The following is a 135,809-nucleotide window of genomic DNA, read 5'->3' as shown; positions in this document are numbered from 1 at the left end:
TAGGCATACAAGACTTTCATCACTAGTATAATCTAGTTGACCTAAGATATGCATCCTTAAAAATTTTACGTATTAAATATTCTTATTGTATTAATCATGATTAACAATCTCCTTTAAAATTTTCCATTCTAGATAGTGATCATTTGTTTCATTATTCTTTATCTGTGTTTTTTATCTATGTTTGGCCATCTACCATCAAATTTTGAAATCATTTCTACTTAACCTAGAAATTTTCCATTGTTTTCTGTAAATATTGTTCTGTTATTGCCACAAAAAAACATCATTCTCCTTGAGTAAATATTGGACACAATATTATTCTTTTAATAACATCACCCAACACCCAATGATCTATTTCAGTGATTAAATGCCAACAATTGTTTTCTGTTTATTCAGCCTTTTATTTTAGTTCTAATAATTTCTATTTACATTTTTTTCTTTTTGGTGCTTCATTTATGTTCTTTTTAATGAGAGCCTAAGAGTTTCCAGTCACACATATCTTCCTTGGCCAAAGCTGATCATGAAAATGGATTGTAATACATGCACCAGTAGTATCAAAATACTCTGTCTTTGAACTTAGTGTTTGAACTTAGAAACTACAAACCAATTAGATAGTTAGAAGGAAGAGGTTTTACTTATTTTGTTAAAATACCCAGAAACTTTCGTGCAAAGATGACTGTAAATGGAAATTTTAAAGGACATCTCTAATTGAGTGCATTAGGATCCAGTCCAATATTAATATGTGTAAATAAATATGTTTGGAAAACAAAAGCCATTTTGTCATACCACTCAAATTTATCAAGAAGGACTAAGGCAAAAGTTACAAGCTTTTTTAGTGGTAGTTCTGTTTATTTACAAAAACCAAATGTCCTCCTTTAAAATTATTTTGCCTGCAATGCTGGAATTTCAGCCTATTCTAAGGGTGTTAATGAAGCCACCTCCTCCTAGTTCAGCCCTTGTGCTAATAGCATGGCCATTCCTCCAGGCCCTTGGGGTAGACACTTAGTGCGGTCTTGGACTCATTCCTCTCCTTTACCTCATGATGTCCTGACAGTCTTACCTCAGCAATGTCTCTCCTCTCCGTCCTCCACTTTTTGGTCTCTCCTAACACTACCATAGCTTGGATCATCAATACTTCATGCCTAGAGTTTTCAATATGCTTCCAAATTGGGTGCACTTCTCCTAGGCTCAAGTCAACCACCCACTGCTACCACGTTCATTCTCCAAAATCTCAGCCTGATTTTCGTTTGTGGGTATCCTACTCATCCTTCAAAACCAAACTCAGTTGCTTCCTCTTCCATGAAACTTTAGCTGGTCCTCCCAATCAGAGGATACCTCCCTCTTTGAATTTCCTAGTCTCCTCTGGAAAGAACATTCTTCTTGCTTTGTGGTCAGCTGATTACTTCTCTTATTCCCCTTACTAAACTGTGAGCTTCTTGTGGTCAAAATCTTCTTCTATCTATTTTTTATCTCCCCTGTATCACTTACATGATACCATATACACAGACAGAATCACTAAAAATTTGCTGAGTTGAATTAAACAGAGACTTATGGAAGCCTTCCGTTTTAAATGACCCTATTTTAATATCTATTTAGAATGAATTTTTCATTAAAATTTTTTCTTTGTCTTGAATATCTAGAAGTTTATGGCTCTAATAGAAATTTCTCTAAGGAATTAAAGGCAATGTCTCTTCACAGCTCTACGTTGTATGAGTAGTGATTCAAATTCCAGATCTGTGGACAAACTCTACGTAGCCTAATGTATTAGGGTAGTTGGAAGGATTAGGAAGCATGAGACAGCAGAAATGACTGGAGTTGTCTTTCCTTTAGCATTACAAAAAGGGAAAATAAACTGAAATAAACTATTACCGAGTTATCCTAACAGCGTTCCTCAGTCCTCCTAATCTGAGGACACTGGCAAGATAACAGTAATACCTTATAATTCTACGTCATTTAACAGCTCTCGAAGTATTTCCACATATATATATGCAATGTTCAGGACATCTGTAAGTTAATCAAGTCAGATATTAGTAAGCTAATTTTCAGAGGGCAAAATAGATTAGTAAGTGGGAAAGTGAGAATTCTATCCATCCATCCATTGAACTAGCATTTTTTTATTATCCGCACTCATGTACCATTCCTTAAATTTAAGGAATACACTAAAAATTCCATAGAATGCACTAAAAATTTTCCAAAGATTTATTCTGTTCACAAAAAAATAGAATCCTGGGCTGGAAAGACCCTTAGATAATATCTAGCCTTGAAGTAATAAATGGGTTACATCTTAAGTCTACCAAGTCTACTTGGTAGACTTGGTAGCAGCTGTCTGTAGCATTTAATTGAGAAGGATTGTAATACAAAGTTAGGGCTAAGTGGGAAAGAGATCAGTGATGGATTAGCTGTATCTGCCAAGGATATGTGAGGAGGAGGGACAGCATGTATGCAGTATATTTGATGAGTCTAATCTAGTTCAACTCTCTTGTTTTATAGGTGGGGAAACTAGACCTCAGAAAGTTGGAATGACCATGTTTAAGACACATTGCTCACTGAGAACAGAAACTGGACTAGAATCCAGAATTTAGGATGTACAGAGAAATGCCATATCTACCTCAGTTCCATGTCTATATTCATATACACAGTTACACCTGATGCCACTGACAATTAGAATCTCCAGTTTAGGGAGACAATGACTCCTAAAGAACACATACAGGGTAACAGTGTAATTGCTGGTTCAGGAAAGATCTCTCAGTTTTCATGGGAGTGAAAAACACCTGTAGGGAAAGGACTGACTACTGCTTTTCAGAAATGGGAGACTGTGGAAAACATTTGTTTTCAAAACTTCTGTTTGAAAAATCTCAACCAGAACCACAACATCAAACAAGAGAAATTCTCTCTAAGCATATTTGTTCTTGTTTGTTTAAATGAGCATATTCTAAGAGATTTTGGCTACCTGGTCTGCTTGTTTCCATGCTGAGGGACATTCTGTCCTCTGGGGGGAGAAAGGAAAGAACAAATCTTGAGCCTGGGAAAAGTGGAAGTAATGTCTTTCCCTAAGGCTAATCTTGCAAGGCCATAAATATGACAGATTGTTAATGGAGGATAATTAATTCATTCCTCATAAATATCATTCTTATTTCACAATTGTGGGTATTTTCTCCAATGCTCTCATTTGCCCCAAATGTACAGACACCTCCTGATAAGACGTGGTTCACCTGATGCAACTAAGTGCCTGCCTCAAGAAAGCAAACATTTTGAGATTTACTAGGGCAATTCACGTTGAAGGCATATGATACATTTATTTCGACACTTTGCTCCTATCCCTCTGAAACACTAAGGCAAATATTTACCGAAGCCATCAGGAAATATGGCTGTGACCAACACAAAATTGATTTTTCACGTACATATCAGTCTCAGAAAGAGTACATTCACAGGTACATTGGGGACTTTGGAAAAAATTGAAAAGGAAAACTATTTTTTCTTACACGACATTCTTAGTTTGAGGGTAGGGGTCTTTCAAACAGCATGGTGTATAATTTTAAATATAAAGTGAAAAATCTTAAATGTCTATAGTCAATTATCATCTTGCTTGGTTTACACATGACTTCATCACACAAAGTTCTGACATAATACAAAATATTTGCAGAAACAATGGAATAACACACCTGTAAAGGGCAGTGGAGCAAAGCAAGGACATTACAACCTTGAACAGTTCTTTGATTCTTGACTACTTTGGAAACTACTGGTAATTCCCAGACGTCACTTTGAGAACCTGGGACCTAAACCACGCCATGCTTTGTACATTCATTTCTGGGATCCTTCTCTGAACTGGTCGTTGCAGTTGTGATAAAGAGGAGGGGACAGATGTGAGAAATATTTAGGAGGCAAAAAGGATTTGCTGGTAGACTGATTGGGAGAGAGCGTGGTGAAGAAGAGGAAGGAGTTGAAGACAAGGCCCAAGGTGGTGGGAGGGACTGAGGAAATAAATGATGGGGATATTTCCTGAGACAAGTAATGTAAGAGGAGGATCCCATTTGGTGTTTAAGATAAGGAAAGAATCACAGATGCCTGTACTCACTACCAAAAGCTTCCTGCATTGGATGTGATGGTGGAAGACAGTAGCATGGAATCTGGAAATAAGGAGAGATCTCAACTCTCCCAGTCAGAATGTGAAAGGCTCCCTACACCTCAAACTCCACGTGCACTACTTCTCGTGCCCTCAGCCTAGCCAGATGGGTATTCATAACACATTTAACGATTAAAGTTAAGCTGATTCAACTATACACCATAAGCAGAGGAATAAAGAGAGAGAAATAATTTAAACAGTTGAGAGGATTCTGCCTGCCACCCCACTCAATCAACATAGGCCCCCTAGTGAGTCTCAGATGGGCAGGACCACCCTTAGTCTGAGTAGGAGGACTCTTCTCCAACCTCACAGTAGAAGTATATGCTCCTGGCCCCTTCCTACACCACAAGGAGTCTCACACACAGGGATATGTACACCCGGGTTACCATACCTAAACTCTAACCACACACTCTGCAAACAACTACCCTTTGGTCACCCTTTGGGATTAGGTGTGTGCACACTAGTGGTACAGTCCCTTCCAGGGAAAAAGCCTACACAGGCCCAGGAAACCAGATTGAGATCTTTGGCAGGGAGTTCCAGGGTCCTGTGTTGCTGTAGCGAAGTCTAGATGGTATGGGTCATGGGTTCTGGATGGGCTTATCCCTTTGTCCCTATGAGGAGAGGTGTGGCTGGAGGGTGACCTCTGTCTGCACTGCCACATTCTGGCACAAAACTTCAAGGAGTCTGAAAAATTCCCAGTTTGAACCTTCCCTTCCAGGCCATTATGAAAGTCTACTGGTTAAGAAAGAAGGATGAAATACACTTTTTTGTGTGTGTGTGTGTGAGGAAGATTCACCCTGAGCTAACATCTGTTGCCAATCTTCTTCTTCTTTTGCTTGAGGAAGATTTGCCTGTAGCTAACATCTGTGCCAATCTTCCTCTATTTTGTATGTGGGTTGCCGCCTCAGCACGGCTGACGAGTGGTGTAGGTCTGAATCCAGGATCCAAACCTGTGAATCCAGGGCCCCGAAGCAAAGCGCACTGAAGTTAACCACTACGCCACAGGGCTGGCCCCTGAAATACATTTTATTTAACAGTTTGTTTGCTTGATTTATAACTTCAAAATATATAGACATATGCTCTTTGGGCCTCATTTATATTCTTGTCCTAGTTTCCACAAATATTAAGGATAGAGTCTGGAGAAGGAAGATTTGCATTGGTTGTTTCCTCTGGTACATTCATTCCCCATGTTCCTCTCACACTGAGTGTGACTCTTGCCACACTGAGTGTGTTTTTAGACATACATATTACTCATATAATATAGCCCCTAAATGTAAGTCAGTTACTTCATCTGATACCAACTAGGACACAGCCATCTTTTCTAACCCAGAGAAATCACTGGCCATGTCAGACTTACCGAGTGACAGTATGTCGAGTCTGTCTCCAGGCTGGCCTGTCAGTATGAGTATTTACATAGTTGTCTATGTCTTATACAGGGATTTTTCAAGGGTAATTTTGATTACATTTTATTTTCACTCTATTCACATGTCCATGCTGATCAAAATGACTATTAGGCATTCTGGTGAATTCCTTATGCTAGTCTTTGACATGTGAAGAGAAAAAAATGCAAGTGAGATTATTTGGGTATGATTTCAACTGGAAGAAAAATAAAAGATGTGGGATTATTTATTTATTTATTTATTTATTTATTTTTAATAATTATATATATTTATTTATTTTCCCCCAAAGCCCCACTAGATAGTTGTATGTCATAGCTGCACATCCTTCTAGTTGCTGTATGTGGGACATGGCCTCAGCATGGCCAGAGAAGCGGTGCGTCGGTGCGCGCCCGGGATCCGAACCCAGGGGCCGCCAGCAGCAGAGCGTGCGCACTTAACCGCTAAGCCACGGGGCCGGCCCGATGTGGGATAATTTAGGCATTTTATTCTTTTGCCAGCCCAAAGACAAAGGGAATGCTAACATACTCTTTTGAGGACGATGAAGACATCCCCTATAAACCCTCTCCCTTACCTACTTCAAAATCAATGAATTAGAGCAGCCAAACAAGTGTTTTGAGGATAGGATAAATAGTTCTATTTATAAAGAGGGAGAAGGAAATACAATAAAAGGTGAAGTTCTAAAATCCCATTATAAGGATTGGATCTCTGCTGTTTGATAAAAAGTCACAAAAGAACATTTGTACGCAGCCTTATGCCTAGTGATACGGCCCCTGTGCCTTGAATTCATCAATAGAAGGACGTGCCACTTTCTGATGAAACTGGTTCATTCTGCTGCTTCGAAGCAAGTCCCCTGGCAACAAGCTGTTGGTAAGATAGATAGTGTTACCGAATCTATAAGGGCTAATTTTCAAGGACTGGGATAAGCAAAATTGCTTTAAGAAGGATGACAGTGCCAATAATTGAGTTCTTCTGAAGGAGATTTGAAAAGATAGGGAGGTAAACACTCAAAGAGAACTAAGTCTTCATTTTAGGACTAGTTACACGTGGTAGAAAACATAAGGGCTGGTTTTTCTGTCTGAAGGATGGATTCAGATGCTTTTATTTCAGAAGAAATGTCAGCTGTTATTTGGGAGTTGTTGATTATCTGATTCAACAGACGTAGAGAATCCAAAGTTAGCAGGAACTGAGACCATGAAAAAATCATTTAAAAGGAGAGCAATGTGTATCATGATGGTGAGCAACATTCAGGGGTAGAATAAACTAGACTCATAATAGAGTGGGGGTGTGGGAAATATATGGACAAAGTATGGGGGAAAAGCTTGAAGATTTTCAAACTTGGGTTTGATAATTATTTATTAGGGCTACTAAATATATTTCTTTGAATATCAGGTTTCTCTCTCAAACTAAAATCTGAATATAATGTCAAGATAAAGTCAATTATTCAAGAACAAATATTGTCTACTGCACCTTCAGTTTTGGAAGAGATAAGAGACATAGAAAGCACAAGTCCGGACTTCAGAAAATTTTTCTACCCAGGAAGAATGCAAAACCAAGACTAAATTATCTAAATTGTCTAGACAGAAACAAAGATGGTTGCCTATCAGGTGAACCCACCTCTGTCATTTACTGCACATGTGACACTGGGCAAGTTTCTTGATCTCCCCATGGCTTAGTTTTCCCATGTATAAAATGGGGATCTGCATTGTACACTTCTCTTATGGAGTTGTTGTGAGGATTAAATGGGCTAATATTGCTAAAGTGCTTAGACCAGTTTCTAGCACACAGTAGGTACTCAATACTTTTGACTATTGTTATTATATTTATTATTTACTTTTTTAATAGACTTAGAGATGTAATACTTAGTTTTTGTCGAACATACTAACAGGTTTTCTGCAGTGTGAAAATATGCAGTTTTCTGCATATTTTTGGATATAAATTAAAGAACCATATTCCGTGTATTCTTTTAATATTAATTATTACAATTGTAATGATTATAATATATTGTGTACCAGGCACTTCACGTATACTATATTTTCCTATTTAATGCTCATAGCCACTTTTCAAGATGGACATGAATATGTACATTTTAATTGAGGCTTGGAGAAGTTAAACACTTGCTTAGTCAGTCGCAAAGTCAGTAAGTGATGGAGCCCGTGTTTGAATCCTGCTGTCATTCCTATGCAAATTGGGAACCACAAGGCTGTATCACTTTTTTATACAATGCAGTTGTATTCTGCACACAGCCCTCATGTACCCATCAGTTCTCATATCCTTTGAAATATAGTCAGAGAGAGAGCTGAGCATGAAAACAAGACGACGAGACACGGCGTTCTCTTGAGACTGAGTTCTTGGTTAAGGGACTCACGTGCTTTAGAAGAGAATGTATTTCTCCCTGGTTACTTCTGAGCTCTTTAAACTTGACCTGGGGTCCAAATGTGGTTCCAGCTGTCTCTTCCTGGATCTCAGGGTTGCGATTTCGAGGAAGAGTGCGGTCCACTGACGACATTTTTATTCTTTCCCATCAAGTGAGGAAGTATTTAATAAGTCACTCATCTGGAAAACTCAACTGAACGAGCTTATTTCCCCCATAATGCTAACAGTGCAAAAAAAAAGGTCTATCTATCCAAATGAAACAGTGTGATAAAATACATTTTCTCTTAGTAAGTTTTGCTGAAAACATTTCTTTTGTTGAAACTTGTGCTTCCCATATCTGTTAGTCTCAGGAATTGTTTACATTAAAAATTAGAGCTTTTGCTTGTGTTTATGTTATGATATTGTATTGTTAATCTTTATCAATATTAGCCATATTAGGAATTAAATCAGAAATTTTAAAAAATATATTTAGTAACTCATTTTAAATGTCAATAATAAACCCAATTACATGTTAATGAAAATAATATTTTTTGTGAAAAATAATCATGCTTTCCAAAATAAAAACAAGTAGAGTGACAAGAGTGGCATTGTTTTACATTTTTGCAAACCTCTTTAGCATCTTTAATGGAAGATAGCTGGATCCTCATGTTTGCTTCTGTATTTAATTTGTGCTGATATCACATGTCATGCAGCCTTTGGAAATCCTCATTTTACACATATGAGAAAACAAGAGTAAAAAAAGGCAAATTATATTTTAACATCATTTTGAAAATAGTTTTGACCTCGTGAACTTCTCAGGGACTCTAATCACTGGACCATGTTTTGAGAACCTCTAGCTTAAACTCTACCTGTCTTTATACATTTGTCTCCAGGGTCCTTCTCTGAACTGGTTCTAGTCTCCTGTGTAAGCTGAATTCTAAGACGGCCACCATGATCTCCACTTTCTGGTGTTAATCTTGTGATTAGATTATTTTGCATGGCCGGGAGCAGGGAGCGGGGTGCAGTGAGGGAGAGGGAGAGGGATATTGCAGATGTGATTGATGTCACTAACCAGTTGACCTTAAGATAGGAAGATTTCTAGTGCATCTAACCTAGTGACATGATTCCTTTAAAAGCAGCAAGTTTTCTTCCACTGGGAACAGAAAAGGAAGTCGGAGAGATTTGAAGTGTGAGATGTTGGGGAGGGCCTCGGGCAAGGAACTGAGACAGCCTCTGGTTGCTGAGAGCAGTCCACATTCAACAGCCAGCAAGAAAATAGGGACTTTTCCTTATAGGAGGACCCAAGTTCCAGATGAGAATGCACGCAGCCGACACCTTGATTTCAGCCTGAGCAGAGAACCCAGCCATGCCAAGCCAGACTTCTGACCCACAGAATGTAAGTTAATAAACAGGTATTGGTTTAAGCTGCTAAGTTTGTGGTAATGTATTATGCAACAATAGAACATTGATATATATCTCTAAAAACTTATTCTCCATGTATCCTGTATTAGAAAGAGGTAAGCTATGAACCAGTATACAAAGAGACAATATGTGCATGTTTCTTGTAACAAATATATTCCTCTAAAAAAATCCATATTTGGGGGCCTAAAATGAAACATATTTTTAAAGCATTATGAGATTATTTTAGCTTTGTTTAGAATGTTTACTGTTGTTTCTGTTTGCTTGTTTTTTTTTTGTTTGTTTGTTTTAGTGCAGGCCTCAAGTTTAAAGGGTAAAAAATTTGGTAGAGTGCCATATGATGAAAAATTATAGTTGCAGTTTTTGTGGAATCAGGAATCACAGCAATATAAAGTATCAATTTATCTCATTTAAAAAATAAAATGAGAAACATACTACTTTCCTTTAATAAATTCAAATTTATTCAAATTTAGTTTTCTTCACTATAGTAAAGGCAAGAATGAATCCTGAAAGCAGAAAGATAGAGAAGAGGACAAGTAAACTGAGAGACCTAAGAAGGAAGGAGAAGGTAGACCTAGATACGCACAGAGTGAAAATCATTTGGATATTGAGAGACAGGACAGGGAAGAGACTGAAAAAAAATCTTTAGTGGGTTTTGAAGTGTAAATGTAAGGAAAACTGCTTTGGTATGACCCTATTTGTTTCTTCAGACCATTAAGTCAACTTTGAAATGCTCATTAGCAGTTTAGCCACTGTTGACAGCTTTTCAGTTGTCCTTATCAGTCACTCTTTGGAGGGTCACCTCTCGATAGGAGCCAGGACCTGGTGCATAATTTGCAGAGCCCAGTGCAAAATGAAAGTGTAAGTGTGGGCTCCTTGTTCAAAGAATTTCAAGACAGTGAGAGCAGAGCATTAAACCAAGCATTAAGCAGTTCACACTCTGGTGAAGCTGGCCCTCACAGGAGAAATCAGACAGGAGAATTATTCCTGGGCTACATTGGCAGCGAACAGGGCTCTATTATTCTCGGGGATGAACCAGATTGCTGGAAAGCCACACTTCTTTTTCTCATCCCTTTCTAGGCTCACGGAGCACTTTTTCTCAAATACGGTAATTTCTGTCAATCCTTCCAAATTATCTAGAAAAGAATCTTTGGAAATCTCACAATATTTGAACACTATACTTTTGGAAGATGAATATTTCTTCCCTGATACTAGGCCTACAACTTGGGTAATAGCTTCCATCCATCCATCCATCCATCCATCCATCCATTTATTATTTGACATAACATTTATCAAGTACCCACTATGTGCAAGAGCCTTTCCTGGGAGCTGGAAGCTGGAAGCTTCCATTAAAAGTGTTAATACACTTTCATGGCAAAGTTTTAGAAGCATTTCCTTACTATTATTTTTCAAAAGAAAGCATAACATTGTTTCAAGTTGTGTGTAAGAACTATAAGATTTTTGAGGTCTTAGTAAGTACCCTTATACTAAGAAGCCTCTGAGTCTAGACTCTGCCATATGACATATGATTTGCTTGCTACCTATTTCTTCTGGATGCTCTGGAATGATCAGCTTTTCAACTTAGCCTTTTATAGGAGTTTCTGCTCTCTCAAATCCTTTGTGGAATGGGGCTCAATGTCAGCTAGCCTCTTAGAATGCCCGAGAGTCTCAATACCTCCTGCCTTGCAGGCCTCTAATCATCTTGGATGGTTTCACTGTTGTAATGGGATTTACCTCCTTAAACCTTTCCCTCAAATACTCACCTGTCCAAGCTCTCATTTTGTTCAGCCCAGATCATTCTCTCACTGACCTCCCAAAGAATCTTATGCGTCCCTGCCTCCATGCATTTACCTCTTCTCTTTGGCCCACCTGGAAGACTCTACCCTCCCTTTCCCGATCTCATGCTATACATCCAAATGCTTCACATTCTTCAAGCTTGATGTTCAGGCCTTTTAACCCATTAATCCTACTTTTATGAATCTAATGTAAGGAAATGATCAAAGATACATGAAGATGTGCATACTATACACTACTCTGTTATTTACATTACAAAAAGTTACAACAGTTTGCCTTATTTTCTTAATTCTAAGAGCTACCCTTTAACATATTTAACCTTTCTAATGCATATTACAAATGATGTAACTTTTCTTTATTTTACAAAATGCTATTTTAAACCCATATTTCATTTAAAAATCATTGATTACTTAGAATAAAGGAAAATATTATTGCTCCTGTGAAGTTAGGCTTTATGGTCCACAAAACCACCCTCACTTCTGATGCCGACTATGGAGTTTGGGAGCTCTCAAGGCCACCCTCAGGTTTGGTAATTCACTAGAAGGATTCACAGAACCCACTGAAAACTGTTATACTTATGGTTATGTTTTATTATAGTGAAAGAAGATAGGTTAAAATCAGCCAAGGGAAGATGTGCATAGGGCAGAGTCCCAGAAAATTCCAAATGTGGAGCTTCCATTTGTCCTCTCCCAGTAGAATCATGGACAGCATGAAGTCTCCTGGCAATAATATATGACAATATGCACAGAGTATTGTCAACCAGAGAAGGCCACCCGATTATTGGGTGTCCAGAGTTTTTACTGGGGCTCAATCACATAGACATGATTGACTGCCTGTGTGACAGTGTGGCATACTCTACCTAGGCCAAGAGAGAGGCCAAGAGAATACCTTCCAGTAGTCAAAGCCAAAGTCAAACTGCTTTTTAGGTAAGATTAATTCTTTACTACAGAGCCCCCCAAATGAGGGATTGGTTAAATTAAATATAGTTCAACAACATAACAGAAGAGCATGCAGCTCGTTAAAATTATGTTTTGAAACTTATGACATGCGGAAATTTGTAAAGCATAGTCTTGTGTACATCTTTTGAATTGTGTGTATACGTGATGCCTTTCAGCTAACCATTGATACATTCACATTCTTCTGGTTTAATAATTTTTTCAATTGTCCACATTTAGTTTCCATGAAATGTATTTTTTATTCCCCATTCAGGTTCTGCATTTTCTTACAGAATAACAGAGGCTTCTCCTTCCTTCCTATTACCTTTTTCTCCACATCAGGCCTTGTGGCAATGTTCAAAGTCGAAGAATGGAAATTCACTTTGGAAAGTCATTTGTAGACAGAAGAGAGTTTCTTGGTAAGACTTCTCTCTGTTTCTCTGCCTATTAAGTTTGTTCTTTCACTCCTTCATTCATTGAACAAAGCTTACAGAATTTTCGCTAGGACTGGGGCTGTAAAGATGAGTGAGCCACATGGTCTTACATTCAAAGGACTGAGAATCTGGTGACAGAAAGAAACATGTGGAAGATAAGCTACCATATACGACAAAGGTGTCCTCTCACCCCATGAAAACCCAAAGTGTTCCAGCCTACAAACTTAGAAAATCATTCAGAGCTTACTCTAGCTGGAGCCATAGAGATAGGGCGTTAATGTAGAACTCTCCTTCTGCCATAGGTCCTATACCTTCCGGGCCACACACAGACCCCAGGATGTGTTACTAGGATGACGACTAGGGCATATGCTACCTTAAGGACTCAGAATCCCAATTATCTTTCTTTTGTTCTATTTACTTTGCAATTTGGCCACTTGCTCCCCTTGCAACCGTCATACTCCAAAGGCACATTACATTGCTATTCAAGACACTGGAAGAGCAGGACAGACATCTAAGAGGTGCCTCAAGGAGTTCCAAGCTTTCCACACTTGATCTTTAGTGACTTCCCAGTCACTTACCTGGCACCATTTTTGGCTTTGCCATTTGTTGTAGAGCAAAACAAACAACATAAAATAACGACAAAAAAATATGTATATGTAAAACCTGAGTTTATTTTCCATCAAACTAAATGATTGATTACATGAAGGAATAAATTATAAATATTCTTTAATACATACTGGTATACAAACACAGTGAAAAATACTATAACATCAGAAAAAAGGCTGTACAAATACAGAAACGAAATCAGCATATCCTATTTAGGGGGATAAGATGTCACACCCCATCCCTGCACACACAGAATCTGCCTCAACCCCCAATATTACTTGGTCCTAGGACCGTAAAAATTGTCTTTAGCTCCCTGTGTAATGGCAATCACAGCTGCTGGGTATAACATCTAAGTCAGCTATTTCTGATGCAGCATCAGGCATTTTCTCAAGCACTCCATAAGTCATCATTGTGATTACCAAGTTCAAAACCCAACTCCACCTTTCTCTTCCATTCAAAGCACAGGGGCATGGGAGAAATCTCTCCACCTCCAAGCCAGGCAGTGTACACACAAGCACATGCACACACAGGTCCACAGACCAAGCAACCACGGAGAAGGAAATGCATTTCGTTTTGGCTTGTTCAGAAGGGCTTGGCAAACAATGGAGAGAACTGACATGGGAAAATACCAAAAAGCTACTTGAAGCACTCCTTTGTGTGTTTAAAAGAAAAGCAGGGAGATGTGAGGGGCTCTGGACCATGGTGTGTTGAGGTGGATACACAGAGTCATATTAAATGAATGGGCCTTACTTTCCTCATCTCCTCCGACCATATTTTCTCTACCATATCCAGAGCTACTTCTTTCTTACACCAGATTTACAAATGAATAAGTATTTTGACCAGCGTAATGCCCATTTTTCAAATTGTATGAAGAGGGAAAAGTCTGTGAACAACTGATTACTTAGTTCACTGATTAATTGGTTAGTGTTGAGAAAATACAAGTCAATCTTCCGGTGGTTTCTTCTCTACATTTTCAACATCTGGATGATCAATTGAATCTTTTTTAGCTTTTATCCAATCACCTAGCATTCCTGTAGACAATTCTACCATAATATGAAAGTTCTCTATAAGAGGGAAAAGCTGACCTTTCCTCTTATAAACCGAATGTAATACACACCACACACACTCATGAATGCACATGCACACACATACACACAAGCAATTTCTGGTAACTGAAACCAAGAATTAAAAGATGGAGTTGTTTTTAATTTCAAAATTATTAAATCGTTTCTTGGCTCATTTAGGAAAACGTGAACCCCTCAAGGGCATATATTGTGTTTTCAACTTCCTTTCTAGCCCCCACAGCACTACATCATTTTGGACATAATAGGACAACAGAGTATATTAAATGAATATATATATGAATGACTCAGAGCATAACTCAATTATTAAAAGCTTTTTAATTAGCAAATTAAAAGGTATATTTCAAATGTATACAGTTCATATTCAAGTCTAATACCAATAAGCTAGCTACCATCAAAGAATAAAGCACAGTCCTCATTGGCAAGGAGTGCATAATCTAGCAGGTGAAACAAGATTAATGGAGATGAAAAACAGCAAATGATAGAAAAACCATGCAATAAATACCCCCCTGTAACATCTTAGTGTCTCCTTGAGGACTACAAGATTCAGAGGAGAGGGGAGTTGATGGAGGCAGGAGCAGGCAGAAACGTCTTCAGGCAGGGTGTGGGATGCCACCTGAACCTTGAAGAGCAAGGGAGATTTGCAAACATGGAAGAGAGAGTGCGTGGGCTTTCTAGGTGAGTGAAACAACATAGTGAGTGATAAGTTTTTCTTTGGGAACTAGAGCATAAAAATAGATGAGTACCAAGTTATTTATTGACAGGGCCTAAGTACTCCAAATCAATAACAAAGAACACCTTGCAAGACAGCAGAGGTTAGGAGAAAACAAGAAGAGAGTGACCCGACAAACTGAAACGTTGTAGACTTGTGATAGGTGTGTTACCACGTGGAAACGCATGATGGCTGTGAGACACGTGGATTCCATACGGGCGGGAGCCTCATTTGCTTTGTTCATCTTGTTCACCATTGTATCCCCAACACCTAGAACAGAGCCTGGCCCATAGCAGGCGCCCAATAGATTTTTGCCGAGTAGATGAATGAACCTTGGAAAGGCTCAAAGTGACCCAGGCTCATACACTTCCAAGCAGAGCCATTTCAGAGACCTGCAGAGCTGGTGCTATGTTTGTTTTCCTGAATAGGTTGGTCTCCAGCGGTGTTTGCTAAAAATACAAGCCTATTTTCCCGTTAGTGTAAAGGTGAAAGAACTCAAGGAATGTTCTCTTCCTCTCAGAAGTGCATGAGGGTAAATGTCCTTCTCTAAGCCAATCTGCTCCCTTCCCAGGCCTAGAAGCATGAAGTTTAATGGCTCATTCCAAAGGCTGCAAGACTACCAATGTTAATAAAAGTCACAGAAGTGCTCAGCCCTGTACAAACAAGCCAGTCATTTATTCTGCCCTTCTCATTGGGGCACTCTGAGGACTGAGTACGTGTGGTAGAGCTTGTGCATAACACTTTAAATCCAGTCAAATCCCCTGATGTAATTTCAACTAAATACAAAGAAAGGATCTGTCCCAAGATTTATAGGATACATTCAGGAGGAGGAAATACTCCAGCTAAGAAAATATGGAGTGAGGTGAGATGTCATTTCATAAGATGAAAATAAAAACGAGACCATGTTTTATTCCTTATCCTAGGACTAAGGGTAAATGGGATATTCCAGTTTTTTCTGAAAATGGCACTTATCTCATGCTTTCCACCCGTTTCACCTTGACATTTTGCTTCTGACAAATAGAAGAAATTAAAGAGATTCTCCCCAGTATGCGTCTCTTTTCCCTGGTGTGGTCTCACAGCCCTTGAGGAAAAGAGGAAGATCAATGTCCTCCATACAGTAGTCCTCAGTGGCTGCCCTTGTTTCCCTTCTAGGAGTGTAAAACCTTTTGTCATTTCTCCACAACGTGCTCTCAGTAGCAATAGGAATAGAAATGATTTCTTTTCATCTCCTTTTTACTTTTTTTCTCTCTCTCATGCCCTCATGCTTTCCAACATCCATTGGAAATGTCCTAAGTCAAAGTTATAGTGATGTTTTTTTGATATACTTTTAAAGTCTATTTTATATTAACAAAGAAAAAATAATTAGAAATTTCTTTTGGTTTGTAACTCTTCAGTTGTTCCTTTTAAGAGCCTTCTTTTGCCTGGGCTATTTTTCTTTCTCCTTGTCAAGAGTCATTAAACTTTTCTATAGGCTAATGAACAAGAAAAAGAAATATACACAAGGAGGCCCCTCTCTCCTTCACAGCCCCTATAGTCTTTTCCCTCGCCTTTAGATGGGTATTTTCTAAGCCATCTGGCTGGAATGCCCCAATATGAATGTTTTGCTTGATTAAATCCCTGGCACACTGACCTTCATATTCTTAAAAATTTGGGTTTATTTTCCCACTGAAAAAGAGGAAGGGAGAGGAAACTCTATTGAACACCAATAGTATTCAAGTACTAAACAAGCTACTTTATTTACTTCTCCACTTAAGCCTCCCAATGACCTTGCAAGGTAATTGTCTTCTTTCCCATTTTACAAATAGAGATGACAGCCTGTCCAAGGGGGTCAGTAGCAGAACTAAGATTTGAACCCTTGTCTATGGTCCCTGGAAATTGTACCTGTCCTCTAAGTGCACTGCTTTGAAGCTGTAACGATGCTGTATAGAATTTATGCTTCATTATTAACATTAGCATTATTAATATTAATAACACCATTTTTTGGATGCTTACCAAATATCAGACTATATGCTAAGAATTTTCAGGCTTCTGTCATGTACTCCCAACAATAACTTCACAAAGAGTTATTACTCTTTGCTTACAGATGAAGTAACTGGGATTTGGTAATGTCACCAAGTTATTACAATTAATAAATGTTGGAGCCTGGCCTCAAACTCGTTTCTTTCTTAACAGTTCTATTACGTTGCCCAGAATACTGCCAATCCAGCATTAAACACTTCTCTGCTCACACCATTACCAAGACTTTCTTGATTCCTGAAGCTCATAGGGGTGTTAGCAATAGAAAATGAAACTTGAAAAGTCCTCACTCCCACCCTCCCCACTCCTGCATAAAGGGAGGCTTCGGAGCCCCCTGACCCTGACTTCCAGCCCTCAGTCTCAAACATTCCCTCTCTGAGGTCTCTACGTCGATGGTTCCCAAATTGGAGTGTGCCTCAGAGTCACCTGGAGGGCTTGCTAAAACACAGGTCCCTGGGCCCCACTCCAGAGTTTCTGATTTCAGAGGTCTGTGGTGGGGTCCAAGAATTGGCATTCCTGACAAGTTCCAGGTCACGCTGATGCTGCTGGTTAGGAAATACACTTTGAGAACCATTGCTCTAGTCTAAGAGAAAGCAGAGTATAAGCAATTCATATTATTGCAGATTTTAATATGTAAACAATTGTCAACATACGTTCTGGAGTGATTCCATTAATGTCACCTCTTATTTATTCCTTGTTAAGTTGATGGGGAGGGGGACTGTACACCATTTCCCGCAATCAGGAGAAAAGAGGACAGGCAGGGCTGGCTCTCCCACCCAGCCCACTTCACATTATCACCAAAGTTACGTTATCACCAGCGCCAGGCAAAGCTTCCACGCTGCAAAGAGTTGTCCTTGGCAGTGGCCGGCTGTGTGTTGTCATGGAATTCACAGCTGCCTTGCCTGTGCCCTGTTGGTGGACATGGCTGAGATCTAAGAACCAGGAAACCTTATCCACAAAAGCAATGTGTTCCTTGGCAGCACATCACACTGGGGTTCCTCTGCTCTGGTTTCAAGCATCAGGTCAGAATTCCAGAGGTGTTGCCTCCCGTCTGGTTGGCATTAATGTAGCTTTTGGCAATGCTTTATCTCTGTTTCCTACCCGGCAAGATAAGGTTGTGCCAAAGCCACTCGGACTGGTACTCTTTGGTGATAAATTTCTCTTCTTCCAGGGTGTTACCTAGGAAGAGACACAGAACCAGAGAAAGACAGAACTGGATGGGATCTCTGAGCTTATCTAATGAAGTCTGATCTGTGGTTTTACTGATGGGAAACTGAAACGCAGAGAAATGGCAGAGGCAAGCTGGAGGCCAGATCTCCCAAGGCCTTTGTCCTAGAGAGAACTCTCTACATTAGCCCCACAGGAGCCCATCAACTAGCATATTTGGTTAGGATCAAGCCAGGTGAAATGTAGACCAATTCTGGGAGAATCATGATAACTAGTGAACTATAGGATTCTTCCCCTATCACTTGTTTTAGTTCTTTTCTCAAGTTCCAGCCTTTCCCCTCACCTTGCCCAGGTTATCAGGAGAATCTGGAGTAAAGAAATCTGGAAAAATAACTCATAGAACACTGTTAGGAACGGTATCCTTTTAAAAGACAGCCTCGGGGGCCAATATTTATCCCAAAGGGATAAATCTCTCTTCATAAAATATCAGGATCTGTTGCTGCTGGTGTGGAGCGAGGCCAGGAGGCTTCTGGAACAGGGGAAGTGTGGTGGAGTGGAGCACGCTGGAGCAGATGCTCCTCCCTGTGCGTTCTCTTGCCCTAGGCAGGGTACCCAAACTCTATGAGCCCAGCTTCTGCATCTATAGAAGAGGGGAAATAACATACAAGGTACTGTGTTGTTCTGAGGATCAAAGGAGGTAATCTATGCCGAGTCTAGCACAGAAACTGAAATATGGAAGGGCTTAATAATCTCTGTTCTCTCTCCTACCCTTTTCCTCAAGCCACACCGTGTGCCAGGCAAGCATAATGGTAAGGCAAGGGCTGAGGGGTACACGGTGAGCAGCCCTGATCTTTCCTGATGAACCTTCGAGGGCCTCGTAAATCCTTGCTCCAAATGCTGTCACTGTTTATGCTTGTTTGTTTGTTTTGTCCTCTTCACCCCTAAGTCCTTGGATACAAAATGTAATCTGTGAAGAGTCTGGGTAATGCAGTCATAAAAGTGTGGCTCATGTCTGACAAAACTGTATAAAATTTGCCAAACTATTTCCCACCAAAGTAAAAGATGAATCCAAAAAGCCTAGAATATTCCCAGTCTATTTTGCACCACTTACTTGAATTAACTCGATTTGCCCAAGGTACTTAAGGTTTATCCCATTGATGCAGCCCAGATTTAACTAAAACACTGGTTTTCTAGCAGGAAAAATCCTGCGCCAATGTGGCTAATTCTGCTTTGCTTAGAAACAGCCTTCACTGTTCACTAGCACCCTTGGGCATAAACCCAAGGTATTGTCACCATCCAGAAACAGCTATTATGTTCTTAGCGCCCTAATCTCTTTTACTATACAAAACACAGCAAGAACACTGTAAATTGTTCCTAATTAGAGTAGTTGGATTAAAACGCCTTTTATATCCCCAGGTTCCAGAGTGGATCTCAGGTATATAAGCTTTGAGAAATTTGTCCAGGACTTATTTCTCGGTGAGAGTCTGCCCCCTGACGTTTGCCATAGGTAAGTACAACACAGTCCTGCTGCCTTCGTAACAAAAGGCAAACGGTCTTTCCATTTAAGAATCATTTGGAAGGAAAGAGATATGGGGCTTTTAATGAAATCTACATCAGGCTGAGAAAATTCTAGGTGCTACAGAATGACTATCCCTCAACCCCTTCATTTGTTGTACAAGCATCAGGAAAACCTTGGAGAGAATTAATCTTTCTAAAATAGCTAGTTACAGATGTGGAAGAGCTTATTCCACATAGGCCAGGCAGAGTCTAAGCGTGATTCCACTCTGTGCATCCAGTGTGAAACTCTCCAACAGTGAGGTTTCTTACTCTGAGTGCCTGTTATGTTCATATACCCCCAATCTTCATGTTTCCCACTGGAATGGGCAAGTTGGGGTCATTCTCTTCCTTGGCTCTCAGCAGTATTGAACCCAGTAGCTGTCCTTGAAATCCTTCTTGAAATGCTTTTCTTAGCTTCTGGGACAGCACATTCTCATGGTTTCCCTCCCACTTCACAGGCTGCTCCTTCTCGTTCCCTTTACTGGGTCCTCCTCCTCTCCGTACCTCTAGAAGATGGGGTGCCCAGGCTCAATGCTTGGACCTCCTCACTTTTCTCCCTGTACTAATTGGATCCGGTCCCATGGCTTTAAGCACCATCTCTAGGCTGATCACCCTGAGAGTGTATCTCTAGCCCATATCTACCCTTGAACAATAGATTAGCACACCCAGTGGCCTACTTGACATCTCAGAGTGGAGGTCTCATAGGCGTCTCAAAGGCCTGAAGCAGCTGACCAAATCCACATAAGCTTGGGGAGCACTGTGGCCTCTGAGTTCAAGCAAATGAATCAAGGGGATTTCCAACTTGAGAATATCCCATGCTTTTGCCAATTTACATACACGCACACATTTTATTTATTTATTTATTATTATTATTATCATTTTGGTGAAGAAGATTAGCCCTGAGCTAACATCTGTTGCCAATCCTCCTCTTTTTGCCGAGGAAGATTGGCCCTGGGCTAACATCCATGCCCATCTTCCTCTACTTTGTATGTGGGATGCCGCCACAGCATGGCTTGATAAGTGGTGTGTAGGTCTTCGCCAGGAATCCAAACCTGCAAACCCTGGGCTGCCGAAGTGGAATGTGCGAACTTAACCACTATGCCACCAGGCCGGCCCCCATATTTATTTATATTTAACCACAGTTATATCAATATGCTTTCAAGAGTCAAATAATTATAATTCCCTGCTTCTCAGAGACAATCTCTTTTAACTAATTTAGTTTATTCTTTTGACATTTATTTTCATATTTCTAAATAACATGATTATAATGCTACTTCTTGGTTTCTTAGTTTTATTGATTTCCAAAAACAAAGAATGAAGGTTAAGTTCTCTTTGCCATCCCCCCAAATATACCTCCTATTCTCCACCTTCCCAATATATTTATATTGTTATTATTTGGGATATGTTAAAACCATTTTTCATTATTGGCACTCTGTATACTCTGCTCATAGCTGAGCTGGGTAGTATGTTTCATTGCTTTTCCTGTTCTGCACACCATTTTGTTTCCGTTAGATGTAACACTTTTTTTATTTGCTTGGATTTCTGTGTTCTTATCAAAAATCCATCCTCGGGCCGGACCCGTGGCTTAGCGGTTAAGTGCGCGCGCTCCACTGCTGGCGGCCCGGGTTCGGATCCCGGGTGCGCACCGACGCACCGCTTCTCCGGCCATGCTGAGGCCGCGTCCCACGTACAGCAACTAGAAGGATGTGCAGCTATGACATACAACTATCTACTGAGGCTTTGGGGGGAAAATAAATAAATAAAATCTTTAAAAAAAAAAAAATCCATCCTCAACCCACTCCCAGGTATGTAAATCTCCTCTAAATCACACTCGAATACTTTAGGTATCCTATCATTTTCACCTTCTTGAGCAGTCTACCCTGCAGGGCTGGTCTGGACCTGCCCCACAGCTCTTGCCTGGGTAGCAGTCTTTACTCCCACTCCCAAGTTTCCCTCTGCTCTCTCTTCTATCGTATCAAAAGTTTGGGGGACCCAAGTCTTCCTCTTTCTGGGTTTATTGCCACATTTAGTGCAGTCTATTCCCCAAAAGCTGTTGAGAAAGGAAGCATTGCAGGAAAATTTATCAAGAATTTCTGTGTCTGAAAATATCTTCATTCTTCCCACACGTTAATTGCTTCTCGGTTGCAATCATTTCTTAACATTTTGAAGGCATTCTCCATTGTTATCTAGCTTACAATGTTGCTGTGAAGAGTTCTGATAATCTGATTTTGCCTTTTTATGTAAAACCAATTTTTTCTCTCTGAAAATTTTTGGATCTTTTTTCTTCTGTGACCTAAAATTTCACAATGGTCTTAGTTCATTCTGGCGGCTATAACAAAATACCATAGACTGGGTGACTTATAAACAACAAACATTGATTTCTCACAGTTCTGGAGGCTGGAAGTCCAAGATCAGGGTGCCAGCACCGTTGGGTTCTGGTGAAGGCCCTCTTCTGGTGTGCAGACCCCTGACTTCTCACTGTGTCCACACATGGTGAACGAGGCTAGGAAACTCTGGAGTCTTTTTTATAAGAGCACTAAACTCATTCATGAGGGCTCCACCCTCATGACCTAAGCACTTCCCAAAGGCCCCACCTCCAAATACCATCAGTGGTTAGGTATTAACATATGAATTTGGATGGGGGGGACACAAACATTCAGATCATAGCATGTCTAACTGTGGGTCTATTTCCATCTGTCACACTGGGCGTTTGGTGGAACATTTCACTAGAGAAACTCATGTGCCTTAATGGCCAAAAATTGTTCTCTATTTCTTTAATGATGTCCTTCCTTCTACTCCTCTAGCCTTTCTTTCTGTAAATCCTGTTATTCAAATGGTGAAACTCTTGGCCTCATCCTCTAATTTTTTTCCCTTTGATTTTACACCTTTTTCTTCTACAGTCAGCCCTCCACGTCCACGGGTTCCACATTCACAGATCAACCAAGCTTGAATTAAAGGACTACAATGGTTGCATCTGTACTGAACGTGTACAGATTTTTTTTCTTGTCATTATTCCCTAAACAATACAGTATAACAACTATTTGCATAGCAGTTACATAAGTAATCTAGAGATGATTTAAAGTATATGAGAGGATGTGCGTAGGTTATATGCAAATACTACACCATTTTATATAAGAGACTGAGCATCCTTAGATTTTGGTATCCATGGGGTTCCTGCAACCAATCCCCCGTGGCTACCAAGGGATGACTATATTTCTATTTTCTAGGTCATTTCCTCAACTTTATCTTCCAACCTCTCTATTGAAGTATTTTATTTATACTATCCTACTTTTAGTTTCAAAGATACTTTTTCTTGCCCAAGTATTCCTTTTTCACAGCATCCTGTTCCTAAAGGCAACATCCTGTTTGATGATAATATTGATCCCCGCCCCTCTCCCACCTCCTAGTCTTGTTTTTTCCCTGAAGTTGCCTTTCTCTGTTTCTTCTTTGCCCTCTAGTCAACCTATAGGACAGGATTCTAGATAACACCACACTGGCTCTTTCTGTCTCTTTTTTGGTTTGTTCTGGCTTCTGCATTTAATACTGGATGCTTTCCTAGAGTGCCTAGTGATCCGTGACTGTTTGGTTATTTTTAAGTGTGAGACATTACATAGTTGATTGGAAGGTCTGTGTACACGGTGGGTATGTTGACTCTCGGCTTCACTATAGGGTGATCTGGGTGAACATTTCATTAGCAAATATCCAAAGTCAGTATCTTTCAGTGTTTTCTCCTGGTATGATCAGATTCTGCAGAGACGACTGTCCCAGTCTCTTGCCTGGAGGAGGTAAGTCTTTCTGCTCGCCTTATATGTCAACTTTCACTGATCTCCTTGTTTTCAGGCTACTAAACTCTCCCTCAACTGCTTCTGGAGTCCCCCAATCCCAAAATCCCATTTTTCCCCACATCTTCATATAATCTATTGCTAGGATGTAGGAAGGGACAGTTACTTGGCAGTGTGAGATTAGTGAGGGATCTAAGACTCTGTTTCCTAAATTGACTTTGAACCAACTATATTGTTTAGTTCTACATTGACTACATTTCTCAAGGAACGTGGTGCTGCCAAGTCTAGAGTGTCTTGAGGGATTCTGCAGTGTAAAGCAGGTTGCTTCTCAGCTTTCTCTGCTGTTGGCTTAATATTTAGCTGTCTTAGGTCTACTGAGTCAGTTAGCGCTCCCCCACCTGCTTTCCAAAGTTCCGTTGCTGTTGTCTCCTCTCTCACTCCCTCCCCGTGAGAGTTCATGTGTGTGACCACCAGTGACCCCTTCCTCCTGCTGCTCACACCTCTTGAAATCCCCTCCCCTTGAGTGTGGCCAGGGCCTGTGACTTACTTAAACCCAATAGGATATCCCAAAAGTTATGAGATGTCACTCCCCTGATTACCTTATATTATACAAAACTCTACCTTAAAAGCAGAATGGAGTACGAGCTACAAAGCTATTTCATTTCCTTCTGATTAATTTTCAAAGTTAAGTGACTAGACCTAAAAAGCAAAAATAAGCATAAAATCTAACTGGAAAATTTGGGAGGGAAATGCCTTTTCTCTAGGAAATTTGCACCAATGACTTTTGTGTGTGTGTGTGTGTGTGTGAGGAAGATTAGCCGTGAGCTAACATCTGCTGCCAATCCTCCTCTTTTTGCTGAGGAAGATTGGCCCTGGGCTAACATCCGTGCCCATCATCCTCTACTTTATATGTGGGATGCCTGCCACAGCATGGCTTGATAAGCAGTGTGTAGGTCCGCACCCATGATCCAAACCTGCAAACCCTGGGCCACCAAAGCAGAGTGCGCAAACTCAACCAGTATGCCACCAGGCTGGCCCCTCCAATGAGTTTTTGATAAGAAAGAGAACATGGTCCATCAATTTATCCAAGGCAATTTCATAAGTTGTGAAATTTCACAACTAATTTCATAAGTAAGTTTTCTTTCTCCAATTCAGATGATTGGAAGTGCCACAGGAATAATGCTATTTTATGCAAAAAGAAACCATAGTTTGTGGCAGTGAGAAGCTGGTACAACTGACATAATTTCCGACAAAACCTGCTCGTCTACATTTTTGCGGCAATTCTTTTGAATCAAACCACATGGAAATAAGTCTTTCCATTTAATTGACAATAAGCAGGGCAGTGATGAAGCCACTGAAAACTCCCAGACTCCTAAATCAGAAAAATTCCTTCTAATATTGAGCATAATTTCTTCACTGACATTTAGCTCTAAATGTCAAATTGTTCCAAAAAATTTTCCTTGATTTTATGGTTCCCAGCCTTATTCAGTTGAAGAAAACTGAGTTAGCATGATGTCGTCTGAGGACTCTCCAGTGTGAGAAAGCGCATAAGTGCCTAAAGGAGGAAAAAGAGGTAGGAATTACTGCTACTAAGTTGGAATCAAGCATGAGACCAAAATGAATATAAGCCTGTGCAATTCATTACAACTCTGGACAGATTTAGGAAGACATTAGGGAAAGATATAGAGTATAGTTGGTCGATAGGCACAACATTGCATTAATACCGTAGAAGCTTGCATTTGTGAGAAGGGAAGCACCATATCTTTCAGATATTGCTGGGAAATGAGATAAAGCAGATTTGAGATCACAGAATGTTATTGCTGGAAGGAACCTTAGTGATCTCTTAGTTTTTCATTTTACTGTTGAGAAATAAATGCCAAAAAAAGTAAAGAGATTTGTAAAAAGCACTAGGGCTGGTTGGTAGCAGTGTCAACAAGACTCAAGGCTTCCAGATGAGCACATTGAACACTTTGGGAGGAAAGTGCTTTTTCAAGTTCAGACACTTAAACTTTATCTGGAATTCAAATAGTTTTCATTGGAATCTAAAATGAGTCACCCATTTCCCTACCTTAATAAGGATATGAACATAATTTAATGTGAAATGGGCCTCGGGCACTTAAGTATGACTTCAACTTAACTTGTAATGCAATATCTCTTCCTCAACCCCCATGCTCCAACCTTCTCCTCCAGGCATACTGGGACTATTTGCAGTGCTTAAATATCAGTCTTCCAGTAGCTGAGTATCATTGACTTTAGGAACAGCCAACATTTGAGCACAGGAACAATCCATGTCATAGGCAGAAGAGACAGTGCTCTCTCACCCACAGCAGGTGGTGGCTCCTCCCTCTCCAGGAACACTTTAAGGAGGAGGATATGTCCAACCCCAGGGCACAAACACCTGGCACCATGCCCACTGCTCAGCAGCTGGCACAAGAGTTTGATTCTCCAGTAAGGACACAATTGTTAGTCTAACCACTCTCCTTCACCCCGTGGCTTTGATGATTAATATCACAGATGTATATAATACCTAACTGAGGAAATGGTGGTAATTGGTGATGAAATTAAGAGAGACACTCACTGGTCTCCATGAGCATCAAATCTCCAACATTGTTCTGTCAGCCTTGAGCATCATCCTGATGAACTCTGAACACGTGGCCAGCTGATATCCTCACACTTGTCACATGCATTTTTTTAAAGTTGCCATTGAATTTTCTTCATATGATCTATTCATATTCTTTCTTTCTACCTTTTATAACCTTTGGTTTATTGTAACTCACCTTTGTGTTGCAATGGGTTGAAAGGCGTTGCGAGTTTTGGTTTGGCAGACAAATCTGATGATTTTTGCTGCATAAAAGAAAAACAAGTCATATGGACATTAACAGTATTCTTTTAGTGATGGTCTGCATTTCCTGACTTCTTGATGTTATTAATGATCCTTTATTCCATTTGTATAGTGCACTATTCTCTTTTCAAGAAATTAGAGTCCTTACTTCCTTACTCTTTCTTCTGCTTTAATCTATTTAAAAATGCCTAAGATAGATGTTAGCTCAGAGCCGGCCTTACTCAGCAAAAAAAGAGAGGGGGATTAGCATGGATGTTAGCTCAGGGCTGATCTTCCTCACACACAAAAAATAAAAATGCCTAAGAACTTATTTCTAAGTGAATATTGTGTCCCTATAAATTCTCACAACTTTTACAACAAACTAGAAAACAATTTTAAAGGAGATATTATCCTTTTCCATTTACTTGCCTACATTTCTTTTTTTTTTTTTTGTAATTTTATTTATTTATTTTTTCCCCAAAGCCCCAGTAGATAGTTGTATGTCATAGCTGCACGTCCTTCTAGTTGCTGTATGTGGGACGCGGCCTCAGCATGGCCGGAGAAGCGGTGCGTCGGTGCACGTTTGGGATCCGAACCCGGGCCGCCAGCAGCAGAGCGCGTGCACTTAACTGCTAAGCCATGGGACCGGCCCAACTTGCTTACATTTCTTTGAGAAGAGGAACCCACAAAGGAAAGACAATATTTCAGTAAAAATTGTCTCGCATAAAGCTTTGCTTTACTCTCATTTATCTTAGCATTCAAATCTCTTTGTGAATAATCTTTTGGTTACTGGAGCAGAGGATAAGCAGAGTTCAAAAATTTTAAAACTGAATTATCAAACTGAAATAAAGTATTTCAAATAAAGAACATGCACTTATTGGAAAAGATAACAGTGTTAAGATACATCATATCCTTTTCCCACTCATTAATTGATTTATTCATTAATTTAACATCTCATATTGAGTGCCGTTGTGTGCCAGACACTGTTTTAGACGCCAGGAATATTGGAAGGAATAAGTTCCATTTCCTGCTACAGTCCAGGTCATGAGGAAGCTAAATCAAGATGGGAGAAACAGGTTCTTGTTATATGCAGTAGACATCCCAGTGATCGCTTCCTGATTTTCACTGAAATATGTAAGTAGCTATCACATTGAGCTCTGAAAAAAAAATTATCATAGAGACAGTAACGAGAAACATCTGAAAGTTCCAAAGCAAAAGAATTGATTTTCTAGAATTTAGAGCTCAGCAAATATATAATACTATAACCCTAAAGAAAAATCCTAAGGCCATGATCACTGCATTTAAAACTGCATCCTGCCCCATTTGGAGAGAAGAATCTTAGATTGCAACACACTCAGGGACTCTACACGGTCTCGAGAAAAGCAGCCTCTTTAGGCATGTAAGGTTATATGAGTTTAAGCTGTTGGTCAACTAACAGGACCTGAGTTATTGGAACTAAGACTACATAAATCCCTTCTTTGTAGACAGAGTCTGTAGAGGCCACCAGAGTCGGCCTTTTGGTGAAGAGTTACAGAGAATGTGGCTAGGGACAATGGACGGGACAAGAGGGGTCCCTGAGCCCTCAGCAGGGAGAGGATTTTGAGAGAAACCACACCGTGGTCCATACAGTGTTATGGTAGCCTGAGGGATGGTCCTTGCTGAGAACATTGTTGGCTTCTTCTCCCATTCCCTTAAACCGACTATCCAAGTTTTCACAGCTCTTTTCAAGATGCCTACTTCACCACCCCTTTCCCATCTTTTAGTGGATGGCCTTGTCTCCTACTTTAAAAAAAAAAAAAAAAAAAAAGAAGGTATCCAGATCTAAATTCTCTCAACATCAGTGTGTACATGTTGATGGGAATCCACATCAGCCTGATACTTCCTGAGTCTAGGGAGAGGCTAATCCCTCCATCTTCAGCACATCCACTCAATCCATCTTCCTGGGAATCCTCTTCTGTCAATTATCCTCCTCTCTTTATTTTCAAACTCTCTCTTTGCTGGCTCATCCCTCCCAACATATGCTCACATCCTGGCAACTCAGCTCTACCCTGTCACTGCAGGTTCTGTGTCTGCATCTGGTTACCACCCTCACTCTCTTTTCACTCACAAGCAAGTTTCTTGACAGAAGCATTCACGCTAAGTGTTATCTCTTCCTCACCTTATCATTTCTCAACCACTGCAATCTGGGTTCCTCCTTTCACATTCACACTCCCTCAGAAAATTACACATACTCATCTTTTCTTCTGCCAAGTGTACATTTATTTTTAAGCAAATGAGCCACCTAACCAGAATACAAAAATCCCATTATTGTCACCTGATTTGAAAACAAAATTGGAGAAGGGGTACAAATCCAGAAGATGCAAGGCCCTCACTGATCGCTGCTGCCTTCTGAAAAGTATCAATGCTTCACGTTAGAAACAGGGAGGAAAAACACTGTCAGGCATCTTTACTTTTGTTTTCATTTTTTTACTTTTGGGTGTTTTTCTCTCTTTGGTTTTCAAATGAAAAAAAATTCTGGGGCCGGCCCGGTAGCGTAGTGGTTAAGTGTGCGCACTCCGCTTGGGCGGCCCAAGGTTCACAGGTTTGGATCCCGGGTGCACACAGAGGCACCACTTGTCAAGCCATGCTGTGGCGGTGTCCCATATAAAGTAGGGGAAGGTGGGCATGGATGTTAGCCCAGGGCCAGTCTGTCCCAGCAAAAAGAGGAGGATTGGTGACAGATGTTAGCTCGGGGCTGGTCTTCCTCACAAAAAAAAAAAAAAATTCTGACTTCCTGCTCTGGAGGGTGGGGAGTGTCCTGTCTCACTATTAACTAAAGGTTTTTCTTTAATGCAGTCACATGTGCTGTAGTTCCCTCCTTTTCTTAAGAGTGGTGAACGATTCATCAGTGTCACACTTTCTGGTTCAAGAGATTTGAGTTCTCTAAGACAGAAACTCAAAATTACTGAATGTTAGGACTTCTGCTTTGAGTAACCAGTCCAACACTTCTTTTTAACAATTGAGAAAATTGAAACCAAAAGGTAGCATGTGACATTCCTAAGATCACAAGGTCAATTGTTTACTGAGACAGAAATACAGGGCAGGTCTGCCAGCACATAGGCCACCGGCTTTCTAATTCTCATCAGTGTCCTCTACTATGAAATGCAGACTCAGGAAAATTTTTTAATGTCAGAGGTTAATTTCCTCACTGTTTTTTATTTCAAAAGGTTATATTGTTGTCCTTTGTAAAAATCTCTAGACATCTGTGTAGGTTTTCATGCACTTAAGTCAGTTGACTTTTATCAGACACAGAAATCTCTGCTTTAGAACCCTTTCTGAAAGGCCCTCAGTGTCTTGCTGAAAGAGAAAAGTCTAAATTAACATCAAAAATGCAAAATATGGATGCAAGTACTTTTGTTTCTAACTATACTCTCTTCATATGAATTGTACTTTTGTGTCAAAGAATGAAACAGGTATCCTGTTTCCATACACACTTGTCAGTTTGTAGACTTCAGAGCGAAAATTACAAGGTCAAAGTCAGTTATCCCAGCCTAAGAGTCACAGAGAGCATTTTCTACACGAGAAGTTAATCAAGACTTCACCCTTTGCTTTTCGGGTGAAGGAAAAATGGTCTACAGGAGGTCCAGAATGTCAGGCAGAGAAAAGGGCCTTACTAATTCTAGATATTGGGAGACAAGTCAGAGTAAAGCAAACAATACTGTTCAAAGGTATTCGCTCACAATAGCACCCACAGACCTTGATGCTTGAGCATCATTGAAGCTTTCCATGCCTTCTTATTCATTCATTCATTCATTCATTCATTCATTCATTTACTCCCTCACTCAACAATTCTTTAATGGGTAGTGACTGTGTGCTGGGCATCATGCCAAATATTAGGAACATAATGGGGACAGAAACTCAAGGCATTTACGCACAAGTGGGCTTGCTGTGGGACCGCATAAAGAGAAAAATGCAAAACTGGAACTTCATGCATTGGCTCCATGGCAGTAGGAGAAAGTTACCTTTGATGCTTGCTTCCAACAGCTTAAAGGAGACAACATGTTGAACAGCAGTTGTCGCAGCTATAAGGGCAACAAAAAATATTGAGGAGATACACATATACAATCACACATGGACAAATCAAGAACAAAACTGCAGATTGAAATTGTTATTTAATAATAGTATTTCCTGGAAACACTTAATAGACCATAAGCATGAGTATCTGATGAAAGCATTTATTTTCTTTTATTTCTTTTCTTTACCTATAAACAAATCCAGAATTAAATGAAGAACAACAGTACCAAAAGCCATAATAACTCAGATTCTAGACCTTAGTAACTAGCAATAATTCCTAAATTGAAGTTTACCTTTGAAGTGAAGAGTTTCCCAACCATGTGAATGGTGCAAACAAGGGAATTATTTAGTCCAATCAAGAACAACAAATTGCACCTTGTAAACAAGGGTTTTGTGCATGTGCAACAATTGTACTAATTATAAAATATTCTCGTCTTCTTATTAAAACAAAGTCTATGTCTGTTAGCTTACTGTCTTTACCTCTCTCAACAGAAGTGCTCAATGCTTGGGAAAAATAATGAAACAAGTTTATTTAAATTTTTTTTCTCAGTCTTTCACTTACACTGATCGTCCTTCATTAGGAATTTTATTTAATGTTAGAGGTTATTTAATATTTACTATATAAAACTCTACAAATATAGAAGTAGATATATCTTTCGGCATATTCTAAATAAATGGGTAAATTAATCCAAGGAGCAAAAGGGAGGAGCCGGCCCTTTGGCATAGTGGTTATGTTCGGTGCACTTCACTTCAGTGGCTCACGTTCATGGGTTCGCAGACCTATGCCACTCATCAGCCACGCTGTGGCGGCATCCCACATACAAAATAGAGGAAGACTGGCAGCTCAAGATGACAGCTCAGATGACAGCTCAAGGCAAATCTTCCTCAAGCAAAAAGGGAAACTTTGCAACAGATGTTAGCTCAGGGTGAATCTTCCTCAACAAAACAAAAAGGAGCAAAAGGAAATTCACCCCTAAGGAAAATACTTTTGCTTTCGAATTATTGCAAAACCATAATTTAAGGTAGAAAAATTAAAAGTAAAAAGAATTTCCTTTTTTTTTCTATAATGTTCACATTATAAGTTGCGATTAGCTCCGTGTAGTTTTACTATCAGCGGTGAGTGTTTTGTTCTCTTGTCTCCTGACTGAGCCTGCGTTTTGCAAAATTATAGAATTTTATTACAAAGTGCCTGTAGTCCAAGGTCTTACTATATGAATAAGGGCCCCAGAACTGAAGGGGAAGGATTAGATGCCTGGGTTGGGGACGAAGAGAGAAATGAATACACATACCTTACTATCCAAGAGGATTCCAAAACATAAGATGAAAAACCCCTTAGAAAAAAGGAATAAATCACACATATTATCTTTTTCTTTTCCAGAAAAGAAAGCATTTGTATGTAATACTATTCCATCACCCAACATTGAAGTTGATTTCTCGTCTCTCTCCTGATTGGACTATGGGCCCCCTGAAGTCAAGAACACTGTGTGATCTCCACAATGCCTGGCATAACACAAAGTACTCAAAAATTTTTTCATTGAATGTATAAGTAAATAAATTATTGAGTGAATAAAGTTTTAAATGCGTGTGGAGCTTCATTTTCCCCTTCGTGTCACCCTAAACCAAAACAAATAACTTCCATTTGCTTCCATATCTTAGTCTTTCTTTAGAACAGGCATTTAATGGACATTTCCTGAGCATCTATGACGGCAGCAGGCACTGAGAGCCAACGCTAAGGCCAAGCAGAGGGAGCTGCCCTATATCAGCCCCGTTTCCCTCAAGTCGAGCCCTTGGAGAACCCTTGGTGGAGGCTTTCTCAGACCTTGACATCCTCCTCCCAGTCAGAGCACCCTCAGTTGGTGCCTGTAAGGACAGCACATCGCCATGGGTCTGCTCTCAACAGGAGCTTCCTAAACCTGCCACCACTGCGTGCGTGCTCTCCATGGTTGCCATCTGTACCATCATCTAAACGTCCACTGGTCTGCTGAAGAAGGTGGAGAACCAGCTGCTTTCAGGAGACCCCTACAGAGCATTTACTACGTGCCAGGCACTGTGCTAAGTGCTAAGCCATCTCATTTAATCTTCACCTCTATGATATAGGTAATAATATTATCTTTGTTTAGCAGATGAGAGAATTGAGGGACAGAGAGATTAAGTGATTTGTTAGAGGTCACACAGTTGATAAAGTGACATATTTGAGCCCAGATCTATTTAACTCTAGAGCTCAGATATTTACCCACCAATTCCCTGAGTCATTGTCCAGAGGAGACCCAGCAAACCTTCATTAAACCAGGATTGAAGACTCGCTTCCAGATTCATCAAAACCTAAGGATTACTTTAGTCACTTACTCTCTGAACACATTCTAACTGCAGCGTGTAAAAACCATCCTTTGCAGGAGGGGTCGGCACTCTTTTTCTGTAAAGAGCCAGATAAATATTTTAGGCTTTGCAGGTTATGCAGTCTCTGTTGCAACTGCTCAACTCTGCCAGTGTAATGACAGCAGCCACAGACCATATGTAAAAGAATGGGCGTGGCTGTGTTCCAATAAAACTTTATTTACAAAAACAACACTGGCTGCAGTTTGCCAGCCCCTGCTCTATTACACTCCAGGGACCTCCTATGCACCATTCAGAGTCAACAAGTAGTCTTGATTTATTTCCCTTTCCCTCTGGGCTTTACAGAGGTCTGCACAAGAGAAAGAGTCAGCAGCAAGAGGGATTAACGTTAGCTATGTAAACTCTAACAGATTTAAGACTCTGGAATGGATTACTGGAGAAGTCCAATATTCTGCTTCAGTATGAGAGTAACTGTTGGGAAAAATGGATCCTTTTTTTTCTTTTTCTATTCACATTGCCAGACAGTTTTGGTTACTGTCCTGCTGGAGACAGGGAGATGAGATAGCCTCCAGAGTGGTTTTACCAACCTCAGTTCTCTATAATTATTCCAATGACCTAAAGATAGAAGAGGTTATTCTTATTGTTCTCACCTGGAATGCGTTGAGTATTGCAAAAATAACATGCCAAACCAGATTCTGGCTGTCCACCATTATTCCTATGCCAAAGCCCCAGGTGAGCCCCAGCAGAGGGGTCAGAATGAGGAGGCTCTTCCCCATGCGGACAATCGTGGCCTTGTTGTCCTGACTCAGTCTTTCTCCAACAGCAGGCCTCCAGAGCTTCGTGAGAACTAACAGCACCACAACCAAATTCACAGCCACAATAGCCAGTGCAGGCACAGCGAAGGCCAAGAGAGGTTTGCTCCCTTCAGACCAGTTAAGCCAACACACATCTTTCCTTTTGTAGCCATTGCTAGGTTGTGTGACCGCAATGGTGATGACAGATATAATGAGAGGGCATCCATAGCCCAGGCAGAACCCGACAGCCATCATCAAAGGCATGGCTGTGTGATGGAACACGAAGACGATCCGATAAGCCAGCAGGACGCCGAGCATGAGCATCCAAAAGAACAAGGAGAGGTAGAAAAAGTGCGTCAAGAACACTGCAGCTATGCAGACTCCAGAAGGGTTTACCGTGGTGTCCACAGTGGCAGCAACAATAAACCAAACATCAGCAATCAGGAGGCACAGGGCTATGTTCACCATGCAAATATGACGTGTGTGTGAGGTCTGGCTTTTCTTGACCTGCTTCCAAAACAGAGCTTCAATGATCAGGCATAAGATGAGACTTCCCATGGAGATGCCCAGTCCCACAAAGGTGATCCATTTCACAATGGGAATGATGGCAGGGGGGACAAAGGATGACATCAGCATGGAGAAGGAGGTCAGGTGAGTACATCGACACATCACCGTGTCTGGAGTTTCATTCACTAGGTGGCAGCCTGCGTTGTTCCATCGCAAATGACTGAAATCCCAAAACACACATTGAGGCTGGCTCAAGTTTGATTCTATCTTGGAAAAATTCAGGAAAATTTCATTTATGGAATAGTTTTGGATAACCATGGATATCACAGGCCCATTGACTTGAACATTTCCATTTTGGGTAATGGATAGAATGTTCCCCAGGGTCAATGAGGCCATGCTGATAATAGTTTCTGGAAGGGACCTCTGGAATTGATCTGACCCAATGAACACATGGCCTCTGATGGGAATGGAGGTGTTTTTTTGAAACATTTCAGTCTGATAGTTGTAACCCTTCTTGAGTTGGGTTGTGGACACTGGAATCCCTTTCCAGTCAATGAATTCCCGAGAAAAACTCAGAGGCAGAGCTGTCGGAGGTACCAGAATGCTGATATTTTCCAATGTCTCTAGTAATCGTGAGCTGGCACGCTTTTCTTCCTTCAGCAATACTGTCCAATTGGTTACTGATGCTGAATTAAGGATATAGTCAGCTATATTGATGACATCCTGAAATACAAAGGTGAAACTCAGTTTGTATTTTGAGTAAACAACTCAAAGGACTAAGAGTGAATAGTCATTAGTATGTAGTACAGGAAAATTGCCCAGAGAATTGGCTCAGCTGAGGATCACACTAAAACTCATCAACGAAATTCATCTCAGTTGTTCTGCACAGTAGACGCTTTGGGTTAAGAAATTTGAGTCAGCGGAATCATGTAACTTCGGGAGTGATCACCCCAGGGCATACATACGCACATCGGGGTTTCAGGATGAGTGAGAAAGAACCCTGCAACTCGGGCTGCGACAGTTTGCATTTGCTTCCTCCTGAGATGGCAGACATGACTGCATTACTACTCAGGCTGAGGTTCAAAGAGTGAGACATGACTTTTAACTGCTTTCCCATATTATGTTTGTTTTGCTAACATCAGAAGTTCTAAATTCATGTCATGGAAGTTCAAGTTGTAATTCCTGTGTATTTATGATTTTTTATTTAGTAGAGGAGAATATAAAGCAAAAATCCTTTAAAACTGTACCCAAGTAACAAGGAAGCATTGAATTGCTGTGGGTTTTAAGGGTCAGTATTAGTTTGAGGGATTCCTTTTCCAAACAACTCCTTGAAAGGTGCCACTTTCTCCCACAGGACCCTCTCTTGCTTGTGGCTCTGGTTCCCAAGCATTGTGCCGCAGGCGTCTGTCACTCTGGCAGAGTCTTACCCTACCAGAGCCCCCGGTAGCTTCTGGCCTGGAGTCCCCTAGCATGCTTCTTCTACTCCTTCCCAGGAACCTTTCTTTTGGTTTGTGTTTGCTGTGTTTTTGCCCTTTATTTTATTTTTTAGCCGTTTGTGTTTAAATTTTTGTTTTAGTCTCTTGTAAATAACATGTGGTCAGCCTTTTTTTTTAAACAAATCTGAGCATCTTTTCTCGGATTCAGGAAGTTTAACTTATTCATATTTAATGTCACCTCTGACATAATGCTCACCTCATATAGTTAAGTATAATTGTATGATTATTTAACATTATACATTATATGATCCAGTTTTGTAAAATATTATATACTTTAAAATATAAACTGTATACATCCAAAATGCTTGGAAGGAATGTATTTAACAAATATTTATTGAGTGCCTGCTAGGTGTCACTTGTCATTCTTCTAGGCACTAAGGTGATACCTAAAATGTAAGCAGTGGCTATTCTAGGGTGACCAGATTACAGATTATTTATTTTTCTTTTTGCTTTTTTGCATTTCTTAGAGTGACCAAGACTTATTTGTGCAATTTTTAAGTTAATTTTTAAATATCTATACTAAATGTTGAATTTCCCAGTTGAAAAAAGAGAGTTCTTAAAATATATGCTGCTAAAGTCAGAGCTTATGGCCACAGGAAACAACAATAATAGATTGCAAACAGATGTTTAAAAGTTGGTGCCTGAGTCATATGGTGCAAAGGCACTAAGGCTTCCCCTAAGCCAGGTGCTGCCCAGGCAGCCTGCCTAGGGGCAGCTCCCTCTTACTTTGAACTCACATAAGTGATTCCATGAGTTCCTCGTACATAGCAGAGGAAGCAGTAAAGCTCGCACCAGGACTGTTACATGGCTCTTCCTTCGGTCTTTCTCAACAGTGCCCCATCAACTTAGGCTTTTGTCGTTCCTCCTGTGAGACGAAGCATTTAAAGTGAGCCCTTCAAGCACAGGCAGACCATACCTCCATTGTCGAATTAGACACCCTGAAATTGCTCGCCAGTGACAGGGACGAAATGCTACCCAGAATCGACACCACTGAAGCCAGATTCCCAGCTGTGGTTGATGGGCTTTGCTGAATGACGACTGAAAGATTTCGCACAAAAGATGACACAGCTGCCTCAGTGGCATTACCTGCGATCACACTGAAATTCTAGAAATAAAAATGGTTACACTCTAAAAAACAATAAAATGATTGTGTTTCATCAAATTTAAATCATATTTCTTGGCCATATATCACTAACATTTGTATGGTGCATTGTAATGTAGGATGATTCTATAACAATGATAACAACAATGGGTGTTATTCAGTGCTTTCTATGTTCCAGACACTGTACTAAATGCTTTACTAGGGATTCATTGAGTTAATCCTTTCACCGCCCTTTGAGGCAGGTACCATTATTATTTTTATTTTATAATTAAGGAAACTGAAACTTGAAGAGACTTATTAAAAGACATTTTCATATAAATTATTATCCTATGGGGCGGAGTCAAGATGGCGGCGTAAGCAGACTCTGAACTCACCTCCTCCTGTGGACACAGCCAATTTACAACTACTCGTGGAAAAATTACCCCTGAGACAGAACTGAAAACTGCATGAGAGGAACTCCTGCAACAACGGACAATCCTAACTGAGGTGGAAGAGGCAGAGACTCCCTTCCGGAGAGGAAAAAAGCCGCCTTCACAAGCCGCCAGCTTCACGGCCGCGGGAGCAGCGCACAGGTCTGCAGCCTCCCTGGAGGCGCGGGGCCCTGAGCCGGGGAGCGCCTCCGCTGTGGGCATTTTGTGGACCCAGCACAATCGAGACCAGCGGCATAATATCTGACTTTGCCTGCTACTAAAGCATTGGGGAGCACCCCCAGAAAACCCGGTTCACAAAGAAACTAAAACTGGCTCTTAAAGGGCCCGCGCGCAAACTCACCCGTTTCAGGAAGCATCCTAAAATCACCAGAAAGAAAGGTGCACAGTGCTTTGGTGACAAGAGACTCACCTAATAGGCCCTGAGTGCATCTCGGTGAGGGGTGTAGACCTCTCCAGGGACTGGGACATTGGCGGCGGCCGTTGTTGTGGCCTGGTGTGGGTGTGCTGACAGACACCATTGGAGTTCTCCCTGAGGCCTGCTAGCCCAGGGTCTGCCCCACCCGCTAGAGCACCGATTTAATCCAGCTCAGCCAGGGCAGGCAGCCCACCCTAGAGACTGGCCCCACCCAACAACAAGCCCTCAGGCAACTTGTGGGCCTGCATAGATTGGTGACTGGATTCTCTGCAGCCTGGCAACTGAGCCGACTTGAGTGGCGCAGGGTGTGCACAAGGAGCGGGTGGAGAGTGTGGGGCCGTGGCAGAGTGTGTGGGGCTCCTGCTGTGGAGAGACTGGGTCCGCTTGGGGAGGTCGGGGCGCTCACACAGGGCAGGACTGTGCTGACTGTGTGTGTGGACCTGTGGGCGGCAGGGCTTCTCAGCCGCGGAAGACTTGTGCTTCTCAAAGACCCACATAGGAGGTTTGCTGCACCTTCCAAAACCTGAAACAATTGGGTGCTCCTGTGCCTGAGGCCAGCCCCACCCAGCTGCAATCCTCAGAGAGCTGACAAGAGACCTAATAGGCTAGAGGCTTACAGCAATTGTAAGGCCCTGAGCCTAACAACCTGCCACGGTGGGGGCCTACTCACTGAAAAGAAATACTGCAACACAAATGTGGTATTAGAACTTGCAGCCAACTGTGCTGGGGCTCCCCACACCTGATAAAGAGACTGAAGGGCCCGCAACAACTACAAGCAGCTGAGCATTACAACAGCTGGCCAGGAGCATATCTCAGCCTCCCTGGGCGCCTACAGGGAGAGCAAACAGGCCACAGCAGAAGGATACACGTAGCCCACATAGGGGTCACCCCTGGAACATTGAGAACTGAGGGAAGCACACTGGAAGCCTCCTAAGCCATCACTTACATAAGGTCACCTATCCAAGAGCAGGAGACATAGCTGACCTACCTAATACGTAGACACAAGCACAGGGAAAGAGGCAAAATGAAGAGGCAAAAGAATACATTCCAAGTAAGGGAACAGGACAAAACCCCAGAAAAGGAACTAAGTGAAACAGAAATGAGCAACCTACCTGACAGAGAGTTCAAACTAAGAGTGTTAAGGATGCTCACTGATCTGGGGAGAAGAATAGATGAACTCAGTGAGAATGTCAACAAAGAAATGGAAGATATAAAAAAGAACCAATCAGAAATGAAGAATACAATACTGGAAATGAAAAATTCATTAGAGGGACTCAAAAGCAGAGTAGAGGATACAGAAGAACAGATCTGTGAGCTGGACGAAAGACTAGAAGAAATTACCCGAGGTGAACAGGTAAAAGAGAAAAGAATTAAAAAGACTGAGGACAGTCTAAGGGACCTCTGGGACAACATCAAGCGCACTAACATCCATGTTATAGGTGTCCCGGAAAGAGAAGAGCGAGACAAGGGGTCAGAGAATCTATTTCAAGAAATAATAGATGAAAACTTCCCTAACCTAAGGAAGGAAACAGACATCCAGGTACAGGAAGCACAGAGAGCCCCAAACAAGATAAACCCAAAGAGGCCCACACCAAGACACATCATAATCAAAATGTCCAGAATTAAAGACAAAGAGAGAATCCTAAAAGCCGCAAGAGAATGTCAAGTTACGTACAAAGGAAACCCCATAAGGCTATCAGCTGACTTCTCAGCAGAAACCTTACAGGCTAGAAGAGAATGGCACGATATATTTAAAGTGCTAAAAGGAAAAAACTTACAGCCAAGAATACTCTACCCAGCAAGGTTATCATTCAAAATGGAAGGAGAGATCAAAATTTTCCCAGACAAGCAAAAATTAAAGGAGTTTGTCACCAAGAAACCAGTGCTACAAGAAATGTTAAAGGGACTGATTTAAGGGGAAAAGAAAAGACCACAAATAGGAAAAATTATCTATTTCCATGATTAGAACGTAATGAATACATATGCACAACAAAGAGGTTAGATATGATATCAAAAACATGAGGGAGGAGGGGAGTTAAAGGGTACAGCTTTCAGACAGAGGTCAAACTAAAGTGACCATCAATTCTGTATAGAAGAAGAAAGGAACAGAGAAGGACTACTAAAACACTGAGAAAAAAAAAAGTTAAAAAATGGCAGTAAGTACATACTTATCAATAGCTACTTTAAACGTCAATGGACTAAATGCTCCAATTAAAAAGCATAGGGTGGCTGACTGGATAAAAAAACAAGACCCATATATATGCTGCATACAAGAGACACACTTCAGACCTAAAGACACTCACAAACTGAAAGTGAAGGGATGGAAAAAGATACTCCATGCAAATGGCAATGAAAAGAAAGCTGGGGTAGCAGTACTCATATCAGACAAAATAGACTTTAAAACAAAAACTGTAAAAAGAGACAAAGAAGGGCATCACATAATGATCAAGGGAACAATCCAACAAGAGGATATAACACTTGTAAATATCTACGCACCCAATGTAGGTGCACCTAAATATATAAAGCAATTATTAACAGACATAAAAACAGAAATAGACAGTAACACAATAATAGTAGGGGACTTTAACACTCCACTTACACCAACGGATAGATCATCCAAACAGAAGATCAATAAGGAAACATTGGCCTTAAACGACACACTACAACAGATGGACCTAGTAGATATATACAGAGCATTCCATCCAAAAACCGAAGAATACACGTTCTTTTCAAAGGCACATGGAACATTCTCCAGGATTGATCACATATTAGGCCACAAAACAAGTCTCCATAAATTTAAGAAGATTGCAATAATACCAAGCAACTTTTCTGACCACAATGGTATGAAACTAGAAATCAACTATAGGAAGATAATCAGAAAAGCCACAAATACGTGGAGATTAAACAAAATGCTACTGAACAATGACTGGGTTAACGAAGAAATCAAAGAAGAAATCAAAAAATACCTGGAGACAAATGAAAATGAAAATACGACATGCCAGAATTTATGGGATACAGCAAAAGCAGTTCTAAGAGGGAAGTTTATAGTGATACAGGCCTATCTCAACAAACAAGAAAAATCTCAAATAAACAATCTAACAATGCACCTTAAGGAACTGGAAAAACAAGAACAAACAAAGCCCAAAATCAGTAGAAGAAGGGAAATAATAAAAATCAGAGCAGAAATAAATGAAATAGAGACCAAAAAAACAATAGAAAAATTATTATCCTAATTATACAATAACTGATATTCGGGGAGATTCAGTGACTTTCCAAACAGTACCCAGCTAGGAAGTGGTAAGGTAGGGCCTACTGGCATTAAGTCCTATGCTATATTCACTATACTATGCTGAGAAATTCTTGGTAGGATGAGAAGACAGAGGGACACACGTGGAGATATGACTATACTTTGTCACTGAATTTGGAGTTTTACTTCTTCCTTGAGGCTCCCATCTGCTTCCACTACACTGAGCTGGCTTGGAAGGCAGCAAAGAAGGGTTATTCCCTTCTGTTCAAAACAAGTCAACCCAGGAGCCCAGATCCCACCAATTTTCCTTTTTGTTCTTCTCAGCTGACAGTGTTGTTCTCTGCCCAGGGCACCTGAGATCTGCCTGCCCTCACACCCTGGGGTGGACTAGTCCCAGCTATGGTCCATGTCCAGAACTGAAGCAAAGAAGGCAAGAGCAAGGAGACTCTAGGAGCCATCTGGTCCAATCTCCCCCCCTGTTTATAGATAAGGAAACTAAGGTCCAGAAAGAGAGAAGTAAACGGTCTACAGTCCCTGATATAAACACCATTCTGGGGTTTTCTACTGCAATAGCAGGTCTCTGGCTGGGACAGAAGTTCTGCTCAATATGGGGATCTATTTGTAGAACAGTATCTGTGAACTGGTCTTGGAGTCGCTCTTTCCTGTGGCTTGAGTCCTAATTCATCACCATTTGCTTCCATCTTTCTATCTACCTTGTTTTAAATACTTGAACTTTCCTAAAAGACCATGATGTGGAGGTCACAGCACTGGGCTGAGAATCAAGTGACCATGTTTCTAGTTCAGCACTATTGCTACCAAAGGGACCATTAGCCCCTTAGTCCTTCATTTCCTGATCTATAAAAGAGGTTGGTAAACCAGATGACCCCTAAGATCCATTGCAATTCTATCATTCTCTATGGTTCACCTCTGCCTGACCCACTCCCTGCCCCGAATTCTGACATGTGTACATCCTCACTTGTATTAAGACTATAGCTTCTGACTCATACCTTTCACTTAGATCTTTGGTTCCCAGGTTTTCTGGACTTCTGAGGCCAGCTTAGTTGCTGTTCTATCATCTATCATAGACCTCTTCAGCATTGATTCACTCCTCTGCAGAACCCCTCTCCACCAAAACCATCGACTCTGATATTTGCTGACCTTCTCAACTGCCACCTAGACTCTGTTTCTCAAGCCTCCACTCCCTGGGTTGGCCAGGGTCTGAGGTCACCCTTGAGTTCTGAGCACTCGCCAATGAGACAAATTGATGTGTTTTACCCTCTACCTGGCCATGCTCACTGGGAGATGCCCACTGTGAAACTCGAAACCAGGGTGAGTCTGCAAGGTGGAAATGCTTTACCTTCTTCAGTTCTTCCAGCTGAGAGAGCACACAGGTTTCCTTGACGACCTGCCACCCAGAGGGCTGACACCTGGCCGTGATGCTTCCAATGTAGCCACTGCTACAGGGAAGAGTATACTCATCATTCTTAGACCCAAATCCAAAGACGATGCTGTTACACTGGACTGGAAAAGAATGGAAACAGAGAGGAAAAATGTCTCTGAACATCCTGGCCCTCTATATCAACTATATAGCAATGATTTAGAGATCATATTTTCAGAGACAAAACCAAGGCAAAATTCAGGAAGAGAAGTTTGTCTTTGAAGCCCAGCTTCATTCCTATCAGCACCTTTTTCTCCTTCCTGATGCCCTCCCCTCCCCAAGGCTGGCCCCTCTCCCTCCAGGTGTCTGATCTGTGCCAACAATCTCACGTTTAGTGGGCTATCAAATAGTATTAGGTGAAAATACGGCAGACTGTGATAACTCCCAGCAAATATTTTCACTCTTTAAGGAAATACTAGAAAACCAGAAAATCTTCAAGACACTATGGAACAAAGCGGTAATGATATGGTTAAAAGATGGGCAGTTGCCATCGGGGGTGACACGTCCCACTTTGTACCCCTTTAAAGGTTTCTCACGCTGTGACCAGCCACTAGTGACTCTTGCAGCTGGCCCTTAATAATATATTCTTACCATGACTGGGACTGGGAGAAGGAAATCTTGAATGGAAGATCCACAGGGCTGTGATTTTTGTTTGTCTTCCCCAGTGCTGTGTCCTAAGTGCCCAGGCACTTTGGACACTTAGTCAATATTTGTTGAATAAGTGTTGTTGAAAGTGGCACAAATTTTGGTAGGAGAGCTTTAAGATTGAATGTAAAGAAACAAAAGAAAAAGAAAAACATCAGGTATGTGTGTGGGGGTGTGTGTATGTGGTGTTAAAGACCCGGATGTGTGCATTCTTTCCTTGATTCCTTGGATTATGATTTGGGAATATTGTCAGCCTCAGTGATATCTCCACATGTATACCAGTACCCTACTGCTGAATCATTTCCATCACAGCCTGCAGTGAAATCAGTCTTCCGTGATGTTTACAGTAGAGGTCAGATCACCAATTGGCAAGGATTTGAACTAGTCAGCTGAAACTGAATTTCACCATGCACAGCTCCCTGTTTCTACTGTAAGTCAGTCTTAAAATAATTCTGTATCAGACACTTCTCCAATCTACTTCCTGAAGATACAAATGAGCTACTAATTAAAGGACTCCCTTAACTTAAGTAGAGGATAGAAGTCCAGTATTACCTTTTCCGAATACTCTGAAAGAGTCGTCTTCTAGTGGAAACAGATGGTGAAGGCCTGCCTCAGCCTTCTCTGCCACCTGCTCAATGGCTGACAGCAGCTCAGAGGTGCTGCTGGAGCCAACAACCTCATACCCGGCAACGACACTTCCATCCCTATAATGATTATGTGGAAAGAAAAGTGAGATTCATTCATTCAGTCACTCAGGGCCTACTCTGTGTGCACACGGCATTAGATCCATAGGAATACATCAAACAAATTTGGTCCCTGCTTTCATGGAACATACATTCTAGTGGAGAAGGCAAGGCAAATAAGAAACAAGTAACCACCATATAGAAGTAATTATATATATATATATATAATTATTATATATAATTATATAGTATAATTAATTATAATAATATATAACTTAATATAACTAATTATATAAATAATATATAATTATATATAATAATATAAAATATATAATAATTATTAATTATAATAATATATAATTTTATATATATATAAATTTTGTAAGTGTTATGTGAGACTGGTACAGTGATAAGAATAGCAGGTAGACATGAGGCCCGCTTTAAATAAGAGTGATCAGGAAACTCTTCTCTGTGCAGAGGGTCTTTGAGGTTGAGGTCAGAGGATGAGAAGAAAAGGCCCGTGATGCAAAAAATGCTGGTGTAGCATGCCAGCACATGTGAAGGTCCTGAGGCAAGAAAATTTCTAGAGTTTGACAAATCCAAAAACTAGCATGGTTAAAGCTCAATGAGCAAGAGAGAGATGGGCAGGAGATAATATTAGAGAAGTAGCCAGGAGCCAGATCACATAGGGCCTTAGCATTTGAATTTTATTTTTATTAAAAGGTTTTATTCTTTATCAAAAGGAAGTGGCATGATCAGATTTATTTTTTAAGATCATCACTCTGGCTATGGTAGAAAATAGACTGAAGGGAGGCAAGCAGGGAAGCAGGAAGAGTAGTAGGGACAGAGGTAGTGGTGGCTTGAACTAGTTGAGTAGCAGTGCATGTGGGGAGAAGTGGTCAGATTCAGGCTGCATTTGAAGACCGAGCCATAGGACATGCTAATGGAGCAGATTTCAGGTGTGGGAAAAAGAAACCAGTCAAGAATGACTGTAAGGAATGGAAAAACAAACTAATGTATTCGTACGATACCATACTACTGGGCAATAGAAAGGAAGGAACCACTGATACTCAGAAAAACAGAGATGAATCTCAAAGACATCATGCTGCATGAAAGAAGCCAGGCACACAGAAAGCTATACACTGGATGATTCCATCTATATGAAGTTCTGGAACAGGCAAACCAGCCTATGGTGATAGAAATAAGATTGGTGGTTGTTTCTGGTAGGGGGGTGAAGGAGGGCATGGAGGTTGGCTGGAGAGCAGCACAAGAATACTTTTAGGATAATGGAAATGTTCTGTATTGATGGGAAGTGGCTTGTACAAGCATTTGTCAAAGCTAATTAAGCTGTACACCTAAGGTTTGAGCATATTACAGTATATAAATTATACTTCAATAAAATAAATTAAAACAAAGGATAGCTCCAAGGAAGAATAGCATCGCTGTAACTGAGATGGGGAAGACAGTGGGAGAAGGAGGTTAAAGATTGGGAGAGTGGAGTGGAGGACCCCTGTTTTGGACATGTTACATTTGACATGCATGCTAGAAAATCAAGCAGAGATGTTAACAGGCATTGGATATTCAGGTCTAAAGTTTAGGGGAGAGGCCAAGCTCCAATAATAACTTTAGAAACCATCAGCATAGAGATGGTGTTTGAAGTCATGAAAGCCAGTGAAATCACATGCATTAATTAAGTCGACCCTGGAATAAAACCATGAGTTAAACACTGTATTATCCCCATTTTATAGATAAGGGAACTGAGTCCCAGAGACAAGTTGAGTCAGGTAATTATTAATTACTAATTGATGAATTAGAATCTCTGATGCTCCAAAGTTCAAACTCTTTTTTTCTTTCTTTTTTTTTCTGAGGAAAATTCACCCTGAACTAACATCCACTGCCAATCTTCCTCATTTTTTTTTGGTATGTGAGCTGCCACCACAGCATGGCCACTGACGGACAAGTGGTGTAGGTCCACACCTGGGAACTGAACCCAGGCTGCCGAAGTGGAGTGCACCAAACTTAACCATTAGGCACTGGGGCTGGCCCTCAAATTCTTAATCACTTTGTTGAACTACCACTCACAGTAAATAAATCGAAATACCCTTTTACGTAGTGATGGTCACAGTGTCTTTGTGTTCATACGGCCCTTCCATATTGTTTAAAAAGTATTTTCTTGCCTATTATTTCATTTGATTTAATGAAATTAAATCAAGTTCCACAGGTATTAACAGTCCTGTTCAACAGATAAATAAATTGAGACAATGAGAGATTAAAATTTACTTTAAATCATATATGTAAAGAGTAAAACCTAAATAGCTGTATTTTATAGACTTATGCCTACTTTTACTGTGATTTTGTCTACAAATTATTGGAGACAGCTTCTGAGATATATATGACAGAATGAAAGTTAGAAATATAACTAGAAAACCAGGATCAAGGAAAAGAAAAATATGAATGTTGAATACAAAATTTATTATGATTGGGTTTCAATTTTGTCTATGAGTTCAATGACAGCAAAGTCAAAAAGGAAAATATAGCTAATTATATAGACCTTGATATAAGAAAAAAAGAAGCAGTGTTTTTCCTAGCACTGAATTTTAAAGAAAATTATACATTATATAAGGACATGAGATGATTTAAAGGATAATGTCCAGGACAATTATTTATAGCAAATGCTGTTGAAAATTTTCTATGGATATTCTTTCAATTAACTGTGAAGAAAAATATGTCAAGTTCTCTCACCTCTAAGCTACTTCTTCTATCAAGCTGACTAATAATAGTTGATAATGCACACATGGCTAACTAACCAAATAACTTGGAATTAAAGCATAAACAAAAGGATAGTTTATTTGCTGTAGACAATGACTACTAGGTTTTGAACTATGGTGCATACACGATATCTATGCAAAAATACAATATTTTACCCAAAGCTCCCTTTGTGACTCCCAGTTATACAATATCATACCCGCCTGCGGTTGTGGAAGGAGAAAATCCATCCCTCTACCACCCACAACCCTCATCCCCACTTCTCGCCCCTTCCCATACATGCACACCATGGTCTCCTGCTTCCTTTCAAGTTCTGCCTTACAAATGTGGGTTTGCAATCCTAGTCTCTGATCCGTAGCTTTGAGAATGCCATTCAATATTTAAGATCCTAAACTCACCTAAATGAGAATATAGGCTTTCCCCTTCAGATTTTTTAAAGGATCACAGATTCTTGTCCAGTTTTAGTAAGAATCCTACTAGATAGATCAGTTCTGCCTTCTTTTCTGTAAAGGTCACTTGAGAACAGCACTAGGCATTCTGCAGGACTGGTGCACAATTCCGGGGATGCCCTTCTAAGGCCATTGTGTTACTTACCGAAATTGGGTGACACGAACTGACTCAAAACCTTGAATTCTTTTGTATGCTTCTTTAAGCTTACAAAGAGAACAAAGGGAAATATGTTGATCTTTGTCCCCACACAAGAAAGACATTTGAGCAAAAAATGGATACAGACAATAAATAAAACAACAGAAGCACTGAACGAAGGAAAGAGATACAGCAGGAGGTAGTTGCACGTTATACAAATACGGTTAAAATGACAATTGAGAATGTATGCATACACACACACATATAATTTATTTTTGAGGTTGCTAATATAGAGTGAAGAACTAACTACTTAGAATAGGGGATGAATTTGGTACCAAATAATACAATAAATTTACCCCAAATTTATCTATTTTCTCCTTCTCAAAAATAAGCCATTGATTTCCATATATAATTAAACTAAATCTACCTGCAAAGTATTTGTGCATATCTTCAATTAGAAGTTGATGGTTCACACCTGAACCATCATCCTAGGCAGAGGTACGCTGATCTAGCCTTTATGTGACTTTATTATGAGTCCAGAATTTTGCTTAGTAACTGTCTTTAGACTCTAACAAGAGAGGCTTCCTTATGGAACACATTCCAATGAAATTTTCCCAAATGAAAATTTCATTTGACAAATAAAAAACAGAAAATCATCAAGAAGTCTTGGTATAATATTACCCACATAAATGAGCAAGACTGAACACAAGAGAAGTGGAAAGAAGTCAACTGCTAAACTCTCTCAGGAAAAAAAAGTTCAAAATAACGTCAGTTGTGGGTAATGCTATTAACTGCTCTGTAATAACTCATTGAAAATGAATAACTAAGAATATATAAAATAAAAATAATAATTTATATAAAAATATTATAAAAAGTTATTATAATTTTTATATTATATTACTATATTATAATTATTATAAAAATTTATATAAAAATATATAAAATAAACATGCTGAATTGAAAATATCTGAATTTATTGGTTAAACAGCCAACAATTTCTTATGTAATAAGTAGAAAGTGCTTACTTGAATTTCAATTCCAGTGGCATATCTGGAGTATGTAGCAGAGGATGAATTCAAAAGGTCTTTGGTAAATGTTTCATTAATTTTGAAAGTGCCCCAAACCTCTATGGAAATTAAAAAGAAGTTTATAGATACAAAAACTACTCACTTGATTTTATTATAGCATAAAATTACCAAGTACGATTTGGAGCCCATCTATTCAACAGTGGTATTTCAATTGCTTTTTATAATGAATGTTCACCTAAAATAATATAAGAAGTGTACGTAAAACCAGAGTTTTCAATTGTTGATTTGGAACGTAATGGGAAATTGCTGGTAATCAAGACAACCTTATAAGTAGGTAAATGTGTGGTCACTCACGTGTGGTTAAATAAGGCAGTCACTTAGCACTGAAATATATGCCCATCTAGGCATTGAGCTTAAACATTGTTCCTGTTAAAAATTTTTAAAAAAAAATTACTACTTGCTAACTCCAACACACCCCTTGCTTACTCATCACTGGTGCTTTTCTACATTGGGACAGGTCTTTCCCCATCTTTGTATGGACAAATCCTGTTTATGTTTCATTCAGGACCTAGTCAAATGCACCTCCTCTGCAAGGCCTTCCCTGATACCCAGAGGCAAAGTCTTTCCTTCCTCTAAATCCCTACGGTACTTTATCCATATTTCCCTTACAACCTCTATACCTATACTACTGTTTGTGAACATGTCTAATGTATATATGTCCCCACTCTACTCTGGGAAACCCGTTATGAGTGTAATCCCTGTCTGATCCATCTTTGCACCCACGAAGATGGCTCAGACATGGACCACCTTTCAAAAGGTAGGCTTTCATCAAAATTTGTGGAAGAAATTACATTGTCTTCTTTCTTGTGTTACACTCTGGTCTCCACAACTAGCCTGCTAATTCGTAGACAGCAAGAGAAATGCTTTATCGTGTCCTCCCAGAATTTGACCCAGATCTGAGTATAAAGATGGTGCTTAATAAATACACGTTGCCTTAACCTGAATTGCTGTGATCCTGGGAAGGGGAACCAGGGATGCCCAGGAAAGCTGGACTATTTCAGAGGTTCTCTCTGACTCTTTGCTCAGCTCTACTAAAATTCTGAGCTTCAAGATAACTGGAGTAGGGCCGGCCCCGTGGCTTAGCGGTTAAGTGCAAGTGCTCCGCTGCTGGCGGCCCGGGGTTCGGATCCCGGGCTTGCACCGACGCACCACTTCTCCGGCCATGCTGAGGCCACGTCCCACATACAGCAACTAGAAGGATGTGCAGCTATGACATACAACTATCTACTGGGGCTTTGGGAGAAAAAAATAAATAAAATTATTAAAAAAAAATATATATATATAACTGGAGTAGTTTCTTTGGGGAAACTTCTTAAAGTCTTTCAAGCCCTGGAGGCCACGTCATTTGGCTCACTCTTCATCCATTGAACATCAGCCTGAGTCAACAGTAGCTCCCTCAGCTTCCACTGGTTTCCTAAGCTAGACTTTTAACTTCTGTTTTGTTTTGGTGATGCATTCAGTACACGTATTTGTTGCCAATTTAGAGCATTTCTTTCAATATAGTCACTGCATTTTCTTCCCTGCTTTCACACCTCTAGACGTCTCTTTTCTGGAAATTGATGTTGGCAAAAGAGATGAAATGAAGGTAGGAAGAAAAATTTTATTTACTCAAGCAGTTCCCCTACTTGTGATTTCAATGAATCTCCCTAAATCTCAATAGAATCATAGAATTGCAGAGCTGAGCTGGATGTGTCTCAAGGTTAAAGTGATGCCCAATCAAGGACTTGCATTTCTGAATTTTCTGCACGTGTGAGGCTCTCACTGTGTCCAGCCGAGCCTACCGGGGTATATCATCACTGCCCTCCAATCTCCCTGCAAACACTAGCTCTGTTCAGGGAGACAAAGAGTAACACGTGGGCAAAGGGCTAGAGTCCCCTCTCTGTCGCATGCTGGGTGGGAGGTGTCCCAGCCCAGAGTGCCCCTCCTGGTATCCTTCTGTGCTTACTTGTTCTCTCACAGAAATTGACACTCTGGGCGAGGTTGTTGAGATGACAGTCACAGCTCTGGTGTGATCCATCCGTGTGAAGGCAGCATTTCTGGGGATCAAGGCATGAGGGGGGAAACCAGGTGTAGCCATCTTCACAGGCACACCGCAGGACCCCATTCTGGTTGCCACAGTCTGCATTAAAAAAACAGAGCTTCGTCTCATAGGGCCTGGTTAATAAATTGACTACTGCTGACTTCTCTTCTATGGCTCTGACTTAGAATCTGAGCCAAATATTTCTCACCAAACGCTAGAAGGATGAAACTAAGATGGCACATTGTTTAAGGTAAAGAAATGTTCAACTCAACAGATTATGAGGTTGGTATCAGAAACCTATCAAACATTAAAATCAAATGGCTGGGACTAGCATCCAAAAGAAGAATGTATGTCCAGTGGCTATCCCTTGGAATGGAAGAGAGAAGCAGAAGACGGTATGTCAACCTGAGAGTTATTTGAAAAGTTCTAGAGGGTATTTGTCCAATATCTTATTGGAGGCTCCCCTCCATCCACCTAACACCATTCTCAGGAAGGCCCTATAAGCAAGATGGCAAAGGCAGAGATACTTTTTTTTTTGAGAGTCATGATGAAAAATTCCATCTGCCAATCCTGTATGCTCATTCCCTTCTCACTGACCTAAAACTCCCACCAAAAACCATTCCTTTTTAACAGACAAAAAAATGGGGTAAAGTCACCAGACATCTTTGTGAAAATATGCATGATGGTGTGCAGTGTATGGTTCTCAAACTTTATCATGCATCAGAATCACCTGGAGGGTCTCATTCCAAAGTTCCTGATTCAGTACGCCGGGAATGGGGCCAAGCATTTGCATTTCTAGTAAGTTCCCTGATACTGCTGCTGCTGTTAATCTGGGTACCACACTTTGAGAACCACTGCTTTAAACAAATCATTTAATTTCTCTGAATCCCACTGCTATGGTCATTAGTGCTATTTGCCAAATATTTCTTGCTCTCTTCCAGGCAGATAGTAGGATTGCATATCCTGGGCCCCTGAGGTTGGATGGGGCCATGGAACCAGTCCTGGCCAATAAGTTGTGAGCAGAATTAATGTGTGTCCCTTCTGCGTTAGAGAATTCTATTGCCAACGTGAAACCCCCCAGTGTTCCATTTCTTTTTGGCTCAGAATGGGTACATTTGAGATAGTGTCTGATTCATCAACCTGAGTCCCCAAGTGACCACACAAACACGGCCCTTCTGCCAACTTCAGTGGATATGAAGCCTGAAGAAGAAATAAAACATTTATTCTTTTAAGCCACAGAGATAGTAGGGATGATTGTTTCCACAGCATAACCTGACCTATCCCGACTGATACACCCACCTGCCCCAGTCCACTCCCAGTCCCCAGAAAGCTGACTTACACGTGGTGGCCTTTGCTCTGATAATCTTCATTGGCCCATGTAACCATAATGACAGAGACTCCAAAACCTTCAGAAAATTCTTCAAATCTCTTTTCTCCTTGGAATCTCGATAGGCCACCTGAAGCAGCAGCTCATATTCCTGGACTGGGCCTAAAAAGAGGGAGAGAGTCAGAAGCCCTCCTGTCTCAGTCTGGGAGGGGAATCTGGCCGAGGAAGTGACCGTGAAGCAATCGTCAGATTCAGCCTGGAGGTCATGGACTGCACCGCACTGCTTGTTATTGACTTCTGCTCATCCAGACATTGACTAAAAACAAGCATCCAGAGCAAACATGCAGAGTCCCACACATGCCTGAGATATGTCTACCCTCTCACTTCTGCCAGGCCAGCTGCTCGCGCGCTCTCGCTCCCACCCCAGCATCACTCTCCTGACTTTACAGCCGTCCTCAGGACACATCCAGAGTCAAGATTCAGGGGTCAAGACTGAAGGGAGAAGAGGTAAAATCCTAGTCACTGTCTCCTCCTCCTCCCCTAGCTCTGGTCTCCTTGAACTATCTCCAATATAAAACTCATCTTAGTATGAGTATGAGATCAATATAGTATGAGATCAATATAGATCTCATACTTTCCTCTCCAAAGAGCCCTTCCTCCTCTTGTAAAAATGTTCCATTAATTAGTCGAGTTTGAGTATCTATATGAAATGCAAAAGAAAAACAAAACTAACCCTTCCTTAAGCCTTTATGCTCCTTCATCTCCATCCTATCATTTCTGAGCAGCACTTTTGTTTCCCTAAGGAGAGGCCATTAAGTGTTTTTGGCTGGGAGAGAAGATGAATCCTAATAGTCTTCTCCCACCCAGAAGTCATTTAGGCACATTCACATGAAACTTAGTATGAAATTCCATGGTTTCAAGGTCTTCCGAAGCTAATCTATGGACCCCAGATCAAGAATGTGAAGGACCTTAGAGAAAAAGAAGCAACAGGTGACCATCCTTTTATCCTGGGTCTCGTTTCATTGCCATTGACAGTGAAATTTCTTAGATTTCTCAGGACACCACCATGCTTTCTGAAGGGACAGATGAGATGGGGAGCTTCTATGAGACTGTCCTGTTTCTTAGGGGTCCTGTGGGTCTAGGCAGAGGGAGATTTGTAGAGAAGCAAAGCAGCTGGATCAATCCCTAGGCTTCTCAGAAGAAAATCAAGAGGGTAACTGGAAGCTGGTCGAGGCTGAGACATGTCCCAGGACATTTACAAGAGACTTCTGTCTGCCATGGCTCTGGCCATCTCATACCATTGAGCCTTAACTGCCTTCTTGTACTCTCCCCAACTCCTTGCAGGCTGGAACCTCTACCCCAGGTCTTAGGAGTCACCTCAAATGGTGGGAGCTAAGAGGATTCCCACTTCTACTGCCCAAGCAGGTAAGAAGTGGGGATCAGGGGAAAGGTTAACCCTAGTCACATTGTCAAGGGTTAATGGCACTGGTTCTGGAGCCAGACTGACTGGGTTTGATCATTCCTCCTGCCCCCTAGCCTTTATTTCACTGTGCCGTAAAATAAACATGACCATTGTACCTAACTCAGAAGGTCAGTGTGAGGATTGAATTCATCTAATGCACTTCAAATAGCTCCTGGCACATTATAACGGCTCAACAATTATCAGCTGTATTTTACTGTCAGGGAAAATGTATTCACGGCATTCCAAGTTGAATCATTTCATTTTCCTGAAGAATTGTAGCCTCGCATGGTGGTAAGTTCTACGGCACGATTAGCACATTGTTGTATGGCAGATTTATTGCACTGTAGGAAGACTTTTATGGACTGACCCAGGAATCTAACAACCATCTGTGTGCATCACAGTTTCCATGAGGAATGCATTCAGTGCTTGAAATATCAGACCCACAAGTTAAATTTCAGAAAACAACTCATTCCCAGAACAGAGGCTGTGCCCATTAATTACATTGTTAGGATGAAGGTAAGGAAGAATATGGAGCAGCTACTCGCTAGGTCTGGTGCAGGATACTATGCCTTCATTACATTATTTAATCCTCACAAATGTTTTACTAGCAAGAATTACTATTATTCTCATTTTACAGATTTGGGTTGTTTAATAATGTGCCAAAGATCACACAACCAGTCAGAAGTACTATTGGGGTTTGAACCCTGGTCTGTTGGCACCAGTGTCCACTGCACCGTGCTATCTAATGGAGTCTCACCTAGAGGCTTTTTCTTATTCACAATGAGTTCTCTTTTTGTTTTGATGCCATCACTTCTCTGTTAAAAAGAAAAAAAGAATAATTACGGCGAGGCTTTGTAATGTCGTACTCCATGAGGTATGTTGGATGTCCCAGATAAATTGAAATTACGGATTTAAAATGCAAGCTGGGGAAAGTGGGGAGGTGGCAAGAGAAGGTCTCACTGAGGCAACTTTTGAGCACAAACCTGAAGGAGGAGGGGAAGTGAGGATCCCTGGAGAAAGAACTTTCCAGGCAGACAGAACAGCATATGCAAAGGCCCTGGGATAAGAATACGCCTGGCATGTGAAGGCAGAGCGAGGAGGCCAGAGTAGCTAAGTGGAGTGGGTGAGGAGAGAGGGGCAGGAAGTGAGGTAAGAGAGTGTCTCCAGGGAGGCAGGTTGTGTAGATCTTTACAGGCTATGACAAGGGATTAGCTTTTTCTTGAGTGAGATGGGAACCCACTGGAGAGTTCTGAACAGAGGAAAGACACATGCTAGTTTACTTTTTGAAAGGCTTGATCCTGCAGCCATGTTGAAAATAGACATTTCAGGAGTTGTTGAAATAATATAGCTGAGAGATGATGAAGGTGTGGATTAAGGTAGTAGCCATGGAGGTGGTGAAAAGTATTTGAATTCTGGATATATTTTAAAGATAAAGCCACAAAAAGAAAGAGCCAATGGTTTAGATATGGATTATGAGAAGAGTCAAGCATGAAAATAAGTTTTCTTCCTAAGCAGCTAGAGAGATGGTGACACCACTTGCTAAGACAGGAAAGGAGGAGCAGGTTTGGTGAGAATAAAATCAAGAATTTAATTTTAGACATACTAAGATGAGGGGTCTATTGGGCATCCAATTGAAGATACCAAGTAGGTAGCAGACATGTGAGTGTGGAGTTCAGGGGAGAGGTCTGAGGTGGAGATATAAATTTAGGATTCATCGGCACGTAGAGAACATTAAAACCATGATCCTAGATGAAAGCATCAAGAAAGTGAGTCTAGATGGGAAGAGAGAGTCCAAGGATTGCTAATGCCATCTTATATGCTTTTTCTCCATCAAAGACGCCATAGGAGAGAATGTGTTGAACTAAAAAAAAATCTCCAAGGGCTGGCCCAGTGGCGCAGTGGTTAAGTTCGCACACTCCGCTATGGCAGCCTGGGGTTCGCAAGTTCGAAACCCAGGCGTGGATCGACGCACTGCTCATCAAGCCGTGCTGTGGTGGCGTCCCACACACAAAATAGAAGAAAATGGGCACAGATGTTAGCTCAGAGCCAATCTTCCTCAAAAAAAAAAAAAAATTTCCAAAATGGTTTTGTCCAAGATCCTTATTCTGCAATTAGGACATCTAAGCTCCAAGAGATGAAATGACTCATCTAAGGCCACCCAGCTAATGTTGGTAATGTTGAGATGAGAACTCATGATTTCTGATTCCAAGTCTGGTAAATTATATAATTTCAGTTGCCTAGAGAGTGATGGATTCTACAAGCGCCAGAAGGAGAGAGGACGGGTGGTAGAGAGAAAAAATGGAACAGATGCCAACTCACCTCCAGGAAGCCATCATGGCCCTCAGTGGTTGCAAAGAAAGAGATGAGCCAGAATACCCGAGCTCTCATCTTCAGCAGGTCCCTCTCCTTTTCCTGGACTGAACACAAAGAGCTGGGTTCATAGCCTGTGACTAGACAAATGGTGTGCCATGCAAGGCTGAGCACAAAAACAAGTAATTCAAGCCAAAATTTAAAAACACACCCAGTGGTAGGGCCTAACTGAGCTGATCAGAAGCCCTGAGTGTCTGGTTATTTTCCACTTCATGTGTGTAGCCTGAGACACCAGTACTTCTGCTCCCTTTGCAGAAGTAGTAAATTTCTGTCTTTACTAACTTACTAGAAAATTTCTCAAGCGCTCTATTCTAAGTGACCAAATTTAACTAAACAGAGGCTATTTTAAAATTATGACTTGCTTAACTTTGAAGCTAGGTACATTTAACATCCAGCCTTTTATATTTCAACGTCCAGTCTTTTATATTTCACTGAGGTTCCCTTTTCATCTCAGTAAAAACAAGCATTAAAATAACCAAGGACCCTTAGAACTGTTAATGTTAAGGACAGAGTCTGAGTGTTTAAGCATAAAAATAATAGTGAACCAATCCAGCAAATTTCCTTTTTTATAGTTGATGTAATTGGCAACAACTGCCCTCTAGTTTATGGTTATCTCATAATAATTTAGACAAAACTCAGCACATAGTCATGGTCACAAAATTAATCATTTATACCCTAGAAGGAGTTCGTATTAACAGGTTATGTGGTGTCAGTGAAACAAATCACGATAAGTTAGAACTGTTCTGTCCAAAAAGTAGTCACTAGACACATATGGCAATCTAGATTTTAATTACAATAAAATGAAATTAAAAATTCAACTTCTCAGTCACAATAGCCACATTTCAAGTGTTCAACAGCCGCATGTGGCTAGGGGCTACCATGTTAGGCAGTGTAGACACAGAACACTTCCATCTTGGCCAAAGTTTTACGAGGCATGGAATATTATTCAGCCTTAAAAAAGAAGGAAATCCTGTCACATGCTACAACATGGATGAACCTTGAGGAAATTCTGTTAAGTGAAATAAGCCAATCATAAAAAGACAAATACTGTATGATTCCACCTATATGAGGTATCTAAAGAAGTCACACTCGTAGAAATAGAAAGTGACTTGTAGTTGGCAGGGGCTTGGAGGAGGGGGAAATGGGGAGTGGTTATTCACTGGATATGAGTTTCAGTTTTGTCAGATGAAAAAGTTCTAGACATCTGGTGCACAACAATGTGAATATACTTAACACTATGGAACTTGTAAACTTAAAAATGGTTAAGATGGTATATTTTATGCTGTGTGGGTTTTTTTTACTGCAATTTAGAAAAACCTTTTATTGGACAATATTGACAGAACATGAAGGAATACTTCCCTATGGCCTCTCCACACTCCTTTCACACCTCCATAGGAAAAGATGAAGCACTAGGATTCCCAAACTCAACAGCCCACCATTGGATAAGTGCCCTTGATTGGCAGTGCAGAAGAGGCAGAACTGGGCCCCCTTCCTGCCCTACCTCCTTCCTGGGTCTACTTCAAACTTCATGCCAACCCTGCCATCCCCAACAGTGCTGCCCCATGCTTTACTCTCTGATCTACAAGAAAAGGGGAAAGGCAGTAGAGACAGGAAATGACTACCACAGACGTGGCCTACATGTCAGTAGAGACCCTTTCTAGGGCTTTCCAGGGAAGTATGAAAAATAGGCAACGGGACACATCAACTTTTGGATTTACCTTCTCCTCTTTGGTGAGCGGTCCTCACATGCCCCCCCCCTTTCTACTTGCCAAGACTCCTCCTAAATCTGTGGCTTTAACTTTCTTAAGGGAGCAGCCTGTGCTCCAGATCATTCCTCCAGATATTGCTTCCCAAAACTTCTCTGCTCTGAGTCTTATTCCCCCTGCCCTGTGCTTTCTGCTTCCCAAAAGTGATGGATATTTGCTTCTAGAGTGGTATTTTTCAAACATTTTTGACCCATAGAAAGAAATATGTTTTATAACATGAGTATACACACACACACACAAATAATAAAATGTATGAGTGTGTGTGCATATATATATAGAGAGAGAGTAAATAACTGAACAGTTTTGTGAGATAGAACTAATGCTTTCTCTGAAACATGCCCTTGGATATTTTCTATTCATTTTGTTTTATTTCATTTTTATTGGTAAATTGTCGTGTCCCACTAAATTGATCTCCCAATACTTCCTGGAGGGCAGCCACATTATAGAGAGAACTTGTGCTCTTTCCGGCCCCTTTCCCACTTTTTGTCCTCTTCCAGGGAAGACTTTTGTTGTTGTTGTTGAGGAAGATTCACCCTGAGCTAACATCTATTGCAAACCTTTCCTCTTTTTTTTTTTTTTGCTTGAGGGAGCTAACATCTGTGCCAATCTTCCTCTATTTTGTATGTGGGTAGCCGCCACAGCATGGCCACTGACGAGTGGTGTAGGTCCATGCCTGGGAACCGAACCTGGGCCACCAAAGTGGAGTGCAATGAACTTAACCACTGGGCCACGGGGCCAGCACCCAGAGGAGACTTTTAACACGGATTCCTGGGTACTGCTCAGGCCATAGTCTGTAGCACTAGAGCTTTCAAAGTGCATAAGAGTTTCAGTGCATATGGGTGTGATCTATCCTCTCTTGAGCCAGGGTCTGCTTCTAAGTGGGAGGCCTGGCCCTCATATGGCTCTTTCTCTCAATCTCTCTCTCTGAAAAATCTTTCTCCCACACAGAGTCCAGGCCTGAGGCTACAAACCCAGCTCAAGAAGGCCTGGGTGACAGCTTTGGGCATTGTGAGAAAACTCTCTCATACTCCGGGCCTCTTTATTCCTTCTTCCTCCTACACTGGAGGGTGGATTGTGGGCTGTCTCCTTGGGTTTGCTAGAAATGGTAAACTGTAACTTATAGTCAGGGTTTCAGACCAGTGATTTCAAGTCACTGCTCTGTATACCAATCTTGAATAGCTGGACTATAAGGAAAGAGGAGGAGGAGGAGGAAGAGAAGGAAGAAGAAGAGGAAGAAGAAGAAGAAGAGGAGAAACGAAAACATGTAGGAGCTCATTAGAAGACACAGATGCCCTCATTCCACCCTAAACCTACTAAATCTTAGAAAGGCCAGGCTCAGCCACGTGCGTCATTAAAGCTACCCAATTGACACTGACCTTCAGGTAGCTTTGAGAGCTGTTGTTCTAGACTGGTTCTTTTTTGTTGTTGCTAGTGCTGTTGAGCGGATTGCAACTCCTAGTGACCCTGTGTACCGCAGAGCAGAGCACTGCCTGATCCTTTTGCACCCTCTTCGCACCTTCTGGCACTGTATCAGACAATGCTCCACTGCTAGTCACAGGGTTTTCATGGCCAATTTTTTCAGAAGTGGGTGGCCAGGTCCTCCTTCCTGGTCTATCTTAGTCTAGAAGTTCCGCTGAAACCTGTCCACCACGCTGGTATTTGCAATACGGGTGGCATAGCTTTCAGCATCACAGCAACATGCAGCCACCACAATATGACAACCAACAGATGGGTGGTGTGGTTCCCTGACTGGGAAACAAATCTGGGCCCAAGGGCACAAATCTTAATCACTAGGCCACCAGGATTGGTTCTAGGTTGGGGAAAAACGAGTTCTATACCTAAGTTAATCCTGTCATTTGAATTCTTCTTTGGGGTTTGGGATGCAAGCTCCAACTAATCAAAACTTTTTCTTTGCTTCCTCGGTGCATACAGCCCTTTCTGGGATAGAGTTGAAAGACTGGTTTTCAGATAAATAACGAATAATTTTTTAGTGTAATTATGCCCCACACCATACTTGGGACACTATTCACTGTCCAGAATTATTTATTGTTGTTCTGAAATTCAAACTTAACTGGGCATCCTGTATTCAACAACTAGTCAAAGGTGGGAAAACAGTCTCTCAAGGCACATAGGTCAAAATGGGCTGTGTAGTTAGACTGCCCAGGGCTCAGGTCCCAGCTTTGACATCTATCGACTAGATGCTCTTTGACATTTTCTTAGACTTTCTATACCTCAGTTTATTCATCTATAAAATGGGGAAAATAGTATCTAGTTCAGAGGTTCTTACAAGAATTCAGTGAGTTTTGCATATCAAGTACCCAGAACAATGACCAGCAGGTGATAAGCTTCAATTCTTGTTAGCTATTAACATAAGCATTACTAGCATTTCAATCTCACCACCAGTTTATATAGTCACTTGTTAGATTTTGTCAGAATTTGACTTCAGTTCTGAGTCAAATTAACTTAACAAATAAAAGGTGCTCCTGGGTTGATGGCCACCACTGTATAAATGGAGGGATCCCAGCCTCAAGGTAATAAAAATACGTATTTATAGTAACCGAGTTATCTGACTCAAAGGCAAGTCCTCAGTAGTGAGGATGTCAAGAAATGCCGTGGGGCGGTGAGGGGTGGGGTGTGGAATCTGATATCCCATTTAACTTTGCCTTTACTAGATGCAAACCCCATGGTATTTTCAGTACTTCCCTTCCAAGCTGGAAGGGTTTAATTATTTAAAAATTCCCAGAATCGTCTGTCCTTGCCGCAGATAAGGAGCTGTTGTCATCACAGTATGTGTGTTTACATCGCACCGCGCTCTGAGGCAGCTGGGGCCAGTGATGCCTGACCTACAGCTGTGTTGGCACTGGCTTCCGTGGGAAGGCTTGGCCATGGTAGAACCCCCCTCACTTCCCTGAATTCATCCAAGTGAATTCATTCCTGATAACCCCTGTCCTTCAGTTTGCAGAAAACAATACTAGAATTTGCTGTTACGCCTCTGGAGACTGTGGTCCATTGTCTCCCCATTCTTCCAGTTCTGTATTCATGGACTCCAAGTATCATTTATTTATGTCAACAGCTGTCTCCTTACCAACAGTGGTGCATGGTTGGAACAGCTCACACCTACGCTTTCCAGCATTTTTAACAACAATCTAATCTGAGGCACAGTTGAACCCTTGGTTTGCTTTCCTGGCATCAATATTTATGGGATCATGTTTCTTCTTCTATAAATAGGAGAATTCCCATAGAGTTGTCTCCCTTCTCTCTGTCTTGGACTCACATGTGTACATATGCATAATACACGCACACACATACACACACATACACTAATGGAAAGAACAGATCTCAGCTAGGATCTGAACAAAATCATGACTCAAAAAGAACTGATTGTTTTACACCCAGAGGACCTGTAAAATCTTGTTTTTATTTCACCTCTTATTTTATAAGTCTTTGGTAACATTTTCATTGAGCTCTGTCTTTGCATAGGAAACTTTGGGCCATCTGCCTTTGAGAAGAGTTTCTTTGTGTTCCTTTAAGTAGACAGAAATAGTAGAGAAGACAGGTGGAAAGACAGGTGGGGGAGAGAAAAGATAACCAATTTCATATCTGGAAAACTGTTTGGAGATTTGGTAAATTTTCTGGGCTAGACAAACTTTTTCTGGAAGGACTATAATTTAAAGTTATTTAAAATCTCAATGAGTGTCTATAAATATGTGTGCACAGTAAAATTTTAAACATATATTTTGTATTTTAGCTTGTTTTTAGTATGTTTATCTTGTATAAACCTAGTAGAAAGAGACCCAGATGAATTAGACCCTGACCCCAGGTTTGTCTCTTGTCTGTTAGATCTTGAAAAAGTTAAAAAAAAAAAAGCCTCAACGGACTCAGTTTCCTCCTATATAAAATGAGTGATAAAATAAGGTGAGCTCAGATCCATTCACATTCAGATTCTATTATTATATGCCCATTTCCCAGTTTCTATTTATAGACTATTTATTTAATTGTTCTTTTCATTAATGTCTGTCCATCTTCAAATCTAAGCCTGGAAAGATTAAAGGGAAAGATTTTACCGGGCTTTGTTTCTACTTTCTTTTCAAAGTGGTTATTACAATTCTTGAGCCTTCTTTGAGATGGGTTGAGGACCTAAGAAAAGTCCTTGGGTTGGGAAGAGAGAGATGATTTTTAAGAATTCTGGAATTATAAGGCTGAGAGAGACAAAGGAAATTACTTAGCTCAGTCTTCCCTGCCCCGGGACACTTTACCAATCTGCTAAACTTTAATCTGTTCACCAACTGTACTTTGAGAGCCTCCTATTTCCCGGGCACCGTGCCCAGCACTGGCTGTTCACAACATAGTCACGCAGGGTGTTCGTGCTTTGCAGCTCCATCCACAAGGAAAAACTCCAAAAGCAGTGACCCAGCCCCGCTTTTGAAAACAACTGCTGGGTTGCTGGGGTCTCTTTGTTCCAGGGTCCCTATTTAAACCCTCTGATGTTTCAATGAATGGCTCTCCCTGCAGAGCCCAGATTGTGACCCTACCTCCTCGTCTGACCCTTTTTGATCCAAGAATTGAGACACATTTTTTACAAGCCTGTGTGTCCTTTGCCACCCATTGGAACTTCAGCTCGAGAGCATTTCTCCCGTTGCAGGTGCTGTCAGCCTAGCCCAGCTGTGTGCTCCTTCCTAACAAGGACTCTGGCTTTTTTTAAGTCCATTTGGTCTGTGCTTTGTATCTCACATGCAGGTGGGATACAAGGATGGTTTGTTGTTCTTAGCGCAACGCCTAATACTTCTCAATTCCGTTGTAAAAAACCTGACTGCCAGCTTCACGGGTTGGCTCTATTCCAACCCCTTGTAACTAAACATTTTCTCCTGTCACTCTTGGTGAAGCAGAAGTTACCACCAAGTTGTTAAAGCATGATTAATGGCATTCCAGAGAAGGTGCCAAGCTCTTTCTTCCAGCCAAGCCTTCAGATTAGCAATGGGGACCCAGCCTTCCTGGAATCCCCAGGTCAGGCTTATTTCTCATATTCCGCACTTGACTTTGCTTACATAGAGTGGGTAAACCCCAGAGAATTTGAGCTTCCTGTTAGATTGTTCACTTGAGAAAGTACCTGAATACCACTTGTGGGAGGTGATAATTACATAAAAAGAAGAAATAAGAATAATTCTTTCAAATTTACAAAATGCTTTCATATGTATTGATTTGATTATTTTGGCAATCTTGTAAATTAAGTGGGAATTATTTCCGTTTCACACTTGGGAAAATGAGAAGGGTAAGCCTAAATCTTAAATAAAAAAAGTTTATCGACTACTTCCCTGAATTTCTCTCCCAAAAGAATCTAATACTTCTCCTGGACTCTGGGCCGGTTCGTTTTGTTGTTTGGGGCGTGATTTTAATAAAGTCATGATTGTTACTTTGATCTCCATCTGAGTTCCTTACAAATAAGCTCTCTTTGGTAAGGAAAAAGAAGGATATATATTGCAAAGCTATCCTCCTAACAAATGTGAGTGTCATCAATGTCTAAAGATACTCAGTAGTCTAGTGATGAAAACACAATTCATCAGGCCCACTGGGAAGAAGCTACAGAAACAGGCTGTGTGGGGTCTTCATACGTGAGCAGTCGGATTAAAGACGTTACAAACTTTTCTTGGATGATCTATTTTTAAGTAAGACTAAAACAGATATCTGACTTCTCATTCAATACTTATCCTGAAAACCTTAATGGTTTCAGATCTACCAAAAAACACTCATTCTTTAAGTTTCCCTATGCGTATTAACAGTGTCTTCATCACAATTTCCTAAAAAGTAAAGGCAAGTTTTTCAATCATATTCACCAAATGATTCTTCTAGAAATAGAACCAGTTGCCTGGCATTCCACCCATCCTGCAAATGTCACGTCAATCCATACTCGGAAAACTTCCAGGCTCCATGCTATGTCAAACTTGTTATCGTGGCAAACTTGTTATTTGGACCCCTACAATCTGCCCTCAGACATTCCTTCTATTAAGCTTCCTCTTGTGTATCCTTAATTCCAGGCGAACCAGGATCTTTCTAGAGTGAAAGTGCTGCTTCAGAAGGCTTATACATTTTGCTTTTCATAGGGATGGCCAAACTGCCCTTCTAATCTGTACTTGTTTACACTCCCTGGTAAGGCGTAGAAATTCTGTTATATCACACTGGCCCAACATCTTTTTAATGTTTGCCAAACTGATAAGCAAAATTTTATCTAATTGTTTTAATTTTCATGTCTTTAAGCATTTTTTCAGATGTTTATTGGCCATTTGTATTTTTTTCTGGCTTGACTGTTTAAGTCATTATTCTAAGTTTTTCTATTGGAATGTTCATATTTTCTTAAGGACTGCTTCTTAGGAGCTCTTTGTATAGTATGGATATCAGATCTTGTCTGCTACTTGTGTTATAAATATTTGCTTATCATTTGTCTTTGGTCTTTCAACTTTTTATGTTGTCTTGTTCTACATAAAAGTTCAAAATGTAAGTGAAATTGTGCCCGTTAATCTTTTCCATTATAGATTTTAAACTTGAGGTCATGCTAAGAATTTTTGTCTATAATTATAAAAATATTCTGTATTTTCTTCTAACACTTCTTGAGGTTTTTTAAAAATCCATCTAAATCTTCAGTCCTTCTGGAGTTATTTTAGGTTTGAGTATGAAGTAGGGGTTTACTTTCATTTTCCTCCAAATGAATAACCAGTTATCCTAACTACGTTTCTTGGCTAAAAGATTCTTTATGAATACCACCCCGATAATTCTTTATCAATTTTAAAGGCCAACTTGTCATATAATAAAATTCTGACTTATATTTTAATTCTACTGCTATCTGTGTCTTTTCTTTTACTAGTTAGTTGCGTAATCGATATCTTGGTCAACAACATAGAAAAGTGTTATATGCCTAAGAAATATATCGTTAAGTTTCTTACTAAAAATAATAAGCCTGATTCTCTGGGAGATTAAGTGTAGGAAAGTCTTCAAGCAAAATTAGGCTGAAGTACAAACACAAGTATGAAAGGTTTTCATGGAAAATATAATCTGCTTAATACAAATTCTCTTCACCCAAAACTTTGCAGGTGTGAATCTGTTCCATTGTGACAAGCTGTCCCAACACCACAAATTTATAGTAAACGCCTGCTTTTAGCCCTAAACAATAAAGGAACTCTGTGATCAGATTTTTAAAATTTTGAGAAAGAAGCAAATGATAAGAAAATTACCTTAAAGACTTTATTTTAAAAGATTGTATTTAAAACAGAACCAAAAAACTAGAGTTTCCAAGATCTCTGTGCCTCTGGAGATTAAAAACTGACTTTTGTGCTGAGACCCAGAGACGCCATGAAGACCTGATAACCCTCATCAACGAGATTAAACTCTATTTTGCACAGTTTTAGGGCTACATACTTCATTGCTCTTCGCCTCTTTGCATTTTATTTATTCAACTGACTGCACACAGGGAATTTACCATAACTCTGTGAAACGCCAGGGCGCTGTCACACAATAATTCTCATGGACTTTCATCCTCAACATGTCAGAGCCCAGATTTTCATCTGCCATTGAGCAGGCGCCTCTATGAGAGTACCTGTGGCTTGTCGGGGACAGAGTGTGGTAAGAGGGCCTCCCCTCCCAGCTGGTTTTGTGTACTACAGTTGTGGAACTCAGCAAGGCTGGAACCAACCGTGCATGTGAGAGTGTATGTTTCTGGCCATGATGCTATATACCTTGGCACTATCCCTCCAGGTTTCTAGATTATTTTCACAGCTATTAAGACCGCATATCTATCCTGTCCAGAACCGTGGAGAACTTGTCATCCTGTGAGCACTTCTCTGCTCAGACACAATCCAGGAGAATCCCTGATGTGTTTGGGAACATGGTTTCCCTTTCTCTGTAGCTATGGGTGTCCCCTGCCAAAAAACTTTAGAAAGAAAACAAGGCAGGAGATTTTGAAAGTGCAAATACATATCTTTAGATTGGGTAGAACATAGTTTCGTAAGGTGTGGCCTTAAGCAAAACAGAGAATTCAGTGACATTTGTCCTGGGGATGCCGCTCGTCCACTTTCTGAGTCTTTCACCCTTGTGACACGCACCCCTACCACTGTTATGCCCTTTAATCCCCAGTACCCTCTTGCTCCTTCCGGTTCATACTTGCTCCCAACGAAAGTGCTAAAATCAGTCACTTATACCCCACTTTGAATGAATGTGTTCATTTATCTTTTCTAAGAGGATATTTGCATTCTTCTAATTGTGGAATGAATGATATCAAAGGGTATATGGATATAAACGTATGATGCTCCCTTTCCCCTCAGCACAACAAAAGATAAACACTGTAATGGGGACCCTGCCTTGTTCTTTAAAAAATTAAAGAAATTTACGGTCTTTTTAGAGAAGCAAGACACACATGTCAGCAACAATTCACATCAGCTTGTGGCTGTGCACAAAATAGGAGTGTTTGCAACTCGAGCTGCTAAAACTGAACGTACACTCCCATTTTAAATCTTAACGCTTAGTTCTACTGTTTTGCAAATTAAGTAACTAGAGCAAGAAAAGCTAAATAATTTGCTCCAAGTTATACTATTTGTTAAGAGTGGAAGGAAGTACTACGTGGTCATTGTTGTAAAATTGTTTTTAATATTGGTTATGATTGGATAATTACTAGTGGTTTTATTATTGAAAATAAGAATATAACAAAAGGCTTGTTCTAATATTCTGATAAATTTTAGAATGTATTTTTACCTATTTTTGTTACCTGTCTTATATCTATGATTTCCAGCCTATATGTGTAACTATCAGCTTTAGTTTGATGGGTATGGCCATCAAAAAGACAAAGTTATCATTTCTCCACTCCTCTCCCACCTCGACCTTCTTTCCAAACCTCCTTCAATCACTTTCCATCATGGAGTCTCTGGCATGGGTGGATTACATAGGATATCAGGTTTACATAAGTGGGTTTTTCATGAAAAAGAAAAAAATGGAAAAGAAAAATTAAGAATTTTCAAGGCCTGTCAGTCAGAAAATACAGTGTCGCTTTATATTTATTTGGGGCAAGGAGCAGAGGAGATGGTTTTCAGGGCCAATTTTTGGATTTTTCAGAGTCTAAGGAGGGAGTTAAACTGGGAAGTACTTCCCAGACATATACTGGTTCAGTCAAAGCTTAAATGAATTCATCCTAAAGTGAAAGTAAATTTAATCCTCTCAAGAATATTTTTATTTTAAGAGATTGCTAAGGCTAATATATTACTAATTAGTGGAAACCTTGAGAAGATATTTTTAACAAGTATCCTTGGTGGAGCCTTCATTATTTCAGTCACTCTGCCTCCCAGGCACACCCGAAGAATAGGGGGTACTGTGTTATGATCCATAGAGAGAACAGTGAGCTTTGAGTCAGAAAACCTGGAGTTTGAGACTCAGCGAATCACCTCAATTTATATAGTTACCAAGAGGCTGACCTCTGTTGTCACTGCTCGTTGCTTTTTCCACTCTCTGTTCCTTTATTTAATCTTCTTCAGAAAATAGAATATTGAAATCAGAGTTTTCCCCATGTGAAGGGGAAAACATATCCACTTAACAGGTAGTACTGGTGATAGTAATACACTTTCTAAGGAATCAAATCATAGTTATTGGGCTTACCTGGTGATTCCCCTCTTCACATCACAGCCCGAGGGAGCCCTTCCTCCAGTGTACTTGTGGCTCAATCGCTTCTTACGCTGCTTGGAAAGACGATTTTAGTATCTGAACCAGGGCAGCTCACTGGCACGCATACAGTCCACTGATTGATGAGCAACTCTGGTGCACGTCGCTGCCCTTGCAGCAGACAAGCCCAGGACACACCCCCTTCAAGAAGGAAAAGAGAAATATTTTTCTGCTGACTCTCCCTCACCCTCGAGTCAATATCAGGCCTGGTAAGAGGAAGGAGCGCAGAGACCAAGTCCTAACGATTCTTCCAGCAAACAGAGACGAATTGCTGAAATCGCAGAAGGGAAATGGGAGAACAGTGCTCTAGAGGAATGCGGAACACTTCTGTCCTAGATCAGTTTGCTACAAAATGCCACTCTGTCAGGCTTTCGTGTCCAGCCTCTGGACATCCGGGGTCATACCCCATAAATCGGAAGGAATGCATCCCTTCATTCGTAACTCCAGTTGGGAGAGTGGGAGGTAATTCCAGTGGAGTGGGGGTAGGGGTAGGTATTATTTTTCCTTTTCCAACTTTCTCACTTAAGTCTGAAGAATCAACTTGCTACTTTCCCAAAGGAACCTCGGACTTCTGAGTGGGATAACGTGGAAAGGGGGACGGCAAAAGAGAGCAATGATGTGTGTGCCAAGGGTGAATGTTTTCAGTATGTACTTTGTCCTTAGAAAACCTAAAGCTAAACCTTATTAATTTCTTTAATAAAGGTTTCTTTCCTTTCCAAGGAGTCACTCAACTTGAAAACTAACACTCCATATTTACAAATGACTTGAGGTGGCTTACAATGCTAATGCATAAAATAAAATGATATTAGAACAGAAATTCTTTTTTCTATTTCTTTAATTCTATGAGAACTATAAAAATTCTGTATAAACTACACGAATTATAAAAAGAGAAGCTGTAAAAGAAGAGAGTCAATGAAGAAATAGAATGCAAATAGAAACCTACGAAGTATCTACACTGTTTTGTAAATTTGAAACTTAACTCTGAGACAGAGCTTCCTAGCAGTCAAAGAAAAGGGGAGGCTACTCAGGCCCATTGTTCTTATTGTCAGAAAAGAGGAAGCATCCATCTTCTCAGCAAGAATAAAATGGTCTTTGGAGCACTAAATTCTAATAGAAATATCTTTTTTAGAGTGAATAATATTCCCAATAACACTGGAGCCCATAATTTCATGTTGAAGACCTTTAGTGCCAAGCATGTCTAAATACAATGTGACCCTCTTATTTCCAACACCAGCTGGACCAATTGGTCCATATCATAACTCTTCATGATCATGTCTGGATCTGGTCCAATGGGAAAATTGTCAAGAGAATGAGGCCTTTCTGACAACCCCCAATTATCCAAGGGCATCAATTACTGCTCCTTTGTCCCCTACCAGCCTGGGCAGAATAGAGCTGATCTCATAATTTGGCCAACTTAATTCTATTCTCCTCATGTGTCATTTCTGCAAAGTTTTGACTGTTTTCAGAATCTATCAATTGTAAGTGGAGACCAAATTTCCATTCAATACAGAGTCAAGGACTTCTAGAAATATATACTCTCACTTGGTTGATCCAATGTCTGATGTCCTAGGAGTAGATGCTGTCTTCTCAGTTCAGTGCTGCCCTTTTCCTACTGTCTGTATTAAAATGCAAGTGCATGTAGGTGCAGATAAGCCACCCTAGTGGGAATGTGTTTATAAAATGAGACTAATAATCTACAAATTTTTTGTTGCTGATGGTGCCATCAAGTTGACTTCAACTCCTAGTGACCCTGTGTACAGCATGGAGGAACACTGCCAGTATTTTTGCACCATCCTCTCACCTTCCCGCACTGTATCAGACAATGCTCTGCTGCTATTCACAGGGTTTTCATGGCCAATTTTTTGGAAGTAGGTGGCCAGGTCCTTTTACTACTCTATCTAGTCTGGAAGCTCTGCTGAAATCTGTCCACCATGGGTGACCCTGTTGGTATTTGAAATCCTGGTGGCATAGCTTTCAGCATCACAGCGACATACAGCCACCACAGTCTGACACTGAAGAGATGGGTGCTGTGGTTCCCTGATTGTGAAGCAAACCCGGGCCATGGTAGCAGTGATAGCGCCAAATCTTAACCATCAGGGTGGCTAGAATGTACTAATTGCTTAGGAGTAATTGGTTGGGGGTGAGGAGGAGGAGGAGTAAGGAAGCAGTGGAAGGGCATACAAAATGGCCAATCAGTGTGGAACTTCATGTGGTAAGGGCTTGAAGGTCAAATGGAAGCTCCACTACTCACCTCCAGTTCACTGTGTCTTGAAGCCCAGCAACTTCCTAGGTACTGGCGTATGGCCCTCAGAGCCAAAGGGATCCCTACAGTTTCTTCTTAGATCAAAAACACTTTAGCAGATACTAGAAAATTAGGCAACAAGTAGACATCCATGATTTCATGAGAATATTGGTTTTGGGGAAAATCTGAATCCAAACAAATGGACGAATTTCATAATTCATTAATTCCATATTTAACAGAAGGAGATCATAGTATGCCCAATATTTAGGTTGTTTCACAAATAGGGTGTGCTTTTGAATTACTGATGACTCACCAATAAGCCACTTACTCACCCCTTCTAGTTCCCTCCTAATAATCTGTTAAAGCATGTATGCTGAATTCCTCAATACTTCCTGGTTAGGTTGTGGAGCTCCCAGGCCCTGCACAGGACAGAGAGCAAAAGGAAGCAGCATGCATTTGAGCACTGGGGCTGCACTGTGACATATCATTGTTATGAGCCCCAGAAAAGATAACCTTCTGGAAGGCAGAGCTAAGGAAGTATTGCTCCTACAGTGTGATCGTAGTGTTCCTTCTGCCACAAAATCTCACACTAACTCACCTATGAAGCAGGAACAAGGAGTTCACCACAGTGTATGAAGGCAGCTAAACAAATGTGTTTTGGTCCATCTGGTCTACTTTACATTTCTTTCTCTGGTGATCTTGATCACAGAGCTTCCTTGGCTTGGCCAGGCCCAGGATCCTACAAACGCCAGAAGAAGAACAAGAAGGAAGATCTAGGGCTGAGGAAGAGCTCAAGCCTTCTAATTTCATCTGTTTGTTTGTGTTGGTTTCATGAACAGTCTGATGGCTCAATTTCCCAGCAAAAGAGCAGAGTCACATGAATAAACAGCAACAAACCTGAGGTCCCGGAGAAAGGAACTGGCAAACATGATGATGTTATTGGAACTAGTATCTAAACCTTATCACGTCACCAAACTTTCCCTGAGCAGCTCCAGGGTGTGAGGCAGTATCTGAATTAGACAGATCAGCGGGAGCAGCTGGGGAGGACATGATCCCACCCAGAGCAGATAGACCCTGGATGGCAGTGTCCATCCATCAGAAGTGCTGGACATTCTTTGAACTCCGAAGAAGCTCAGATCCCACCTTGAATGATTTGGGGATTCAAGGGTGTGATCAGCCCTGGGCTGTTTCAGGTGGCTTTAAAGATTTTATTTATTTATTTATTTATTTCCCCCAAAGCCCCAGTAGATAGTTGTATGTCATAGCTGCACATTCTTCCAGTTGCTGTATGTGGGACACGGCCTTAGCAAGGCCGGAGAAGTGGTGCGTTGGTGCGCGCCTGGGATCCGAACCCAGGCCACCAGCAGCGGAGCGCACGCACCTAACCGCCAAGCCACGGGGCCGGCCCTCAGGTGACTTTATTCCAGCATTGTGAAGTGGCTAAATGCAATAAAAAATATTTAAGGAATAATTTAAAATAAACCTGAAAGGAGGAATAAAGAGGGGGAGAGTTGAGTGCAAAATGTAAATTATAGTGAGGTTTTCCTAATATGATAAGACAATCAAAACCAATGTAATCTCTTAACTCTCAGAACTAGGACTTGAAAGAGAGGTGGGTGGGAATTATTGGACTATTTGAGGACAAAGCTTGGTCCATGTGACTCATGAGAAACTGTTTTGGGTGGGGGCAGTGGCATTGCATAATAATCGTATTGCGATTTAGCATTAAAATAAAGGACATTCAAATAAACAAAGGGACAGTTCACAGAAGTGTAGGCAATCTTTTCCTACCCATATCAGAGACAAGTGTAACAATCTATGAGCAGGGGAGCAAATTAGAGGACGAGATGAACCATGAAGCACTTAGAATCAGCTCACATTTACTGAGCACTTAAGTTCCAAGTACCGTTCTGAGCAGTTTCCATGTGCTCCCAGCAACCTGTGAGGCAGTTACCACTCATCCCCATTTTATAGATGAGGAAATCGAGGGACAGAACAGTTAAGTAAACGGTGGGCCAGGGCACCAACTGCCTTCAAAGTCTGTTTTCTTAACCTATACTCTACTGCTTCTCAAAGACAATGACGTGGGCGAATAGAAGGATCCAACCCTTGCAAAATAACCAAAGAAAAGGCAAAGCCAAGGTTATGTCTCTGGCACTAACGAGACTGCATTCTTATCATCCGATCCTTCCGTAATAAACTGGAGAGCCACCGAAGCCCTACGGGATCCATATTTCTGTTTCATTCAACAAGTAAACTTCAGGCATCACTAAATTCAAGGCCCTGGGTAAATTGAACAGATCCAGGCAAGATTCCGTCCATTGCCTTTAATCAATTCAGAAAGTACAGTATATGAATATCAGAGATGACACTGAGAAAAGAAAGATATGGGCTATAAAAGTAATGAGCTTTTTTGGTTTTTCTCTCACTCTGCCTGTCTTTAAAATAAGAATTATACAGAACCAAGCAGCCCACCTCTCATGCTCAGCAGATGCTCCTAGGGTCCCACAGAAGGCACAACCACAAGCACCGAAGCACATCTCCTGTGTTCATTTGATGTGTAGGAATTCACACTGGATCAGGGCAGCCTCAGTAGGGAAGTTTAACCTGACACAGTTTACAAGAATCCTGCTTTTACTATGCAGGTTAGAGTCCCAGACCCTTAATAGCAAGACATATTTCTGCACTGACCTAAAGCAGCAGAGAAAAGTAACACAAACAAGGCTTCTGGAGAACAGTCACGGATCTGCTGGGTTAGAGGCTAAAACCCAACAGACTGCCACTCGGTGCCCCAAGGGTGCATTCCTGTGGATGACAAGCTCTTCTAGAACAAAATAAATCTGATTCCATCCCTGGGCACTTTGACTTTGTGGCTGTTCTCAACTTCCTCCTGAGGACAAACATCTGAAGAAGATGTGGCCTGAGATTAAGACATTCTTTTTTGCTTAAGTGTTGTTTCTGTTGAGTAAACTGCAAATTGACCCCAAGGCTGCAGAATATCCTTTAAGCAAAGGGAGACATCTAGTGGCCAAAATTCACAATGTGGAGGAGGCCACCTGTTTACAAAATCACTGTAGGTGCAATGATTTAGTTGCTGTGAGGGTGCACTGGAGGACTTGGCAGGGAGAGGGGAGAAAGAGGGAGTGGTCTAAACGAGGTAACCTCTGAGACCCTGAACTACTTCATCCAGATGTTTGGTAGGGCTTCTACCTGCTGCAGAGTTCATTTATTCATTCAACAAGCATTCATATTAACTGTCTACTAGGTGCAAGACCCTGTGCTAGGCCTTGGGGACCTCATAATCTATAACACAGCCTTCAAGGATCCTATTGCTTAATAGAAAGACTAGGCCACCAACAATCAGTTGAAATCATTGTGATAAGGGCTGACCACACCATGGTATGGCAGCCCATAGAGAAGGCGCTTCGATGAATCTTTGAGGCTGAGAGGAAGAGATGTCTAAACCGCTTGTCTCAAGCCGGCACCCTCTTGGGCCCATCTGGCCTGCAGATGTGTTTCGCTTGGCCCATGCAATGTTTTTCAAACTTTGAAATAGTTGCTAACATTTAAACATCAGGCGATTTCACATGAAAGTCCAGATTTTGACTTCTTTTGAAAAATGGGAAGATCTGGCAACACTATTTCCATATTCCTGCAGGGTGATATTAAACTGAGGTGGGCAGAGGTTGTCAGCCTTTTTTTTTTTTTTTTCTTAACAGCCAAGAATTTACTTATTTCAGTGAATTTTGGGTAGATTTCACATGAACAGGGTACAAAACTCAAAATTACAAAAATATGTTCATCGAAAAATTCCTCCTACTGCCCTTGTTCTACAGCCAATAAATCATCACCGACAAAGCTGCCCACTGTTCCCAGTTAGAGATTGGATAAATACATATCTTTCTCTCACACCTTACACTAAAATTAATTTCATCTGGATTGAAAATTTTAAAACAAAATACGAAACTATAAAGATACTAAAAAAAATGCAAGGGAGTTGTTGCTGTTGCACTCTAAATAATTTGTTGATTTAATAACAAAGGCCTTTCTAAATAAGAGCATAACCCAGACATCAGAAAAAGAAAAAACTGGTATTTGACTACAAAAAAAAGGGAAAAAAAATTCTTCACGGCAAAAAATACAATGAACGGCATCTAAATATAAATAATTACCTGGGGCCGGCCTCGTGGCTTAACGGTTAAGTGCATGCACTCTGCTGCTGGCGGCCCAGGTTCGGATCCCAGGCGCACACTGATGCACCGCTTCTCAGGCCATGCTGAGGTCGCGTCCCACGTACAGCAAATAGAAGGATTTGTATCTATAACATACAGCTATCTACTGCGGCTTTGGGGGAAAGAATAAATAAATAAAACATTTAAAATAAATAAATAAATAATTACCTGGAAAAATATTTTCAATTTATATCATAAATGACTTCTTGAATATGTAAACAGTTCTTGTAAATCAATAAGAAAAAGACACAACTGTTGAAATAACTTTCTAGGCCCAAGATGGAGCTGCCCCTGCACGGGGTGCCACATCAGCAACTGAAAATTAGATATTTTCATGTCCCTGTAAATGTTCCCTTGACCAGAAATGCAGTATATCCGGTCAGCCAATCCCCAAATGCCAAGCTAACCCTGGGCTCTATACTTACTTCCTTGTTACTTCTCACCCCAGGCAAGGTGGAGTATGTGATCCTAGCCCATCAGATATTTTATATTTGTCTCTTCCTTGTTCTTTATCCCATAGAAGCTTCCTGCCTTCTGCCCCATTTTGCAGTTCTCCAAATAGAAATTGATCACTTCATGAAGTGTTAAATGAAGTTTATTTGTATGACCTAAATTGTCTTCTTTCGTCATTTTTTAACACAACCAAAGAGACACATGGACAAACGGATATTAATAAGCAAGAAAAAACAGATAAAAATAGTTCTGAAATATGTGAAAAACAAGGAAAATTCTAATAATAACTTGAAACATGAAGAATAAAACATTGATAAAATACTATTTTTCACGTCTCAATTGGCAAAGATTAAAAGTGTTGATACTATTGCGGCTGGTGGGCAGAAACAGGCCGTCTTGTATATAGCTAGTGAGAGCATAAATCAGTGTCTCTATCAAATTTTTAAATGTATATATCCATTGACCTAGCAATTCTATTTTCTAGAAATATACCCTACAGATATACTTGCTCTTGTGCAAAATGATATCCATACAAATATATCCAATGCAGAATTATTTGTAATATGTGAAGATTGGAAGCAACATAAAAGTCCATCAATAGGTGTGGGGGATTGCATTTGTTTAAAATACGTTTTCTGCACAAAACACAAACCTTTTTTGTTTTACGTAATTGAAATTCTGAAATTGTTACTACCATGTAACTTGCCTTAAGCTGACTAAGAGGGAAATTGGTGCCAAGAGTGGGGCAAAAGCTTCCATAAGAGAAACCTGAAAATATGTGGTGTGTGTTTGTGGTCTGACTGATGGGCAGCAAGAAAACTGTTATAGGAGACTAGAATGGAAGCGATCTATGCAACACAGTAAAACAGTTATGAGAACTTGGATGGCAGATAATATGCTGAACAAGCTTGTGGCTTTGGGCAGAGAAGTTAGAATTCCTTTTAGCACAACTAGTGGCTCTCTTGACAGTGCAACTCTCTTAAAAACATGGTTGACTTTTTATCTATTTCTTTCCAATTAACTTTATGTGCCAATAGCTATGTTCCCAATTCTTTTCCAGGCAGGTACCTTGAGTGTATCAGGCTTCGGTGGGAGAGCCACACCTTTGGTCTCTTTTCCCTGAGCAATTTTGACCAAATGAAAGGATTTACTTAGAACCACTTTAATCATTCCAGATATTTAAGCAAAAGGTTTTGGTGGTCATACCCTTGACTTGCTCCTTGTCATGAGGCTTAGTTGTAATTGGCCTTGATCACTCAAAGGCTACCTTGGTTTTATATTTTACTAATTAGAGGCAGGAATTAGTTGCATCTTCTGTCTGGCAGGTTCTCAAATTTTTGTTCTTATTTTTTTCCCTTTCACTCCTACTTGAGAACTAGCCATTTTTCCTTGGAATACATAGTCTAAACTAGCTGATAGCAACTTAAGCATGCTAGTAACTGTTTTTTCAGTTATCCACCCATTTGTTCCAACACCATTGACTGAATAATCTGTCTTTTCCTCGTTGATTTGAGATGTCATCTTTATCAAATATTCAATTCCCATGTTTCTTTGGGTCTATTTATGGACTTTGTATTCTTTTCATTCATCTGTGTCTACTCAAGCACCAGCTCAACACTATTTGCTGAAGCTTCATAATACATTTTCATATCTAATATAATAATTCTTCCTCATCATTCTTCCTTCTAAGAATTTTTCTTTCCATTGTCATTTAATAATTTTTCCATATAAACTTTAGAATCAGCTTGTCTGGTTCTCCCCACACACACAAACGCCCCAAAAAATGTATTGATATATTTTTTGAGATTGAGTTAAATGTATAGACAAATTTGGGGATAATTAATGTCTTTTGAATGTTGAGTTCCCCTAAGAATATGGCTTGGTTTTTGACTTGTTCAAATAAAATATTAAAGAGTAATCCTAACAAATATACAAGACCAATATGACAAAATCTTTCTAAATCTACTAAACAACACAAGAGAAGATTCCTCAGTTACATTCCAAGGCTTGCGGGGTGTGACTGCATGCTCACGTGTATCATTAAAATACAAAACAAAATTAAACCTCATGTTGAGAAAAATTTCCACTCCGGATGATGTTCCATTGCAAGTTTACCATGCAATTGCAAAGAGGAGCTTCTGGGACAAATGGACAAAAGAAACACCTTTAAAGAGGAGTGAATTTCTTTTATAAAGAAACGGGAGGGAGCTGGCCGTTTCTTAGCGGCCGTGGCTTAGCGGTTAAGTGCACGCGCTCCGCTACTGGCAGCCGGGGTTCGGATCCCGGGTGAGCACCGAGGTGCTGCTTGTCCAGCCATGCTGAGACTGAGTCCCACATACAGCAACTAGAAGGATGTGCAACTATGACATACAACTATCTACTGGGGCTTTGGGGAGAAAAAGGGGACAAAAAAGGAGGAGGATTGGCAATAGATGTTAGCTCAGAGCTGGTCTTCCTCAGCAAAAACAGGAGGATTAGCATGGATGTTAGCTCAGGGCTGATCTTCCTCACAAAAAGAAAAAAGAAAAGAGAGGGAGGAAAGAAGACAGGGAGACAAATAGAATACATGCATTTTTGCACTGGTTGTTCTGCTGAGGCTACTTACAATTGTTGCTGCCCCTCTTTATGGCCTGAAATTTAAACAGGGTCAGAGCACGCGCAATTGTCAATCTATCTGGTTATCCATTTTCCTTCCCTCTCCTTTCCACCTCTTCCTCACTTTGGCAGTCACTCTCCCTTGTAAGGGCCTGGTAGGGGCAGGGTACTGCAAGTGATGAGTAAGAAAATCCAAACTAAGAAACTTGGAGTCTAACTTCTGTAAGGTATAATATTATCCACGTGTTATTAACTGTTAAAAGTTTTACTGTTCTATCAAGTAAAACTTTTAACAGTGGGCATACATATGTATTCTTAGGTTATAGATTTTTGATTGTGCAGCATAGTCTTCCCCACACATAGCCCAGAACTTCCAGACTAACCATATAAAGTGTTGACAAGGATGCTGAGCAGCTAGAACACTCATACATTGTTGGTAGAGATGTAAAATGATACAACCACTTTAGAAAGCAGCTTGGAAATTTCTTATAAAATTAGATATACACTTACCATGTGACCTAACAATCACACTTCTAGATATTTACCCAAGGGAAATGAAAATAGGGTATCCACACGAAGAGTTGTATGCAATGTTCATAGCAGCTTTAGTCATAATAGCCCAAATCTGGAAACAATCCAAATGTCCATCAGTAGGTAAAGGGACAAATAAATTCAGATATAGCCATACAATGGAATACTACTTAGAAGATACATAACACTTTTAGCAAGCCACTTGGACCTGAAAGATATAACTAGGATGGCTCTGTGGAAGGACAACGCTGTACAAATGCAAGGTATTATTTTCCTTGGTTTTAGTCTGTACTCTTCCTAACAATCTCCATCACTCATTGCCTACATTGGATTATAGTGCCTCAGTGCCTGTTTTAGTGAGATAGAACTGAGAACCTCAGTTCTATTCAACAAGTGTACACTGAGAGCCTCTACGCATGGAGCCCAGCACTATGCCACGTACTGCCAGAGACACAATAAGAAGTACACCAGGTCCCGAAAGTAAGGAGCTGACAATTTTGCATGGGAAACAGCACTAAGGCATAAAAATAATTGAGAACAATATCAGACATTACAATAAACATTTCCAATGCCTATTTCCTGCTTACATTCAATAAAAGCAACAAGAAGAAAAATAACCACAATAACTTAAGATTTTTTTGTGTGTGTGAGGAAGATCAGCCCTGAGCTAACCATCCATGCCAATCCTCCCCTTTTTGCTGAGGAAGACCAATTCTGAGCTAACATCTATTGCCAATCATCCTCCTTTTTTTCCCCAAAGCCCCAGTAGATAGTTGCATGTCATAGTTGTACATCCTTCTAGTTGCTGTATGTGGGACGCCGCCTCAGCATGTCCAGAGAAGCGGTGCATTGGTGCGCGCCCGGGATCCGAAGCCGGGCCACCAGTAGCAGAGCGCACGCACTTAACCGTTAAGCCATGGGGCCAGCCCTCACATAAGAATTTGATTAAAAGTTTAAGATATGCCTTCTCTTGCTAGTCCTCTCTCACTTCATAATTGGCACAAAGGGACATGAGATGGGACAGCCAATTTGTCCTATGACATCACCTGCCAGAGACTGAGGCTCTACTTTTGGTCTTCCTACTTATCTTAATAAATCATCATGGTGCTATCATATATTAAATTTTTAACCCTTCACTGAACTTATTTTGTCTTCAGCATGTAGCAGCATCTCATGTAAGTTATTCTAACCTCTTTAAAAGACTTTATTTAATTTGATTTAACTTTAATTTTCAGACCTCAAAGCAGACTCTTTACGTAGAGTATTCTCAAACCTAGGGCTTCTTTCACATATTCTGTAAGCCTTTACTCATAAATTTGATCAAAAACATTCTCACACTTAGACTTTGCAAGCTGGAGACCTAACCTGTTAATTCATCATATACGAAACTTTCTAATAAAAACTTTTAAACAAAAATCCACATAAATTTAGAGGATTTTAGGGGGAGGTGTAAATTTATCTCTGTAAATCCGTATTTGCTTTCCTAGTTCCCTCACATAACAGCAGCTCACAGTCAGGCAGCAGGCCAGTGTTTCGGGTGCAGTTACTTAAACATGGGAAAACAAATTTACATGGCATGAAAAATGTCTGAATATACTAAGATGGCCAGAGAAAAGCACGTTTAATTTACCAAATGTTGGGGGCCAGCCCTGTGGCGTAGCAGTTAAGTGCGCGTGCTCCACTGCTGGCGGCCCCGGTTCGGATCCTGGGTGCGCACCGATGCACCACTTGTCAGGCCATGCTGTGGCGGTGTCCCATATAAAGTGGAGGAAGATGGGCACAGATGTTATCTGAGGGCCGATCTTGCTCAGCAAAAAGAGGAGGATTGGCATTGGATGTTAGCTCAGGGCTGATCTTTCTCACAAAAAAAAAAAAAAATTTACCAAGTGTTTTAGTCACATTTCTCCACAGAAACAGGACCAATGGGATATATGTATATATCTATATAGATAGAAAGACTTACTATAAGGAATTGGCTCACACGACTACAGAGGCCGAGAAGTCCAAGATCTGCCGTTGGCAAGCTGGAGACCCAGGAAAGCCAATGTGTAGTTGGAGTCTGAAAGCCCACAGGCTCAAGACCCAAGAAAAACAGATGTATTAGTCCAAGTCTAAAGGCTGGAAAAGACCAATATCCCAGCTCAATCAACCAGGCAGGTGATGCTCTCCCTAGTCACAGGAGGGTCGGTGTTTTTGCTCTATTCAGGCCTTCAACTGATTGGATGAGGGTCACTCACATTAGAGATGGCAATCTGCTTTATTCAGTCTACTAGTTCAAATGTCAATCTCACCCAAAAACACTCTCACAGACACACTCAGAATATTGTTTGACCAAATATCTGGGGACCCTGTGTCCCAGCCAATTTGACACATAAAGTTAACCGTGACACCAAGCTCACCAGCCATAGACTGTCCAGCCCAGAGTTCTCTCATCCATGGTTCTAGATTTTTCATGCTGTTCTTACAGGGCTCCACATGACGTCTACTACATTCCTGAAAAATCATAAAATTGTACTATTTAGTTGAGACTCATCTATTCAACCAACCAGAAATAGATAAAAATCAATGAGGAGTTAGGCATTACACAGAAGCCATCAGTAGATGAAGAGCCTACCATCCTTTGTCAAAGGTATGGAAAATTTCTGGCCCTTCACCTGAATCACCTTAGCCACTGATCCCACAGATGACTCCTACGACCTTGGTAGATGTCAGGTACTTGGACGCACAACACATGGAGAGCCCCGTACTACATCCAACTGACCCCAACAACTCTGACTAGTTAAAACAATGTCTGGACCCTTCAGGCTCACTCATTGAGCATCATCACTGTGTTTACATGACCCTACATTCGTAGAGGTCTCCAAGGGCAAAATCTTTTTAGAGTAAACACTTAGGAATGGGGAATACACTGATAGTTACTAATAACAGTTGTTCTAGTCATCAGGGCTCTTTACGGTGTTGGCTTGCACACTAGATACAAGAAACAAAATCCAAGGAAAAGAAAAGAAGCTTTCTGCTGAGGGTAGACTATTTTGGGTAGTCTTTGGGAAAGAGGTGTAATGATTCACACAACAGGCTTCTATACTAAGAAACAAGGAGAACCGCCCTTCAGAGAAAATGTGAGTGTCTACCTTTCTCGGGGCAGGGAGGTCAGGGTGGGGTGGGGGGCAGTGGATTTCCTTCAGGCATAACAATACCTGTGCAATTTCCCCACTGACTCATGGAACCTGTTGAAGCAGCTTTTCCATGCTTTTGTCCCACAACAAACAAACCACAATAGTTCCTCCACCCACCATCCCCCCTGCCACCTACTCCTTCCTAGGAGACACAAATAGCCTTTGAATGGAAATAACTGAGGCAGTTCCACTAATTTATTTCATTCCTGATTTCATATTTATGGAACACTTACTCACGCCAGGAAATACTTTGCATGTATTGTCTCAATTAAATTTCACAACCACCACCTATGATGGGTTCTATTTTTTCCTCCATTTTATAATGATGAAACCAAGGCTTTGAAAGGTTAGCCAGCTCACCCAAGGTCACACAACAGTGGAAAAGCTGACTCTGGAAATCAGGTCTGTCCACCTTGGGTTCCTGAGCTTTTCATCGTTTATCTTTAAATCATGCCTTAGTGACCCTCTATCCAAATTTGGAAGTCACAAGACCTTAAGTATACGGTTTAAAGCAAACTTTATAAGAAGTCTTGGGACATTTCAAAGGATGAAGCTCCCCTCCAAAACGTGCAATGCACAAAAGCTTCTGGACCTATTCGTTAAAAGAAATGTCACTACAGAGGTTTTATTTGGGTTCCAGAACACAAATTCAAGATTTTTGTTGTCAGTGGAGTCAATTCCGACTCCTAGTGACTCTGGGGACAGCAGAGAGGAGCCCTGCCCCAGTCTTTTTGCACCATTCTCTCACCTTTCAATGCTGTATCAGACAATGTTCCACTGCTCTTCACAGGGTTTTCATGGCCATTGTTTTCAGAAGTGGGTGGCTAGGTCCTAGTCTATCTTAGTCTGGAAGCTCGGCTGAAACCTGTCCACCATGGGTGACTCTGCTGGTGTTTGAAATACCCACGGCATGGCTTTCAGCATCACAGCAACATGCAGCTGCCACAGTATGACAACCAACAGATGGATGATGTGGTCCCTTGACAGGAAAATGAACCAGGGCTGCAGCAGTGGGAGCACCGAATCGTAACTACTAGACCACCAAATTCAAATTACTGCTTTAAATTCTTAAAAAGAGTTTGACCATTTGAGAAGGAGACAATGGAGGACTTGAGTCTAGCTTCTTGGAAACTCTACTCAGAATCGTATGGCTGAAAGTAAATTTTTCTTTTTTCCAGCTTTACTGAGATATAATTGACATACAGCATTGTGTAAGTTTAAGGTATACAATATGATGATTTGATATATGTAAAAATTGTAAAATGATTACCACATAATAACTTCATTTAATTAACTAAACTTGAGAGCCAATGGAGAGGACTGAGGGGCAGGACAGTTTTCCTTCAATTACTGAGGGATTTAACTGAGCTAGATGCTAGCCGTCTCCACCCTCAGGGAACATACAGATTAACAAAGGACAAACAGTAGTAGTGACACCACCTCACCTATAATAACAGGAGTTTGGGTCTAATAAGACTGGTGATGAGCAGACTCATCCAGGTCATTTCATTAACCTCCCAGTGAGCTGACCCTGTATCACATGAAAATGAATTTGGGGGACTCCATTTCTACTGTTACAGCAGGGTTTTCTATAACATTAGTATAATGGCTAAGTGTTAGAGCAGCAGATGCCCAAGGGAGCGCTGAGCACCTAAGCCATGTCCGACCACAGAAAATGTGTGTAAATTGCACCCATTCTGTCAATCAAACTCCACTCCCCATTTCTTCTCAGGACACCCTCTTGTCTCTCTTATGGCACCACATGAAGCAGTACAGTGCAGGGGTTAAGAATAAGGTCTCAGGGGGACAACTGCTGAGTTTGAATCCAATTCCACTTAATGAGCTGATGATGCTGAAGAGGTATTGCACCCCGCAAGCCTCTTCCATAAGCCTAGAACAATTCATGCCTGCCTCATAAGGTTGCTGTGAAGATTAAATGGGATAATGTATGTAGAGTGCTTTGCTAATGACCAGCGTATAACAAATGCTTTTTAACAAAAGTAGCTTCCTGGAATGTCCATTTCCCTCTTCTCCATCTCATCAAATCCGATGAAAACTTTAAAGCCTGAGTCAAGTTCTCTTCTCCATGGCTACTTTCTCTCCAAGTACTCCAGCCCTGATGGGAATGACTTCACCTAAATAATTAACACCACAAACTTAATCCTTGGATAATAGGCTTATTAGATGCTGGCAACTCCTGAAAAGGAGGTGGTGGCATGTGGAGGGATTGGGTGGGTAAGGGGCAGACAGGCAAGCACTATTTCCACAGTGTGGCTCATGCTGGTCCAGGCTGGCCAGGTTGCCAGTGTTCCCAGGATGGAACCAGAGAGGACTAGAGCCTGCATTTCTACCGTCCCCTCATTCCCCTTCAATCTACTTTGTAGCTGTATATCCTACGGTAAGGCCAGGTCTTGGTTGCTTTATCTGTAAAATGGGCAGGATCCTGCTTTCCCTAGCTGAAGTCAGAGAGCTGAACCATATCCTAATGTAAGACCTCTTCCTGCTCCAGATGTGGGATTCTCCTGGCACATGTGGCCCTGGGTGTGGGAGGGTACATCACCCTGCAGCCAGGTGACCTGTCCATTGGGCCATTCTAGAGGCCTCCATACCCTCTGAGTGAACAGGACACGTTGTTTTTACTTTCCTCCAATCCCTCCAGAATCTGGAATCTCTATCCCACCAGGTGATGAGCCAACAGCCACTAGTACCCAGGCTGCCAGCAGGGCAGTGCCCGTGGTTCGCTGAAGAAAACAATGATGAGAAAAGATTGAAGTTTGACTCTGCCTGTCCCTTTCTGTGCTATCTTCAGCCAAAGGCCTGCAGGCTTTCATCTGCTGAGCCGGGCAGTGTTAAACAACATTATTCTTCCTTTCTGCCTCAACTCCCACCCCTCCCTCTGGCTGCTGTCTCAAAGGAAACAACCAGCAAGAACTAGACAGGCCCTGCCATTTAGGGTTCTGGGAGAGACAGCCAGCTTCTCCGCTCCCTTTAATACTGGCCTGATGACTAATCTCAAGGAGAAATGAGAAACAGACAGAACGGGGGACTGGAGACTTCTTTTGGCTGGAGGAGAGGAGGAGATTTGTGATCAAAGAGTCCTGACCCAGTCTATAACCAGGAAAGGACTGTCTGCCTCCAGGTCTCCCCTAGACATTGCAGGAGAAGGTCCCTGGTGAGACTGACCAGCAGCCCAAGGCCAACGCTGTACTTAACACACAGTGTGAAGGCAGCTGCCCATGGAGGCCATTATGAGGGCACTGCATACAACCATGCAGGTTGTGCCTTTGCAAGAGCACCTGGCCCAATCAAGGCTGAAACCCAGCCTGGTGTCCACCTGCCAAACCACGTGCCACATCTGCCCAGAGGGACTACCTTTTCTGATTTATACAAAGGCTCCATAAAGGCTAGTGTGGGCCCTGTGTGCACTAGTGTATCTGTGCCTCCTGATGGCCATGCTGGGTAATTTGCAAACAGAAGATCAGTGGCATCCTTACAGCTGGCTGATCTCCTTCATTCTTACCTCAGGTGCCATGACTTATTTCTTCTTCCTTTCCCTCCCCTTCTCAGTCATTCTCCTTTTCTTCTTCCCCTTTCCTACTCTTCCATTTTATCCTCTCTCTTTCTCCTCCTCCTTGTTCCCAATCTATTGTCATATGCTGGGTGGCCAAATTCCCACCTAATGCTCAGAAACACTCTGGAAGGAGGGGGCAGGTAAGAATGGAAGGGAGCCAAGGATAATAAAGTCTTTGTATTCAGAAAACAGCTTTTGTTCTTTCTTTTTAACTTGTGGCCTTAGGTTTCAATGGCAGGTCATTCTGGGAGATGGCAGAAAACATCAGGAGGGTGGGTTTAAGAAACTTTGACCAGAAAGAACTTCAAGAAGTTATTCAGCTCTGCCCTACCGAAACTGATAGACACAAATAATGAGAGCTAGAACCTGAGTTCTGTTCTCCTTTCTAGTTGACTGCTATGATGGGCAGAATAATGCCCTCTCCCATCCCAGAGATGTACATCAACTAATCCCCAGAATCTGCAAATATATTACCTTACATGATCAAAGAAACTTTGCAGATGTAATTAAATTTAAGGTCAACTTTGCAGTTAACCTAAAATAGGAAGATTACCTGGATTATCTGAGTGAGTTCAATCGAATCACATAAACTCTTATAAGCAGAGAATTTTCCAGATAGAAGCAGAAGAGATGTGTGGCAAAAGATGAAGCAAGAGAGATGCAGCAGAAAGGGAAATGAGACAGATTTGAAGTGTGAGAGGGACTGGCACACCACTGCTGCCTCTGAGATGTAGGGGCTCAAATGCAAGACCATAGAGGGGCCTTTAGGAGATCATGGAAAGCAGGAGAGTGGAAGTGGGCCCATTAGGAGCAAAGACCAGCCCCTAGCTAACAGCCAACAAGGAAACATAAACCTCAGTGCTACGACCACAATGAACTAAAAAACTAAGAAGAGAAAACAATAAGTAAAATGGTAGGCTTAATCCCAAACATATCAATAATTGCCTTAAATGTAAATGATCTAAATACAGGAAATAAAAAAACAGAGATTGGCAGGATGTAGTAAAAAACATGACCCAACTATGTGCTATCTACAAGAAACTCACTTCAAAATATAACAGTATGGGCAGATTGAAAGTAAAAGAATGGATATCACAGAAACATTAAGCAAAAAAAATGCAAGAATGCCTATATCAATATCAGATAAAGTAGAATTCAGAGCAAAGAAAATTATGAAGGAAAGAAAGGGACATTACAAGATGATAAAAGGTCAGTTCGCCCAGAAGATATACCAATCTTAAATGTATATGGACCAAAGAACACAGCTACAAACTATGTGAAGCGAGATCTGATAAGAGAAATGGACAAATCCACAATTATAGTTGGAGATTTCAACATCCTTCACTCTACAATTGATATAATGACTGGACAGAAAATCAACAAGAATATAGAAGAACTCAACATTATCAACCAACAGGATTTAATAAAAATTTATAGAACACTCCACTCCACAATAGTAGAATACACATTTTTCAAGTGCCTATAGAACATACACCAAGATAATCCATATCATGGACAGTAAAGCAAACCCCAAAAAATTCAGAATAATTAAAATAATACAGAAAATGTTCTCCAACCGCAATATAATCAAACTCAAAATCAATAACAGAAAAATCACAAGAAAATCTCCAAACTTTTGGCAACCTAACGATACATCTTGAAATGATCCATGGTTCAAAGAGGAAGTTATCAAGGAAATAAAAGAATACATTAAACTGAATGAAAAAAATACACGTCAAAACTTGTGGAACACAGCTAAAGCAGTGTAGAGAAAGAATTTAATAGCACTAAATGCATTTATTAGAAAAGTGGCGGGGCTGGACCTGTGGCTTAGTGGTTAAGTGCATGCGCTCCGCTACTGGCAGCCCGGGTTTGGATCCTGGGCACGCACCGACGCACAGCTTCTCCAGCCACGCGGAGGCCACATCCCATGTACAGCAACTAGAAGGATGTGCAACTATGACATACAACTATCTGCTGGGGTTTTGGGGGAAAAAAAAAGGAGGAGGATTGGCAATAGATGTTAGCTCAGAGCTGGTCTTCCTCAGCAAAAACAGGAGGATTAGCATGGATGTTAGCTCAGGGCTGATCTTCCTCACAAAAAAAAAAAAAAAAAAACAATGTCCACCGGTGAAACTATTTAAAAATAAACTTAAAAAAAAAAAAGAAAGAAAAGTGGAAAAATCTCAAATCAATATTTTAAGCTTCCATCTCAAGAATCTAGGAAAAGAAAAAAGAAAATCAAAATAAACCAATTAGAATGCAATTAGAAGGAGAGAAATAATAAAAATAAGAGCAGAAATCAATGAAACTGAAAACGAAAAAACAATAGAGAAAATCAATGAGACAAAGAGCTAGTTCTTAGATAAGATCAATAAAATTGACAAACCTCTAGCAAGATTGATTTAAAAAATAAGAGAAGACACAAATTACCAATATCAGGAATGAAACAGAGGGTATCACTATAGAGTCTGGAGACATCAAAAGAATAATAAAGTAACGCTACAAACAACACTACACACATTAATTTGACAATTTAGGTGAAACGAACTATTCTCTAAAAAACACAAACCACCACAACTCAACCAATATGAAATAAATAATTTGAACAGCCCTATAACTATTAGGGGAATTGAATCTGTAATTTAAAAACTCCCAAAAAAGAAATCTCCAGATCTAAATGATTACACTGGAGAATTCTACCAAAAGTTTAAAGAACAATTAATATAAATTCTACACAATCTCTTTCAAGAAATAGAAGAGGAGTGAACACTTCCCAGTTCATTTAATGAAACTACAATGATACCAAAACCAGACAAACATAGAATTAAAAAAAACTACAGACCAATATCCCTCATGAATAGAGACAAGAGTCCTTAACAAAATATTAGCAAATAGAATTTAGCAACATATAGAAAGAATTACACCATGACCAAGTGCAGTTTATTCCAGGAATGCAAGACTGGTTCAATATTGAAAAATCAATCAATGTAACCTACCATATTAACAAGCAAAAGAAGAAAAATCACAGGATCATGTCAATTGATGCAGAAAAAGCATATCAAAATTCAACATTTATTCAGGATAAAAAAGAACTCTCAGAAAACTAGAAATAAACAGAAACTTCCTCAATTTTATAAACAACATCTACAAAATGCCTACAGCTAATATTATGCCTAATAATGAAACACTGAATGCTCTCCTCCTAAGATCAAAAACAGGGCAAGGACATCTACTTTTATCACTCTTATTCAAACTGGTGCTGGAACTTCTAGCCAATGCAAAAAGCCAAGAAAGGAAATAAAATGTATTCGTGGGTGTGGCCTGGTGGTGTAGCGGTTAAGTTCACGAGCTCCACTTAGGCGTCCCACGGTTCACAGGTTCGGATCCCGGGCACGGACACACGCACTGCTTATCAAGCCATGCTGTGGCGGCGTCCCATATAAAGTGGACGAAGACGGGCATGGATGTTAGCCCAGGGGCAATCTTGCTCAGCAAAAAAGAGGAGGATTGGCATCAGATGTTAGCTCAGGGCTAATCTTCTTCAAAAGAAAAAAAAAAAAGGTATTTGTGATTAGTGCCATCCAGTCTATTCCAACTGCAGTGAACCCTGCTCAGTCTTTTTTGTGCCATCCTCTCATCTTCCAGAGTTGTATCAGACAAAGCTCCACTGCTAGTCACAGGATTTTCATGACCAGTTTTTTCAGAAGTGGGTGGCCAGGTCCATCTTCCTAGTCTGGACGCTCCACTGAAACCTGTCCACCATGGGTGACCCCACTGATGTTTGAAATCCCAGTGGCCTAGCTTTCAGCAACACAGCAACACTCAGCTGCCTGAATATGACAACAAACAGACGGGTGCTGTGGTTCCCTGAGCAGGAAAAGAACCCCAGCTGTGGTGTTGAGAGCACCCAATCATAACCACTAGACCACCAGGGCTGGCTAGCCTATACAGTAGCCGCTAGCTATCGAGCACTTGAAATGTGGCTAGTCCAATGTAAAATACACGCTAAATTTCAGACTTAGTACTAAAAGAATATAAACTATCTCACAAATATTTTTATATTGATTACACATTGAAATGACAATATTTTCAATCAATTAGGCTAAGTATATTATTAAAATTAAACTCACTCATTTCTTTTTACTTTTTTGCAATGTGGCTTCTAGAAAATTTTAAATTACATATGTGACTATGTGGCTAACATTATATTTCCATTGGACAGTACTATTCTAGCTAATTTAAAGCCGTTTTCCAACTCAAGGCCTCACACTTTCCTTAAAATAGTATATCTTCCAGCCAACTGTGACATGACCCTTTCACATTTCATGCCTTGAAATTTACCCTAAGATTCATCCTTTGGGTAAACAACACTGGCACTGTATGACATAGTTTCAAGAAAGCATTTAATACGAATTTTCAATACGAATGTGGAATATGGAGATTGTCTAACCCTTCCCCCATTACCCATTAACTTAGATTAGTTTATAAGATTGCAGGATTAGTTTATTTGATCTTGAAAAGAACATCTGGCTCAAGTTGAATTTCAGAGGTGTTGAATTTCAGAGGATGAAACATCACCTAGGTAGTCAGGAAGCAAGGAAACTAGTGGGGTAAGAAGTAGGGCAGGATGACACAACCAGGTCTTCATGCTGCATGGTTATAGAAGGATGAAGGCCTCAGGGCAGGGCCAGACCCAGGATGATTGACAGGTACTGGGGGCCAGTGATAAGAAAGGATTCACAGACAAGTACCTTTGCCTCCTTACCACACACACACAAAGTAGGCCCTTGATGAACACTAGACATGCACACAGCCTCAGTTTCCTCATTTGTAAATGAACCCCTGTATCCTGAGGTTGTTATAAGAATTAAATGAAATAATATAGAAAGTGCCTGGTACATAATAAATGCTCAGTAAATAGTAGCAGGTATGATGTGTCCTTCCTTTGCCACCTTTAGGCAAATATTCTACATAGATGAACCTGAGGATGTATTCCCCACAGTTACTAAGGAGTGAGCCTAGGCTTGCGAAAAGTAAAATAGCAGACTACACATTCAGATTAGTTATGTTGCTAGTAGATAAAAGTCAAATACAAACCCCTTTTGCGAAACTTAATAATTCAAATTGCTAAAGTTTTCTCTAACCACAAACTGTAATTTTATCTTCAGAATATTAAAGAGCATTAAAAGCACTTATCCTGACAGAGCCATTTAAATATTTGAGCAACAGCAGGGAATGTTTTTGTGCTACCTAACAGTCAGTAAACACGCCACAAATGCTAAGTAAGAGAAAATCCTATTCTTGATTATTAAAAATATCAAGTAAGCCAAAGGGCTTTACCTCCTTTCTCATAGCAGACTTATCCTTTAGGGTAAAACTCTTCAGTTGTTAATACTTGAGATTTATAAGGTACACTTGTCAGATTGGAAATGGTGCGAGTCCATTCATTCATTCATTCACTCATTTATTCAGTTCTGGCACTGTGATAAGTACTAAAACAAACATAAGCAATATTGGTAATAAAGGGCTATCGATTCCACGGTTGAAGAATGTACAGAGTGCTGTGTGGCTCAAAGGAAGGAATGGTTGTACCTGGAGGTAGGGGATGGAGTATTATTCAGGAAAAGCCTCCTAGTGGTTAAGCGTGAAATAACCCTGGAATTGAGTCTTAAAACAGATATGTACGTAGATCCAGTCATGTGCCGCATAACGATGTTTTCATCAAAGACAGACCGCATCATACTATGGCGGTCCCATAAGATTAGTACCATGTAGCCTAGGTATGTAGTAGGCTATACCATCTAGGTTTGTGTAAGTACACTCTGACGTTCACACAACCCCAAAATCACCTAATGATGCATTTCTCAGACGTATCCCCATCGTTAAGTGACACATGATTGTAATGTGGCATTGAAGTGGGTTGAGGGTAGAGGCAAATGGACCAATAACAAGTAAGGAAAGTCAGAAAAGGAAGAGCGTCATTCTGGACAAGGTAAAAAGAGTGTGTATGTTAAGCTTGTGTCTGTGTGGTGAGTGGAGTGCAAGTGGGGCTACATGATGTCGGGCTTTATCGGTCCCACTAGGAAGTATGGACCCCATCCTAAAAGCAATAGGGAGCCATTGAAGGAGTTCACTTCAGTTGCTTTGTGGGAGAGAGATTTCAGATGAAAAAACTGGAGGCAAGAAAAGCATTTTCATAATCCAGGGAAAAGTCAGGAGCTGGGGGAAAGGAGAGCAGCAGATACATATCAGAGATGCTAAGGAGGTTGAGTCTAGAAGACTTAGTAATGGATTGGCTGTAGGAGGTGAGAGAAAGGGAGAAAGCTAGGATGACCCCCCAGGTCTCTGACTTGGGTGAGTAGATGGGTGATGGTATCATTTCCTGGATTGGGGTACAGGAGAGAGAACAGGTTTTAGAGGAAGGACAAGCGCAATTTTGAGAATGTTGAGTTTGAGCTGCCTATGTGACGTTCAGGAGGAAAGATCTTGAAGAAAGCACTTGGAAGTTAGGGAAAATGTCTGAGATGGACATATAAATAGGGGTCATCAGCATACAAGTAGAAGGTGGAACCATGGACATGGAAGAAATTACCAGAAAAGAGTAAGAAGGAACAAAACCCAAGGACCCCAAGGAACATCAGTATTTCAGGGTGAGGGTGGAGAAGAGTTATCAGACAGGGAGAAGGAGAATTAGGAGGTGGTGGTGTCATGGAAATCAAGAGTAGAATTTTAAGAAGAAAGGAGTGATCAATGGAGACAAGTCTATATAAAAATCTAACAAGGTGAGGTTAAACTGAGTCCTTGTCTATGACAATTAGAGGGTCTTTAGTGCCCTATTTCAGACAATTTTATTGGAATTACGGGCTGGGAGTGGGAATGTCAATGTCGAGGAGGTTGAGGGTTTAAAGAGGAAACCACAGTCAAGAAAAGTGTAGCAGCAAAATGTAGATAGAAGTAGAGATGTCAAATACAAAGTATCTTTTGAAGGATCTTATTTGGGAAGGGGAAGGGAAGAGAGAGGGAAGCATTGAGGGAGAAGGAGAGAAAGACACAGGTTATGGGAGGGAGTTTTTAAAAGATAACAGATACCTGAGCATTTTTATAAGATATGGCAGTGGATATGGCAATTAGAGAAAAGGATGAAATAACACAGAGCAGAAATAACACAGAGCAGAAATAACTTGAAACAAGCACCTGGAGGAGACATTTGGGTGAAGAACACAAGACAAGGGACCAACAATAAACTGGAGAAAGGCTGCCTTTGTCTGAAACTGGAGGAAAAGTGAGAGGTGTGGGGTTAGGCATAGCGTCAACCTTCTCTCACAGGTGGAGACCAACAGGTCTGCTGGCAGAGGAAGGCTGGAGGGGAGTGAGGAAGGTTTAGGAGGGCAGATGTAAAAGAGACAACATGACCGTTGTCGTGATGACTGAAATTAAACTCTCAGATGAATAAGAACATTCTGTTAGAAAAAAAGGAATTTGTTTAGACTGCAGCCCCTGGGAGTGCTTTTCGTCTGAAGAGATAACCAGTTTAGTTGAAATTTATTTTGCCCTTTATTTTTTCACACGTCTGTGATCATTTTAATTAAATTGGCCTTTACTCTTGTGAGTAATCAAGGAATATTCTGGGATGAAGCATGTCACAGCCTGAAAAACAGCTACACTCATTTCTCCCTGTGGATCCAGTTAGCAGCCACCCAGGGCCCATCAACACACTGCCTATTCCCGTGACACCACTGTCCTAATGGTAGAGAATCACAGTAAGTTTGGTTTGGCAACACGCAGAGGTTGTTAAGGATCCTTGTGAAGGGGCCAGGTTCCTGGTACTGAGGGGACAGGTCTGCTCTGTGTAACAGTATTGTGGCAGAAAAGCTCTGACAACAAAGGGCACAACATCTCCTTTGGAGACCGGATCATGGGGCCGAGCAAGACGCTAGCTGGGCCTGTCGGCCTCAGAAAAAAAGATGATCTTGAAACAATTTGGGCAGGAAGACAGCAGGATTCTTTATTTCTTGGCACAGGAATGAATGAATCTTTATCCCAAATGCAAAGCAGGCATTAAGTCCAAAGACAATAAATAATGAGACCAGCATTCCAGGAACAATCACGGGCTTTTTCTGTGTGTTCACAGTGAAAACAGTCCCACAGGGCTTCAAAGAGACATGTGGACTTCTTTTTCTCTTCTTAAGTAAACAAAATTAAGGAAGAACAAGCACTTCCTACAGCTGTGGATGCCCAGAATTTCTCCCTACCCTATCCCAACCCTGACCCCAACCCAAGGAGCCCTCACCCTTCCTAGCTCAAAGCAGCTTGTACACATAGTGACCTTAATACACACAGTGACCTTGAGATTGAACGTGAAGTTATCTGGGCACCCCTTTTGAGAGCAAGGTTGAAATATTCTCCAAAGCATAATGTACTTTCCTAAACCCTCTGTACCTCACTGCCTTTTTCCTACTCTTTGAAGATAAATATATATTTCTTCGAACAAACCATAATATCGATCCTGTACACTTACAAAATAGGTAAACTTGGGAGGGGGCGGTGAGATAGCTCACGTTGAAAATGCGTGCACTGGGGAACTTTGAATTGCAAGCTCTTTGATGCTTTTTAAAAATTAGTTTTTATTTATAGAAATAAGTGAATTTGGTCTTCCGGTATAAAAGGACATACCACTATTCCTTTAGCTCAGATTTCAACTCCAAAAGGAGAAGCTTCATGCTAAAAACTAGCCTGAAAAAAGCTGGTGCTGGTGATGTTGGGACCTGGAGTCGGCCACCCCTTTGTTTTCCACTTCCTGTGAGGCTGGCAGAGGGCCATCCCCGTAGAGTCTTTGTAGAGGCTGGCAAGGCTCTTTGCGGAGTCACCTTTTGCCACTTCCCAGAAATCACTCCTGAGTCAGGGAATTGCAAATAAAGTTTGCTCCACATCACATGATCCCCTCCTCCCACAAACACCCCTCCTTGAATCTCAGGGTTTACATATTCCCACAAGGTCAAGTCAAGGACATTTGGTCACATGCAGAGTAATGGCAACAGCACATGTAGGGCCAGCCATGTAACAAACTCAAGAGATTAAAAATTTCTCTAATTCCAGTGTAGGAATTCACATGGGACTCTGTCCCTTTGACAGAGAACTGTCCTCTTCCCAGAGCGAGACCAAAGTGTGCTCAATCCTTTAGGGCAGACAATTCCGGTTCAGTTCCATGAATACGTCTGCTCTGGTCCTACCCTTTGCTAAACATGAGGGTTGCAAAAGATATTGAAAATCAGATCTAGGCCTCAAGGACCTTACAATCCAGACAAAAAGACAGGAAACGCACACACACATGAAATAGTTTGTTGATTCATTTATCCAATCAACAAATTATTATTAAGAATCTCCTTTGTGCCGGACACTATACGAGATACTGAAGAAATAAATAAATAAATCTTGATCCTATTCTTAAAAAGCTTGCAGTCTAGTTGACGGAAACAGACCCATTGGTAAACCCCTATTGTTGGGAAATATGCCAGGGCCAGTGGCGGGAGGAAATTTTTAGCGGAAGAAATGACTTGTACATCCAATAAAGGCCATAGGAGTTCGTTGCAGAAGATTTGAGCAAGTGCAGCAGAGATGAGGGAAAACTATATGGAGAGACAAGATTTGATGCGACTCTTAAAGGGTGGTTAGGATTTGGATAATTAGAAGAGGTGACTCCATTCCAGGAAGAAAAACCCATTTGAGATTATGAGCAGGGTCCTTCCCAGGACAGGGAGGAGACGATCACAGCTGGAGTGAATTACGGTGCATACTTGTCGCTCTTAAAAATGCAGCAAAGTATCCAGTCCCTCACTGAAGCAATTGGCCACAAAAAGGTAATCACTGAAATGACGATTAAAATATAAAGCAAACATATATATAACTCTTCCAGCTCTGTTGCTTATTTGCTGTATATCCTTGGATCAGTTATTGAACCTCTGTGAGCCTCAGTTGCCCCGTTTGTAATGATAGTGCCCTCTAGATAGGATGGCTGTGAGGACTAAGTGACTTGTACGTGAAATATGTTAGAACAGTGCCTGACACACATAGTACATGCTCAATAAATAGATATGGCTATTAAATATAGAAAGAGTACAGGTGGATATGGTAATGATGGCTAGCATTTATTGAGAGCTTACTATTTGCCAGGGAATGTACTAAAAGCTCTACAAGTATTAGATAATTTCATGTACCCAAAAATATTAACAAAGGTCTCTCTGGGCAGTGCAGGCACCAAGAGATGGCTAGGAAAAATTTCTCCCCCTACTGCTTAAGACTTCCATCAGTGCCTGTTCCATGTCAGGGACCTAGATGCAGAACTTGGGGGATTCCAGCACCTGGGAAATATTGAGGGCACTTACAGGAGAAAGGGAGGGAGAGAAGGGGATGCGGAAGGAAAATAGCTAGACAAGGATGTGGCCTCACCAGGGTCCTAGCTTTAGCCTAATTCCCAGGGAGCACTGGAGTGCGAACTGTACCACAGAGTTGATTCTGCCTTGAGGCAAGGGGACCTCTTTTGTACCAATCAGTCATCGGTGCAGGCTGCCCCTGGGGTGGGGGTGGTGGACATAACCTCCCTTGTGACTCCAGCCAGCCCAGGGCAGTTCTCTGGAGAAGGGAGCAGCTGTAAGCTGTTAGCAGCCCACACTCACAGCAGCTGGAGGATGGATACACTGGCTTGGTAAAAGGGATCTGGGCCGTGCATAACAAACCACCCCAAACTTAGTAGCTGAAAACAACAGCAGTCGTTTATTTTCCTTACAAATCTACAATTTGAGCAAGGTTTGTCCGGGACAGTTTGTTTCTGTGTTACACGATATCAGCTGGGGTAGCTTGCAAACTGGGGGTGACTTGACTGGGGACTGGAACCATGTGAAGACTCGTCATAGCTGGCGATTGGTGCTGGCTGTCAGCTGGAACACCTACATGTGGCTCCTCCGTGAGGTTGCTGGGCTCCCTCACGGCTCTGGATTCCAAGAGTGAACATCCTGAGCGAAGGAGACGGTGCTTGGCGTGTTTATGACCTAGCCTTGGAAGTCACGTAGTGTCACTTCTGCCATACTCTTTTGGTCGAGGCACTCATAAAAGTTCACCCAGGTTCAAAGGGATGTGCTATGGACTGAATGTTTGTGTCCCCCCTGCAGATTCATATATGGAAGCCTAATCCCCAATGCGATGGTATCTGGAGACGGGGCCTTTGGGAGGTAACTAGGTTTAGATGAGGTCAAGAGGGTATAGCCCCATGATGAGATTAGTGCTCTTATAAGGAGAGGAAGAGACCAGAGCTCTCTCTTTTTGCCATGTGAGGATACAGCAAGAAAGCAGCCATCCACAAGCCAGGAAGAGGGTTCTCACCAGAATCCCACAATGCTGGCACCCTCATCATGGACTCCAGCAATGCAAGACATAAATGTCTGTTGTTTAAGCCACCTGGTCGATGCTATTTTGTTATACCAACCTGAACTGAGACAGGAGATGTATGAGTTTGCTAGGGTTGCCATAACAAAATGCCACAGACTGGATGGCTTAGAGCACAGACATTTTCAGGGCTGGCCTGGTGGCTCAAGCGGTTAAGTGCGCACGCTCCGCTGCGGCAGCCCGGGGTTCGCTGGCTCGAATCCTGGGCGTGCACCGATGCACCGCTTGGCAAGCCATGCTGTGATGGCGTCCCATATAAAGTGGAGGAAGATGGGCACGGATGTTAGCCCAGGGCCAATGTTCCTCAGCAAAAAAGAGGATTGGCAGATGTTAGCACAAGGCTGATCTTCCTCACAAAAAAAATAAATAAAGCACAAACATTTGTTTTTTCAGTTCTTCAGGATGGAAGTCCAAGATCAAGGTATTGGCAAGGTTGCTTTCTTCTGAGGCCTCTCTCCTTGGTTTGCAGATGGCTCCCTTGCTGTGTCCTCACAAGGTCACCTCTGAGCGTGCACATGCATCTGATGTCTCTTCCTGCGTGCCAAAATTTCCTCTTCTCATAAGGACACCAGGCATTTTGGATTAGAGCCCACCAAAAAGACCTCATTGTAAATTAATCACCTCTTTAAAGACTGTATCTCCAAATAAGGTTACATTCTGAGATATTGGATGTTAGGACTTCAACACATGAATTTGAGGGAGAGAGGACACAATTCAGCCCATAACAGGCAGGAGGAACACAGAAACCACGCCTCAAAGGGAGGAGGAACAGTGTCACATGGTAGGAAGAGCATGTGGGATGGGATAAACTGTGGGGGCCATGTTTGGAAAATACATTCTGCCTCAGGCACCGGCATCTACTTCAGGATTCTACCCCTTTGATCTTTGATAAGGACAAATCTCAGTTTAAATAAAATGTTTTGCAAATGAAACTTTAACACACATCTTCCTAGTTGTCGTCTTTCAACTAATGTCTTTAAACTCTTCCTACACAAAAATTCTGGAGCCACCACTATTCTGAGTGATGGAACTATGGATGTGCTATTATTTTTCAATAATAATAAATATGCATTCTTACAGATAGATTATATGTTATATAAAGTGCATAGATTTAGAAAAAGCATGTTATAAAAATAATGCGCTGATGGAATGTGGCATTGATAAAGTACTGCTTAAACTCTCAAGCAGAATCTGAATTGTAGCAAATTAAAAGATCGCTCTAGGGGGCCGGACTGGTGGCGCAAGCAGTTAAGTGCACGAGCTCTGCTGCGGTGGCCCAGGGTTCGCCGGTTCGGATCCCAGGCGCGCACCAACGTACTGCTTGTGGAGCTATCCTGTGGCGGCGTCCCATATAAAGTAGAGGAAGATGGGCATGGATGTTAGCTCGGGGCCAGTCTTCCTCAGGAAAAAAAAAAAGGAGGATTGGCATCAGATGTTAGCTCAGGGCTGATCTTCCTCACAAAAATAAATAAATAAATAAAAGATCACTCTACCCACAATATCTCAGGAATAAAGTTCTTCAATGAGGAGATGGTTCTCTTTTAAAAAATTTTTTATGTTCTTTATCTAATTAGAAATTAATACATGCGATGGCAGTCACTATTGATTGCCTATACAAAATTTCCCACCTTTTCTTTTTAACATACTTTATCCTTTTTATTAAAAGTATTTTTAAATTGGGACTACATTAAAAAAAATTGGAGATCTTTCCATATCAGTTCACATGGATATATCTGTGATACACGTAAACATATTAGATTGCTCTCCATAGAATCTTACAGCAGAATGTGTTTCCAAACTTTTGTATTTTTGCAGATCTGATTGGTGAAAAACGATATTTTTGTGTAGTTTGAATTTATAGTCATCTTACTCGGAATTATAATGAGCATTATTTTACATGTTTGAGTCATTTGCATTTCCTATTTTCTGAACTGCCTATTCTTTTCCTTTACTCAGAATTCTGTTGGATTGTTGGTCTTCTTTTTATTAATTTCTAGGAACCCTTTATATATTAGGGAAATTAGCACTTTGTCAAGGATACGAGTCCCATTCTGCTTCTAAATCCCAATTTTTTTCAGATATTATACTACTTCAAACATCCTGATATAAGTTTACCATAGAAAACTTGGAAAATAGAAAAAGAAAAAAAAATAATAATCAGCATAATCCCACACAAGAGATCTCAAAGTTGATTTAAACAGAAAACTTTTCTTGACTTATTTCTTTAAGGAGAGGAGAGTTGCAGCAAAAAAAAAAAAGGAAATATTTTTATAAATATTTATAGTGCTCAAACAGCTCTATCAGGCACTTTATTTCCACTATATAGCTGGGAAACTTGCAGCTCAGACAAGTTTAAAAACCAGACCAAGTTCACACAGCTATAGCAAGAGATGGAGCTGGGGTTCCAACTGGGACCTGTCAGACCCTGAAGTTCCTTCCCTCTCTCTAGCTCCTGTTTCTCCCCTGCCACCTGTGTTTTAAGAGTAGGCTGTTACATCCTTGAAGATCCACAACAGCAGAATAACAGCCACCATAATCGAGAGGATAACAATTCTAAGAAAGAGGATGAAGACCTCGTTGTTGTTTTGAATACCACTAGAATTCTTTCACTCCCCATCCTGAAACACTCAAAGGTCTGGAACTGTCACATTCATCAGGAAGTAAGGCCCAGCTGGCTGCCATGGCTCCTGGCCATGTGTAGACAACCCTTGCTCATTTGTCGATGTTCCCCAGAGATGCCTGCTTCGTGTTAAAATCCTGGCAGTGTGCCTCACTCCACTGTATAATTTGCACTGCCTGTAGCAGGGCTAACTAAATCCTCTTGCTGCTTCTGCTAATTCCATGGACCCTACAGGCTAGAGGGGCCCAGATACAGAACAGGGCACACCCACAAGTGGAATCCAAAGGCTCCTCTTGTTTCTTGACATGAGTAAACATGTCATTGTCAAATTGTCAACGTGCAAATACAGGCAAGGCTTTCTTCTGGGCTAGAACACAACGCTAGAACTAGTGATTCCCTAACACAGTGCTTCAAACTGTGCTTTGAGGAGCCCTGAGATGGTGGAGGAGGTTTCACAGGGGCCCCTGTAGGGGATCAGGAAAAGCTGAACAGGCAAGGGTCTTGGTTTCACACCCCCAAGTTCAACCAAATCAGCCCCACTTCTCTCTATGGCTGCCACAGAAGATTTTTTTGGAGAAAAGGGCTCCCAGCTAAAACAAGTCTGCGAACCACTTCATTTTACTGGTGTAGAAACTGAGGCTCAGAAAGGGTTTGATGTGGCTGGATCCCCTGGGAAGTTAGTGGCAGGACTAGGGTTGGCAGCTGCCTCCTCAGCCAAAGCTCTCTCCGCTGTCTGGGCTCCATTACCACACCAAGTCCTCCCGTTTCCTCTGTTTCAGGCCCTTAATCTTATGAATTCTCAGCCAGTTATTCCCCAGACCCTCAGCTGTGAATCAACTCATCCTGAATTCTCAAAATCCCCTCTATTCATGAAGCAAGCTTTCCGTAAAAGTGTTCTGGGCTTTTTCTTTCCCCACCCTACTCACAGCACATCCTGCTCAGTCGAGTGCCTGGCTGAGCCCTGGAAAAATGTGCCCACTGATGTACACTTATCGAAATATCCTCCCAGATTTTGAACCGAAGTGGAAACATTAGTGAAAGCTGTACAATTCAAAAAAAACCTTACCTATGTATAAAGCCCTATGATGTCCAATTTCTTTGCTCACCATATCTTCCCTCATAACCCATCCGGGGGGACGCAACAGCAGTGCAGAAACAGAACCAAGGGCTGATCGGAAACGGCAGTCCCTGCAGCATAATAACACAGGATCATAAAACATCAAACAGTAACGGCTTGTTTTTACATAAAATTTTGATATTTTGTTCATCAGAGATTTTTCCCATTTTTTAAGATGTAAAAACCAAAATTCACACACATGAATTTTGATTAAGTATTACATTAAATGTCTATTTTTGATAAGAAATTCTCGATTTGGGGTTACTGAGTTTTTTTGGCTCTCCCTTAAATTTTGTGCCTCACTCGCCTGACCTTCCTCCCGGGGCTGCTGCTTGCTTGTGCAGTCTGACAGCTCCTCCTCCCCATAGGGCTTCTCAGACCGCTGTCTAGTCATTTACAGAACCCAAGGATACCAGAGCCCATATGGTCAGCCAGTAGTTTCCTCTTGTGACCCTTAAAAATCCTGAAGGCCTACATTGTTATTTTATTATTTATCTCAGCCCTCTCCCCCTACCCCACCACAAATAAGGAGTTAGCTTTCAAATCATAATTCCTTTTGGAAAGGGATATGTTCTTACTCCTTCTAGCAATTCCTCTTTCTATGGGGGCTGAATCAGAACCGGGGCAAGACTTGATTATCATTAGGACTGAGTCAGATATATAGATTCCAGAACACTACAGGAAAGGTGTTTCCAATATGTTCACATGTGATTGGAGTTTCCAATTTAATTTGTATCCCTAAAACTCCTTCAGTCTTTGCAGTTCCTTGTTTAGACAAAAATAATGTGGAATTTGGGGCTGGCTTGGTACGGACTTCTCAAGTACCTTCATTCCCACACAGCTATTGATTTTGAAATAACCAACACTGACTTGGAAATTATATCCTAAGGGAGTATGTGGTGAATGAATAAACTGAGGGATTGATGGCAACTAGGTTATGCAACTTTCCCTGCTTTGTGACGCACCAACACAGGTGCAAAAACACCAGGTTGAAGAGGGACAAAAATGTTGTTTTGCTCTTTTCCTTCCTTCTGCAATATCTTGGAAGTGTGGTTAGCAACATGCTTAGCCACTCGTTTACCCAAATTAATCCAAAGTGCTGGTTGTGGTTGGCTGTGGCTGGCACTCACCTCCCGCAGCCTTACCAGCCTTCTCTCAGTGCTGGGGCAATCAGCTGCCGGAAGCAGGCTTGAAATGTGAGTGCCCTGAGCTTCTTACACATTCCCCAACCTTCCACTCCAGTGACTCTGCCCTTTTTTGTTTATGTAGCCCTAGTCTTGCTCATGTTCTAAATCTGAGATGTCCTTTCTGAATTCTATTTCTTTCCTTCTTGTTCTCATTAAGGCTAAAGGGGGGGCAGATCTCTGGGGAGCCCTCTTTTGCTCTGTAGTTATAATCTGGGACTGCTGCAGGGTGGGCCTGAAAATCCTCAATGGGATGCATATCTGAGAGTACAAGCAAATAATGATAATTTGGAATTCCATTTTAATTTATCTATTGTCTTCTTAGCTATACCCATAGCATTATATTTTCAGTGTTTTCTCTAGGGATAACAATATACATTCTTAGTTTTTCACAGCCAACTTAGAGCTAATGTTGTACTACTTCGTATAAAATATAGAAACCTGCAGCATTTATGCTATAGTTCTAATATGCATTACATCGGCATACATTATAAACTTCATATTACAGTGTTATAAATTTTGTTTTTCCTTATGTATACATCATGTGTTTCTGTTTCTTCATATGTCAATTAATTTTAGGTTATATCCAGACATTATGAAAAATATGTTATAGAAACTCTGGATTCTGTTATGTTCCTTGGAAGAGTATTGATTTTTTTAAAGTCATTTCCTTGTGTGTACATGATTCAGAGATCTGCCGGAGATTTAGGCAGAATTTAGAAACAGAATTTGAGGTTTTCCCTCTCTGATTCTTTCCTTTTCATAATTTTCTCTTTACTTTCCAGCAGCTTTGGTTGCCCTAAGTTCTTTCTTTTGGTTCTTGAGTCTAGTGAGATACCGTTTTCCACTGGTGTTATTCACCCCCACAGGCCACAGACTGAGGCCTGCCCTTAGGCTGAAAGCTGTAAAAAAAAAAAGGAAAATGTACCCAGTGCCATCCACTTCGTCCGTGAATCGACTCTCTTCCAGTATCTGCATACTTGTATTCACTCTCTAGCGCCTTCAAATAATTGGTTTTTTTCAATATGTTTTATCCAGAATTTATAGTTTTTATCTTTATGACGGTTGGCTCCATAAGGGCTACTTGAGCAAACCAGAAGCAGAACTCTCTCAGATGATGTGGGTTTGAAATTCCTTCTAATGTGAAAATGGGATGGGGAGGAAGGGGGACAATTTGAAGTTTCATCAACAACCTGGTGATATTCTCAGCTTCATAAGCGTTTCTGGAGTGCCTTCTGCGTTCCAGGCACTGCGACAGTGACTGAGAATACAAAGATAAAGCCCACCAGCCCTGCCTTTGAAGCAGGTTGCACTCTCACTCCAGTTCAGAGGGAAATAAAATCTTCTCTTCTTTCTGGCCCGCAAAATCTGAGCTCTTTATTGGCTTCAGCTGAAGAAAGAAGCGGTTAAATTCATTACCACAACTGACAGGGTTGGGTAGAAAGAAACAGAATTCCGTACCAGGTGGATCCTTGCCTGTGCTACTTCACTTTTGTGCCATACCAACCCCAACGATGTCGTTGATGTTTTGTTCTTCACCCTGCTCTTACAGACGAGAAAAACGAAGCTCTGAAAGGTTCAGTGTAACGTGTCTGAAGTCCCATCACTAGTAAACGGAGGAATTGGCTCTAAACTCTGGTTTCTTTCCACTTCCATTAACCAAACTTGGGAATATCCAGTCTTTACCTCATCCTTCCTCTCTGACTCTGAGCACACCAGGGGACTTCAATTTCCTTGTCTATAAAGATAAAACTCACATATGCTCTTGGTACCCAACACCCCCCTTCCAAGATAGACTAGGTGATTTAAGGATCCTTCAAATACTTCAGGTCTACAATTCAAATTCTATGAGGATGAATCACCTGCAAGGTCTTTTGTTTTAATCTAGGAATCTCTGAGTTTCAGGCAACCTGCAAATATGACCCTTGACACATCCTTCTCTGAACTTCTATGGCTCCTCTTCTACGCCTTGCTCAACATGTCTTACATACTGCCTTCCAGTGTGTGCGGTCTCTCAGGCTTTTCTCTGCAAGGATTGTAGCATCTTAGATGCAGCAATGGTCTGATCATAATAAAATATAATAATAATAAATAATAACAGGGCCTTATATCTAAAGCAGATCTTTTATTTTCCAAGCTATTTTTTTAGTCATTATTTCATTTGATCTGCACAACACTTTGGGGTCACCCTCTGTTTTCCTTTCTCCTTCTCCAAAGGAAATCCTAATTACATTGTTTAAATGTCTTTTTTGTTAACCAGAACATTATTTCTATTTTAGAAAGGCAATTGTTATGTGCCAAAGAACATAAGATCCCTAAGAGATTCTCAGTCCCTCAATGTCAGGAATTGTTTCCTGTTTTCTTTGTGTCCCAATCATCCAGCCCTGTATTTATAACATAATCAGCACTTGACAAAAATAATAGTAATAAATCTCATACTTATTAAGTTTTAATACAATATCACATTTTATAAATGATGTACAAACAAATGTCAAAAAATCAAGGCTCAAATTCTAACCCTGCCACTCGCTAGTGTCATGATTTGGCCAAGTTACTTAACCTCTCTGGGGTTCAGTTTCCTTATATGTAAAATCTGAGGAACAATCCAGGGTTGTGAGAAGTGAGGTGACATTTCAAGGAAAACCTAGTACAGTGTCTACTACAGCATGCTCTCCAAAATACTAATTCATTGGTCTTTAAGTGAGGAGAATGGCATTTTTCCCATTTTTTAAGATGTAAAAACCAAGGCCCAGTCGGGTTGACTTGTCCAAGGAACACATAAGTTGGCAGTGACAAAGATTTACTCTGGCTTCCTCTCCACTGCCTTTTAATTAGACTGTGGCTTCCCTAATCCTGATCCACATGGTAGATACTTAAAAATAATTCAAAATAATACTAGTAATATTTTCCCCCATATATAAAGACCCTACTATCCGCTAGGCACTGTTAGTTTCCATACTCACATTATTCAAACATTAACAACAACCCTGCAAGATAGCGTTTATTGCACTTGATTTACAGATGAGAACAAAAAAGGAGATTTTGAAAAGTTAGCCAGCTCACTCAAGGGCTCACAGTCAGTAAATGGCAGATCTGGAATTTAAACCCACATTCCAAGATTCATGTTCTTTCCATTGGCTCTTTTCCCTTTATGCTATCTTTCCAAAGGAAAAAGTGACAGGGAAATATGACAAATTATTGGGAAATTTTACACTATGCAATCAGTTGATGCAATGTATTCAGGGGACAAGAAAATCCATCATTTATTTTCCGCCTAATTGCCAGAGTTCTCAAGTGGTTTATCAGGCAGTGCTGTTTTTGTCCAGCCCCAAGGTGCAAAGCAGAGGAAGGATTTGGAAAGGAAGTTCACCCCAGCAATGATGGGCAAGATGGGTCCAGAGTAACAAATGTGCCATATGAGTGCCAAAGGCTCATGGGCTCCAACACTGTTTTCAGGAGGAACATGCTGAACTGAGCCATTTGGGTGTAAACATGTGTTTCTTTTCAGTAGAACCAGACCCCCCCCAACAAGCTGTTTCAGAGATAGAAGTTGGACCAATCTGTTTGCTTGTGAGGGTCGACTCCCAGCTGATGTATTTGGTTTTTCTTGGTCCTCCAAGCACATGGCCATACGGGAGTGATTGCTACAGCTTCCCCAACTTGGCAACCAAAGCTCCCAAGTGTTTACTGGGTGTGTTCAATCTGACAGCTACTTTCATCCCTCAGGAGAGACAAAGGCAGAGAGGCAAAGAAAAAAGCCAGGTAGTGGGCAAAGAAGAAAACCTAGGTCAGGCTGAAGATGGACAAGGAATTGTCAAATGACCCTGAAAATACATAGACAAGACAAATGAGATCTATTCTGAACTTCCCTGGGACTTAACCCCGGTACTGATTCAGATGTTTGCTCAGAGCTTTCGATGTAAGCTCTTCCCATGTAGAAACTTAGATATATACATCTGAGCAGCCATGTCTAACTATTGTCAAGCCATTTCTTTATAGGCCATGTTGATCACAGAGGTAGAACGGGCATGGGGTGGAATGTAACAATGCTGAGTTATACCTGAAGGGTGTTTACAGACCCATGAGCCAAGAGACCAATTGGCCACAGTGGCAAAAGCAAGAGGATGGTTTCTAATCTAAGCATTACTTTATATACTGGAGCAAAACCTTTAGCTTGTCCATGGCAGCAAAAGCAAGGCTGAGTAACTAAATGCCAGAAGACCTGGGTTCCCGTGTGACCTCTTCCCCTGTCCAGCTTTGCACCTTCGTGGCCTCAGTTTCCTCAAGTCTAGGCTTTGGGCTCTTGATACGGAAAACAGAGAGGCCACACAACATGATGCAAAGTGCATCAAATTTGGACTTGAAAGGCCCGCGGGAAGTCATCTCTCATAGCTGCCTCAATGCAGAAGTTATTTTTCAGCAATTATTTATGGAGCGTTTACGAGGCTCTGGGGAATGTGGCAAAGAGCAAGATAGAACAAATCCCTGTTCTTGTGGAGCTTACCTTGTAGACGGGTAAATAGAGAATAAGAAAATAGAGATGTAGACATGGGAGATAATTCTGATAGCAAGAAGCTCTGTGAAAAAATAAATAAATAAAGCAGGATAGGGAAGGAGGGAGGGTTTGCCATTTTCGTTGGAGTGGCCAGAGGCAAATAATATCAATCTCAGAAAGTTATTGTGGCGAAGCTAAAAGATAATGTATTTTAACAGATTACATCATGCAGCAAACGCACCATAGCATTGTTATTTTTAAATGTACCATAACACTGTTATTTTTTTTTTTGAACGGCCAAAGGGACTACTTCCCATTAGACAAGAGTGGAGTTTCCAGGCTATCTCTGTGACTGAGAAGTAAAGCCCAGTGTGCCAATGGCTGCCATTTCATCTTCCCTGGTTTCTTTCAATGCTGCCTCCTCAGATTTTGGGGTTTTTTTTCCCCATTCCTGCAGTGGGAACTTGACCTCTGGTAGCAGGAACTTAGTGAATGTGAAAGCTTCTTAGGAGCAGTGGCATGTGATGCCGCTGATGATGAGTCCGTGGTTCACCTCTGTTCCCCAGCGTTTGGGGCTCAGCGGAGGGCTCAGGGCTTGGAGGTATGAGGACTGTTTGTTTTGGAGAGATCTGTCCACCAGGTGGTAGAACCTTCTGAGTGAGGGAACAAGCCCTGAAACAATCAGGCCCGTGAACTTTCTCTGCCCAGAGCACAACAAAGGGCTCCACTGTGCAGCCACATCCTGGCCCAGAAAACACCTACAGGTGGCAATACCCAGACCGTGCCCTAGCCTGACGCTTGTGCTCAATGTTCTGACTTACATCTCTGAGAATTCATCAATTTTAGGGTTTTAGAAGAAAGCCAGTCATCCAAGAGCTGATTCTTCCTCATCAGAAGTAAAAGTCTCCGTTTGTTCAAGTGTGACTCGATGTTCGTGTTTCTAAGGAGTTTCCACCTCTATATCAGCACAAAACTTTACTGTGGGTTGTAGAACATTTGACGGAAAGGTTACAGACCGTTACTCATTGCCATAGATAGCATTATGGGAAATTGCAAAATAAGAAGAACACTTTAAATGTTTCTGGTTTTCCAGTCAACAGGTACTTTCCAATGTCATTTGAATCTGTTGTTGTTTCATATGTTTCTCACCTAAAACCTTATGTGAAATGAACTTTGCCCTAGAAACCCACAGCAACCAGCCTCCAAGATGGCCCCTAGTGATCCTTACTTCCTGCTATGCATGCCCTTGTGTAGTTCCCCTCTATACTGACTCAGTACTAATTTGTGTGACCAACAGAATAGAGCAGAAATGATGGTATGTGATTTCAGAGGCTAGGTCAGAAAAGGCACTGTGGCTTCCACCTTGACCTCTTGGATTGCTCACTCCAGGGTAAGTAAGCCGCCACACCATAGGACACTCAAGCAGCTCTGCAGAGAGGCTCACATGAAGAGTAGCTGGGGCATCTCACCTACTGGCAAGCATGTAAGTAAGCAACCTCAGAAGAATCCTCAGCCCCAGTCAAGCCTTCCAATGACCGCAGCCCTGGCCAACATCTGACTAAAACCTCATGAGATACTCTGAGCCACCATCCAGAGAAGCCACTCCAGAAATCCTGACTCACACCAACTGTGAGAGATAATAAATGATTATTGTTTTAAGCCACTAAGTTTGGGGTAATTTGTTATACAGCAAGAGATAACTAGTATAAAACCCATTCTGAGGTATCAGGATTGAATGGAAGAGACTACAGTCTGCTAAACCTACCAGGCTTGAATCTCTTCAGACCAAGTACTAGATTCTAATGAACGCTGTACCATATTGCCCTATACCACACCAGTGATTTTTAGAGAATTATTGCCTGAAATTGGCATCATATTTTGGAGTACTGATAAAGGCCCAATCTTTGCCTTTAAGACACTTGCGTGGGCATTCTAAAGGAACAAGCCTTCTGAGCATTGCCTCTGAGCATGATCTTACGATGTATGGGTCTCACATTGTCCTTATGTTCTGTAGATGACATATTGGATTTCCTATAGTTATTGGTTGAAGGCTACTGGAGAGGTGGACATCAACTCCCTGGCACTTCTGGCTTGCTATGCACCTGGCCAGAGTGGGCTCCTGCCTCCAGAGAAAGAAAGCAGACAAGTGGACACCAGCACTGGTGGTTGCAAGTTGAACCAGTGAGCTCAGAAATAGTATGGGCTGAGAGGATGTAGGTGGGGACAGCAACTGTCTGCTTCAGTTACCAACTCAAGGTCTCAGCCACAGGAAAGAGGCACAAATCTAATCATCAGAATTATGGCTACAAGATGGTTACTGAGACTTAGGAACACAATCAAACCCCAGCTCTCCAAATGGATGTTCAAGTCAGGGTCAGACTAGGAGCAAAGGCTCCCTAGACCTGATGGTAAGTGTGAGCTTCCTAAATCATTCTTGCTGGGAAGAAAAAGGAGGAGGCTTAGAGTCTGTCCCTCAGCCCTAACCACAGGCACAAGATTCACTGGGCTCACCCTGTTGGGACTGTGCTACCACTTGATTTCCTTGCTGCTAGTGCTCACCTGAAACAGCTCTTCCTACCGTGGAAGGGATATCCTATTTAAGGGACAAGTCGGTCATTTAGAAATAAACTCAACCAAGAGCTTAAAAAGTTCCAAAGGACACATCCCTCCTCTTAAGGAAATCAGTGAGTTAAAGGATGGCCCAGCACACAGTAGGCGCTCAATAAATGTTAGACCAATTTCTCCCCAGCCCCTGCATCCTCTGACTTAGGACTCCCAGGCAGGAACAGAGCCACAGAGCTAATCTATATCTGCCTTCTGAGCCTTCTTGTATCTTAACAAAGAAAACACAAGGCTGGCCCAGTGGCATAGCAGCTAAGTTCGCACGCTCTACTTTAGTGGCCTGGGGTTCACAGGTTTGGATCCCGGGCGTGGACCTACACACCACTCATCAAACCATGCTGTGGCGGTGTCCCACATACAAAATAGAGGAATATTGGCACAGATTTTAGCTCAGGGCCACTCTTCCTCAAGCAAAAAGAGGAAGATCAGCTACAGATGTTAGCTCAGGGCCAATCTTCCTTAAAAAAAAAAGAAAAAGAAAACACAGACAGTGACACTGAGCCCTCCATGTGTAGTGGTACTGCCTCTTCACTGGGAATCCCTCCCCTTTGGTAAAGGGTTGTTTCTGGGGCCCCAGTAGCTTGAGACAGGTAAACAGGATAGAACATGCCAGAAGATCTACCATGGGGAACGAACCAGCAGCTTGGGCATGGATTTGAGGAACCACTTGATTTCCTCATCACTAGCCCAGTGGTTCCATGATACTTCACACTCAGGGTCACACTAGAAGAAAAATGTTCCTCCAAAGTCCCCCAGCCTTCCTTCTAATGTACTGTGAGGCAGGGACTTAGGTAAGAAGGAGCAGGGGCAGGATGCTCTTTGTGTGTCCTTTTTTCTCGTGCATTTGCTTGTCTGACTTCCACCTCCAGAGGGCACTGATCTTCAAAAGACTAAACCCAGACTCCAAGCCGAGCACTGCAGAACACCAGCTGTTCACCCACAGGGAAGGGAGATCCTCAGCAGTTGTTAGTTCTCTGTGAATAATTGCCTGGCGAAATTGAGCCAGAGGCTTTACTAGCACTTAGAAATAGAGTATCTTTCCCCAAATAGTATAAGGAAGTCCCAAGCCATGGTTTCTGCTACTCTTCATGTCTTCCTTTTAGGGAGGTTCCATCACCTCCCCACTACTAGCCCCATGCATCTAGTAGGCTTTCTCTGGAAATAACCCGAGATTTCCTGGTCATGTTTAGTATCTGGGTAACATCAGAAAGTAGAAGAAACCTGGTGGCCCAGAAGCCAGTCCAGAGATGTTCAAGGCCACCAAGAGGCAGCTGTGATGATTCAAGACTATGTGTTGACAAATAAGGATGGAGGTTTTTTGTTCATTTGCTTGTTTTTTGAGGAAGATTCGCCCTGAGCTAACATTTGTGCCAATCTTCCTCTATTTTGTATGTGGGTCGCCACCACAGCAGGGCTGCTGAAGAGTGGTGTAGGTCTGCCCCCAGGAACAAACCCAGGCTGCCGAAGCAGAGTGCACCAAACTTAACCACTAGGCCATGGGGCCATCCCCAAGGATGGAGATTTTAGAGTTTAGTAAACCTGGTTTCAGACCCCACCTCTCCGTGTTACTACCTGTATGACTTTGGATAAGTTACACAACCATATCTCAGCCTGTCAATGGAAATGATAATTAACCTCATAATATTTTGGCATGGAATAAATTCATTTGGACATATAAAAAGCTAGCACTATGCCTGGCACAAAATAGGTGCTTTCTAAGTATTAGTTCCTTCTCCACCATCCTTCTCTCTGCCTTTAATAATATTATACAGGATGGACGGATTCCTACAAGTTTTCCTACAGAAGCTTCAGTCACTTATTGAATCCAATTTTTGCCCCCTTAAAAAATAAACACTTTTCATTTGTCTCGCGTCTCCCAAACAACAAGCAAGAGTGGAGGCCACGTGAGAGTCAGAAAGCCAGCTAACCTAGAGGCCCTGGGGCTGTCTTTATTTTCATACCCTGACTCCTGTGGAGTTGGGGGGAGTTGGCAGAGTCCCCAGGACAGATCAATCTTTGGGGAGTGAGACTGGAAACTTACTTAGTGGGAAATTCTCCTATAATGTGAGGCACTCTGCTTCCCCATCCCCACCTCAAGTGCCTTATATCCTTCAAAGATGATACGAAAGCCAAATTTCATGAGGAGTAGAGGAAGTTCAGAAACAGATCTTGAGTAAATGTACCTTCCTTGTGTCCCAGATGGTCCTCAGCAAGTCACTGAGTTGGTGCCACGGAACAGGCCCAGTTCTAAATCCTGAGACTGCCAGGACATTGTCCTCATGATCTTTCTGTCTACCGAGGGAGACAAACAATAAACAAGAAATGACAACATCATGCAATAAGCTGTATGTGTTTGGAGCCAAGTATCACATGTCTAGGACTGAAATTATAAGAGATGGGGATCTGGGCTATGTAGAGGATTACCCACATCCTTCATCACTCTCCATCTTTGGCTGCCAAGATCACTTGTCTGGGCTGAACCTTCTTTGAATTCCATCCCTGTCCTATCATGTGATTTCTGTCCCTCAGCTTAGTTGTCTTAAGGAAGGGCCAGAAATTAGACTTAGGATACTACAGAGATAGGTCTAACTAGGGCCTAAAGAGAAGGAAAATGTGAAGAAAATTGGACTTTTTAAATTTTTTAAAAATGTGTTTTTAGAATTTATTCTGAGGCTCTCATTACAAAACTGAAGCAATCTTAAAAAAAAACAAAAAACAAAAAAAAACACTGGCATTTACCAACCATCCCAGTTTGTCTGGGACTGGCCCACTCTTAGCACTGAAGTTCCACATCCTGGGAAACCGTTCAGTCCAGGACACACTGAAACAGTTGGTCACACTAGCTCTGTTCTGAACACAGAAGCACTAGCGCAGCAAAGAAAACATACTAACCTGTGCTTAAGCCCTGAACCATTAATGCATAAAATCATCATCAATCTACAAAGTCCTAGTTGCTTCCTGAGTATGCTTGGGGAGATCTGTGATATTTAACAAATACGAATATTGATAAGCAATGGATGAATATGAGACTGTACTCAAGAATACAAGAAATTGTGGTATCTCGTTCTTGACAAAGTTGCCTAGAGCATAGCCTTCTAAGTTACTGAGAGCAGCTGGAATTTACATTTTCCTGGAGAAGCTTAACAAAACAGCATAAAGTTTAATAGCACGGGCATTGATATATGACAGATCTGACCTCAATTCACCGCTTTATGCTTACGCACTGTGTGACCCAAAGTAACTGTCTTAACCTCCCTGTGCATTAATTTCCCTTTCTGTAAAACAAAATTATCACAGTACATGGAATATAATAACTACTCAATAAATATTAATTGCTATCAAAAAAACAAAAGCAGGAACAAAAACCTAGCATTTTATTCCCTCTGGGGTATGAAGTAGAGTTAATAGGGCCTAAGAGTTAGATCACTCATGAAAACAAGTTTGCCATGAAAATCTTAGGAACATAGCTTTAGGTCAATTTTGGGTACGGTTATATTTTCGTATATTCCCACAGCTGAAAAAGGCCTTGGGCTGACTATCTTCATTGGCCCCTCCAGTTTCATCCTCCATCTTTTTCTCCATCCTTCTTTGCACCCTTGGAGGCCAGCCTGGGTGGTCTGTATCAGTGGACTTCCTGGCCTTCTGGATTCCAGTTGGATTTGGCTCAAACCAGCTGGTTGTTTCTCTCAACTGAAGGTCATAGCTCATGTAAAGAGGCCATCTCCACCCAGCCCACTGTGGGAGATCAAAATTTGGCCACCCTGAAATATATCTCTTTACCTTGATTGTTTTCTCTGAAGGACATTTGACCTCCCCCACTAACTGCCTAAAGAATTTGACATGGTGGCTCCTTCCTGGAACAGATCTTCCATCTGATGGCTGTAATATAATGTAAAATAGATGTTACAATAGGAAAGGCACCAACAAGCCCATCTTATCAGAAATTCTGTCTCTCTGGCCACATTCTCTGGATGGCCCTTCGAGGAGTTGCCAGACAAACATTTACATTTATAAGGGAAATCTCCATTTGTAAAGGTATCTCCCTCTCTGTTTGGAGAAGAGAGGGGGATGAGCTCATTTCTAGTGACTTATCAATGTGGAAGGTGATGACTTAAATCTGCATAATAACCTTACTCTTGTTTACTGTGCTTTAGTGGTAATCTCCTGTAACTGACTCCCCCACCCCCAAAATCCTCCTTTGTCATTGGCTGAAAATGATATTTAAGACGAGAATTTCTGCTATTGTGTGGAGAAACGCAGTGTCCCTGCTTTCTCCCATGTATACATGTTATTAAACTTGGTATTATTTTCTCCTGCTAACCTGTCTTGTTGATTATTTGGCCAGCCAGAAGAACCTTAAGGGAAAGGGCAGAGAGAGATTCTCCCTCTTCCCCCGACACCTCTCTGTCTCCAGGTTTCGGGGCCTGCACTTCTCTCACTCCTTCAGGCTTAGAGATGCTAATGGTTGCCCCCTGTGACCAGCTTTAGGGTTCTACACCATCCTTTGGGGTTTCCCAACAGCCTGACCACACATTTGTAAATCATCCCTTTGTAAACTCTCCTCCTTTTTTCCAACTGAATGTGTCTTTTGTTTTCTGCTGGAATGCTGACAGATACAAACATCAAGAGAACATCTAGCTCTGATTTCCAAACACAAGTTTGGCAACAATTCTGGAATGGCCACATCAGAATCACTTAGGAAGCTTTTTGAAAATACAGATTCCTCACACCTGGTGGACCTCACACCTGGAGTACTAATTCAGTGTCTTGAGTGAGGCCTCGCACTCCGTTTTTCTCACCGCTCCCCTGCTAATTCTGTTGCACAGCCAGATCTGGGAAGAGTTCACTGCTGAGGCCTCTGTTGCAGCTGGGCCCTCTTTCCTCATCAGGCTTTCTCGTTCTTACTTCACATTTTAGTCTCTTCAATTTCATTTTGGTTATAAACAAAAAACACAGCACATACAAAAACTATATATATGTATATATATATATACTGTATAAAGATAATCTCCATAAAGGTAGAAATTTGGGCCTATTTTTTCAGGTCTAGAGCATTACCTGGCACATAGTTGGCACTCAATAAATATTTGTTAAGTGAATGTTGAATGAATAATTTATTAAGAACATTTGCAAAACTGTACAGGGCTTAGACAAGTTCAAGTTTGTGACCTCAAGACGGGATGACCTAAGCTCTATATGTGATTAAGATCTAAACAAACAAGAAGTAATCCTGATAGAGAAAGATGTATTCGTCATCAAAGCTGAGTAAGTTGCTGAGTATAGGTATAATTTCAAACTAGTGGCTTTCCTGGAATTTTCTCCCATCTGTCCTTCAAGCCTGGTGTACATGGTACTAGACAGGGTGGCTTATGCTAAAAGCCAGGAAGCTACTGTAGACATCAGTCAAGGCCATGAGGAGGTACTTTTGAGTGAAAACCCCAATTTTAACGTCCCCCTACCCCATACTATTACACACATCCAAAGTACTCACCGCACCATTTTTAACCCAGAGGTTGCTGTACATTTCAAATTGAGTTTTCAAAATAAATTTCTGTGCAAAATAAAAGCCCCTCTTTAGGCACATCTTTCCTACCCCCTACCTAGTCCTACCTAGTCCTCAGCTGTTCCTAATTGCCAAAGGGGACTTGTCCTTTCCCTTGACTCCCCACTTTCTTTATCTTTTTGAGCGGCTAACAGAAAAATCTCTTGGCTTACATTCTTCCGACAGTATCCATCAGTAAAATTTCTAGACCAAATTTACTTGAACACATTTGGGTGGAAAGCATTCTAGAGTAAAAACACACTTCATCTCTTTAAACAACTTGTACTGAGCGTACCCTTTGTGAACAGCATCTTTTCTAAACGACCCCTGGTCACCATTATGATAATCAATTATTGATTTTAAGGTATTTTAAACCCATTCACTGCCTAGGAGCCAAGAAGATGTACAGAGATACTTGATCCTTTTATAACTGGCCCCAACCTGATGCATTTTGTTGGTCTGATGTCTGCTCTTTACAGCTTTTCTGTCGCCTCCATTGCTGATTATGGCTTGCTGTTGTCAGGATCCTTGCTCCTAAAGGTCAGGTTGCCAAAAAAGACCTCTCTGGGTAGGTGAGGGGTCGCTCAAGGCTTTTACACAAATGTATATTTCTGCCCCAAGTTATGCAGAAGCTGATCAGAGAGGAATCTTCACAATTTGAGAGGTGTCCTGAAATGAGAAAGTTCTAGGAATTAGCAATAAACTGATAATTCATCAGACGTCTACAAATATTTTTAAAGATTTGAAGAAAAGATTAAGAAATTTGTGCTATTTAACTTAGAAAATAAGTTTGATGATGATTAGATCCTGCTTTTGAACTATTTGTTACTTTTTGGAGAATATGCAGTTCTGATTAGAAAAAAGGAGACTTACAATGGACAAAGAAAAAAAAAAATGACTGTGAAAATTACTTGAAATGCCCTTCTAAGGGAGATATAGAATCACCAGGCCTTGCAATCTCTATAGTTAGCTTGACTTACTAAAGTTACATGTACTCCTGCCTGAGGACAGGCGGATGGACTCAACGGATTCTCCAATTTCCTTCTAACCTTAGAATTCAGAAATATTTTCCCATGCTCCTCCTACAACTTTATACATGTTTAAGGTATGTTGTCCATAGGTTCACAGTTAGGTCCAATCTCTTTCATAGCTTGGTTTCTGTTGGAGTGTTACAGAGAAGCGAAGCCATCCACCGTCTAGGAGACACAGGAGAAATGGAATTCAAGACTTTTAAAATATAGTAATCTTTTTGGAAGTACTTGAACTATAAAATATCCTGACTCCGTTATCCTGGTACCAGTTTCTCAGTAGCTTCTGAGACACTCCTTTGCAGTAGACAATGGGGAAGTATGAAATATTAGGATGAAAACCAGGGTTTAGCAGAATACCTAGTACCGTCTTTGTTGTTGTTAGTGCCGTCAAGTGGATTTCAACTCCTAGCAACGCTGTGTACAGCAGAGCAGAACCCTGCCCGGGGTTTTTACTCCATCCTCTCACCTTCTTGCAGTATATCAGACAATTTTCCACTGCTATTCATAGGGTTTTCACAGCCACTTTTTTCGGAAGTGGGCGGCCAGGTCTTTCTTCCTAGTCTGCCTTAGTCTAGAAGCTCTGCTGAAACCTGTCTACCATGGGTGACCTGCTGGTATTTGAAATACCAGTGGCAGAGCTTTCAGCATTGCAGCAACATGCAGCCACCATAGTCTGACAACAGACAGACGGGTGGTGCGGGTCCCTGAGAACCTGGCCCATAGCAGTGAGAGCCCCTAATCTTAACCACTAGACCACCAGGGCTGGCTGAGTATCTTCTATAAGATACCAAGTACATACACTTATATATGAAGAAGCATGGCATCTTGGATTAAGTTTGGGCCCCTGAGGTCCTAGTCTTTTCTCCTTTATGGAGAACTCTAAGATGTTCTTGGCACATTACTTCACCTCTCAATGTTGCACTTCCCTCTATGAGACGTGGGTCTATTATTCTCAGATTTCATATTTGTATCTCAAGAGCCAAAATTCAAGCAGTGAAACATAGAATGACTGTCCCTTGGGCACCTAGAATTGGTCAAGCAAGGTATGTGCTGTTCGAGAAAAAATGTCCTCCCATAACTATCTGAAGGCCTCCCTTGCCCGCTAAGGCCCTCCCTTAACTTAGTCATCACTCCACCTAGTTCTAGAGGAGGAGTCATTAAACAAATGATTCAAAACATTTTCATTGAAAAATAATAATAAAACTGACAATGCCTTCCTTTCATGCCACAACAGGAAAATCCCCATTGCCAGGGAAAAAGCTGGCTTTTACCTGCCCGAATTGGCAAATGGGGCCCACTGTCACGGGAGAAGTTTGTCTGTGGTGCTGCCGTGGCTGAGAAAGGTCAAATATACCCTTAGAGAAACTGTTTGGTTTAATTGCTGAGAAGTCAACCTAGCCAAAACTGCTTGCGTTTAGCAATTTTTGTTGATTATAGTTCTCTGAGTAAACAGCAGGTGACAGAAGACAGCAAGGAAGAAAACCGGCTTCGAGGCCAAAGGGGGTAAAAAAAAAAGCATAAAAAGAACCACCTCATCCTTCCATTCTCACAAATACACTGGTTTCAGGCTGATCTGCCAATTTTCAGGTATAGCAGGCATTGAATATCCTTGGTCGGAGCTCCAATTGGGACAGAAAAATCATGGAATTTTGGAGCTTTAGAGATCATATAGTCTATCTCTTTTATTCTACAGATGAAGAAAAAGACTCATGGTCTGTGTCTTCTCAGTGACTGTAAAGTGACTTGCTGAATGTCTCAGAAACTGAGTCAGGATTAGAACTCAGGTCTCCTAATCCCGTATTCTTTCCATATGTTGTTCAAGGAGCTTTCTGGACTAATGGCCCAAATTACGGAGCACAGGGTTTAGACTAGACCCACTTGTGGAAGGGAGGGGAGCAGTGGAATATCAACTTTTATAGGGACCTCTCACGGAACTAAATGGTCTTCCAACGTAGACTTCCAGTACTCCAAAGACAGCACATCTGCCAGCCTTGGTATCCTGGTTTCCAACACTTTCACACAGTCCACTGTAGCCTTTCAGAGAGCCAGTGCCTCAAGTGGTCACAGCCATCGTAGCTGGCCCAGGAGAAGAAGCCAAGACACCATTTATCTTTGGCTTCCAGAACTAGCCCCTGTGCACTGATAGGGCAGGAGAGGATAAGCGTACAAGCAGAGTAAAACGGAGGAGCCTCCCGTGGCCCCTTCTTGTCATTGTTGCTGTTGCCTCTGGGCCACGAACACCTCAAAGTGTCAACCATCCCCTTTCTATGATTGGCCTCCTCTTTAGGTGTCAGCCCAAGCTCTTCTCTCAAGCTACACTTCTGTATCTCTAGTGGTCTGCTGATGTTTCCATTTGCATGTCCTCTATCACCTCATGCTCACCAAACCTGGAATTGAACTCATTCTTCCCCCTGAAAGATGGGCTTCTCCATTTCTGTTAAAAAAAAAAAAAAAAACAAAAACACTACTATTCTCCCAAAAGTAACTCTCTGACTTACTTTTTAATCCAGTTCCCCTTTCCCACTCCCACTTGGCATATCAGTTGGTCCCTGAGTCTTACCATGTCTCCCTTTGTAAAGTCTTTCTTTTAGTGCCTACATCTTAGGCCTGGAGTGCTGGAACAAATCTCTAGCCCTGGACTCCTCCTTACCTCTACATCTACCTTAATCCATGCTGCATGCTCATTGCATATGAGACAATAAATTTCTGTTGTTTAACCACCCAGTTTGTGGTATTTTGTTACGGTAGCACTAGCAAACGAACACGCTGCCTGTCCTCCCTGTGCAGCTCTAGAGCATACTCCAACATTACGTACCTCCGTGCCTTGGCTGGTTTCTTTGCATGGAATGCGCACCACCCCACTCTTTTGTCTGATTTGGTAAACTGTTCATTCTTTAAGATTTAGCTTAAGTGTCCCTTCTTCTGTGATTCCTTCATGGAACATTCCCTCCCAAGGCAAAATTGATCTCTTCCTCCTCTCTCGTGACCAGCTGGGACTCATACATTCCTCTCATAGCACACAGCACGTGGAGTTGCAATTACCTGCCAGCTCTGCCTTTGCTTTCAGACTGTTGTTCTCAGTCTTTGCTGCATATTAGTGTCTCCCTATGTGATTTTTTAATACCGATACTCTCAGACCCTACCCCCGAGATTCTGATCGGATGATCTGGAGTGGAACTCCAGCATCAGTGTTTTTCAATAGGCCCCCAAGTGGTTCTAACATGCTCTAGGATGAGAACCACTGTATTGGACAGTGCTCCTGAAGGATAGGGTTTCTGCCTTATTCTTTGATCTGCTATCTCCCTGGACAGTGGCTGGCCTCAAGGAAGCCACTTACTAAGTGTTCATTGAACTGGGTGAAGGAGCCCAGGCCCTCTGTCTGTCCTCTGTTTTTCGCCCCATTTCTTCTCATTTGACACCTTCGCCTCTCCTCAAGAAAACACCTGAAACAAACTCTCTGTAAAATGCCTATTTGAGGTTTAGAGAATTAGACTATCTGAAAACAGCAGAGGTGGGGGGACATAAAAGTATGGTAATGGTATTTTAAAATAAGATGAAAAAAAATTCAGAAGCAGCTTATTTTAAATATCCATTTCCCCACTTTCTAATATTTAAAGCAACATCTTTTCTCTTTCTGAACACAGAACATGGGACAGTGTCTCATCAAAGCAACATTTCTCCTACTCCCGCTCTATGCCTTTTCCCTTGAGGGACTTCAGAAAGGAAATGCAACGCTCTATTTATGCCGTTCTAATGTTCTCGACCAGTCATCCCTCAGCAAAAATAGATAAGAAGATCTGGGACCCCCAAGTTTCCCCTCCTAGCGCCCCCCTTTATCTCTTCTCAGATACTCAGTGTCCTCAAAAGTCTTTCTCCCTTTCTTCTCCCTCTATATAAACACTAAGGTGAAAATAACTGATAAAGGGCTATTTGCTTTAACTTTTCCTGGGGATAAAACTAATACATGTTCCTTATACAAAGTTTATAAAATACAAAAAAAAAACATTAAAAATAAAAATGATTGGTACCCACCATGAAGAATTAACAACCATTAAGATTTTGGTATGTTTTGTCATACACTACATATCTATGTAAGGAAAATGTTTCCATAAATATATATAATGTATATATGGGGAAGTGTATATGTGTGAGAGAGAGAGAGAATAAAGCACATATTGACTCTCTTATGATGAGGAGACCTGTCTTCACACCGTGCTAACTTGCTTCTTTATATACTCAAAGAATAAAAATTCAACCCCACAATGCATTAAACTGAAGATGTTCCTGAAGATTCCAAAGAGAAGATGGAAGAGGGTTCTCACCTTGCTCACCCACAGCTCTGATCATCATCATCTGCCACTCCTTCTCAACACCCTGCCCAACTTCATTTCCCTTGGCACCAGCCTCCCCAGGCTCAGATCTGTCTCCCAGCTTCTCCAGGTTTCCTTTCTTAGGCTCTGCAATTTAGCTCACTTTTCATTCCTTCAAGCTGATATTCCCACACCTATCCTCTAATTAGGTGGAAAAGGACCCTCTGGCTCCTAGGATATGCCATTTTAGAAAGTAGTAGGAGATTATTAATATAAAAAAGAGAGAGAAAAAGAGAGAGGAAGGAAGGAAGGAAGGAAGGAAGGAAGGAAGGAAGGAAGGAAGGAAGGAAGGAAAGAAGGAAGGAAGGAATCCTGGAACAAATATAATACACATAATTTTAGAAGACCCTTAGGTCACGTTACCTACAATTTTGCACCCTTATTTTTAAGTTCAACACTATATTAGGATAGCTATCCTCTTTTTCATTAGAAGCTAAACTGAAAGTTAAAGGGATGGAATCACAGAGTGAACGTGCAAACTGCAGCCCGCTGGTCTTGGGGGGATTTGGGGCGCAAAGGACTTGCTCTTAGTCCGGGGACATTTCCTAGGTGAGAGCACAGGCCTTATTTAACACAGACTTTCCCAGCGATGTAGGTATACGGTGTCATTTTTACTGCAGTTATTTGTAAAAGATGTTGGCTTCATTTGGTGAGGACCAGTCTAAAGTCCTGTTCTTGAGTAAATGAGAAAGGAGTCCTGAAAGACACAGTGCCCCACAGGAGCCCTTCTTTTGGAGGTGAATGACTAGACCTTCCCAGACTTACACACCTTAAACATGATCCGATGACAGATGAAACTACAAAGACATGAGGAGCTCTTGAACAAAACCCAGATATACTCCATACTCTGCAGTACTGCTGGTAGGAGGCTGTTTGAATATTGGAGGTGAGGACGCACAGCGAAAAGTATTCCAGGTGAATATAAAACTACAAAAGGAGCAAAATTATGCTCTTCTTCCTCTCAACTGGCCATTAGAGAGGATTCGGCAACCCTCTAGAACAGGGGTTGATAACCACAGCCCACAGGCCAAATCCAACCACTCATTTGTTTAGTACTGTCTCTGCTGTACTCACAGCACAATGGCTAAATATGACAGAAACCATATGGTTCACAAAGCCTAAATATTACCACTTTGTCCTTTGTAGAAAAAGTTTGCTGATCTCTGACCTAGAGAAATTCTTTCCAGTTCCAGGGACTCTGAAATTTAGGATTCCTAGTGTGTTTTGGTTGTAGCTGTTCTTTTCTGGTGGAGAGGCAACTTCCGTCTTGGGGGAAGGGAGGAAGAAGTCCCACTATTCCAGTGGGGGTAGGCAGGTTTGCCTCAGAGTCTAAGACTTTGGGCCTGTTAGGACAGAGTCTGTAAGAGGAGGAGGGAACAGGTTCCTTAGAATCAGATTAGGAATCAACTTCCTCCGATATCAGCCCACCCTCCACACCCATAGCCATAAAAACACACCTTATCCACCTTCTGTAGGAATCAAAGGCATTAGACAGCAAAAGGAGATTTTACAAATCACAAAGCTTTCTATGAGGGATTTGTTCTTAAAAAATAACGTAGTGTGGTGGAGAAATGCTCTGTCTCTGAAGCCAGAGAGGCATGGACTTGAGTTTGACTAGCTGAGTGACCTGGGGCAAGTTACTCCACCTCTTGAAACCCCAGCTTTATCATCTGAAAAATAGGAAGAATAATAGTAGCCTCCTCATGGAGTTGTTATGAGAAGTCGATTAGATAGTGTACGAAAAAGATTTATCACAATGCCCAACACATTGACAGTGTTCAGTACGTTAGCTGTTATTTTTACGAAGACGGTCCTCTGGCTGACTTATGGACTAGGAGCGCTGTCATTGTAATTTCCTAAAGGTTTTTTAAGCATTATTATTAATGGGGCTGGAAATTTTTAGGCAAGTAATAAATTATAGTAATAAAGATTTAGGTTATAGATTAACAAATGGAGCATCTTTAAAACTTGTTTGATTGAATCCATGAGAAGAAATACATTTTATAATGAAACCCATCACATACACATGTTTGTGTGTGTTTATAACTAAAAACAAGTGTTCGTGAAATAATGCATAACCTTCCTACAAGCAGAGTACACTTTGATGTTTTCTACTATTTTTTAAAATGGTGCACATAATCCACACAATTAATTTTACAACCCACTAGGGGGTTGAGACCCACAGTTTGAAAAACATGCACCATGGGTCCATCAAACTGAAAGTCCTGAGGCTTGAATATCTCTCATCTCTAACACAACCATTCTTTGCAATTTTGAGAACTATAACATCATCCATTATCACTTGTTTTATGTTTTTATATCTTGCACTCTTAATTATATCTTTTGAAGTCAAAACAAAGTTGTATGCTTTCTTAGAATCTTGTGCAATTTTCTATCATACTGGTGGAAACAAAAAAGCTCTCAAAAATTGTCTTTGAGGTGCAATGGAATTTATATTTGCAGAAAATTTAAGAAATGGATTGTTCTGCTTCCACGGGAAATTTTATTACACAAGTGAAAGAAGATAATCAGATGCCAAAATTATCTCTGTATTAAGATCTACAGCAGGATGTGAAAGTTTCTCAGAGAAGAGATATTGAGCAAAATATACAAGAAAAAAAAAATACAGCCAGTCCTACTAGTTCCTATTTCTACCTCCCCCCGCACTGCGTTGCTAATGACAATTGCTAGAGGGCTGGATGCCAATGACTTCTCACCAAGTAGTTTAAGATTTTCTGTTCTGTCTTGACTCTTCCCTCTCTAACGCTACCCTTTCAAACTTTCTAAATTATGATTCCCTCCGTCACTGACAGAAACACAACCAGTGTCCACTGTTTTTGCCTGGGTGACTTAATCAGAACTGTACGATTGTGAAGATCCCAGGAAGAGAATCCAAGACTCCGGGGCAAACTTGAGCTCCAGGATCCACCTGCATTCCAGAGCCACACCGTGCATTCAGCGCATTCAACTGCCCACAGTCCTGAGCCGGACGAGACCAGCTTGCAGAATTCCAAATCCTGAGACCTCCTTTCCTTTCTATTTCACACATATTTTCTAACCATAGTCCCTATAATCTGTCGACCTTTGCCTCCATTGGAATTTCTAAATAAGCTATACATGCTCGGCCAGGTTAGGGAACTGGTATAGTGGTGACTCCTTTTTTTCTCTCTTCTTTCTTCTAATTTGCTGAATTCCTTATCTTTTCTTCAATGAATTTTGAGGTGAGGGATATCAAAAAAATTGCTTGAGAAAAATGATACTCTTCTCCCTCTTAAAATTTTGTGGAGCTTGTGTAGGAGAATTCATCACAGCTGCTGTGTTCATAGCTGAGGATCAAAGGCAAGGTCAGGAGAACAGGACACCTTCATGTAGAGCTGTGATTAGAGGGAAGATAACCTGGGTTCAGGTCCTTCCTCCCTTTGTTATTTTGTAGCTGTGTGACTCTAGAAAGGTGCCTTACCCTACCTAAGTTTCAGCCCTTGTATCAGGAAAACAAGGCTAATAATAGTATATTACTCACAGCGTTGTTGTGGGGGAGTACATATTCATGACGAGCACTTGACTTGCTTGCTGGTCCCAGCCAAGCACACAACAAGCATTATCATTATTATTATCATTATTATTATTGCCATAGTCCTCCTCCCCCAAAGCTAGAGCTCCTACAGGAAGAAACTTCTGGAGGTGATGGAAATGTCTATTATCTTGACTTTGGTTTCGCAAGTGTATGCATATGTTCAAACCCATCAAATTGTATACATTGAATATGTGCAGGGTTTTTTTACATATCAATTACAGCTCAAGAAATCTGTTAAAAAAAAAGTTGGGCTGGCGTGCGTGGAAAATATGGATGGGGCACCAATAGCATCTGTTTCTGTTAGAAACTAAACTATGCTATTAATAAATATGTTTAAAAAGGATTTCTGATTAAACAGTAGAAATGGCAAAAAAGAAACAAACAAAAAAACAAAACAAGCGAAAAACCCACAAAAGCCATAGCCCATAATCCTGGATAGAAGGAGGACTCCAGCAGCTTCACCTCCAGTCCCTCCAAGAATTTCCCACCAATGGACAGCCAGTCCTCTGACTGGAAGCTATGGGAAAGACCTCCAAGAAGATGTGACCTAGTGAATGTCCCATAATGGATCCTCAAAACAAACTGGCCTGCGGCTGCAAACAAACTCCCCAGGGCCAAGGGGTCCCAGGAGTTCCCCTGCCCTTCCTGACAATCCCTGAAAAGCACACTGTCATGATGGAGCGAGGCTGAGTGAAAGAGTGTCCCTGAAGATTCCCCACGTCATTTGGGGAGAGGTTCTCATGACATGGTTATCAGCAGCAGATAATCAGAGGCAGGATAAGGAGAGTGGGGCTGCAGCTCATGTTTTGCAGCATCACCCAGATTTCCCCAGACTCCACAACTTTGACCCTACGTCCTAGAACCACGAGCTGGGAACACATGAACTGGGAACAGGGGGTCACATATCTCCCCAACTCCCAGAGTTTCCTGCCAAGCTTCCTGGTGGCTGGGAACGCTTTGCAGGCCCCTAAGGAGGTATGAAGTCTGGTCCCAAGTTCACCAGGCCTATTGAAAAGATAACTTCCTGCCTGGGATGCTCAAGGTAGACCACCTATAATGAGGAGGGAGAGACCTTCAGATGTCCCGAGGCCAGCTCTCTGCTCTTTTGAATGCCGTGGGTGGTATCTCAGCCCTTAGAGGGAGAGATGAAGTAAATGGTGACCTCTGGCTGCTCTCTCAAACCACATTAGTCTAGGAAAAGTTTTCACAATATAGATGTTGGAAACTGATTATCTAAGCCTTAATCTGAAGAAATAGAGCTGCAGACACATGTCATAACAACACTTCTGCATTTCCCAGTCTCCAACATTTTGGCCCTGAGCCTTGAAGACCCTGGAGGCTGAGAATAGCAAAACAAGATATTTTGCCTCATGCTGAATTCTCATCTCCTACAATTTCCTGTGAAATCTGTAGCTGTTCTCTATGCCAAGGCTTCACAAGGCACACAGCCACATCTCAGACTGGGAAGGACTCTAGGGATCATGGGGGCCATACCCCTGCCTCTTGGGAACTACACTCAAATCATGAGATAATGCTCGTGGCTTTGTGAATTTGGCTTCCCTTAAACATCTTCTAGACCCTTTCCAGGATGAAGCTTTCATGGATAACACGGTTGGACATTCTGATGCAGAGTCAGAAGGGAGGAGTGCTCCTCAAATTTTCCTCAGCCTCTCTCCCACATGCAGAATCTCTGATTTGCACTTAATGGGAGCCTATACCATTGCGACATATTAGAGAAACCGCAAGCTTCTGGTCCATGTCCCTGGATTGGGCCAGGCCACTGTGTGATGGACAAAATCTGGTTGCATCTTAGGACTTGGAGGTTTATGAGATCTGAGGGATGAGGGAGGAGAAGATGCGTTAAAGGTGACTCTGTGGTTTTGAGCCTGGATAACTGAGGCGTGGTCTCTGACAGAATAAGCAAGTCAAGAAGTCAAAGAATGTTGAGGGTGTGGGGACGACAAGAGAGCAGATTCATGGGTTCCTTCAGCATGGAGTCAATTTAGAGGGCATTTTAGACCTTCATTCTGAACCAGAAAGGATGAATCTCATTGGACAAAGGAAGCTATTTCTGAAGACTTGAGGTGGGGGAGATTGCTCTGCTATGGAAGCTATTATTTGTCGCAGGAGGTAGCTAAAAGAATAGAAAGGAAATGCTACAAGATAACACTAAAAATTACATGACATTTATACATATAATAAAACAACAACCTTCTTCCATTTCCAGTATAATCTCCAAGGAAAAGGGAAATTGTAGGGGAGATTATAGGGGAAGTAATGATTCTCCCCTCCCAAAGTCAACCCTGAGTTCTCAACTGATCTCAGCATTTGAGAATACTTCTCGAGTCTCCCCAAAGCCTTCTATTTTTTTAGCAGAACAACCCCAGTTCCACCAAGTGTTCCTCATGCATGATTGTTTCCCAAACCCTCAAAGCTAACTCTCCCCTGAATACATTTTAGTTTATCAATGTGCCTCTGAAAACGTAGCATCTAGAATTTTGGAAAAGTCTCTAAACACAGTATGATCTAAAAAATTTAAGAGACCCATCAGCCACCTTGTGCTGGCCACATTTTCCCCTTAATGCAACCTAATGCCACATTGGATTTTTGACAGCAATGCGGCTGTCACAACTGACTTGTATTGCCTTTTGGTCAGTTAATTTCAGTTTGTCTTTTTCAAAGAAATTGCTGTTTTATGCTTATTTAGTTGTTTGGGTTGTTTTGTTTTGTTCTGTTTTTGTCTAACTAAAGGCAAAAATTTGCCCCTATTAAATTATATTATATAGGTTTTAGATGCCTGCCAATCTAACTTACTGAGACCACTTTGAATCTGGATTCTGACTTCTCATTAACCATCCTTCCCAGCTTTCTGTTATTGCCAAATTAATAATCAGGCTGCTTAATATTTCTCTCAAATGTTTGATAAAAATATTGAGTTGAGGGGAGAGGGGAACTAAGATCACTGCGGCATATGATAACATTTTCCTCCTTCTCGTCTGGGTTCTTCAGGATTGTATTGTTAATGTATGCTTCATTTACTTAGAAAATAAGCCATTATATTATATAAGTAATTGAAAATTTTATAAACTATGTTCACAATGCCTGTTTTGTTTTGTTGTTTTTGTGTGAGGAAGATTAGCCCTGAGCTAACATCCGTTGCCAATCCTCCTCTTTTTTGCTGAGGAAGATTGGCCCTGGGCTAACACTCGTGCCCATCGTCCTCCACTTTGTATGGGATGCAACCACAGCATGGCTTAATAAGCTGTGCATAGGTCCGCGCCCAGGATCCAAACCTGCAAACTCTGGGCCACTGAAGCAGAGAGCGCGAACTTAACCACTAGGTCACCAGGCTGGCCCCCACAATGCCTGTTTAATGAACTTCATTGGATTGAAGAAATACATAAGTAGCTATTTCACCATAAGAAAAAATATGTCTGTGGTATTAAAATGGAATACAAAAATAAACTATTCAACTTGAGGCTCCCATTTGGGTCCATGACATAATAACTTTCTAGCCCTAGTCAAAGATTAAGGCTAAAGGGAGAGTTGAGAATCCATAAAACGGATGTTGACAATGGAATAGGAGAGGTCACTACACAAACCTCAGCAGTGTGACGACATCACAATTACTTAATGACATTCCTGGACATTTTATGGTTGCATAGGCACATGAATCACTTGGGGCTTGGCATAAATAGAGTAATAAAAAGAGGCCATTTAAAATACCATTTCCCTCTTAAAATGATGTTCCTCATTAAGCATAAGCCAAGGAAATGGCGTAACTGAGTGGCATATTTTGGCATGATTATAAAGGGGACAAAGGGATATTTTTGATATTCACTTAATAAATCTTTTCAAGTGAACTAAATTGAATTTCTTCCCAGCTATGGATTCCTGAAGGATAATCACAGTTCCTCAGTGGAACAATCTCCAGCCAAACCCACACTCTTATCTCCTCTAGTCTCCATAGAAGAAATGGGCTTGTTTGCAATCACAAGGTTTGGCTTGCTGAGACTGGTTTGTATTCCAGCCCTGCTATGGCCTCCCTAGGCCATCGGGTTTATGGGAAGGTCCTTTCACTGCTGGGGCATCTGAGGCCACCTGCCCTGAGAAGATCAGTGAGAAAGTTGGAAACAGGAACAGAAAGAGGGCATAGGGCTGGGTGGGGAACCCATTATAGGTCAATGACTCTTCTCCTCCTTTTTTGGGTCCACCCGGCCTGAGTGTGGCAGGAATACTTCAGACTCATACACAGAAACCTCACACTAGGGTGACCAGCCATCCCACTTTGCCAGGAACAGAGAACTTGCCCAAGACATGGGACCTTCAATACTAAAACTGAGAAAGTCTCAGGCAAAAGGGGATGAATTTGTCACTCTACCTCATACGCACAACTGGACAGTAAGATTATAGGGGCTCATCCATGTCACCAAATCCCTTCTCTTAATTCCCCCTGAAATCCTAACTATTATGGGGGGGAAAAAAAGACCTGTTCTTAATGTTGTTTGTCAAAGCACAAGATTTTGAATTCAGCCCCTTCCTATGGAGTCCTGAGGGTGTGCAGGGTTGGTGGTTTATTATGGGCTATTACCCAAAGAGTCATATAACATAGTGGGTAGAAACATAGACTCTGGCCCCAGACTGCCTAGTCCAAATGCCACGTGACCTGGCAAATTTTTCTTAACCTCTCTGTTCTTTAGTCTTCTTATTTATAAAATGGGAATGAGAGGATGGCCTACCTCATACATTTGTTGTGAGAATTAAGGGAGTTATAATAGAACATGCTTAGTATAGGACTGGCCACATGTTGCATAAACATCTGCTATCATTTCTGTCTTTGGCAATCCAGCAGATCTTTGCTTGATCTTTGTTTGTTCTTTGCTTGCAACACTCTCTATATGATCCTTCTTTCTCAGTCAAGCACTGTGCAGGGCGCTAGGAATACATTGGTGAATAAAACTAAGTTCCGGCTTTGAGGCAATTTACAGTCTAGTAAGCAAGACACACAAACCAGTGATTGTACAGCAGTAAAGTAAGAGGGATATTAGGAGGTAAGTTCCAAGTGTTATGGGGTGGCTTAGGAAGTGGCATAACTGTCTTCAGAGTTGAGGACGTGACATCTAGATTGAGATCTGAAGGAGAAGAAGGAATTGGCCAGATGGAAATGGGGAGGTGAATGGTGGGAGCATTTCAGGCAGGGGAAGGAGACAGCATGGTCAATTGCTGTGAAGTTTGGGAAACACGCTACTAAAACCTTAAATTCCATGCCCTGTGAGTTCCACTGATAGACCTAAGGTTGTGGCAGAAACTAAGAATTGTCTCCCATTCTCCCCTTCTTCCTTTTAGGAATAGGATTCTGATCTCTTCTGAGTTTTAGCTGAGCAGATAGGCCCCCAGATTCTCTTGAACCTAAGCATAGCCTTGTAACTAAGTCTTGGCCCATGTGCCAACTTCCAGAATACATTTTTTAAAAAGGAATTTGCTTGCTCTCCGGTTCCTCTCCTCGTCTTCCTGTGGGCTGGAATATGTGGTGTGGAGTGAGCCAATTTCAACCGTGAAGATGAACCCAACATCTGGGAGATGGAAGAACAACATGAAGGAAGGAATCTGGATCTTCAAACAGCCTGGTGGAGAACAGACTCCTCGCCCCACTACTTCTGGGCTAATTCAATAAAGTGAAACAAACTCTTCTTATTTTTTTAAGCCACAACATTTTGGGGTCTTTTTGTTATAGCAGCTTATTATAGACCCTAACTAAGCAAAAGACAAAGAGAGAAGAGAGAGAACATTGGAAGGGGAAAGGCAATGAGAAAATAGAAAAGATGGAGGAAGACATGTGAAAGCTGGGGGTGGAGGGTAGGACTCAGAAGAAAACAAAAAAGCTGTTTAAGTTTTCTAGTGCTCAAGTGCCTGAGGGTAGCACTATGTCCAAATACCGGAATCTAGTGATTGAGATCGGTCAAGCCCACAGGCGAGAGAAAAAGAGCATATTAGCGCCTGGCCCAGGCGCTGGGCTCCATCCTCACTAGCAGAACTGCCTCCACTTCTCCAACGCTGAAGGAAAACTTAATGAGGAGCGCTATCTTTTGTGGGTACTTACTATAGGCTGAGTGCTTTACGTGGATCTCCCCCTATTTAATCTTATGATGACCCTAAGGGTAGGTACCATTATCATCCTCACCTTACTTTTTAGGACTAAGAAGTTAAATAATTTATCCAAGGTCACACAGGTAGCAGGTGACCAAGATTGGATTCAAATAGACTATTTATTTCACTGCTACATTACACTTCACAGTAGGTTGGAGTCCTGGGGGGAACCCCTGAAAGAGTCCTGAAAATACTCTCAGTTTCAAAAGAAAGTTTCAAAAGAAAGTGCAAGTTTAATCATAATGGGGTCAACTCTCAGCCACCTTAAAAAGAACACAGAAGAAATTCACTTTGTACCAGGTGACTTACTGCCACCCATAGCTGATGGGCTCAGAGGAGGCATCTGGCCCAAGAGCAGCTGATTCATAGTGTCACCAGTGAACATGTCATGACTGGCACAAAAATATGACCAATTAGAGTTCTTCCCTTGTAAGTTTGACCTTGACAACATCAAGAGAATGTGCAGTTATCTAGAGAAGCTTAAGCTAAAATGTCTTAATATTGAGAGGGAGGCCAGAGCAGGCGTGAGTAAGTTTGAAGTTGAGGGAGCAGAAAGTATGAGAAAGGAAATAAAAGAACAGAGGTGGTAAGGCTTTCCCATTCTGTTATGGGAAAGAATATGTAGCCCACAAAAATGAGCCTGGGAGAATTGCACTGGTCAAGTTCAGGCCATTTGTATCCATAAAACAAAGCCATGTTTTATGAGACAACCTGAGCAAGTCTATTCTCTGCAACCACAAGCACTGAAACGGAAAAGAGAGAGACAGGGAGATTATTTTCCTAGGACAACGGTTCTCAAAACACGTTCTAGGAACCGTTATGGACCCCTAAGACCTTTTCAGGGTGTCTTTGAGGTCAAAACTATTTTAAGAAGAAGAAGGAGGAGGAGAAGACATCATTTCCCTTTTCACTCTCATTCTCTCACATTCGTACAGAGTATGAAAAATTCATTGATATAGTTCAAAATTTCACATTGCAACTAATCTTTAAGAATCAAATACCTGTCAAATTTTGGTGTATTATTAAAAAATATCCATGATTTCCTGAAAGGCCATTAAAATATTTCTCTCTTTTCCAACTGAATACATGCATGACAAGCTAGATTTTCAACCAAAATCGTACATCACAGTAGATTGAATGAAGGAACGGATATAAGAATCCAGCTATATAGGGGCCGGCCCCGTGGCTTAGCGGTTAAGTGCATGCGCTCCGCTGCGGCCGCCCTCGCCGGTTCGGATCCTGGGCGCACACGGACACATCGCTTGGCAAGCCATGCTGTGGCGGCATCCCATATAGAGTGGAGGAAGATGGGCACGGAGGTTAGCCCAGGGCCAGTCTTCCTCAGTAAAATAAGAGGAGGATTGGCAGATGTTAGCACAGGGCTAATCTTCCTCACAAAAAAAAAAAAAAAGAAAAGACTCGAGCTATTTACTAAAAAGCCAGACATTAAAGAGGTTTGCAAAAAAAGTAAAGCAATAATACTCTTCTCACTGATTTTTTTTTGTTTTGGAAAATAGCTATTTTTCATAAAAAAAATGATGTTATGCTGTCAAGAAATAGGTTTTTATTACTTTGAAGTGAATTAATAAATAAATATTTTTAAATGTTCCCAGCTTTAATATCTAATAAGGCAAATAAGATAGAAACAGCCCACATAAACAAAAGCTCTTTGAGGTCCTCAATAATTTTTTAAAAGTGAATAGGGGTCTTGAAACTTAAAAGTTTGAAAATTGCTGCTCTGGTGTTTTCTAATCCCCCTCCATCATTTTGCTTTTTATCCCACTGTGTCATACACTGGCCACAAACCGCTGGGTCACTGCTTTTCTGCCATTTTCACCCACTGCACTCTCAGGTACATTAAGGACGTTAGGAAGCAAAAGCTAGTGTGCATGGCCTTCTGCAAGGCCTCTCTGCACCACTGAACCTGCTGGCACTGTTTTTAATTTGCCGTTTAATTATAACCTTAAGTTAGAGCTCTCCAGCTGATTTCAGTTAGCAGGAGCTTGTTGACAAATTCAAATGAACTCAGTTCATAAGCAAGATTCATGGAGATTGTTTCATGTTGAGATATCCTCCCTCCTGTTAAATTATTTATTTTGCTCCCAAGGCACGCTGATTTCACTTTGCACCCTCTTTGGGGACACAAAATACTAGGTAGCCTTGATTGAGTCTTCATATGGCCAGGCACAGTCTTAAGGGCTTTGCATGCATGGTTTAATTTGCTTATATGGATAACCTTCTTGGGGTTGTTGAGGAAATTAAGCTCTTAGAAACAGAAAGTGTTCACTAAGCAGGACACGCTAAAGAAACGATGATTGTTATTAAAGCTTCCACTGGCTTGTAAATTGCTTATTGTTATCACACCCATTTTACAGATGAGAAAACAGACATTAAGCAGCTCCTCCAAGGTCACCCAAGCAGCATAGGCAGGCTTGGAAGCCAGACGCTCTGGCTTCAGAGCCCAGCTCTTCACCACTGTACTTATGACTTTTTCTTGCTAGAAATTTATGAAAGTTTTAGGTGAAACAGACTTTTTCAAAATTTTATTTTAGGCTCCTAATGGTCTCTAAAATTGGAGAAATAATCTTCTTCCATTTATATGCCTTTGCATGGTTTTTCAGAAACAACTACAAATAAATTTACAATTACTTAATGCTGTCCTTATCAATATTCTACACAAAAGAGTAATGAATTGACAATTACCTAACATTATGAAAGATATACGGATAATTTGCCCCCAAATTTCTTCTCTCAAAAGGTGACATTTCTCTGCAGGTAAAATTCTCACTCTCTGTTTTTTCGGTCCCGGCTCTCCAGGTCACTAATAACTCCCTTATTTGGGGTTCTGGATTGCGGATCCTACAGGTCGCAAAACGAGATGGATTGATGTGGCTGACTTCACACATGTTAATGGCAAGGCTAGGACTCTGGGTGGATCTACAGAGCTCTCTCCACCTGAGTGTGCAAGTAGCTGATGCCCAGAAAACATGCCACAAAATATTACAAGCAAAAGCTAAAAGACTGGCAGAGGAGATGCCATGCATATTCATGCTGGTGATATAAATGTCTATTATTATTAATTATAATAACCATAGTGATACTTTTACTTTATCAGGTCCTTTTTTCTGAGGATCATAATACACCTCACAGTTCACACCTGTCTTCTACATACCCACTGAATAAGGACACTTCCCATTTTAGTAACCTGGCTACTAAAAGGATTCACTGGAGAGCTAAGGTCAAAACCAGTAAGTTGAGGGAACCAGAGGGATGCGTAGTCTAAGAATTGGGTCAATAACAAACAGCCTATTTAATGAGTAAACATTGGAATCAAAATTAATTATGCCCAAGGGCATAGTTCAAAGTTTATCCGTGGATAAACCAAGGCAGTGGGAGAGAGCACCTGAGTTCTCAAACCAGCATACTCCTTAGGAACAGAGTTTAATTTTATTTTATTCCAGGGGAAATATGCACCCAGAACAGATGGGAGAAGCAGCCAGCCCTTTGCTTTCTAGTAATGTTTACAATTAACAAGAAAAGGAAATAAAAGCAGAAGTAACATCAAAAGGGAGCTGAGGGAAGAAATTAGGAGTCTTGTCATACATAAAAGAAGCTGGGAAACGTTGCTTTTAGGGATTTGGCAACAATTAATTTGTGTTGAAAGGTAAAAAGAGCTAAGGAAATTAGCGCATTGCTATAGGTCTGATAGACAACGAATGGCGAGCAAAGCCAGTGTGCTCTGTAAACCCGAGCCTGAAGACGCACAGCTCTGAGGACTTCCAACGTGCATGCCTCAGGCCCCGTACCTGGAACCTCTGTTGAAAAGGCACACAAATATAAATTGAAGTCATTTACAATCATAGAAGGAAGTGTTTTAACTCATCACAAACTGAGCTTCTATTACTTGAGTAAAGGATCGAGAGTGACACATACCAGCATGCCAGATGGGACCTCGGTGGGGAACACCTCAGCTGAGAGACTGAACGTCGACAGAGTGGTACCTGGGAAGCTTTGGCAAATGTGATGGAGACCAGCAACACCCAATGGGGGGTGGAGGGGGTCAGAACTGTCCCCCCCGGGGTAGGAAGTGCCCCCCATGCCCGGAAGAATCTTGGATTCCTGGGGAAGTGATGTTGAGTACTTCATTCAAGTTTGCATTTAGCAGAGTAGGCAGAACACAGCAAAATCTGGTGAGAAAATGCAGAAAGCCAAGATCTTGGCTTAGAAGACAAAGACCTTCATTCTCTGGAGTTGCTGTTGGGAGACGCAGGTGAGAGGAAGTCCCTCTCAGCAGACATTTCTCCTTTCTGTGTTCTCCTTTCCAAGGCCCTGTGGTGAGGATTTGCAGGTTTCTCTGTGTGGGTGACAAATATTTTGAAGAACATTGGAGATATTTTTTATGCAAAACGTGGAGAGCACCCTGCCCCTCCCTGACTCCCCCTTCCAGTGTGCAACAGAACAAACCAAGGTCACATAACCTCTTGCACTTTAGAAAGCGTTCCTTCCTCTCCCCATGATAATAATTCTGTGAGCCAAGCAAGAATGTTCGGAGAGAGCAGTCACAGGAGACAGCTGCAGTTTTGTGACTGTCGTCTCTGCTTCATCAGAACCGCAATAGCTAAAAAGAAAGAGAGAAAAGAAAAAGTTAGAAAGAAATTTCAAGGGAAAGAAATATGGCAGTCCATCTCCCCGATCTCTTGGCTCAGAGGCTGGGGTCCAACGTGCTTCTTTCTTTTTCCTGTGTTAATGACACCCGATATCAAGGAGCAACTATGCAGCCACAGGCATAAAGCCACTCAAATTGCTAGAGGCATTCCTCTATAGTCCCCAGTGCCACCAGAGACAGCAAAAGTGTTTACAGATGATATTTTCTTCCCTTATTTGTGTTTAATATAGTGGGACTGAAGGGTACATACCACTCCCTGCAATGCCAAACACTTGGCAGATGGTGGAAAAAAACAACATTGACAGCCAAAGCCCGGCTTTTGGGATTGGGGAACAGGCCAGGGAGAAATCGCCCACTGAGCCCCACCAATATTTAAACACAGGCGAGGGCAAGTCAAAGGAGCATCAGCGGTAATCATTTTACAAACAAGTTATTGATTTTTGCTTTCGAGCTGCAAAAAGCAACAGTGTGATTTGCGATAGGCCAAACAACACTGAAATGTCACATATAAAGCCAAAACTCTCCACCTCCCACCCTGCCCTGCCCACCGAGCAATTTATTAACAGTTTGGTATGTATTCCATCCGCCATGTTTCAGTATAACCAAGCAAGCATACATATGCGTATCACATTGCGATTTTCTTTTTTTTAACTCCACAGCCAACCCATCAAGAAATCCTATTAGCAATACTTTCATAATGCATCCGGAATCTGACCACTCCCCCCCTCTGCGCTCACCACTCGGGTCTGAGCAGCAGCATCTCTGGCCTGAATTATTATAGCAGCCCCTAAGTGGTCTTCCTGTTCTCTTTAGGAATTTTTAAGCAAAAGGTGCACAGCCCTCTCTGCCTAAAGCCTCTAAACAGTGGCATTTGCCTCAAAGCTGAAGTCCTTACCCTACTGCACAAGTACTGCCCCCTTGCCTCATCTGAGCCTCCACCTCCTACTCCCTTTCCAGTGCCTTCTATGCTCCAGCCTGAGCCCCAGCCCCCTGCTCTTGTTCTTCAAATGCACCGGCCACACTGCCCCCAACAGAGGGCCTTTGGCACAGCTGGCCTCCTCTGTCCAGAATGCCCTTGCACAGATTTCAAAATGACTCTGTCCCTCGTTTCTTTCAACCCTTTGGTCAAATATCACCTTCTCAGTGCAGCCTACCCAGCAAACTATGTTAAAATTAAAATGCTCTGCCCCACTCTACCTCCGCCTACCTCCACTTTATCTTGTTCACAGCAATTGTCACCTTCTAACATAGTAGGTAATTTTCTTAATTTACAGTGTTTAGTAGTTATTGTTTCTCCCCCGACTAGAATGTGTGCAGAAGTTTTCATCTGTTTGTTTGGTATTCCAAAGGCCTAGATCAGTGCTTGGAACAGAGTTCATGGACCATAAATGTTGAATGATTAAGGAAAATTATTTTTTCATAATTGTTGAAAATTATTACATGATACTCCATAGGTATGTGTTCTATAATTTATTCACTCATGATGGGGACCTAAACAACAACAAAAAAGGACCTTGATAAAGACATGAAGTATGACATGTGGAGTGGAAGGAGGAAATTGTAGAAAGTGGGACCGGATGCCTCAACTATATCATATATTAAGACTGGACTTTTTAAAACATCATAAGCAGCACTTTCTCTGTGAGTGTTGCCTGCTCCAGTAGTATCACTGGTACCAATGGAATACTGGAAACAAATAATAATAACATAATAAAAATGCAAAGTATTGAAAATTAATTTTGAGTGAACCTCATGGTTTAGGAAAAGTGACTCATCACTCGTGGCTCTTTGAGCTATCTTCCTAAAAGTTGGAAGTTATCCATGCTCAACTCTGTCTGCATAACGCAGATGTGAGGACTAACACAGCCAAGGATGTGAGGAGAGGGGAAGACGAGAAACACGAAAAAAGCCCATGTAAGGTCATGCCCTTTCACCCTCTACCAGGCCAATTCCACCAGCCACACACCTTACCTATAATTCACTTTGTTTACTGTTGCTCATTTTACAGCCCCCCATCCCACTCCCCATGCTGTGCAGTTGCTAGGGAAACAATCAAGGGCGTGGATATGGCTAGGGTGAGGACAGGATTAGAACACCCACGCTGCCAGGTGAAGTTTATTTAGGTTACCTGACGGGGGTATACACTCTGGGAATTACTGTGATTGCTCTCAGGTCTCTAATGGTCTATAAACACACATGCCAGAGGTTCAAGCCTCTCTACTTGCTGGAGTTCAAGAGCCTTAAAAGACAGTTGAGTCTGGCTGGGGGGAGAAAACAGCTCGCAGGCATTCAACTGTAACGTGTGAAATTCAACTCAGTTGTTAGACACTTAGCTGGTATTTGAAATTTCTTTCCACCCAAGCTTGTTTCTCTTTCTCCTGGCTCTCTCCTTCCCTCAGAAAAATAAAAAATCCTTTTGATTTGTACAAGATTCTCGCACAGTTATTGGCCCTACTGAGCCGATCAGATTGGCAGCTAGAGCCTCTTGTTTACCATTTGGCTCAATACCAGCCCCGTGGCTCAAATACTTTCAGATCCAGGCTTTGCCCCTTTCCAAGCGTTGTGGCCCAAAGGTGAGGGTGGAAATGGAGCACAACAATGGCAGGGGATCCAATCTGGCAGTTGCTATGGCAACTCGCTGTTGAATGAAATCCCAGTGTAGATGGATGAATGGCACCCATATGTAGCAAATTTTACATTCATTTGTTATTCATTCAACTCATCCAAAAAATACTTATCAAACACCCGATATGTCCCCCAAACTATGCCACCATGAGGAGAGTAACTTTATTTTTGTGTCTGTTGAAAGTTGTTGAACCATACGAGATCCACGGACATAAGCCCTGTCCTTAATGATCATTTATTTTTATAAGAGGAGTGGAGTGCCTACAGTTATAACTACAACACAGTGCAAAAATGAATCGTTGCATAGGAGAAACAGGGAGAAAAGTCATCTGATAACGTGGTGTTGGGGAATCCAGGGAATCAAGCTGTATGGCATAGACAACATTTCAACTTCACTTAAAAAATGAATTCACTTTTTTTTTTTTTTTTTGGTGAGGAAGATCAACCCTGAGCTAACATCCGATGCCAATCCTCCTCCTTTTTTGCTGAGGAAGATCGGCCCTGGGCTGACATCCATGCCCATCTTCCTCTCCTTTATGTGCGACGCCTCCACAGCATGGCTTGACAAGCGGTGCATCTGTGCCCGCAGGGATCTGAGCCTGCGGAGCGCACACTTAACCTCTGCGCCACCTGGCCTGCCCCACAAAAGAATTCACTTCTGAACAAGGAGGGGAACCAATGGGAGAGAGAAAGAGAAGGGAAGGTGACGTTTGTTTTCAGATCTATGAGAAAGCTGTTCGAACCAAGATCAGCTCATGGAAACCTCAAAAAGGGCAAGACATTGGACCCCACCCGTGTGCCCATTCTCCACATCAGTGTCTACTACACACCCAAGCCCCACCCACCAGCCTGTCTTCTGGTGCTCCACCTCTCTGAAAGTGGCAAGACTGTGAAATCTGATTCCTTCGCCCCCCACCTCTCCTTCAGTGTGCTTTCACTCCCTCCCGTTTCACCTTCAAGATCAGATAATCTGTTCTTGGGAAATGACTCATACCAAGGTATAAATTACTAATATTGACACAGCATGTTACCCTAAGGAGATCACGCACTTTAACAAGAGATAAGCAGCCTTTATCCAAATAAATGACGGTGGACGCAGATTGCAGGGTGCTTAGAGGAGCAGGGAGTGAATATTGCCGGAAGGGGTAGCTCCCC

General features: G+C 41.4%; 1 protein-coding gene across 2 annotated transcripts; it reads right to left on the bottom strand.

Moving 5' to 3' along the window:
* Positions 1–24,585: 24,585 nt before the first annotated feature.
* Positions 24,586–66,552, bottom strand: ADGRF1 (adhesion G protein-coupled receptor F1). Of its 2 annotated transcripts, XM_058554197.1 has the most exons (14): positions 54,910–55,004; positions 53,348–53,405; positions 51,141–51,290; positions 49,727–49,900; positions 47,719–47,819; positions 46,703–46,761; positions 43,212–43,363; positions 41,934–42,097; positions 36,298–36,486; positions 33,235–34,608; positions 31,540–31,581; positions 30,199–30,258; positions 26,154–26,220; positions 24,586–24,931 (listed from the first exon to the last, which is right to left on the bottom strand). In XM_058554197.1, exons 1-14 carry the CDS (start codon positions 54,976–54,978, stop codon positions 24,858–24,860), a joined length of 2,733 nt encoding a protein of 910 aa, XP_058410180.1. In that variant the 5' UTR covers positions 54,979–55,004; the 3' UTR covers positions 24,586–24,857. The 2 variants fall into 2 exon arrangements, with proteins under 2 accessions (XP_058410180.1, XP_058410179.1); XM_058554196.1 differs by lacking the exons at positions 24,586–24,931; positions 26,154–26,220; positions 30,199–30,258 and adding an exon at positions 66,357–66,552 and having other exon boundaries at positions 31,446–31,581; positions 54,910–55,007.
* Between the last annotated feature and the right edge of the window lie 69,257 nt (positions 66,553–135,809).

The sequence above is a fragment of the Diceros bicornis genome, chromosome 14 (assembly GCF_020826845.1).
Source record: "Diceros bicornis minor isolate mBicDic1 chromosome 14, mDicBic1.mat.cur, whole genome shotgun sequence".
Taxonomy (NCBI): Eukaryota; Metazoa; Chordata; class Mammalia; order Perissodactyla; family Rhinocerotidae; genus Diceros; species Diceros bicornis.
Note: the sequence above shows the minus strand (reverse complement) of the source record. Positions and strands in the feature narration are given on the sequence as shown.

Bases quoted from the DNA above. Each gene is read 5' to 3' on its own strand.
- ADGRF1 (XM_058554197.1), bottom strand. From the start codon at position 54,978: ATGAGAGCTCGGGTATTCTGGCTCATCTCTTTCTTTGCAACCACTGAG. The intron at 30,259-31,539 runs GTATGTGTATTC...TTGCCCTTATAG, and splicing joins GAATCCTCTTGGATAGTAAG to CTGCGACAACTGCTGTTCAA. The intron at 26,221-30,198 runs GTAACTTTCTCC...TCTTTTATGCAG, and splicing joins GTTGGAAGCAAGCATCAAAG to CAAAAATCATCAGATTTGTC.